The 144,179-nt window shown below is 46.8% G+C and overlaps 1 protein-coding gene, 1 non-coding gene and 3 pseudogenes across 2 annotated transcripts; 3 read left to right on the plus strand and 2 right to left on the minus strand.

Annotated features, from left to right (window-relative positions):
* Positions 1-19,976: 19,976 nt before the first annotated feature.
* Positions 19,977-29,800, minus strand: LOC146209771 (uncharacterized; annotated as a pseudogene).
* A 5,487-nt stretch (positions 29,801-35,287) lies between these two features.
* On the plus strand, positions 35,288-59,794 carry LOC146209772 (4-vinylphenol methyltransferase 2-like). The gene is made up of 5 exons (XM_084587454.1): positions 35,288-35,317; positions 42,567-42,760; positions 48,152-48,497; positions 51,933-52,088; positions 59,507-59,794. Exons 2-4 carry the CDS (start codon positions 42,567-42,569, stop codon positions 52,062-52,064), a joined length of 672 nt encoding a protein of 223 aa, XP_084443580.1. The 5' UTR covers positions 35,288-35,317; the 3' UTR covers positions 52,065-52,088; positions 59,507-59,794.
* Positions 59,795-76,186: 16,392 nt separating this feature from the next.
* Positions 76,187-77,378, plus strand: LOC146209773 (uncharacterized; annotated as a pseudogene).
* A 351-nt stretch (positions 77,379-77,729) lies between these two features.
* Positions 77,730-80,636, plus strand: LOC146209774 (uncharacterized; annotated as a pseudogene).
* A 60,292-nt stretch (positions 80,637-140,928) lies between these two features.
* On the minus strand, positions 140,929-141,001 carry TRNAS-AGA (transfer RNA serine (anticodon AGA)). Its single transcript has one exon. It is a non-coding gene; the product is annotated as a tRNA-Ser (tRNA).
* Between the last annotated feature and the right edge of the window lie 3,178 nt (positions 141,002-144,179).

The raw sequence follows: 144,179 nt of genomic DNA on the forward strand, positions 1-144,179 counted from the left end.
CCTAGCGCGGAAAACTAACTGAAGCAGTTTTTGAAAGGAATGTTGGTTGACAAACGAACAATGGAATTCCTTCCGGACACTCTTCTAACATGCTGAAAGTACTGATCGAAGAAGTATACGTTGACGTTCTCGTCGATACGGGTTTCGCTTATACCGTCATTAATTGCAACTTGTGTTATAGTCTCCGCAAAGTAATAACTCCGTACATTGGTCCTCCTCTCCGTGGAGCCGATGGTACTGCCATCACACCCACAGGGCAATGTACAGTGCGCATTCTGATCGGTGACCAGCGGCCTCATTTTGAGTTTCTGGTGATACTGTCATGCGTTCATGAACTAATTTTAGGCTGGGACGTTTTTATCGTCGGCGTCTGCCCTTAACTCCTGCCGCGACTTCCTCATTCACATTGCGGACACTAAGTTTGAACCAGAATCTGCCTCCTCCCCACTACCTGTGCTCGCTGCCCTTGACTACGTTTTGAGCCCTGGCCGTGAGCACCTCATCATAGTTAACCTGGATTATGCACTTGGCAGCGATGCTAGCACCACGGTAGACCTCCGACGGCATAGCGCTTGCCTCCTGCCTCACCTGTTTCAACCGCGGTTGCGCGGTTGTTGCGGCGATGACCACTCGTACCCAGCCTTTATTTTTAATGAAGGGAGGAACTGTTGACTTTCTTTTTCAAGCAGATCCTGTTCCCCTCGCCACGGTTTCCTGTGCTTCTCAACTGTCTGATCGTCTACATCGGCGGCCATCCTCGGCACTCGCGGCAACCATCAGCACTGACCTACCTTCTGAACAGTCGGCGGCATTGTTCGCAGTCTTTTTGAAACACAAATACTCTTTTGATGTGTGTACATCAAATTTAGGCCAAACATGTGTCACTTCCCACCGCAGAGACTGAGGGATCAACCACAGTTCGTCGCCGCCCATAATGCGCCTCCTCATCAGAACGCAAAGCATTCAGGACCAAGTTGCCGAAATGCTCGCGCGAAACATCATTCGGCCATCGAGCAGCTCCTGGTCGTCCCCTGTTATTCTCGTCAACAAAAAGGATGATTTTGTGCGGTTGTTTTGTGAATTACCGGGCCCTTAAGATAACCTGCAAAGATGTTTACCCACTACCCCACATCGATGACGCACTGGACTGCCTTCAGGGAGCAGAGTATTTCTCAAGTCACGACTTGCGCTCGGGATATTAGCAAATTCCCACGCATGAATTCGGCAAGAAGAAGACTGCATTTGCTACCCCTGATGGTCTTTATTAATTCAATGTGATGCCTTTCGCTTCATGTAATGCGCCAGCCACCTTCGAGCGCATGATCGACGCAGTGCTTCGAAGAATGAAATGGAAGACGTGCTTGCGTTATCTAGACAATATTATCACCTTTTCGTCGGACTTCGTCCAGCACTTGTTCCGTCTCAAAGAAACTCTCACATGTCTTGCACGAGCCGGTCTCCAACTTAACACTAAAAAGTGCCACTTCGCTCGAAAAAGCATCAAAGTCCTCGACCATACCGTTAGCAAAGCGGGCATACAGCCCGATCCCGACAAAACTGCAGCGGTAAGTAATTTTCTTCAGCCCAAACGCCAGAAAGAACTGCGCAGCTTCCTCGGGTTGGCGTCGTATTTCCGACGTTTCATCCGAAACTTGGCTTCTATAGCGGCCCTTTTGCACAACCTGTCTGACGCGCTTTTCTTATAGTCAAATGAATGTGAACAGGCCTTCCAATCCCTCAAGCAAGCACTCACTTCAACTCCTGTGCTTCGACATTTCGATGAGACAGCTCCCACCATCCTTCATACTGACTCCAGTGACAAGGCATCGGTTCCGTTCTTTTGGGAGAAATCTACAGGATCGTGGAGCGAGCGGACGCATCTCACATGAGCTCGTGATTTCACAGCAAAATTTCGTATTTCTTGCCACTTGCGTTCACCAACTTTGCCCTGGACGTTCGTCTATCGCTCCGGACCCGGTGTGCTGATTTCCAGACCAAGGCAAGCAGTTTCATGATTTTTCGACCAAATATTTTTGGCCGCAACAGCTGCGACAGCTAAGCCTATCGCTGCCTCACGACATCGGCGCGTTCGCGCGCAGCGGCGGTGGCGACGTCGCGTCCCGCCAAGCCCAACACCGCCTTGACTACGCCTTACACTGTGGAAGGCACCGACATTACCGCCGCGGAGTTATCCGATGGCTCATGGACGGCATTCGAGATGCAACGCCGGTACCGAAGACCATCTCCGCCCAAGAAACAACCTGCCGAGGCCCAGACGCCAGCCACGACATCGACTGTACCGAATCCGCGGACACGCGGACGCCCTCCACCTTTGACCAAAAAGCGTCCTCTGCCCCGCCTGCCCTCGGAACACCTCAAGATCGTCCTCCGTCCACAGGGCACGCTGAACCTTCACACCGTAGGCCCCGCACGACTTGCACTTGCTATCTACGCAGCCGCCAACGTCGACCACCGCCTAGCGGTTACTGCCGACCAAGTCCGCATACACCCCACTAACAACACCATCACAGTGAGCACGCCTGACAATGCCCGTGCAGTGTCTTACGCAAAGATCGGCACCATCACCATCGACAAGACAGTAGTCCCGGTTGCCGCCTACGCCCCAGCCCCGGACAATTCCGTACGGGGGATTTTGTACCGAGCCTACAGTTACGAAAACGATGCCGAGATCCTGGCTGAGCTCCGCGCTCGAAATCCCGATCTCCCCATCGTTGCTGCGCGTCGTATGGGCAAGACGCAGCACTTCGTCGTTACGTTCGCCAACACCGAGCTGCCCCGATACGTGCGGTACTTGGGGTTTACTTTCGAAGTCTTCCCTTTGAAGCCTCGTCCGGAGGCGTGCTTCAACTGTCGCAAGCTGGGTCACCGAGCGGACGTGTGCCCCCAACCACGAATACCTACATGCCGCCGCTGCGGCGTCGATCACGACTCCCCACCAGCCGGCCAACCACCTACCTGCCAAGCCATGTGCATCGTATGCAAAGGCTCACATCCAACAGGCAGCAGAAGCTGCAAATACCGCTTCGTGTCTAGCCACAGGCGCAAATCTTCACAGTCCCCCACGGACACTGCCACTGACCCAGACAGTTCGCCAAGCGGCCGCCAGTCCCGTCCCCGAGAACGCGGCCACCAACAACCACCTCCAAGGGATGAATCCTTCCCGCCACTGCAAAGCAGCAGTCCCCCAACTGACCTCGCCACAAGTCCACCACTTCAGCTGCAGGAACCAAGAGATGACTCTTTTCCCCCTCTACGTGGACGCAGTGGGAGCAGAGATAGGAGCAGGTCATCGTCCCAGAGACGCAGCTCGCGGATCAACTCCAACTCCGGAGAAGAAGGAAGACCTGCCAAACATTTGGCATGGAAGACTCCACTTACAGACAAGCAACGCCGAGCACCCGACCCACAGGTAAGGGAGCTGGCAGAGTTAGTCCGACAACTGCAACAACAGTTAGCTCAGTCTAACGCAAAAATCAAACAGCTAGAAACTGCAAATGCGCAATCAAAAAATGAACAGTCGTCTGTGGCTTGCGCTCGCCTTGAAGTCAGCCGCAATGAGGACATGGAAGTAGATCAAAACCGCCGTAACAAACGAAAGGCACCTTCGGTACCTCGGCCAGATACAGATGACTTAGAGAGTAATTATGAAGAGAGATTTGCAAAAATAGACCAAAGACTAGCCAAGGTGGAGGAAACTATCCAGAAATTAATACCACAGCTTAACAAAGTATCTGACACAATGGAAAAGTTTCCGACTACTTTCGAAACTGTCCTAGCTAAACTCGACACGCTTACAACCAGGGTTAACGCACTAGCATCCCCTAGCAATCTGATATCTCCAACGCCAAATGCAGGCTCTTTGCCTCCCGCCAACACAGCATTCTCACGCCCAGCTGACGGTGCTTCGGCGCGTCCGTCCCCCAGCAGCATTCTCCGACCCAGCGTATTGCAACCCGCGCGAGCGGAACCTTACCCGATACGCGATGGCTAGTACACCTGTTATAGTGTGGCAATGGAACTGCAGGGGATTCCGAGCCAAGCGCAAGGCTCTGGAATATGCAGTTTTGGCCCAAACAAACAGGCCGGTAGTCATAGCACTTCAAGAGACGAATACAGAAGTAAAGCTTGCAGGGTATACAGCATACAATGAGAAAGTGTCGGCTGAGTGCCGGCCGATCACAGCTACACTTGTACACCGTAATCTAACTGCAAACCAATTAGATTTGGAAATACCGGAGGTCTCTCATACATTTATACAAATCCTGCCGAACAAACGAACAGAATCTCCCCTTTACATTCTAAACGTATATAGTCCACCTAAAGACAACAGCACGAAAATAGCCACACTCTTCCGTAAGGCGCATGTAGCCGCTCATAATGGAATGTTGCTGACTGTTGGAGACTTTAACGCACCCCATGCAGAATGGGGCTACTCAGTTAACAGTAGAAAGGGAACTAAATTATGGGAGACAGCCCAGGCGCTAGGGCATACCTTACTCGTCGACCCTGATAAACCTACGCGCATTGGTAACAGTGTAACCAGGGATACGTGCCCTGACCTTACCTTTGCCAGAAATATCCCCGATGCGAGATGGGAAAACCTAAATACAAACATAGGAAGCGACCACTATGTACTATGTACCACTTTCCGAGCTACGCATTGCAAAATGCGTCGCCAGGAAGTGAAGCACACGAACTGGGACGCCTTTAGATATGTCCGCTCGCAAAGGCCAGCGGAAAGTATAGTAGATTTAAGACAATGGACGGAGCGTCTGTTGCAAGACGCCGCAAACACTTCAAAAACTGTTGCCCCTGAGGACAGCAGCCCCAGTCCGGACGCTAAGCTAGTGCACATGATTGAAGCACAAGGAAGTATCCATGCTCGATGGCGTAAAAATAAGCATAACCGACGTTTAAAAATTCGGCTAACCCGGCTTGAAAAGGAAATCGAGGCTTACTCTTGGGAACTTAGCCGAGAACAGTGGCATCAGACTTGCGACCGCCTTAGTGGGCAACTGGGCAACAAGAACACGTGGTTTTTACTTAGACATTTACTGGACCCTACGAGAACTAAGGCAGATTCCCACAAGAACCTACATAGGATCTCGCAATCTTTCCAAGGCACCGACGAAGAGCTTATGACCACTTTAAAAGATAAATACATTAACACCTCCCAGGATATACCCACGCCAGATGGGTACTCAGGATTGGATAATCCTCGCATGGATAGCGTCTTTACCGTAGCAGAGATTAGGGCTGCTCTTAACAAAATTAACACCACCTCGGCACCGGGGGAAGATTGCATCACCAATAAGATGTTGCGCAATTTAGAAGACCAGTCAGTAGAGGCTCTTACGGACCTCTTCAACAGGTACTGGACAGAGGGCAGCGTCCCTGAGGAATGGAAGCACGCTAAAATTATTTTCATACCTAAACCAGGCAAAAGACTCGAGATGGGGAACCTCCGCCCAATCTCGCTAACGTCATGTCTCGGGAAGGTAATGGAACACGTTGTCTTAAACAGGCTCCTTATGCACACCGATGCGGAAGGCACGTTTCCCCCGTCCATGATTGGGTTTCGAGCAGGTCTTTCGACTCAGGACATTATGTGGCAAATTCAACAAGACATTCTAGATACAAATCGCATAAGAGCCACGCGAACCATCCTGGGACTCGATGTAAGTAAGGCCTTCGACAATGTGTCACACGCTTCCATCCTCAATCACCTCTCACAGTTACACGTAGGCAAACGGACATACGACTACATCGCTGCCTTTCTGAATGCGCGTACGGCTACGCTCCATTTCGTTGACAAAGTTAGCGACAAAATTACACTAGGGACGAGAGGAACACCGCAAGGCGCCGTACTTTCACCTTTTCTCTTCAACATCGTTATGAGCGGCCTCCCGCGTCTGTTAGATGATATCCCACACATACATCATTCCATATACGCCGACGACATCACCAAATGGACCAATTCTGGCTCCGATGGAGATATTACAGATTCATTACAACGAGCTATCGACACGGTACAGTCTTATGTGCAGGAAAACGGCCTTACCTGTTCACCGGCTAAATCAGAACTATTAGTTATAAGGAACAAACAAGCTTCACAGGTAAAGCCAGATTCTCGAGAACCTATCCAGTTACACATTGACAACCATCCGATACCCCCGGTAGCCACGATCAGAGTTCTCGGAATGTTGATTCAGAATAATACGCAGAACACAGAAGCTATACGCCGGCTACGCGTCACGGCGCACCAGATAGGTGGGCGGGTGAGACGCATTGCCACACGTCGCAAGGGTATGAGAGAAGCCGACCTGTGCAGGATTATCCAAGCCTTTATGATAAGCAGAATCATGTACGCTTGCCCGTACTATCATCTGCGTCGTAGGGACGAACATGCACTTAATAGCATAATTAGAACAGCATACAAAGCGGCCCTTAGCTTACCAGTATACGCTAACTCAGATCGACTACTGCAGTTAGGAATTTTTAACACACTATCTGAACTAATTGAAGCCCATAAGACAGCACAAGTGACCCGCCTGTCACGCAGCCTTGCGGGACGCGTAATTCTCGACAAGCTCCACATCCACCCCACTGAGGAGGTGTGCGCAACATCCCATTTATCGGCTGACATAACTAGTAGACTAGTTGTTAAACCAATAGCCAAAAACATGCTACCAGTTAGACATGATGCCCGCAGGAAGACAAGGGCACAGACCCTTGAGAAACAGTACGAGGACGATCCACAAGCAGTGTACGTGGATGCAGCTCAGCACATCAAAAACGGAGCATACGTGGCATGTATGGCCACTCCAAAGTCAACCTTCTAACGCTATAACATTTCATGCTAGCTCCATATGCGAGGCAGAAGAAGTAGCTATCGCACTGGCCATCGCGGATCCCCACACCAAAACTATTCTAAGCGACTCAAAAAGCGCCGTTCAAAATTTCGCCAAAAATTCTGTAAGCGCACTCGCGGCGCGAGTTCTGCGCAACCGATCTCTCAATCACAACATCAATCTCGTATGGGTTCCGGCTCACGCGGGTAACTCCGGAAACGAAGGGGTCGACCGTCTAGCCCGAGGCCTAACCAACCGGGAGACGGGAGATCTATCGGGAACGGACGCGCCTGTGGAGGCACCGCGCACATACGCGGAGGTAAACTTTTATCGCGAGCTAAGATGCACGTACCCCGCCCCTCACCCCGACCTCGACCGGGCGCAAGCCACGACACTCAGACGCCTACAAACAAAGGCCATTCTTAGCCCCTACCGACTATCGTTAATTACAAACGGAGAATTCAACCCTGCATGCCGGCACTGCGGTGACGGGACGCAGGCCACTCAAGACCATATACTGTGGGAATGCGCCAGCAATCCCCCTCCAAAGACACTCTTGCCAGCTCCCTCAGCGGAGGAATGGGACAAGCTGTTGGCCAGCCCAAGGAAAACTACGCAACTGGCCCTCGTCACGCGAGCTCAAGAGGTCGCTCCCGACTGGAGGCCACCCTAGACTCGCCCCAGCCCGAAATAATTCCTTTCATTTCGTGGCAATAAAAGTTGTTACCACCTCCGTTCTTTTGCAACGCAACGCCGCGTCCGAAGAGCAGTTTGTGGCAAACGCTAGCCGTTCTCTCACAGCTGCTGAACGTAACTACAGCATTACGGAACAAGAATGCTTTGCCGTTATTTGGTCTGTCCAAAAATTTCGATCGTATTTGTATGGCCGCCAATTCACAATCGTCACCGACCATCATACGTTCTGTTGGCTGTCGTCATTAAAGAACTTATCAGGTCGGCTCGGCCGCTGGGTGCTACGTTTACAAGAGTTTACCGCTACCATCACGTACAAATCCGGCAGAAAACACCTCGATGCTGACGCCCTCTCTCGTTGCCCGCTGTTGTCTACTCCAACCAACTCCCATGCAGCCACTACACATCCGCCCCTCACGTCAGCCTTCTGATAATCGTCTAAATGTTGAAGCCATCGAGGCCTCTCCGCTGGTCCTATGCAGTAACTTACGGGCATTGCAGCAAGATGATCCTAACTGCAGCACAATTATTGCTCGCCTCCGCGGTGAATCACCGGCACCCAACAGTCACCTGCGTCGTCAGCTTCGCCTTCACGGAACGCTTTACCGCTCTGTATACAACACGACTGGTCCCCGGTGGGTTCCCGTTCTTCCTCGCTCTCTCCATCATCGAGTAGGGGGGGGGGGGGCTACCATGACGATGACACTGCCGGTCATTTAGGACACCACAAGACGTACGACCGTATAAAAAGCTGCTACTTTTTGGCCGGGCTTTCTATCAGCGTCCTCAAATACATATCATAATGTGCGTTTTGCCAACATTGTAAGCGGTCAAAATCTTCCTAGCGGCCATCTGCAACCTCTTCCTTGCCCGTCCGTGCCTCTCGATTTTTTCGCCATTGACATATTCGGCCCCCTACCTCTCACGGCCGCCGGTCAGCGATGGGTTGTAACCGCCATTGACTATCAGACGCGCTACGCTGAAACAGCCCCTCTTTGCTCCGGTGCCACTTTTAAGTTGCCGAGGTTTTCCTGCGAGCGATCGTCTTGCGTCATGGTGCTCCCCGTATCTTTATTAGCGACCGTGGTGAGACATTTCTTTTAAATGTCCTGGCGGAAGTACTCCACGCTGCCAACACCGTCCACAAGACATCTTCTAGTTATCATCCTCAGACCAATGGCCTCATCGAACGCTTTCCCTGCAGCTTGCCCGACATGATATCCATATACGTCAGTCCTGATCATCAGAACTAGGACACCATTTCGCCTTTCGTTACCAATGCCTATAATACCGCCGTTCAACACAACGCTGGTTATAGCCAATTCTTCTTAGTTTATGGCCGTCAACCAACAACTGTACTCGAGACCATTTTTTATTCGTCCTCTCGAACCGTGAAAAAAAAACAACATAAAAACAAAACAGGAGAGGGAGCCCGGACCAGCAAAAGCTTTGTCAGGCTTAAAACCAAATAAAAATGAATAAAAAAGAGCAGAAGCTCGAGATAAAAAAAAAAAAAAAACACTTTTTAAAGAGCGATAGAAGGTATTTAAAAAGACGACGTCTTTGTCGCAAGGTGGTCTACGCTGGCTTCAGAAGAATAAAAGGAAAACCCCAGAAGGTAGCATCCAGACCTGCAAATGAAACAAAAACCGGAACCAGAACCCGAAAAGATCAGAAAAGCAGCAAAACCACCGTCATACAAAATTCCAAATAAGAATACGGAGAGAGAGGCAGACGTACAAACCCCAAAGCATAAAAAAAAGGAAGACTAAGGTAGAAAACTAATCATTACAGTCCCCAACAAAGAAATAAAAATCGGGTGAACAATAGAGAATTGCAGTCTCCTACGGCGTTGTAATTGTTGGTCCACAAATTCACAAAGAGAGAAACAATACTGATTTTACGAACAGAAGAATCAAACAAAAAAATTGAGAAAGTCCCCACACCACAGACAAGAGGGAGGGGATGATAAAGAATTGCAAAACCTAGACAAAACATTAGGAGAGCAAAAAAAACTAATAAATCTCGTCTGATGCGAAAAGACGTCCGTCACTGTAATCCAAAGTTTGACGGAACGCCGTCTGGTCAGGTAGCAGCATAGTTATTCTGTAGGGTCACTGACCACTTTTGACAAGTGGTCAGTGACCCTACAGAATGACGTCCGTCACTAAACCAGATTATATTACCCGCAAAATACACGGGTAAGAGAAACGATGGAGAAAGATACATAAAAAAAATACCTACTGCACCACTATACCGGACTCGCGTTACAACCGCAGCAGAAAGGCAAAAAAGTAAAATAACACATATCACAGAGGAAATGGAAAAAAATAATACCACCACTCATTTCATAGCAGTACGCATGCTGCCCATGCGGACCTGCATGGCTCTGTAGGCAAGAGTGCCTGCAGTCATGGGCACATCCAGGAAAACTGAAAGGCATGCCTTAAGCACTCTGCTCAACACAGGAGCATGGAGCCCCCTCCTGTGAAGAGCGTAGTAGGGGGTCTTCAGGACCCTTCGACGAGACTCTCGCCCCCACCATCGTCAGGCTCAAGCACAGAATCAGCAGGTCACCCGCTGGTGCTTGTAAAAACTGAGATGGAGAGTTGGCGGCATCGAAGGGCACGTCAGGACGAAATACCAATGGATACGTAGAAACGTGATCCAGTAGGCATAAGTGACCTGCGCACTACAGCCATAGGCGCCTCCATGCGAGCAAGTGGGCGTGTCCGAATCAGGCAGGCTGAAAGGAAGAGCAATCTTCCTCCTCCGTACAGAGCGTGGTTGGGGGTCGGCAGGATGCTCCGAGGAGTCCCTCATCCCCAGACTCAAGTACAGGGTCTAACGGAAATCCACTGGTGCTTGCAGAGCCAAGGATGGACTGTTGGCAGCAGCAGCGTGCACGCCACAACAGGAAACAGTTCAAAAATGCACCCAAGTAGTAAGGCAGCCAGAAAAAGAGAGAAATAAAGGGTATCTGAGAAGACAAACAATGGATTCAAGGAAAATATTAGAGAGAAAAGAAAAGAAAATCAACTCTAAATGATTACGTACATAATTGGAACGCATGTATCGAAAAAATATATATATATATATATATGAAAATGGATTAGGACAGAACAAAGAGAAAATACAGAGACCACCTTCATCTGTGCTCCTGCATCCCCATCTGCATCGTTGGGCGACCAGTTTTCTACACGTATGGCCCATTACCAGCAAATTGCTCGCCGCAACACTGAAGCCGCCCGGTATGAACGGAAGCACCGCTATGACCAGCACCCCCGCACTGCCTCTCAACTGGTGATGAAGTGCTAATCTGGACGCCGATCCACACGCCTGGATTGTGCGAGAAGTTCCTCCATCGCTATATCGGTCCTTACACCGAGCTCTAGCAAACATCTCCCGTGACCTACTACGTTATCCCATCGCATACCCTCTACGATCGGCGTCGCCGCTCAGAAGAAGTATAGTTAATGTTTCGCGTATGAAGCCGTACACCCGCCGACCCGCTTCCCTCTAAGCAGCGACCAGGGTAGCCACTTACTTGCCAGGGGGTTTTGTTGTTGTTTTGTGTGAGCGCGGTGCCAGAACTTTCATCTCTTTCACCTGTACATACGAGGCATCGTCATCATTCACCGGTGTTCGCAAGATCACGCGCAGCGTTCAGACTGTGGCTGGAATAAAGACATTTGTTCGACCAGTGGCTCACAATATATACAGCTCGACAATGGCAGCAAAATGTTTTATATGAGACAATTAACTTCTAATCTTAATACTCGTTCGTTGAGCTGAACCGCTGACGAACACAATAGAGCAGCATAGCCATTTTGAATCCTTAACCTCCAAAAGTATGAAACAGACCTCAACAACGATAGAGGGCCAGTGTCAGCTCGCAAGCCGAGTCAACGTTACACCAAATTGACTTGTCTTCGTCTGGGTAGCAGTAATATCACTAGCGAGGGTTTATATACGCTTTTACTACTGAAGAAGAAAAGTTCCGGAAAGCAGGAAAAGGGGGGGGGGGGGATAGGTGAAAAAAATGTGACTTGGGTATGTATTCCTTAACAACGAACTGGTGATACAGTCGCCTTAAAATGAAAAGAAAACCGTCAGCAGTACAAAAAAAATACAACAGTGGTGAGTTAGAAATTTCACGATCGGCCTGTCATCATCAAACGTACTTTAAGAGCTGACTCATCATCCACCCGGCACTGTGATTTTAACTGCAACTGCTGCTTTTTATCCAGAGTGAGAAATCCACACCGAAGAAACTTTTTATCTCCTCGCCGCTCCACGTTTTTTCTCCTTCATCCTCCATCCTCCGCCCCTCCCTGGATTTTGTTATTCGGTAACCAAATCGTATTTAAACCCCGCCAGTGATTATCGCACTTCAAAGAAGAAGAGGATTCCAGTTTTTGAAACGTTGGCTCCAATTGCGAACTGCCGCTTCCCAGCTACCATTCTTCTGTGCTCTTTCGTACTGTGCTGGCTTCTTTCTCTTGATCCACCCAACGCCCCACAGGGCATCTAGCGTGCCAAGAGGAAGCAACTGAGGTTGAAGCAATTGTCAAATTTATTTGATATAGGCGTTCTTACCAGATCCGGATTCATTAATTTCAGTGGACATCTCTGTAGTACACATTCTCACATCTGCTCAACCAGCTGCGTTAGGGTGGCTAGAATATGTTGTGCAGGTCATTTTGAATAGTCATTGCGTAAATATGTTAGGAATGGGTCAAAAGGAGTAGTAGCCATGTTGCCCTTTCAATGAAATATAGTTATGTTCTGTTTAAAAGTATAAAATTCGCCTTTCACTATCTTTCTTGTTATATCACCCAACTACTACAGATATCAGTACCGCCACCATGCATGCTTTTGGATAGTGGATGCGGACAATTTCAATTCAACCTTGCTTGATGTAATGCTGACATGTGAGTCAGTCGATGCTTGCCGCATCGCGAATATGGAGCAAAAAACAAGTACACTTCTAATAATTCTCTACTTCGCAGCTGACTTTGATGTTCGACAGGGATAAGCAAGACAAGCGTGGAGCTTAAATAGGAGTAATTATTGATGCGCTTTATTTGGATGTGACAGCGCGCAATAAAGATAACTGCATTTAATGCAGGTGTATGTGGGCTTGCGATTACGCAAGGAAAGAATGGCAAAACCTGAAAGAGAATGTCCTCTAATAAGCACAAAATCTATTTTATTGTATTATGCCAAGTAATGCTAACTCTAAGAAAGGCTGCAGTAATAAACAAAAAAAAATATTTTCCGCCGCCACTACAAGCAACAGTATAGGATGAGAAGCAAGTTGGTAAGGCATGAACTTGGAACTGCTTAGTCCGCATCACCACTGTTTGCGACGAGGGATCCATGTCTTGATTGAATAATCATTTGCAAGTCCAAGTCTATTGCGTCCAATTGCTTTTTTGTTTGGTATTTTGCACTGTTTTTTTTCTAGGTTCAGTGTAAAAGGTTTCTAATAAAGTAAGCATGGCACCAAAGATCGTACTTGTCTCCAAAAATCATACTGTTCCACAATAAAGCACAAGGAAAAGTGCGCCGAACACGACCTATGCAAATTCAAGTCCAAAAACGCGAACTAAAAAAACTAACACCATAAGAATATTTATATAATTGTTTAAAATCGAAAGCCTAAATCACTTCAATTCACACAATTTCGGCATTCACAAAACCCACAGCTCCAACTTGAATTATGTATTCAGGACACCGCTTGGGGTCTGGACCTCTCATTCTACAAATTCTACTCGACTCGATGGCGTGCCGAACATAGAAACGCACTTCGTCCGAGCTAAGAATGTAGCCGCCCTAAAACAGCAGCATGCCGCAAGTTTTTTCAATCCCTAGTGCTTTGCATTTAACGTCGCCATAGTTTTTAACAGCTTTCTCTGGCTGCGCATTGTAAGCTGCCAAACCAAGCCAGCGCCTTCTACAAGCTCCCTGTTCTCACGCAACGCGCACGAGACGTGCATAGCCGAAGCTACCGATTCAGTGGAACTTTCCTTTCATGGGATCTAATAATTACAAGCGCGAAAAAAAGAAAAAGAACAGCGGAGGAATCAGAAAGCACGAGGCATCATCAGCCATTGTAAGCCTATTAGCAGCATGACAACACACTTGGGATCATTGATGGAACCTTTACGACGAGCAGAACCCCTGGCGGCTAAAGCGGGCGGCCCCTGGCGGCTGGCGCCCGCGAAGCCACTTACTATCATTGAAAACCTCTCCGCTTGACACACACGTCATATATGTATTAGTCAATGCACTTTTACAGCCATTCTAATCTCTAGATCGGAGGTACGCTCTGTCTTCCTCAAAAAAAGGCAGTTTCAGCCGCTAGCCGTCTCTCGATTCTTTATCTTGCAGACCTCATCACGGTAGGTTCACCCCATCTTCGAGCAGGTTTTCCAGAAAGAAAGAGCATAGGGCATGTAGCAGCGAGAACAGCTTACGGTTTTAGAACCATGACGAACAGTCGGTATTGTCCGCGCCAGGCAGATCAATTGTACGAATAAACGCCCATGCTAGCTGAACTGCCGATCTGCTAAATATACCCCCCAAATAATTTCCATCCACCGCGCCGTGTCGTCGACGCCTGAGCGCATGCGTTTCAGCTTCGTCGTGTGATTCAAAGAGGCCAGCGGCGACAGCCCATCGTTCAGCAGCGTGGTTGGCATGATAGGGCCAGACCGATTTCAAGAATTTGGTCAATGTATATCAAATTGCAGCAGAACTCCTATCAGGCACTGAAGTGATGACTGTGTGTAGAACAAGTTTAATGCAGTCGTCCTGCAGTGACGTTACACATACGTATTATGGTACAAATAACGAATATAACGAAAGAGGTTAGACGGACGTTACATGGATATGGCGCGGAATTCCAATCGTCTTCCTTTTCTAGACAATAAAAAAGAAGGCCTGCGAATAACGACAAAGATAGAACGGTGCTCATTTAAATAGGCCGACAAAATTGCCACAACTCTCTAGAGGCGGTTTAGGATGGCAGGAAATTTTACTTCGTAAATAAGACAACTCATGACAGTGTCGAAAAAGACCTATTTTTAGCCGACTAGTGCAAACCTGGTTCTACCTCTGTCGTCGTAGGCCTAGTATTCGTGTGAGCAGTTACGGCATGGCAGGATTGGTTTCTGAAGGCATCGCCTTAATTGAAAAATGACATTAGGAGGGAGTAATACAAATAAGCAGTACCGACAAATCTTTTCCTTCATTGGAAGTCCTGCATTATGAACTCACTACATTGCACATCAATCTTCCATCGATATATGTAAAAATCATATTTTGAACTCTACGTAGGTGAGCAGTCTTCACATGCAGAACCTGCTGAAAATGAAATCAGCCTGGATGTAGCGTCTGTAAAGAAACGCGATGGGACTTGTTGGATTGTAAAAAGGGCCTCTTCTTTCATAGACGCACCATAGAATCAAAACGCATACATAAAACGCGAACATAATAACCGCAACGCTAATTCGAAAATGCCGAAATATTAGAACATCAAAACAAAATTCAAATGGGCTCTTTACCACTTACAAAAAGATGTCCTTCCGCACTTTTATTAGAAATCAAATACGCTATAGCAGTTTGCAGCAATCACAACCATGTAATCCGCGGTGGCTGTCCGGCGGTACGTGGGTCAATTATCCTGCTCAGATTTTATTTCTTGCTGATCATCGTACGGAGAGCCACGATGAGAAGCGTTTGTGAGGCAGTGGCTACTCGTGCTTGCTCGTTAATGAAATCCGGGATGCCTAGTGTTTATATAAAATTTCATCCCGTATTTGTTCATATGCGTATTCAATTGCAGCATTCATTGCAGCGTCGGTCACGAACAATCACAGCAAGAGACAGACAACAAAGAGGTAAATGTTTTAAAAATATACAGCGCAACAAACATAGGACAAGCGAGTAGACGGGAACAGCGCCCGTCTACTCGCTTGTCCTATGTTTGTTGCGCTGTATATTTTTAAAACATGAAGCACCAACTAGCTCAACTCACAGTTCTATTGCGAAAGAGGTAAATATAGCTCCACCTGGGGAAGGCTGCTTTAAGTAGCCATATCAACCGCAAGGAATTTAGTGCGTTTCAGCACTTAGTCCAACTTTCCCACACCATCTACCAAAACGTGATCTAACAAACGTACGCCCTCCGGCAACATACACTTGTCTAAAAAAATTAAAATAATGCTGCTGCAATAATGCGACGCTCAGTAATCGAAAAGAGAGCAGCTGGAAACTGACAGGAGGTCTTGCGGGCACAGATGTTCTTTCTACATTGTTAACAATAGCAAGACAAAATGCTACACACTTTACACTAAAATTACTGCAAACATATGCATGCTGTCTTTAAGGTAGAAAATGCTTTTTCTCAATTTTAGAGAGTGTGACTATGTTTCGTTTTATATTTTATTCTATATATTCGATATAAATCTAATATATTTCATATAGGTGGCTGATATCTTTAGAAATAGGCGTTGGCGCAGATCTGTACTCGACTAAAGCGACCATGTGTGGATAGTTCTTGAAACTTCAACAAAGACAGATTGCAGCTTGCACGGGCTGCGCTGCGGTGCTGCCGACCTGTTTTGTGTTTCTTTTGTGCGTTTTTTTGGGTGCAGCTATACCGTCATGTGTTTAACGCTCCGTGAAATTAGTTTTTGCCAGTTGATATATGGACTGGAGCAGAACTTGCTTCCCGGACGAACTCATGAATTTAATGGAATAATGCAGCTGCTATTCAATTATTTTTCTGTATTTTGTGGTTTTCAGCTTTTTTCCTGCTCGAGGATGTACCTGTAAAAATGTACATCAGCAGAGCTGAAACTATTGCCATCCCCTACGCCAGTAGTATCCAATAATGAATCTTATACAGAGTCAAGCGGGAGATCGCGCATGTATGCAGCTAATTGTAACACAGAGAAAACAGTTTACATAAAGAGAGAATGTATCGACGTCTTTTTTTATCTCATTTAATCTAATTTGAATTAACACTAACAAGAATGTTCCCGCAAGTTTTGTATTCCGACAATACACATGGTTGTATCTTTAACATTTATTACTTTTTACTTCAAAACCTCACTGAGAATTGTGAGTTCAATGCAGGGTGATTGTTTTTTGCGACATGTTTAGATGTTAGTGGTAATTAATTACAGTGTCAATCTTTTTTGTTTCAATAGAAAGCTGTAATACGATATTCATTGCCTCCGACATAAAATCTGAGCGCTAGCTGCCCAACAACTGCATTAAAACATCCTTAATGGCAGGAAGTCAGCAGTCCGCGAGGCCCAGGAAAGCGTAGGTGATTTTGTTTATTATCTATTTATAATTGGTAATAACCTTCATTAGTGCTTTATTGATTTATTCGGAAAGATAATTAAATGCAAAATAGATAGAAAAACAACGCGCCGATTGTGGGAGCAGAGCCAATGACCTCCGAATATTGTGTCCCGTGCTCTTATCAACAGAACTACACCGACGGTAGTCCAACCTTATACTTTCTTGGGTATTAATATTGTGTGCTACAGAACTTAGAGCATCGCTGTGCGAGAACCCTCTTGCGCTATGCCTATGGCTTCAAGATTGCCTGAACTCAGACCCTCCCCAGCTAAAAACGAGAAAATGGAAAGTGGCAAAACAAAAGGAGCAAGTGGACACGATGTATGCGGACTTGGAAATGTTTATTGATTCAAGACATGGGTTCCTGGTCGAGAACACTCCTCATACGCACTAAGCAGTTCTAAGTATATTCATTACCAAAATTCCCTTCATTCTACACTTCTTTTTACAGTAACTGTCAGGTGTTGACAGATTTGGGATGGATTATTCCACTCATCGGTTTCCATTAGCCAGGAGGATTATAAAAAGTTGTTTGCGCGGGCGAACAATTGGTCTATTGTGGGTGCCAGTTTGATCTTTGAGACGATAGAGACGCAGAAGACACAGAACGCAACTCTGTGTTCGGTGTCTTCTGTGTCACCCTCGTTTCAAACTTTAGGCTGGAACACACAATAAATATACCATCTAGTCCAGAAAAGCGCCATTTTTTGAGCAATGGACATAATTTGTGAAGGTGATATAATGCCTTGCGACTCTAGATGGAGAAGGTTGTGCAAAGTCGAAACGGTCAAAATGTAACTGCAAATGGTTTCTTTCAAGCGGAATGCCATTCTAGCTAGTCTTCTACAGTACTGTAAGGACTTCATGTTGATAATACTTGTTTAGAAGGAAATCGTGTTGTCGGAAGCGGTTATATATATAATAAAGACTGCGGACCTTTTCATCTGTTGAAAGTTGGTATTTTCTTCTAGATAAAAAGATGCAAACTTCGCTGCTGTATTGTACTCGAGATCTAATCAGCTTGTTATTGACCAAAAGCTTTACATATGAGGAGAGTATTTCAGCCTGTGTCTTAGCTTGACCTGTTTACGATGACAGAATCGCAGTAGTTTTCAAAGTGAGCGGTCAAGTTCAAATGGTCTCTACAAGGAATGCCTAAGTGTCTCTAAGAGTCAGTACCGGGTCTGCTTGATATAGTAGTGGTAAGTAAAAGATGACGTTTTGTTTTTAGTGCGCATGGAAACAGATTTGTCAGACTTCATTTTCATATTCAAAATACCATAGCACTCAGAAACAACATTCAGACCTTTATTAAACAAAATCTCATCCTTAGTATTATTACCAGCCTTGAATAGAAAGAAGTCTTGCGCATGCAATCGGATATTCAGTCTTTTTTTTGCAGAATGTTAAGTCAAGGAAGTATATTAATAAAGGAGCGGGTCTACACGGCAATCCTGCATGACACCGGAATTAACACAGGGAAGTTCAAAATAATGCCCCTCAAAGTCTACGGAATAGTGGCGCATGTCGAGGTTTCACGAGTTATGAGGGTATAAATATATTGTAACGAGTAGAAGGCGGCAACTTCTGAACTGATCACTCTCACACACTCAGCTTCGTCCTCTTTTTTTCCTCGGTTCCGAGAGGCACGCGGCATTGCTTCGCCCTCTTTTTCCTCGGTTAGGAGAGGCACACGGCATTACCCCCCCCCCCCTCTTCGAGAGCGGCGACTCGACGCTGGGAGTGTCCTCAAACTAGATGCACACAGAAGCAGGGAACACAAAGCTGCACGCAAGCAAAATATCACTTCCTCCCATAATACGGTTTCATCCGAAGCGCCGCCAATATTGAGGGTCGTTGACCCCGAGGAACAACATCGTATGTTACGTTACTAAGACACCGAATGGCCTCGTATGGCCTAAAGTAACGACGAAGTAGCTTCTCGCAGAGTCCTCGGCGGCGCACTAGTGTCTACACCCATACAAGATTGCCAGGTTGGTAGTGAACGTCTCCGTGTCGGAGGTTGTACCGATTGGCATCGCGGTGTTGTTGATGTTGAATACGTCACCGTGCGAGCTGGCGCGCTCCTTCGGCCCGCTGCAGAAATATGTCGACGTCCTCATAGGCGTTGGTGGCATCGTCGCTGTGACTTGATATTAGCACAGCGTCAAAAATTGTGGCCACGGGATGACCAGATAATAGCTGGAATGGCGCAAGACGCGTCGTCTCCTGTTCAGCCGTATTGTATGCAAAAGTTGCATATGGAAGAAGTTCATCCAACGTGCGATGTTCAACGTCGACGTGCATGGAAATCATGTCTGCAAGTGTTTTATTGAGGCGTTCAGTCAGTCCACTTGTTGGCGGATGGTAAGCAGTAGTCCTACGATGACTTGTGCGGGCAAGAGTGAAGAGAGCCCGCATTAGTTCGGCCGTAAAGGCTGTACCGCGGTAAGTAATAATAACCGATGGGGCACCGTGGCGTATTAAGATGGTATTGAGAAACAACTGGGCTACTTCAGCAGCAGTCGCACGGGAAAGTGGCTGTGTCTCGGCATATCGCGTTAAGTAGTCCGTCGCCACTACTATCCATCTGTTCCCTGATGAGAACCTTGGGAAAAGGCCCAGAAGATGCATATCCAATTGCTGGAAAGGGGCTGTTGGCTGAAGACGCCCTGCAGGCGTCAGCGGAGGTGTCTTTGGCCGCTAGCATTCTCGGCATGTTCTCACATAGTGCTGGACTGAAAGCAGCAACTTAGACCAATAATACTTTTGTCAATTCCATGCTAATGTTCGCGCGACTCCTAAATGACCAGCCGAAGGCTAATCATGGCATGCATGCATGCAAGATTTCTTGCCGGAGGTCGGACGGCACAACAAGAAGAAAGGATTCCTTGTTGTGCTGAAAGTCTCTCTTATATAGGACACGATTGCGAACGCTGTAGGAGAATAAACCCCGCGCGAAAGCACGTGGGACACTACACCAAGGCCTTCGAGATGTTCAATAAGCGGGCGTAAACCGGGGTCAGCCCGTTAACGCTGAGCCATGTCGGTGGTCATGACTATAGCAAGAAACTGGAACTCGTCGTCTTCCCTGTCGGGAGGGGCAGCGTCAACTGGTGCACACGACAAGCAATCGCCGTCTTTGTGCTTACGGCCGCATTTGTATACAACCGTAATGTCGTACACTTGGAGACCCAGGCTCCACCTTGCAGGCCGTCCAGAGGGGTTTTTGAGGCTGCCTAGCAAGCACAACGAATGGTGGTCACTCGCAGCCCTAAAAGGGCGTCCATAAATATAGGGTCGGAACTTAGTTATCGCCCAAACTACTGCGAGAAATCCCTTTTCCGTAGTTGAGTAGCTTGCCTCTGCTTTTCAAAGAGAACGACTCTCGTAAGCGATAACTTTCTCAGTGCCACTTCGCAACTGAATCTGAACTGCACCGAGTCCAAAATTACTGGCATCGGTATGAATATCCATAGCAGCGTTTTCATTAAACTGCGCAAGCATCGGGGTGGCCTGCAGTCACCGGGGTAACTCGTTGAAGACATCCTCTTGATCTTCTTGCCACGCAAAAGGAACATTGTCTCGGGTAAGAAGAGTAAGAGGCTCGGAAATCGTTAAAAATTCTCGACGAAACGCCTGTAATAGGCACAAAGCCCCCCAAATTTTCTAAAAGACTTTTTGTCGGATGGGCGTGGGAAGTTTTCTACAGCAGCAGTCTTGTCGGGATCTGGTTTTACGCCCTCAGCACTAATAACTGGGCCAAGAAAGAGGAGCTCCTGGAATCCGAAATGGCATTTCTGCGGTTTTATCATCAGATGGGCTGAACGCAGCGCCGGTAGTACCATTCGCAGCCGGTTGAGGTGCTCCTCAAAACTAGACGCGAAAATGACGACATCGTCCGGATAGACTGGGCACGCTTGCCAGTTCAGTCCAGAGAGAACGGTGTTCATTATTCTTTGGAAGGTTGCTGGCGCAGATCAGAGACCGAAAGGAAGCACTTTAAATCCATAATGGCCGTCGGGGGTAACGGACGCTATTTTCTCTCTCTCCCTTTCGTCCACTTCTATCTGCCAGTAGCCATTCTTGATGTCAAGCGACGAGAAATATTTGGCATTGCGTAACCGGTCCAATGACCGATACGCGGAAGTGAGTATACGTCCCGTTTCGTTACCTGATTTACCTTGCGATAATCAACGCAGAAATGCAAGGTATTGTCTTTTTTCTGCACCAACTCTACAGGCGAAGCCCAGGGGCTGGTAGACGGCTGCACCATGTCGTCGGTAAGCATTTCTTGCACTTGGCTTCAAATAGCCTCACGTTCCATTGACGACACGCGGTATGGGTGTTGTGAAATCGGCGTGGTCTCCGCGTCAACCATAATGCCGTGTTTAGCTACTGGGGTGCGCCCAACTTTCGAAGACGTTGCAAATCATCCAGCAAAATCCCGAAGGAGCTCTAGGAGTCGCCGCCGCTCAACCACCGGCAGATTGGGATTAACGTCCACAGTTGATAGGATGTCGGGTGTATCGCATCCGGCTGGCGACGGCGGCGCCAGAGTACAAATGTTCGCTGGCTCAATAAAGTCGGCAACATAGGCGATGGCCGTTCCTTTAGTGTGCTGAAACTTGGTCCCCAAAATTCGTAATTCAAAGCTTCGCACAACCATCCCGCGAGCGAAGAAGTCCTCTTGCAGCGCAGACCCCTTTCTCAGGAAGCAGGCCCACGTTCCTCTCTGCCAGTACGTCGCGGTCGCATGATGCGTCGCTTTCTACCATGACCATAATGCTGCACCTTTGCGGGACCGTAACGTCTTCAGCTGTAATACGTAAAGCGGTTGATGAACTGTCGACGCTAGATCTCGCAATGGCTTGGCTAGGCGAAAACATCACACGTGATTCTTTCAAATTAATTATCGCAGCGTTAAAGAAGTCCAAGCAGAATAGGACGTCTTGCGAACAGTGGGCACGAACAACGAAGTCGCCAACATAAACAAATCTGTCAATTGCAACTCTCGCAACGCATCTTCCAGCCGGGATGTAAGGTGTCCCCCTGCCGTGCGAATCTGAGGCCCAGTCCACTCGGTTAAAACTTTCTTCAATTTCCTGTCTAACCCACTGCTCATAACTGAATACTCCGCCCCTGTATCAACTAACGCGATAATGAGAAAATCATCGATAGAAACCGTTATGTCCGAAGCTGCGCACTCAGGTTCATCGTTACAGACTCCGTCTGACAGCCATTATCTTGTAATAAACCTGATGGATGGATGTTGGCCGTCTGACAGCCATTATCTTGCAATAAACCTGATGGATGATGTTGGGCAGTTCGCTCATCAGCGGCCTCACCTCCGCTGGTCGCTGTTCCTAGTTTTCCCGGCGGCTCGGAGAGTGGGGGCTTGGAAGGCGGCCAGTGCGGTATATAGAGGGAGGTGAACTTGGGGAACAATAACGGGAAGAGGTAATGACGCGGGACCCGTATGCGCCGTGGGGGATCCGTATGCGCCGAAAGGTACTCTTCGATTTGGGGTGGTCGTTCACTTCTCCGAGGACATCGTGCATGCGAATTAAAACCACGAAGTCCGGTGTGGACGTGGTTCGTCAACCACGAAACGACGCTACCATCATGGGGCCTCTTTCGTCGCCAGCTGTTGGCGACCTACAGCGCCAATGGCCGAAGGAAGCGTGCGGAGTCGGCACTGCGATCTCGCTGCCAAGCCACGAACGAAAGAGTTGGAATGTATTATGAGGACATGGTTCACCTTTTTAGGCGTGTTGATCCAAATATGTCTGAGGAGACGATCGTGTGCCACCTAATGCTTGGGGTAAAACAAGAATTGTTTACTGGGCTCGCACGCAATCCACCCGGCACGACATCAGATTTTTTAGCGAAGGCCACCACGATGAAAGAAACACTTCAACACAGGACTATAACCGTGACGTGTTCGCCGTGTCACCGGCCGTCTATGCTTCCGGCTTCAACGGTTCTGGTGACGCCATTAATTCCCAGTATGAGAAACACTGTTCCAAATTTTAAAATATTTCTTCCTCGTGTTCTTAGAGTCACTGGGAGCATGAATATTCAATAAAAAATTCGAAGGTATAGTTTGTGACTTAAATGTGGAGTGTTGCATATATGCAACACTGGGCAGTAAAGTAAAAGACTGAGGTCAGGCCAAGAGAACAAACTTTTTACTAGCACCGTCCCTTTTGGTGCATATCATTTCCAGAATAATAAAAAGCATAAGCAAGAAGCAAGACTGTCCGCAGCCTACTGGTGGTAGCTTACAAAACAGTTGCGATCCTTGTTCAAACAAAGCATCACCTGACACTTCGAACAAGATACATAGGTGTAGCCCCCTGGGAATGCCTTGCAGTGGTTCCACCGTGTATTCCATATAGGCCAGTGTTCCTTGCTGTATTTTCTGACGTCGCGAGGGACATTTAAGCACATTTTCTTGAGTGTTGTAACATTCTGAATTGAATGGCGCCCTGGCGGTCGCTTGTTGTACAAGATAAGGCTTGTAGCGTGCTCGGAAAGGAATTCTCTCAAGGGTGTGGGCGACGATCCTTGCTGATGAAAGATTCTTTTCTGCATGAGCCATGCATTAACGGCAGCGACAGCGTATGCCAAAATAAATTCATATACCAGCGCTTTGGCCTTACGGGAAAACGATATGAGAAGCACATTTTGTCAAGAAGGTCCACGCCAGTCATCGATCTGTTGTAGGCAGGAATGATCGCTGGGCAATCTACAAAGACATGTTTTTTTTTCCTCGATATTCCATTTTTTCACGGAGGTAACCGGGTTGGCACCAATGCAGTTGGAAAGGAGAGTTACAGAGCGGTTGTCATACCACTTCACGGCCACCATTGCCTTCTGATAACAGGAGGCAACTGAAGTATCCCAGGCACCCCGACCTCGCTTTTTCATCAGTGTGTCATCCATTAACTTGCTGTACTTGAACCTCTTTTCGCTGACTGTGCCAATGTAGGAGATTCGAATTCTTGTGAGCTCTTCTACAAGGTGAGGGCCAGTAAAGAAGTTGCCAGCAACCACTAGATTGTTGTCTCGCTTTGGAAGGCTCGAACATAGCTGAAGCACAACACCAGCTCCCAACCCAAGCTGATAGCCATCCATAAAAACCTTTGTTGCAGCATTAATATACATCAAAATCGTAACACAGACCTGATTCTCCAAAACGTGCCCAAAGCTTCAGGCCCCATTTGCTTTTAGTTTTATTAGGCATGTATTGACGGATGTAACACCGTCCACGGAAAGAGTTCAAGATTTCGTCCACTGCTGACTTTTTTTCTTGTGGCAAGCCAGACATGTTGCTGCGTAAGGAAGTGAGCCATGGACGTACTTTCAGCACTTGTCTTCTTTAATTTGTTCAGTGGCAGCTTCATTATGAAAGAAATGCAAGTGCCTGATTATATTTTCAAACCTGTTTCGCGCCATAACCTGGTCTACTAATTCGTATCTGCTTCCATATTCCCAGTCGGCACGGACCCTGTGCATATTTACGAGTCCCATCCTGAAGAACATCCCCAGCACAGATGTCATTTCTTTAACTGTGAGGTTTGGGGGCGTTCCATGTTTCTGAAAGTAGTATTTGTTGCTCTCATCTGCAACAGCTTTCAACATGGACCGAGAAATGAACATGCCAAAGTAGTGCTTAGGGCTCAGCGGCTCTGCAGGTGGCAACGGAAAGTCGTTCTCGAAATTCACCAGTTCGTTATCGAACTCCTTTTTCAGCCATGTGTACCGCTTCTTCGCGTTACTGGATTTCACATCAGCTGTAGGAAAATCTGTCGTGATCAGACCTTCTGCTTCAGCCTCGTCAACCACAGTTGAGCCGTCCTCTTCTTCGTCACTGCTGTCTTCAGACACTTCATCTTCACTTCTCTCATAAGCAGAAAAATCACCCTCATTAGTGTCGATTACATCCAGCAGATTTGCACGAAGAAAACGTTTGGGCTTCTGAGACGCATTCAGCTACAGAATATAACGCCATTATTGAGGCTTCCGTCACTCGCGGAGGTCGTTCGTGAGGAAGTTAGGCAAGTCGTCCCGGAGCCGTCTGTGCCTGCTGTGCAACCACCGCCACTGAATGTGCCTACGTATGCATCCGTGCTTCAGAAGAATACCCTTTGAAATTTTTCAAGAGCGAACACTACTGTGCCTAATCCAAACCAGCACCACAGTGGGTACCCCTCCCCTAGAGCCAGAGCAGACTCCCCACTACTTGAACCAAGCCCGCGTCGTCCTCATCCTCTAGCCAAGGCAGCACCACAGTGGTACCCACTCCCCTAGAGCCAGAGTAGACACCCCACCACTTGAACCGAGACCGCGTCGTCCTCTTCTTCTAGCCGAGGCACTGTTTCGAAAGAGTGACGTATGGCGTGCCCATGACCAGTGGCCCCTTTGTTACCACTGTGGCGTGGCCGGTCACATGTTGAGTTTCTGTCCGTACCGCCGTGTCGGACTTCGTGAGCAAAGTACACAGTATGCAGCTTCCTTTGCTCATCCCAGCCGTTGTAGTTGGCGACCTTTTCGAATTCGTCTAGCCAGTCTTCAGCGTCCTCATAAATGCTCACCATGAATGAACGGTGGCGTCCGAGACTGGAGGACAACGAACTGGGGTGAACTCTCTCCGTTAGCTACGATGTTCGTGTTCGATCTATGCGTGGTGGGCACTGGCGTCCAGGCCAAAGGCCCGAACTCTGGTGACTGACCTCGGAGGTGGCGGCTGGTACTGCGGTGGACCTGTGTCAAATACGTGGGGGCTCTCGGTTGCCGTTGAGGGATGGAACTCAGCAAAAGGCGAATCGCACCCCGCACCTCCACTTAGTAGAAGGCAGCAACATATGAACGGATCAGTCTCACACACACAGCTTCGTCCTCTTTTTTTTTCCTCGGTTCCGAGAGGCACGCGGCAATATTACTGCATTTTCGGTTCTATGTATGTCACGCACTTTTATATAAGACGCACTTAGGTAGAGAAACGGGACTATGTGCCTCTGAAAACACTCCTTACGCAGCTCGGAATGGTAAGAAAGAATTGGCTACAAAATTTCCATCTAGGCTTCAGCTTCACATTCTTAGAAAGTCCTAAGCGTCCTCCATAATTCTACAAAATAAAGAAGTCATCGTGTTCAGTGGAACTTTAGTCGAAGTATATATTTTACTGATAAAGTATTCCAGGAAAGTATTCAAGCCTTCCACAAAATATATCGGCTCACATTCCCCCTGCCTTCTTTCAGCGTATATCTATGTCTATGCTGCTTTAATCAAACCACAATGGCGCCATCAACGTCATTGCAAGGATAGCGGCTTGCTTTTGTTCACCGCTGCTGCACACAGCGCGAATATACGAATCGCATCGGGCAATTAATTCAAGAAGCCTTTGCACTGCAGTGAGGGCAGAGAGGCTGACAATGGTGACAAAGTAGCACACTCAAAAGGTTTGACATTAGTCTTATATACAAGGTAATCACGTTGATGAAAATGTAACTGAGCTCCTGCTTTCACCGCATATTCGTATTCTAACATGGACAGACAATTCATTTATATGTCTGTCTAGCAGCCCTTAGAAATATTCGATCAGAGAAACAGCGTCAGCACTCAAACAGCATACGGCGCCACATAAGGCTGTGTTTCTTCCAAAACAAGCTACTCGTTTCTGCTTTCTTTCTTATTTACCAGACGCCACCATGCTTATATAAGATCTCGCTTCTTTGAGCCCCGGCGTAAACATATCTACGCACCAAGCATTAGAGAAACGTCACTAATGATAAAACGAGCGGAATCATTATCTCTACTGCACTCAATATACACCGACGATTTTGTCTATGAATAAACAATTATATGCAACACCCTGCTTACAGAGTGCACTGTCCTGCTTGATATTCTCTCTCTGCTTTCTACACCACTCCCATAAAATTGGCCTGAAATAATAGTCTTTTTTCGAAGTTATTGCATGTGATACGGTCAATCGAATTTCCACAAGTGGAGAAACACAATTGCTTTGTTCTTGCCTTGTGGCCGGAATGCAAGCTGAGAACTCTTCCCTGTGGACATCCACGACCGTAATGAAAGCGGGTAGTATCTCCTTCAGGCGTTATCATGTAAACAGAGCAGCCACTGAGATAGCTTGCAATCCACAAATACAGCCGACCGCCAACTCCCACGCTGTCAAGTCCATCAAGAATAGCATCATGGAGGACGTTGTCGTAAGCTTCCTTTATATCTAAAACGACAGCAGGTATTAGTCGACGGTGACGCTGTTCGTGTTCTACTGTCGCCAGAAGGTCGATGACGCTGTCAATGAAAGAGCGTCCCCGGCGAAATCCAGTCATCATATTCGGATAACGATCATTACCTTCTAGATACCACTCAAGTCTTGCCAGCAGCAATCGCTCCATAACTTTTCCAAAACAGCTTGCTAGGACAACTGGCCGGTATGAGGTAAGTTCGAGAGGAGGCTATCCAGGCTTCAAAAGAGCAACCAGGAGGCTAATCTTCCAGTGTTCAGGAACAATACTAGAAGCCCATATATTATTGAAATAATTAAGTAGTGCAGTTCTACCATCCTTGCCTAGGTTTGTTTAAGTTGAATAAGTAATCTCGTCAGGATCAGGTGCAGATGAATGCCGACAAGAAGCAAGAGCGGCGTCTAATTCAGCTATTATAAAGCTATTATAAAGGGCACGTCGTAATAATCATTCGGCGAAGGTGGCGCAAAAACATCTGAAAATGGTAACTGTGCCTGGTTTGTGCACACAATCATTTTACAAAAATATTCAGCTACGTCAACTTCATTGCGGCGCTGATAAAGGGCCAGGGCACGAAAAGGATGCCTTTCTCGCGGAGGTGAGCGAAAGCTTCTCGCAACATGCCAGATTTGCGACAGGGGCTTAAGGGGATCCAGTGATGAGCGGAACTGTCTCCAACGTTGTCCTCCTAACCTCTCCAGGTGGCGCAAAACTTGTCGTTTAGCTCGGCAAGAAAGTGCGAGATCTTGCGCGGATTTCGATCTCCTGTACTTCCTTTCAGCCTGCTGGCGGATCATGCGAAGCCGCTCCATTCCACGTCGATGCTGGACACTGATACCGGCACACAAACATAGCGAGTATTTTCTCTGAGAAAGAAAGTAACCAGACCCTCTATTTCAGATGGTATCTAGAGGTCCACGCTGGAAGTCGGCACCGATGCTCTGTCTGTGTATTGCACATGAGGCGAAGTGGCAGGTGCAAACCACTTGATGCATACGTAGGTTGGTTTGTGATTACTCCCATGCGTTTCCACATCACTACACCAAGAAACAGAGGGATGTAGGCTTCTGGAAACAAACGCCACATCCAAGCAGCTGCTCTAGGTTGTTCCGCATAGAAAAGTCTGTGGGCCGTCGTTTATATTGACGAGATCTTGCGTATGCATAACGTCTGCTAGGTATTTTTCTCGGTTGCTCATTATGGCCCTACCCCACTGAGGGTTGTGAGCATTAAAGTCCCCCACAGTAATACGAGGAGCTGCACAACATTGGATGTTGAAAATAGATATGACTTGTCCAAGCCATCGCTCTGTGAAATATAAGCGCCAATTATAGAACGCACTCGTCCTTTCAGGGTTAATGTCAAACAAATGTATTGGTTCGTGTTGTGGGGCTGTAGAGCAAAGCGGACGTGCGCAATGTCTTGACGTACACACACCAGCACTTTGCTTGTTTTGTCTGCTTCCCGAGACCATAGCAGAACATATCCAGAAAGGTGAAAAGTAGCCGGCATGTTGGCTCACAGATCACAATCACAGTAAAGCTGTACTTCTGTACCCGCTGTCACTCAGCCGACCAAGCAGGCCTCGGGCATTCGATTGCATCACTACATTGCGGCGAAAGTGCATCGTCACAGAGGTGGCGTTAGTTTGTTGCGCCATTGTAAATTATTGCAATGCCGCCAGAGCTGCTAAAATGCGTCCAAAAACTGAACAGGAAACTTTGCTATTTTCATGTTGATACCAGAGAGCAGCACCAGCATTGTACGAACCAGCTGTTTCGGCATTTTTGTTTTGCTGGCTTTTGGGGTTCTCGGAATTTCCAGCAACCAAACTGGGGTGAGGCCTCGTGTTGGCCTTTGATGGTAGACGAGGCAACTCAACATCAGAGGCAGCAGATAATACAACAGCTTCTGTCTGTTCCTTGGCCTGTGACATTGCCTGTGACATTACAGCATGAGTATTCTTAACGGGATTAGGCTCAATCTGTTGTAGCACCTGAGCTGACGTTAACTGTGAAGCTGACTTATCCAGGCTAGGTTTGCCTTCCGACTCCTTGTGTCGGCGTCGGGAACGGTGCTTGCGATGACGAATAGACGCAGCCGCTTCTTGATGAGTCGAGTTATTTCGCACCATCTTCTTTAGTATACGTCTTTCGTTCCGAATGTTAGGACATTCCTTAGCCATCGCTTCATGGGCGCCCGAGCAGTTTGCACACTTCACAGTATCCGTCTGGCATGTCTCATGAGGATGCGTACCACCGCATCGACGGCAGGATACCTCGTTTCGACAAACGGCATTCACATTTCCGATCTTGTTGCATTTGTGGCACTGAACAGGTCTTGGAACATACATCCGAACTGGCTGTCTCACATAGCCGACTTTAACATGAGATGAGAGGGATTCAGTTTCAAAGACTAATTTACCGCACTTTGTGCGGCCGAAACGATGAACATCCACAATGCGCTCCGTAGATTTGTCAGCGTGCAGAGATTGCTTTCACTTATCTCGGGGTCACCGTCGGTGAATACACATGCAGTAGACTTTTTCCCATGTGCAAGAAAGGAACGGACCGGCATGTTGCCAATCGTACCAATGCCTTTCAGCTTGTCCCCTGTAGCCTGCTATTGGACATCCACGGTCAGGACATTCTTCCAGGGATTAATTCTGACCTCGTCAAATCACCTGGAGCCAGCCGGTCGAAAAACTGGGTAAGATGCTATCTGTTTATACCATTCAGATTCGCCGTCGCCGTTGTTGGTACGAACGCCACGGAAAAGATTCCTTGCTTTTCAGCATTCTTCTTTGGTGTCTCACTCATTACTTGTGTTTGGCGCAGCTTCCTTTTCAGGCGGTGCGACTGTACAGGCGTGCAGCTGCTGTCAGAATCCATCTCAGTCACCGTGGAGTCATCTGCCGAGTCTGGAAGCTCCACGTCCGCGACGTTGAGGTGACCCGTCGAGTAGCCGCAGCCTGTTCGATGGTGTCAGGTGGGATCAGGGGTCGTGCGCCCTCCATCCCGAAGGATGACGAGATCACAAATAGCTCACAGTGATAAAAAATCTAGAAAAGTGGAAAAGCGCTAGCTTCGGACGTTTGGAAACCTCCACTTCTTCTTATTTGTCCCGGATCACTTAAAACACTGCTAATTCACTTTATGGAACGCGATAATCAACAACCCTCATTGTTTGTCGTACCTTTCTTTCAACTAAGTCTTCGATTGTCGCAAAACACGACATGAAGTCTTGGCAGTGGGCTGCATATGCATGGCTGGAAACGGTGAAGTATATTGCCGCATATACGTTGTCAAGCTACACTTTTTCCTCAAATACGGCGACGAATGTTTGAAGAACAGTCGTACATGGATCATCTGGCTGCCAGGGCATATCCGGAAGATTTGAGCCCCACCATTGTTGACAAAAATTTCACGTCTTCCTTAATATACAGCCGGTTGATCATTGATTTGGGTGGTTGCACAACTTTTATTTCCATCGGAAATGGGCGTCATCTTCCACTCCCCTGCACGCGTGCCGGGGAAGACGGGAGGTCGTGCGCCCGCGGATTAGAGGCTGGAAGGCAGCCCTTGGCTTGTTGCGGCCTCTTCCGCCAGATAGACGGTGCGGTGCTAAATCGCTGGGTCCGCGCTTCGCAGCAGGTTATCCCCGGCAGTTCTACTTGTAATATTTTCCTCTATCCGTGTAGATTGTGGGCACTCCCAAATTATGTGGTCGAGGGTCCCTCTCGCCTCACAGCGATTGCTAAGATCATTGTCCGTAATGTCTGGTAGTGTGTGAAACGCCCAGACCGAGTTCATGAACGTATTAGTTTGTAGCCGCCTCCACGCGAAAGCGTCTCTACTATTTAGGCTAGCATCTGGTGGGGGTACGAGTCTACGCCCCAATTTATAATGGTCAATGATTGATCATTTACACCGATATGTGACGTCGCATCTCGAGATCTTTTTCATTCGTTTGCTGATCAGGATCCTTCGCGCAGCTCTTGAGATTCCATTTCTTGCTCTATTACAGTCTAGGGCAGCGCAGTAACCCATATCTGCGGAAGCCACTGCTTGTGAAACCGCACGGCAGCATTTTTTAAGTACGTTCACCCTGTTCTTTCCGTCGACCCGAACATGGCCGGCGGCGCCTGAATTATCCTCATTGCATCGCACACGGCACACCAGTGCATACTCCCTACAGACAAGCGTCAGCCCGTGACGTCAGTGAAGATGCGGCAGCGCTGGCGACAGCAGTGATTTTCGGGGTGTAAGCGAAAGCTCGCGCGGTCTGCATTGGATGCGCGGCAGTTGCTGTGTTTTGGAGCATACTTACCAATATACTTACCGAGCGTACTTACCGAGTATAACAACTTCCAAGGCACAAAAAAAAAAATAGCACCTAGTTCCACATGTTTGCTGTGGTCGGATAAACATGAGAGCGATGGGCAACGGCGTTGAGCGCGACAAGCAGACACTTCGGTGACGGATTGCTTCGCGGCTAACTTGCGTTTCACTTCTGTACTGAAAGTTGATCACTTTATTTGCGGTTCTTAATTGTCGTGACTAATTTTCAGTCGCATGATGAATGGCGCAATAACAAACACCTGCAGCTCGCGCACGTTTCGTTGTATATACTATATCAAGTCATAATAGAAGATACGCTGTGAGTTCGGTTCACTTGTGCCCGTGCATATGCTCGTACAGAAAAGGACACAAAGCTGCTGTGAAAGTAACTGCTGTCACTTCTAGTGGTCACTCCAGCGCGGTATTTCCAAAGCAGGACCCAAATTTGCGGAGCGTCTTTTCACTGATATCACTTTTTGCGAGTTTCAACGAGGGATGTACTTTTCATCACCGGTCCTAGAAAGCGAGTAAACATCATGAGTATCCGGGCAAAGTCACGCAGCGTTATTTCATAGATTACTGAACTTTCGTTTTGAAGGTATTACGATTTTGACGAAAGAACTAAATATTGACGTACGTGTCATCAAGCAGGATACTTATGTATGATATAAATCATGGACTTATGTCCCAATGTAGAATCGGCTATGAGGTGTGCAAAATGAGAAAAATATAACGCGTTTTTTGAATAACATGTTTCCAAGTGTGTTAAAAAGCTCAGCAGTTCGCTCAGTTCGCTGCAAGCGACCGTGCAGGACGTCGCAAAATTTGCGCTCATGCATCTCTTCTAAAGAGAAAAAAGAACAAAATGAAAGCATTCTTACAGGCCTTCATGTATATATCAGCCTGTGAATGACCTTGGATACGTCTGCACGATGAAACAGACGTCAAACGTTTTTTTTTATCGAGCAGGATAAAACAAGCTGGCAGCGCGCCCTAGGCGAATATGTTGTAAAAAACTAAATGATTGATTTTTTATTCAGTGAAATTGTGACTTAAGTTTCCGCTACACAGAGCTAAGAATGTGATTTCTAGTTCACGATATTTATTTGTAATATTGTTATTTTGATTGAAGGTGCTTGAAGCCGCAAAAGAGTCGTCATATATGAAAAACACACTTTCAGTCATTCAATCGTCGACCTCATTCATGCGCTATTATAGCAATAGGCCTAGGAGTTAAACAATGCTGGCGCAATGGATATGTAAAACTAATAGTTTTTCATATACATTGCGCTTTCTCATTTTCATTTAGCTTAATGTCACTACAGCAAGCCACCGTAGCCGCGCGCAGGAAGCAACGACGAATAGGAAGCCATTGCAGCTCTTCGCACGATAATTAAAAGGTTTATTGACTCCAAAAGTGCTGAACTACTCCACAATCGAAAACCAAAAAATTTCTCCACACATGCGAAGCTTAGGCTTCAAAATAGTGCACGCTCAAACTGGTTTCGAAGGCAGCGTTGCATGGCACACTGTAGGCACGCTGCGTTTCTGCCTACACCCATGTCGCTGCTAATCGCAGCGCCACCTTTGTTTACAAACATGACGCTTGTCTATAGCAGCTGCACAGCAGCCATAGTTCTGCATAAGAAAAGTGATAAAGTCTCCGTAATGAAAAGTGTTAGACAAGGAGCCACGATCTCTGCAGTACTATCCAGTTTTCGATAAAGATTCATAAAGAATTCCTCAGTCATCAGCGATTCCCCGAGGTCACTGGCTTGCTAAGTAACTCTGGGGAATGAATTACAAATAATGATGGAGGACCTAGTTAATAAAGAAGAAAGATTGGCCTAAAAGTTATTATACAGAACTAAGACTAGGTAATGTTGAACAGCCTAAAGAAGGAGCAAAAGTTTACAATAGGTAGCGAAACAGTGGAAGTAGGCGAATATGTAAAATTAGGACTGGTAGTACCCGCAAATTCGGACTACGGAAGAAAAATAACGTGGAGTAGAAGATTAGGAAGTAGCGTATTTAGTAAGTACTCGCAGAATATAACAAGCAGCTTATCGGTATTGCTCAAGTGAAAGTATAGAACAGTTGCATCTTTCCAGTGCTCACCTTTGGGGTTGAAATGAGGAGGTCAACGAAAAGGGTTCTTTAGAACTTATAGACAACGCAGACAGCTAGGGATCGGAAAACTGTAGGTGTAACGTTAAGAGATAGCAAGCGTGCAGAGTGAGCGAGAGAAATAACCAAAGTTACTGATATATAATTCGAATCAGGAAGAAAAATGACCATGGCCGGGACATGCAGTGTCCTTTAAAGTAAGCCAGTCGGTGCGCAGAACTGGTTCTTGTAGCTCCGTCCTACAAAATGGCCGCCGCCATCAGCCATATTGGTTCTGTTACAAACGCATTCTTCAAAAGAAGCGTTTCGTAGAGAATGAATTGCCACTTCTCTGATAAAGCATAACCAAGCCTCGGATCCGAGCTAGCTCATGTCATTGCAGTGGAAAAGACGAAGAGCCATGGCTTCCCAGGATAAGTAAATGCAAGTGTTTACTTGCTGCAACGATTCAGTGAATTGGTCAAAAAAAAAGAAAACGTACAGAACTCTTATAATCACTGTTGTCGCATCGGTTGCGATGCCGAAGCATTTGCAATATTCCAATTCGAGTAAATATGCACCAATGATCTAAATTGCCATGGCTGGTGGTGGAGTTCATCCCGCGTTGCTGCTGAGGTAAGTGTGCACGAAAAACATTCAAACCATGCGAGATATAGCGCTCCATTGAAAGTTTTTGTAAAGCTAAATCCCAGGAAACTCTTTCGACGAAAATAAAAAGAACCTTGTGGCCGGTACAGCAGCCCTTTGGTCCGGCTGCAACCCAAGCATACAAGGCTCGATGCCGTAGCCTGTTGCTCTTCTTGTCTCTTCTCTATGCTTTTTGTCAATAAGTATACGTGCTACCGCGTAGTATGCCGTAGAAGTTTCTTTCACGCTGATCAGATAGGCCGCATCGTGGCGATGGTAGAGTGCATCAGTTTGTGAGCCGTACGTGGGAGCAGCAAGTTACGAACGGCAACAAACGGCGCTTCGCCCTATGCAGGCGCGCCAGCGGGATTCGATCCTTGGAGAATCGTCCAAAGAATTCACGCACTGCGCCTGAATGCTCCACGAGAGAACATAGCAGTGAAAGTTCTCTCCTTGGAGGACGGCCTTAACATGGTAAAGGCCTTCGCCCTGCAGTGAGTAAGTGGGGCTGATGATGATGACGATGTATTTAGGCTTGATAAGAGGACCGCTGAAGGTAAGTTACCGCTGGCGCGCACTATCATTTTTTTTAGCTCCGTGGCAGCAATCGACATGGTTTCCGTCGTTTTCATGCATCTGAAACAATCGCGATGGCCTCGAAGCGTCGAGAATTGTGCTTTTCCATGCCAAAGCTGTTTCTTGTGATAGTTTATCGTTTTGGCGCTTTTTTGGCGAAGCCTGAATCACACAAAAGACAGGGTCGATCCATCATGGCGCTGTGTCAGTTGGTCTGTCATAGCGCTGTCCTGTGTGCCTGTCACGTCCCTGTCCTTTTTTGTCTTGTCTGTTTGTTCGTCTAGTCAGATCAAGCTAATACTCTTTGTATGCTGTTTTGTGAAGTTTTTCCAGCTCGACAATGATAGGTGGGCAGTGCATCGAAGTCCTAGCAACTATTACTTTTCCACTTCCACTCAACGTTACCACCACGCTTTTGCGAGAGGTAAGAGGGGGTTCTTAATAGCTATCGGCTATCGTAAAGATAGGAAAACGTATACCATAAAAATAATTTGGCATTGATTAAGCTAAGATATTTGAAATGTATTGCAGTATATAATTGCAACTAAACTTCTGAAAGTTGTGAATGCACTGATTGTGAGGTGTCCTTCATTTTGCCTTAAGAGACGGGCGTTTATTTAAAAGCATGAAAAAGATGTCAGGTCACTGTGAGAAGTTTTGGTTGTACATCTGGCCCAAATTTATGTAAAATCTCAGTCAAAATATTTATAACCGAATAATTTTGTACTACATCCATAACCCGAACACCTGTAGCATTCCTTGATATCTTGTTTATTAGAAGGGGCAGGACTGAAAATGTAATGTCTAGGGGATTTTAATGGCAGGGGATGTATAGCATGTTTAACAGTATGTCGCATCACTACGTCCCTTAGATTTCAACTATTTGACAAAATGTAGCTAATGGATTTATAATAGTAGAGGGTCATTAGGTAAAAAATATCGGTGATAATATGAAAAACACTTGTTCATATTATAGAACCATTCAGTTTTCTTTTGTGATTGAACTCCTCAAAAATAATTTTCAGTTTTGCTTTTTTTTTGAATATTTGCTAAATTCCTGTTAATGGCGTAGGTGTGTCTGCGCATACTTTTATGGAGTTAATAGGATCCTACCTGTACTGAATGATTGCTGCCCATGAGGGAATATGTTCAAAAGAGTGAAGTTTGTATATTTTCAAGGGTTGAACCTGTCCAAAGTGAAGCGTACCTTCCGCCCTTTGATAGAAGGATTAGAGAAGAATTAACAGGCAAATGCTTTGTAATGATCATTTGTTACATCAATTAATTTTGATGCTGTGCGTACTTAAAAAGGAAATGAGACAGAAGTAATTGGAGTTATACCACTGGGTGCTTTTCAAAAAGTTGCCGGGATATCAGGTTTTTCTGGGAGCTCCCAGAAGCTGGAACTCTACGCTCTTACATTTACGCCTCGAATTGTGGGCAGTGCATCAATGTTCGAGTTATAAACCTGAAGCAAACAAGCATTTACTTTTGTGTAACCGAACCATTCCAAGACAGTAAAAGGGGCATTGAGAAGGCGGCTTTGGTGAATCAGCTTATGGGCCAAAGTCTCTTACACCAGAGTGATAGGACTTGTGGAAACAAGATTCCAGATGGCTTATCTATAAAGCATAGCGAAAGCTTAGTGCTGCAGAACAAGCTAAGATGGACTGGACGTGTAGCGCAGAGGAAGAATTTATTTTTGGCACCATATCTTCATGGCTTTGCCAACAACTTGAAGATTGCTCGGCAACACGGCATTCAAATAATTTCTAAGCCTCCCAACAAAATAAAAGGTATGTGTGCATTGGCGAATGGGAAAGGCAATATATTAGAGAGATTTAGCTTACCGTGATCCGCGATCCGCCACCGTGACCCGCTATCGTGCGTGGGCGGGGCGCACAAGCTGATTGGTCCCGACGCGGCAGGTCTATGTGCCGATATCCCGTATGTGGCGCCATATATCGGCGTCAAGGGATCTGGGCATGAGCAGTGGAACCCGTGGGGGCGGATCATGGTAGTGGATGGCGGATCACGGTAAGCTAAACTCTCTATTAAGATGCGCACGGAGAGAGGTATCCGGAAATCATTCAAAGAATAGGGCACCAGATTCCCATGTCTTCTTGGAAGTACATTGGCCACATGGTGAGATATGTGAACGACAGGATTAGTGAACGAGCCACCTCAATATCGGAGAAGTCTGGCATTAACCTTGCGGTGCATTGCGAGGGCTGTAAGGTATGCAAGGAAACAAATTCCCAGCTTACCATTATAATATTGAAGGTTTGAAAAAGAATAAAGACATGTTGACGCGAGACAATTTGGAAGCCTTGTAGAAGACGCCTTCCGTTTCTTTATTAAAGAAGGAGATGGAATTGCTAGCTTACTGCCAGGAGAGTGAAGAAGAAGTTATGTGTACATAGAAGTGAAGAAAGAAGAATGTGCAATGGGGAGCCAGGATTGCCCTTTTTAATATCTACAGATGTAGATACGGGTTCACTCCGACAACTTGTGTGGCTTGCGGAGAGATTGAAACTATTTAGCGTTTTGTTCTCCCTTGGCGAAGATTTTCACATCAAATAATTGTACATTTGGAACTTCTAATAGCACAATTTGCATTTACTTTGCCTGTTCCGATTCTCTCCTTAGGTGCGAGTGCCCAAGGATTTGCGTTGAGTCAGAAGAGTAATTATTTACTTAACTACATCACTGTGGCAAGATCCTTGCCGGCGTTCCTAAATTCTCCTCGTACCCACGACAATCAAATTTAAAAATTTTAGATACCTTGCTCAGTATTTCTTTCCTTGATCTTCTAGTCCTTGATCTTAAATCCTGGGTTTTTGTTTATTCGATAATTGATTTCTTACACTAATGCAGTATCTGTAGTACATTTCACAGTCCTCACTGAACCCTGGCCAATTCCACTGCGTGGATTTGTGCGGTTTATCAAGGTAGAAGAAGAATAGTGATGAAAAAGAAGAAGAAAAAGAACACTAAAAAGTAGGAGGAGGAGAAGGAGAAGAGGAATAAGAAGGAGAAAAAATCAGGAAAACATTGGTGTCTGTTCAGCTTCGTGTTTCATCATTTGGGCAGATCACCTAGCTCAATATTCCACTGTATTATTGCGCCTGTGATATATTTCATATATACTGATTATTCATATATGTTATCCATCTTTATTTCCCTAATGCCCGTACATTCTGAAGCACTCGCTGGCGCGTGGCCTAAGTGGAGGGGAAATGGAATTTGCCCTATAGTTGGCAAATTTATTAGGATATCAAGTAAAAATTCATAAAGATTGCCTGTAATTTCTAATAATCATGTTTTTATCTTATATAAGACAGATGTGGGCTTCAAAATATGAAATTGAAATTATATCTTATTTTGCGAAACCTGGAAATGTATGCCGATGATATAAACTAAAAAATCATAAAACCATTTCAGTTTATATATTCGCTGAGTAAAAAGATAATCGCCACTCACTGCTGTGAATTCGGCATTACCGACTGTACAAGCTGCTCCGAATAAATACCACGCAGCGAAAATAAAAATAAAACGCGTGTAACCCTCCTACAGGCGCTTCGATATAGTTTCCTTTATTGTTTCCTGTAAATTGAGCAGTGATCGCGGCTGGCGTGTTCAGACTGTGCTATCTGGTGATGTGATGCGGCGTGTTTTCACAGATTGACACATTGTAGGGGTGTTCAACTCTCCGGATTCGATCCAGCAATAAAAGTAAACCACGATGGGCTCCTCCCACTTTTCCCATTCAGTCGTCGCTATTCTTCCCTCTGTCTTCCCTCTACAAATTTCTCTTTCTGCACCGTCTGTTCTACACGCTTCAGCCCCGTAGGTTAGTACAGGTAAGATGCAACTGTTGTATGCTTTCCTCTTGAGCGATACCGGTAAGCTGCTAGTTATAATCATATTGCGCTCCATCCCAAATCTTATCCTTCTTGTTATTTTCTCTTGGTCCGGATCTGCGGTTACTACCTGTCCTAAGTAGACATATATTCACCTATTACTTCCAGTGCTTAGCTACCTAAGGTAAACTGCTGTTCCTTCCCGAGGCTGTTAAACATTACCTTAGTCTACTGCATATTGATTTTCAAGCCTAACTTTCTGCTTTTCTTGCCTAGATCACCAATCATTCATTGCAGTTCATCTTCTGAGTTACTTAGCAAGGCAATGTGACCAGCAAATCGCAGAATACCGAGGTAGTCTCAAAAGCTTAGCACTATATATATGTACGTGGTAGGCCGCACTAAAGAAAAGGTTATTTATAAAATTAACGATTAACTTTTTGCCTTCGGCTTCAAGGGCCATCTTTGGTTTAAAACTTTTAGGCGGTCGACGCAAACATTTATTGAAGTGTTATAAATTATTTTCATCTGCAACGTATTTCAATATATTAAACTTCTGGAATGCGCATTTTAGCTTGTAAAATTGGCTTCTCACAATGCACATCTTCAAAATGAATTAGCTAGGATTATAAATGTCGCGAGAGTTGGACTATGAAAAAGTCTGACAGGCGAAGAATTGACGCGTTTCAATTGTAGTGCTGGCGGAGACTCTTGAGAGTTCCTTGGAATGCCAGAAGATCGAATCAGTCGATATTGTCGACCATAAACCCTGACCGCTCATTGGAGGGTCTACTTCTGAAGTAAAGCATAGCTACTTTGGCCAGATTATGAGAAGAGAGAAGTCGCTGGAGAAAGCTTTGATGTTGGGAAAGGGTGAGGATTACCGGAGAAGGGGTAGGCAGCGAACGCGATGGTTAGATGGCATACTCAAGGCGCTGCAGATGAAGTTATGTGATGTTAGGAAGATATTCAGGACCTTAAAGCGTGGCGTGATATGGTCCATAGGGTCACGAAGAGTCGGACACGACTGAACGACTGAACTGAACTGAACCGATAAATGTCGCAGATATCACTTTCGCAGAGAAAAATGGTCGGAATATAACCAGCCCTTATACATAGCATTCATTGATTGCGAAAAAGATTTTGACTCAGTAGAAACCTCGGCGGTGATGCAGGCATGGCGAAATCAGAGGGCAGAGGAGCCGTACATGAAAGTGCTGGAAGGTATAAATAGTGGCCGGACAACAATCATAGTTCTACATAAAGAAAGTAAGAAAATTCAAATAAAGAAAGGTGTTAGGCATGGAGACACGATCTCTCCAGTACTATTCACAGCTTGCTTAGAATAGTACTTAGAATAGAATAGAATAGCTTACAGACTTGGAATGGGAGCAGTTAGAATTCCAGACAGAAAATTTTCTGATGTTACAACAAAATTTCTGTGCGGTTTTTGACGGAAAACCTGTTGTGACAACAGAACATTCTGTAGTAACATCAGAAATTTCTGTAGTTACAACAGAAAAGTACTACAGAACTACAGACAACAGAAACATACTACAGAAAAACTACAGAACTACAGAAACGTACTACAGAACTACAGGAAAATCTGACGTTTACGACAGAACTACAGAATATTTTGTCGTATTTTTGACACGGTTCTGTAGTTTTTTTCGACTGGGATACCTCAGTAATCTGCGATTTGCTGATGACAGTGCCTTGCTAAGTCACTCGGGGGATGCCCTGCAAATAATAATTGATGAACTAAACAGGAAAGATAGAAAGGTAGGCTTGAAAATCAATATGCAGTAGACAAAGGTAACGTTCAACAGTCTCTGGAAGGAACAGCAGTTTACGTTAGGTAGCGAAGCACTGAAAGTAGTAGCGAATATGTCTACTTAGGACAAGCAGTAACCGCAGATCCGGACCATACAAAGGAAATAACAAGAAGAATAAGATTGGGATAGAGTGCATTTGGCAAGCACTCGCTGATTATGACTAGCAGCTTACCGGTATCGCTCAAGAGGAAAGTATACAAAAGTTGCATCTTACCTGCACTCTAAAAGAAAGAATTTTGCGCCCGTCCATGTCCTCTTCTCGTCCGTGTCTTTTTTAGCGCAATTCCCTTTTTTTTAAGTATGTATGGCCGACTAACCCAACAACGCGCTCTCTTAAATTACCTGCACTCACCTATGGGGCTGATACATAGAGGCTAACTAAGAGGGTTCTACTTAAGTTGAGGACAACGCACAGGGCTATGGAACGAAAAATGGCAGGGGTAACATTAAAAGAAAGGAAGCGTGCAGATTGAGTCAGAGAAATAACTCAAGTTACTGACATTCTGGTGGAAATCAAGAAGACACGGGCATAGGCAGGACATGTAGTGCGAAGAGAGGATAGCCGATGGTCACTGAGGCTAACAAACTCGATTCCAAGGGAAGGAAAGCGTAGCAGGGGACGGCAGAGGTGTAGGTGGGCGGATGAGATTAAGAAGTTCGCAGGGGTCAAGTGGATGCAGCTAGCACAGAACCGGGTTAATAGGAGAATAATGGAAGAGGCATTCGCCCTGCCGTGGGTATAGTCAGGCTGGCGATGAGGATGATGATGAGATGTCACTTTAGCTGCTTCTTTTCATTGCGGATAGCAAATTTCACTAACTAAAATGCATTTATTTCATGTCAAATATTTCGCACAGAAGTGCCGATAAAAAAATATAATAGGACTGAACATTTATGCTGATGACCTTCAATTTGTTCTTCTCATGTTGCCCTTAATGTCAAAAGTATTAAAATTGATCAGAGTGATTAGTTAATTTTTGTTATTTTGAATTTATCGGCTAGCTCTCTTACGTGAATAATGTCCTCCTTGCTGTACACACCACATACCTGTACAGACCGTCCTGGAGCATCTCTCGTGGGTTTGAAATAACGATCTGGAAAACAAAAGAAAGCAGGGAAAGAGCACAGCAGAATCTGCATTGGAGTAGTTCGAAAGCGCGGATGCTGCTGCTGGTTGTTCTAGTTGCTTAATTCACTTCTTGTTTGTCCATTTTAGTCTTTGGTACTTTCCAATTCCTATGCTCTTTTTCGGCTCTACTTCCGGTTGCGTGACTTCCCATCCTCTATGTCACATTAATCAACTTCTTGCTTACCCTTTTTAGTCTTTGCTACTTTCAAACTGTGCACCAATCCTTTCCTATGCCATGTTTCAGCTCTACTTCCGGTTGCGTGACGTCACATTCACTACAGCACGCGTTTTTCTCATACTTTCATTCCCACCTTCCTCCCTTCCCTTATGGTGCGGTTCAGGTGTTTGCATAACAAGAGAAGCAGATATTGATCCGTTCCTTTCCTGTGAACTAGTTATTCTAATTAATTACCTAAATAACTTATTGGCCTAAATATTTTTTTCCTACACAACATCACGTTACCCGCTATTGATTGAACCACTCAGTAACCTCTGCCTCTTCTCAATTACTCACAACTGCGGCGTACACGATATTGTGGACACGTTCAGCGAACAGATTTTTGTGAGCATAGCAAAGTAACGCTTTCGCATTAACAAAATACCCAATATATCTCCCTGCTTAAGAGCGTATGTAAATAATATGAGACAAGATATTTGGCTGCTCGCTCTCTAGATTTTTTAGCTTGTCCTCGCAATAAACACCAAGTATTTAGCCTTGATATAAAAACGAGAAGCAAGACAGAATGTAAAAAGCAAAGGTAACAAATCAGTCTCATAAAAACCTCTTAAGCTTATAGGCATAGCGAATTTAGAGCCTCACGCTTCACTATATTTTATTCTTTCTAGATGGCGCAGCAGCAAGTGCAATCAATGTGTCCGGAACACGATGACGCCGAAATGTTCGAGGTGCGTTCCGAGCGGTACGAGACTGCCAACGCAGCCATTTTGGACGCCTTCAACAATGCGTTCGAGATCTGCGATGACCAGGCGCAGCAGCAGTTCATCGACGTTGGATGCGGGCCTGGAAATTTTACGTTCAAGTATGGAACGATGTCGATGATACACGAAGGGAACGTTGTGCGTAGTGAGAAGCAATAAACAGAAATATAAGGTGCGCCTGTAAACTCGGTTTATTTGGCGCCGGTACAACAAAAATGACAACACTTGAAAGACAAAGGGCTTTCAAGCTTACAATTTATATATGCTGACCTATACGTGGCGAGGTCTCCTTAAAGACTTCCCGTATCGGACATATAGTATGTCATGGCAGTTTCGTTATATAAAGTAGGCTCACTTTCATTACAAGCGTTTTAAATTACAAGCGTTTTAAAAACCAGTTTCTTTCTTATTCTGTAGTATATTAGATGACTCAGCATTCCTGTGAGCAGACGATATTTTAGATAGATAACGTCGTTGTGCATCTTTTACATATCTATTTTCAGCTTTGCAATAACGTGAAATAAAGAAATTGAAACATAAAATATAGCCGGCCCCGCCGATGTGGTGCAGTTGTTATGATGATCGACAACTGTGCAGGGGTACCCGGGTTTTATAGGAGGTATTCTCTGAGGCCGTACTACCAGATGGCGCGAGAATCGTCACGCATCAACCGCCATGTCGGAGGTCGCTGGTGGCATCGGCGCGAGTCGGCTCGCGCAGTATCATGTACCCGCCCTATAACGGAAGGGACCCGTAAAGTTTTATCAAGTTGTTAAATACTCCCAAATCCACTTTTTTTTGTGGCGCCTTTTATGCGCATGGAGTCTGGAGCGCTAATTTCGTGATCCTCCGGGACATAACAATGCCTGTTCGGTGTGCAACTAGGCATTCACCCGCGCAGCAGCAACAGCCAAACAGAGACAATGACCGGCTGACCATTGCGCACAACACAACTTGCAGCACATTAAATCCTTTGTTAGGTGCCACTCAGCAGAACTCTAAAACCCTATAGCAGAACACATCTTGACGAGAAAGTGCATTAATTACCCCAATTACAAAGCTGACATGGCCGCGAAACTCACATTTCTAGTGGCAGTAATCTGCAAACTGCCAATCGAATCTTGCATAGGCGCTGTTCTAGCAGTAAAGCGAAGCAACGCTGTTGCTTAATTTAGATGACAGAAGGTCGTGCAAATACTCTCGCGCGCTCGCAGCATAAACGGCACACCCACCAAGCATGTATTACAAATTTACTGTCGGCAACATAGCTCTGCTTGAAATGCACATAACCCATGGAACTTAGGTTCGCAACAACGTGATGTGCAGCGATAACACTTGATACTGCTGTAATACGCAACTTGCAAGTCGAGCGATAGCTAAAGGAACGTACACGTCGCAATTTTCTCACCTCTAAAAACGGCACGCCGGCCATCGACGCCCTCACGCACGTGTGGCCCTCGGCTTCTCTCGCTTGGCAAAAAAATTACAACGCTTTCAGATTTGTACGTTTTAATTTCTTTACCTGTAACAAACTTACGAGCGCATTTCACAAGCTGGCCCCGATATCGATGAATTCAACGCACAGCAGTGGTGATGTAATACGCCGCACACCACGACGAAGTTACCGCAGTTGTACGAGCCGATGTTTTCACAAAGTCGAATATTTTAATGTTTTTCTTGTTCCACGAAGTCCACGGGTATAAGTACGTATCCACTCACTCGCGTGGTTTGCGCTGGCGCAGGCAGAAAGACGTGAAAAGTGCACCCCGGATCACGAGTTGAGTACTAGTTCCGGCTATTTGCGGCGCCCGCACACATGAGTCACAACCACGTATATGGCGAATGCCGCTCCGGCCGCTATTGCCCCGAGCGAATGACATCACGTGCATACCTCAACCACCGGCGGTTCCGTTTTGATGGAGGCGAAACGAACAGGCGCTCGTGTGTTGTGCGATGTAATCACCCGTTAAAGCTTCCCAGGTGTCCGAAATCACTCCGCAGTCCTCCACTACGGCCCCTCTTTCTCTCTATCCACTTTCACTCCCACCTTTCCTTCCCTTAGGGCGCGGGTCAAGCGTCGGCAGGAACAAGTGATTTATCAATGTTTGCGCGTTCGACTGTATGCAATTTGATAATTGTTTCCAAAGTCTGGTATGCATTGCAATCATTATTCATGTCAAGGATTTACGCCCAGACATTTCACAGATTGCCAGCGGTTTTCGTCTCGGGTTCGGTTTGGAGACAACGAGTCGTACAAATTTGTTTCGCTCGGTGAAATATGGAGGACTTGGTTTGACCCATTTATTTTTACAACAACTAGTATCCAGTTGCGTTCTTCATAACCAAACTGACCCTTTTCTGAGTACGGTTTTCCAAGTTAGACTGAGACAAGACTTGCCCGAATTTTTGATGTCCTCTAGCAACACCAAATTTAGAAGTCTGATTAGAAGTCTGATTGTTTTTTTGCGCGAGGTTTTGGCTTCCTTTAACATTTTAAAGGTGTGGCTGTTCCTGACAGGGGGCTGTTCCTAGCCCTACGGGGCTGGAACTGGTCGGTCAACGTCCCTTGCGGTGGGGCTAGCCTGCCACCGATAATTTATCTGTTGTAGGCCTTCATTGCACCCGCTACCGCTTAGGTGGTGGACGACGACTGTTGTGGCGCGCGGCTTTTTCTGCCGCTTCTTTTTCTTTCTTCTCTACTTTCTCTCTTCTGTCCGTGCGAGGCAGCGGAGGTAGCTCAGCTGCAGAGACAGTAGCAGGCCCGTGCATTTTCTTTTCCTTCTTCCTACAGCCACAATAACAAGAAAATTTTAAAAGCGAGATTCCTAATGGAATACTGCTTCCTCGATTCTCATCAATTCTACAACAGAGGCGGAGGAGGCAGCTATTGCACTAGCCATGACATACACACCCGCTGCAAAATTAATTTTGGTTTCTAAAACCGCTATCCTAAATTTTGCCAATAGTTTAGTGTCCCCCCAAACCCACCGCCATTTGCGTTTTTGGCAAACCCGACAATTTGTCACCCTTATTTGGACACCTTCGCATGCAGGCCTTCCCGGTAATGAGGAGGCTCACTCCCTGGCCTGAGGCCTCATTTTCCAGGCTGGGGAGGAACAGCCTTCTTCAGATTACGGGGAGTGCCTGCTGTCCTTTCGGGATATCCTTATCTGCCACAGAGAAAATAGGAGGACTTACGCACCCCCTACCCCGAATCTCACAATAACCCAAGCTGCCCATTGGCGCAACCTACAAACGCGCACAGCCCCACACCCCATCCTTCTGCACGCCCGCTTTCCTGACCATTTTTATTCTTCCTGCAAGCTCTGTGGCAAACCTGGCGACTTTTACACACACTACTTACCTGCCTCTAATTCCCTCATCTTCTTTCACCAGAGGTTGCCCTAGATTACTGGGAGAAGCTACTCACCAGTAACTCTGATAAGGACCAGCACAAGATCATTCATGCACTCTCACTCGGATAGCTTTTAAGAGGGCCTTCCTTACATGGAGGGAGCTCTCAAATGCAATGTAGGGGGCAAGGCCTCGCCGTCTGTATTATTGGCAGTAAATGTTTATACCACCACCACCTCAATGTATAACCAAAGAGCACCTGTCAGTGACGTCAGTGCCCTTTTATCGATCATTACACTGGGGAGGAGAAGGTAACGATGTCCTAAAAAGAGTTAGAAAGATGGCAGTATGGTCGTCAGCAAAAAGCTTTTGCTTCTTTTAACACAGTGGTATATTAGCTGTTGAACCGTGGTGAAGGAAAAAAGGTATTTTTTTCCCCGTATTCGGTGAATTGCTTGATTTGCCACAAACCGGAAACCATAGACCATATTTTCCTTGACTGCTAGAGCGCAGTCTTTCTATGGGATAACCTGCAGAGGACTTTCAAAAGCATTTGCTAATTACACCATATGGTATACGGTTCCTGCCTCTCCATAATCAAGGGGCTGTGTCATATGACTTATTCATGTGGTTTGCCTCCTAAGTGTATGCAAAACGAGAGTGGCTGTGATACACGAGGACGGGGATACTCGGTTCGCGAGAGAGTATTTCATTGAAAGTATAAACTACCTGAACCCATTATAAATTCCTCAAAGTAACAAACCTGAATGGATGCCAGTTTCGAGTGAGCTGGCTAACACAAAGCGGTTCTGAAACTCTGTGAAACCTTACTTTTTGCTAGAGCTCTTCGTGGTATTATACTTTCACTTTGACGCACTGCACTTTTCATTGTTAACAGGAAATAAAGAAAAAAAGTGTGACATACTGTGCCTCGGCCTTCCTGTTAAATAATTGTTATTAATTATTGCCTATTAGGGTCATATTTCTCATTTGCGAGCCTAAACATGATTTTCGCTAGAACATACATTCGTTGTACGTTCATTTGTATGTTCATTTTTGGTTCTACGAAATATATTAATTTGTTTTTGTTAAAGGTGACATGATGGAGAGATGTCATCGGAGCATGCAATTTGAGTGCGCTCGCTAATCAACCGCTAAAAAGACAGCTTTTGCTAGTGTAAAGTAAAAGTCAGTATTGTGCGGCAGATTAGGGCATAAGAGGTTGAACGTGCCAATGCGATATCGGTAAGGACGGACACCATAGTAAAAGACACAAGAATAATGTCGGCCACTTGCAATTTTACTCTTACATCAGGCTGCTTATGTCTCTCTGCCGCTTAAAGGCAGCGGTCGAAGCGGGAAATATTCCCGCGTCCTGTGTTTCACAAGCGTGTGTTGTGTGTGCTGGTTTTTATTTAGCGTTGTGAACGTTTTATATAGGTCTAAGGCTTAAACTACCATAGCAGTTTGTTTTACTGGACACCCTAACTTCAAGTCATTGATCTAGAGTGCTAGTACTTAGAATCCAAATCTTAAACAGAAGCGGCACATTGAATCCCTCACAAAGGGTTCATTTCCTTTCCTAAAACAAGCCTTACGTTTCAATGTGAATTGGTAGCGACTAATCGAAGGAACCGCACTGCTCCATAGTTGTGCTGACAGTCCCGACATCAGCCTGATTAAGGGGCTTTGTATTTGCTTGTACTGGTTAATTTGAGTTCCCAGTCGTGAAGTGTCGTAAAGCTGGCTTCTGGTTACACGTCAATTCCGTCCTCTAGTTCCACGCCCTCTCATTCCATGGGCAGACTGCAATTGCAGCGAAATGCAATTCATTCTTGGAAGTCGATAGCTTGCATTTGGCTGAGTGCTTTCAGTTGGTTACAATAAAGTTCCTGGCGGATTACGTTCAGGATAGAAGCGCTCGTCCAAGACGTTCAAGAGAGAAGCCAATAATGGGATGCGACATTCCAGCGCCTAGAGTCATTAGAGACATGTTACGACGGATATTCCCTGAGTTCTTTGCTGTTGAAAAAGGGGTTTTTCGCAACTCTCTTGCAATTACACGGAAAGACCTTTGTTCAGTGCTCGACCTGAGTAAGAAGCAAACATGCGAATACAGTGTAACCGTCTTGTTGCAGGCATTTGCTGCCACGTCTCCCTCCATGTCGGCGGCTTGTGGCAGCCGACTATTCGGAAAATATGCTCAGGTACGCCGCCAAGAAATACCCGCACCCGAAGATTGAGTATCTGCCGCTCGACATCATGGGGGACGTCGATAAATTCGTGCGGGAACACGGCCAGTTCCAGAGGGTCTACTCATTCTTCATGCTGCAGTGGGTGAGGGACCAAAGCCAGGGCATGAAGAACTTCAGAAAACTCATGACGCCTGGGGGAGAGTTTTTCACCGTTCTGCTTACGACTTCCTACTTCTACGACTTGTTCGAGGTTATGCTGGAACATACGCATTGGGCAAAGTACAGGGAGGTAAGTTGCGATTTACTCTAATATATTACCCTCTAAACAGACAATGAGTAAAGCTACAATATATTTCCGTGCTCGAAATAAATTGACTGCTTGTTTTTAGCCAGTAGCTAAAGCTATATATTGCGCTTGGAAAAGTTCATTTAAAAACTGAACGTGTTGTTTCCCGCAAATCCATGAACACTGGTAAGGTCCTAATAATTATCATTTGTTATGAAACATTATTATGACCACACCAGTGCTCATGGACTTGCGGGAAAGAACACGTTAACGAAGACGACTCTGTGACGTTTGCTTGCCTTGAGAGCTCTTGTGTGCCCTAATGAAGCAAATACGTGCGATCCTATATAAAAATTGTGACGTAGCCATTTTTTCTTATTTTGGTTACGATGACTCCACTACGGTGTCGAAGAGGTTTAGATGTCCGACTGTTCCGGAGTACTCGGGTTCGAACTCGACCGCCAGAAGCTGTGTTTTGATGTTGGCGTTACGAAGGGGCGTCCGTGTGCTGTGCGATTTAGGTGCACGTTAGGGGTCCCCAGACGATTGAAGTTGCTCCGCAGCCCGCCACAACGGCACCCCCTTCTCTCTTTGCGCTTTGACTCCGATCTTCTTCCCTTCCGTTAAAGCGCAGGACAAGTGCGCAATTGATTTGTTAAGATGACGGCGACAGATTTTGAACCGAAGGATATGTATACGCGCTTCGTAAAAATTCAGCTTCCATGCAGTGGTCCTTTAGAACAAGCAGTTTTATTTCGGTAGTTAGGACGCATGAACACGAAATTGCCAGACCATAGTGTCCAACTAAAGGCAGGCTGTACGAATTTCTCAACTTGTTTAAGTTACTACTCCTTGGAATCAAACTAGATGCAGCACTGTAAATGTGCTTGCTCTAATCAATGTTTAAGAACTGAAATCGAATCGTCCTCTAAAAACATACCGCGTTGGTTACTAATTGGAGCATGGATTCTCTCTTCCTGAAAGCTACATATCAGGCATGAAATTTAAGGAATTCCTTTATTTCTTAGAATGAGCCGAAATTGAGATTCGTTTTGTAGCGATACCTACACTGCGCTACCAGTCGAGTATTTCGAGTGAGCGGGAGAGGCTAATTGCGCGCATCCGCCGATATCATGTTATCCAAAGAGATTCTATAGGTTTGCCGCGCTCCTCATCGCCGCCTCGCCCACGCCATTATATCACCCTATACGCGGGTCGCATGCGCAGCATTCCGTATAAAAGGCGATGGAATAGGTGGCTCTATAACAGCATTTAACGTGGGCGCAGAGTAGCAGAGTCCAGCTGCTGCTAAACGAGGCTATAGACAAGGAAAGGGTAGCTCTTCCGATGCTGAGGTTGTCTCCTGGCAATTGGGTACTCAAACAAGAGAGAATGAGCGTATTAAAGCGAAGAGAGCAGTGGAGCTGCCCGAACAGAGAGTGGACGCCTTCGTCTTTTTCAAGCCAGAGATAGAGATAATAGAAAGGCAGAGAGGACATCTAGGTGATGCCCAGTAGGCCGCCCTAAACGTTGGGAGGGAAACAAAGGGAGAAAAAGGAAAGGAAGAGCGAGAAGGAAAGGAGTCGGTCTCATGTCCAGAGATCTATAGTAAAAGGAGGTAGAGAGCGCACACTTCAAGATTTGAAGTAAACGAGTCCTTTAAAAACTTTTGGAGTGAAATCCCGACTTTCCTTTCTTATGAAGGTTTCGTCCAACCAAGGGCTCAGAATCTTGCTGGGAAGGCTGGCTTACGCTAAAAATGATGGTATTCACAAAGTATGTACGCAATCGGTTCAGCACACCTGCACTTCTCACACGTTAGAGTCATTCCGATGCGTTGGAAATAGGCGTTGTAAACGGCACTCCAATCCACAGGTGGCACAAGATTGTAGCATAGCAGCAGGGGAAGCGAAATTATATATGCAGTTGAAGTAGTTGGTTAAAGTGGCGTGATCTGGATGTCCAGCCTCCAAGCGTAGACCATGATTGTCTAAACACTTTTCGGACTATACATCGAAGCAGTCTTGCTGCGTCGGCAATTTCTACAATCCTGGTTCTATCTTGAGTCGATTGAGTGCCATCGTCAGCTAAGTCGTTGCCAGCAGTTCCACTATGGCTTGGTGAAGAAAAATAATAAAAAATGTCTGTACACAACGTCTGTCATTGATAAACATGCAGTGACCATAACAAGTTCAGCCAGGGAAACGTACATTTTTCTACGTATATTCAGGCATAGCCAAGTTAAGCCACTCTCAACTTTTTCACATCAACTTTAAACAGCGTTACTCAATACAGTATCCTCGTTACAGCAAGAATTAAGCAAAGCTGCGGAGACTGCCAGTCAACAAAGAGTAGAATGAACAAAACCTTACTATTCACGCAACTGTGGCTCTGTCGATGACGACACATTTCTCAAGATCTGTGGTGTGCTATGCGCTGTTCTCGCTCTTTAGTCACGTAGAAATGCTTGGAGATTTTGTCAGATGACCTATGTGGCATTACAATCGCAAGTTCAATGTTAGCGTCTTAATTTGGGAGGAAATGATGGGAATGTGGAGTCCGTATTATATGAAGAAATATGTCATAATCCACATCTTTTTAATATTTCTCCATGTGACTTTTGTGGTCTTTCTTTATACTTGGCATATGAATTCCACATGGACACACAGAGCCCGTGTATTCGCACATGTGTAATCTATAAACAGTCTGTCCCCCTTTTTTCTGTATATGTTGTCCTTTTAATCCACACTGAAAACATAGGCAGCTGTGGGATCTGTCATATGAAACTTTGTACTATATTTCACTGACACTATAATTGTAGTTGCAAAATCAGGTACGAGTAAGGTTTCATGAGATTATTTATTAACTTTCGTTTATTCCAACAAAAAGGCATTCCTAATGGACAGCGTTTGAAGGCCCACTTTCAGAGATGTTTTCGTAGAGACATGTGATGGTAACTCACTTACCATTTGAATTTGCTGCTTTTTTGGCCCTCATCAATTTGCCCAGAATGCAAATGATAACAAAAATATTTTAAAATAACGTTTTCAATGCTAAAACAAGCGTCATTTTCAAGAGAGAAGTTGCAAAGCATTAGTGCACGATTCAAAACCGTATAGCAAGCGAGCATTTAGGCGGCTCATATGATAGCAGACGGAAGGAATACTAAAATTGCTGGTGACAAACTTCTAGAGTCTGCCACCAGACCTATTTACGCCCCGACTGAACTTTCGTTTTTCTTTGCTTAGTGTTCTATAAACACTAAAATGGCTTTCGGCAATCTGCGACCATAAACTCTGGACGAATAATTTTTGGTAGCCATTTTAGTTGACTGCTGGGTACTTTGTTTTTGCTCACGTTTGCTTCACCCGTTCTTATGTTCATATTCTTCAGCCAAAATAAAGCTTGTCATTTTTATCTTCCTTCTGTTCTGCGCAGGCTATCGAAAACTTTTTGCCTGCCATAACTGGCGCCAGAGACGTACGAGGTTTGAGGAAATACGCAAGGGACCTCGTAGAGATGGCCGACCTCATTCCACTGGCCTGCGAGGTTTTCGCTTACCCTCCTTGAAGCGCACTAAGGATGAGTTGATCCGTGAGTGTCCTACACCTGGACGACTTTACAAGCAGTCCTTATAAGCAATGCGAAAACAAATTCTTTCAGCCAGAATACGGAACCCTTATTAGCTACAGAGCGCTAAATATAACCGAAATAAAACAGGTAAGAAAAAGGTGGCAGACGCCATTGTACACACTTCTCCAGTCTGCTGAGTTACTCGTTGAAATGATTGTCTGAATACTAAGCAGGCCACCTCAAAGCTTCCAATGTCTCGAACGAAAACTTTCTAACATCGCCTGTTTTCAGTGAACGTTTTAGACAATTCCGAGAAATGGGGAGTTTGAAAGGTAAAAAAATATGTCTAGGAACATAATATCAGCAGCAACTGGGATAATGTAATGAAAAAAAAATGTATTTAACAGCTGTTAAGAACTCACTAATTATATTTTTATTAAAAACTAAGGTTGGACACGGCCAACACAGAACTCCAAGCCATGGACAGAAAGTAAGCTATCCCCTCCCCCCCTCCCCAGCCTTTGAAACAAAAAAAAAAACTTCATTTCCCGAAAGCCTGCAGCTTTAGAAAACATGGCGCCTTATTATCCAAACAAAACGGACGTGAGTGTCTATAATGCCTAGGAAACTGACTGTAAGCGGCAAGGCCACTGATGACGTGCGGAATAGATTGCGTAGTTGTCACACTGCATTTCCGCATCAAGTACCGGCTTGCGTCCCTGCCTAATGGAAGGAAAAGCACAATATTTGTCTGCTTCGCCATCGTTGTGTTTGTGAGACAGAGTGCATGACACGGTAAAGTAGAAAATGCAGTTCCAATTTGTCCCTCTCCTCACGGAAAATGCAAGCAGCTTACGTAGCGCCTGCGTCAAGCCTCCTTCGCCCCTCAAGCGCTCATTTATGATTCTGGGCAGGAAGACGAGCCTGGTTGCTTCATGTTGCAAGGCTTCAGAAAATGATTTTTTTTTGCCGTATCGAAAGAAACATTTGAGGAAGAATACAACACTCTCTAATGCTCAATTCAAGTTACATTTGAGCGGTTTTGCAATTTATTACGACTGCTTTCCTCTTGTACCACGTGTGAAAAGACGCGGAATCCGCAAGCCATGGATAACGCCACAGCTTCGCAGAGAAATACAAGTAAAAGGCAAGCTGCATAGAAAATGTTTAAGCAGCTGGAAAGTTAAAGACCTTGCGGTATTTAAGGAATGTAGGATTAAACTGACTAAAAAACTGCGGTCTGCACGAACAGCCTATCACGTGTCACTTCTAGAGGTTAAGAATGCTCGAAATGGTGTACTATGGTCCAGATTAAATACACTTCTGCAGCGGGACAGTTCACGCACGGCATTAACAAAATTAAATATTGATTGGAAGAAAGTTTCTGGCGTTGAACTGACTAATGTATTCAGTACTTTTTTAACGAGCTTGGCTACACGTGCTGCCGGATCTGACGCTTCCAAATATGTTCGAATTTAGAAAGATGAAACAATATTTCTGAACCCAGTCATAGTAGGCGAAGTAGTGTCAGTGATAACAAATCTTAACAATAGCAGTAGCTGTGACATTGATGATATCCAAATACGGCGAGTCAAGCATGTTTTTGATATAATTCCTCCCATACTTGCTCACATCTTTAAAATGTTTTTAGAAACTACAGTTTTTCCGGTAAAAAATGCAATTAGCAAAAGTTGTTGTTCTTTACAAAAAAAGAGATCGCAACGCCTTCGCCAACTACAGACCAATGTCTGTTTTGCCAGTTTTTTAGAAAGCATTTGAGAAAATGCTCCATCTAAGATTGTCAAATTTCATCCATAAATTTCACTTGCTAACATCATTTCAGTTTGGCTTCTGCAAAAGCAAATCAACTGAACTTGCATTACTCCAACAAAAGGAATATATAACAAAGCAACTTGGAAACAAAACTATTCTTATTAGTGTATTTGTGGACTTGTGGACTTCTCAAAGGCTTTTGACCTGGTTAATCATAAAATATTACTAAACAAATGACACTGCTATGGATTCCGAGGAAAAGCGCTCTCACTGTTAATTTTCTATTTGTCGTTTAGACAGCAAGTGGTGTTCATAAATGGTATACGGTCTGAACCGAAGCCGCTCTTCTGCGGTGTCCCCCAAGGCAGTACGCTAGGGCCTCTACTCTTCAATATTTACCTAAACGATGTTGTCAACATTAGTAATAATACAAAGTTTTTCATCCATGCCAACGATATGAGCGTATTTTTTTCATGACATAATCAAACAATGTAATGCCACACTGAAAGCTCTTCAGGCATGGTCTGCAGTTAACCTGACGCAAATAAACGAGAGTAAGACCAAAGCTGTCATATTTAGGCCGAGAAACAAAGTTATCCCACCGCACGATAATATTATATTAAACTCACGGGCTGTAGAAATAGTTTAACAGTTTAAATGCCTCGGGGTTTTATTTTCTGCCAGTATGTCATGAGATTATCATGTCTATTATATCTTGAAAAAATAGCTCAAATCACTATTGTTATAGGCAGTCTAAAATACATACTTCCCACAAAAACTAAGATGCTGGTATACAATTCAATAATCAACTCGCATTTAAACTATTGCCAGTTATTGTGGGGCACTACAACATTCACTAACCTTGAACGTATTCATTTAATGCAAAAAGATATCCTAAATACATAAAACTTACCGTTCCGACATCCAAGTGCAGCTTTCTCTTCGACAAAAGCATTTGTTGAGCGAGTTGGTATTTTTGATGATCCATAACTACAGCGCAAACGACAGGACAGAGATGAAGGAGGGACACCACACAGCGCTGACTCACAACTAAAGTTTTATTGGATGCCAGCAGGTATAAATACTTCCCTGACGGCCAGAAAGAATACAGTTCACACTTGCATGGGTGAATGACAAACTAGTACACCAGGCACGAGTCAGCATGCAAATCACGTGCGAGTGAATACAACATAATCAGTGAGCAGGCACTTGTCAATATTCGCAATCAAGGTACCGTCTTTTGTTTTCTGACAACGCGACAGATGGAGCACTGATGCATTCTTCTGAGAGCCTTCCTATTAATGAGCTTCTATTATCTCCCTTGCTAACGAGTCACGGTTCTTTCGTAACACTGTACATTTCTTATAGTTTGGCGCACAGAAGTTGGTATCATCGTCATCTTCATTGTCTTTGCAGTGCCTGCAGTGTTTCGCCACGTGGCCAGTGATAGCGACACGTGAAACATTATACTCATGCTCTTTTAGTATTTCGTTAATATAGCGGCCAGTTTGGCAGATGTATCGCTTACCATAAGACAGTGACAGCGAATATACCACCCCTTCCTGGCAAGGCACTAATTGTTAAGCGTGCTTTATCGGGCACTTGAGCGATTCTTTATTCTCTTAACTTACATTCTTAATCAGGCTGGACAATCGTATGGGCACCAAAAATATGACGTCAACGTTTGCATGTTTGCCAATTCTTTTTAGATTGTGCAACATTTTGTGGAGATGAAGGTGTCTCTCCTTCATCTCTGTCCTATCGTTTGCGCTGTAATTATGGATTATGGATTTTCTTTTGTGATTCCAGAGTTATTAAAGCACATAATCTTTATAAATATCGCCTCAGTGTTACTTTTAAAATACAAACCAGGAATAATGTTACAAGTCTTAAGAATTTAGCAGAAGTAAGGAAAAACAATCAGTCTATCCAACAACACGTGGGGAAGAATGGACAGTGCCAACACATCGACTAATTCTTGGTAGGGAATGCCTAAAATACTCTCTGCCATCTCTTCTAAATAAGTATATCCACATTAACCTCGATTTGTTTTCTTTTCCATGTCGTGAACTACATAATTTGTTTTTGAATTACATTATGTAAGTTTCATTATGTATACATATTGCTGTTTCGTGTATTCTCTGATGCCTTCTTGATGTGCTTGTTTTTAAAACTGTATGAACTCTTGTGTTGACTCCCTGCCAAGAATTAGGATTGTAGACTCGTCAAGCTGCCCAAGGGCAGCTTTTTTCTACGATCCTTCCATCTGTAGTGTTAGATGGGAAATAAACTTTGACTTTGACTATTGCAGCAATGAATTTGAAAAATGCGTATATGTGTGTGCTGTTACAAATCAGCATTTATTTTTCTAGCGAGTCAAACAAAATTTTTCCGAAAAGGCAATGAACAGCGACGAGTCAGTGACGCATAGGTCGTGGTTCTTCTTGCCGTCTGAGCAAATCGTTTTGACTCGTGACTTCAGCATGACTCGGGACTCTTTTACTCGGTCAATCCGGCAACAGCACCAACGGCGACACGACAAAGCCACTGAACGGTCACATAAGAGTTCCTCTAAAAATTGATCGCATACTATTGATGGTGAAGTTTCCAAGAATCAAGTGTAGCTAATCACACATGTGGATTGATTATCAGGGTAAATATCTAGTCTTTGCTAATTTATGTTTTGCAAATTGGTAAAACTTCTTGGCGAAAAACTTTAATACACAAAAGAGCAACGAACGGACAAAGGACAGGCAACAACTTCCACTTGTTGCTTATTGCATAAGAAAGGCACATACATTCATAAGGTAAGCATACTCTCACATTCACTCGACATGCGTTATCAAAGCCGTGACTTATCGCCTCGCACTACCCTTACACAAAAAATTGTACTCCGCCGCACACTGGTTGACTGGCGTACCGTACCGTACCGCTGACGCATATGTCGGCCATTTTCGCTATATGAAAGGCTCCCAACAATAGCCTGGCCTCTTTGTTTTTAATTCTGCATAGAATTTTCGCCTTTCCTAGTCGAGTCTCGAGCTTGCATGTGGTGACATGACTGACCAAAGTGGCATATTTTGCAAGGCGCCTATTATACACCTCCACATTTGGCCAATATATAGTACATTCTGCGGGTTGTTGTTGCGGCTGTGGGAAGAAAGAAAAGAAACTGCACGGGCCTGCTACTGGCTCTGTTGCTGAGCCACCTCATCTGCCTCGTGCGGACAGAAGAAAATAGAAAGGAAAGAAATAAGAAAGAGATAAAGATTCGCATCGCAACTTCCGTCGTCCGCCATCGAAATGGTGGCGGTTGAAATCACGGCGTACAACAGGTACAACCACCGGTGGCAGGCTAGCCCCACCTCAAACGGCGAGGACCTACCAGCTCCAACCTTGTAGGGTCAGAAGCAACCATCCGACTTCTGCAGGTCAGGAGTATCTGGAATAGCCTGCTTCCACATAGTAGATGAAAGTACGCTGAAGGTTTGACCTGCACTCTGGGCATTCATCCCCACAAATTCGGGTTATAAGCTTTCAACTCGTTAGGGGCTGAAAAACCAGCGGTACACTGAGTCTGTTAGCCACCTTCTTCAGAATGTGTGACACTTTGTGTACATAGGGCATAACTTAAGGTTTTTCCGTGGAGTCCTGTGCTTAGAGAATGTTCTCACTGGTGCAGCGTTGTGTTTTTGGAGGGGGGATTCAGCGACGGCAATGAACACTCGCTAATAGAGCCAGCATCCAAATGGATGGCAGTCTTACTTTCTAGGCTAGGGAGCATTTGGTGGGGAGAGGACTTTCAAAGAAAAGACTCAATGCATGAAGAGGCGATGGGCGCTTTAAAATTTTATAATGCGACAATTTGAAAGGAAACAGCTCCTTGGCAGTTTGGAGCAAGTAACCCCAGCATAAATGGTCCACCCGGAACACTAATCGTAGGTCTAAAGAACGCAGGTTTTCCTCACCTGAGAGCACATGCGCAAAACCTAGGCCACGATCTATGAGGCTAAAAGTACATTTTTAATACTGGACACATCGGCTTGAAATGGGTTGCAAGCTCCAGTGGAGAAAATAGTAAGATAATTATCCACATATCTAGAATTTAAAAAATAGGTCCTGATAAGAGCAACTGTGCAAGTTCCTTATCCAGATCACCTAAAAAAATGTCGCATAAAGTAGGGGGACACAGGAACCAATACATTTACCTTTCGGCTGTAAATAAGATTGCTTATTATAACCGATAACTTTGTACGCCACAAGAAAAGTTATATTAGTCCTTTCCATCGATAATAAAATTACTATAATAAAGTATTTTTGAAAGTGTTCTCTCAAGTATTCACTATATAGCTAATGCTATATTTAGCAGTTAGTAATGCTCGCAAAACTGTAAAAAATGGTTATATATCCCCGTGTATGAAACAAACAAATAGGAGTTTGTAAAGCTTATTTATAGGGCTTACAATAAAAAAGAAATGTTTGCACGCAGATTGACATCCTCACACCTTAGATACTAAATGCACAATAGGTACAGCTGCGGACATAAGTAAACAGAGCACGCTTTTCCGTTAAAATTCTATATCAAGCCTTCTATTCAGGAGATAAGAAAATTTCTCCAAGTGAAAGGGCACGGACGTCTACTGTCTGTTCGAACATAACATGAGTGCCAGTTACAATTATGCAACGCGTGAAAAAGCTTTAGTGGGAAAAAGCCTTCTCCGTTTACTTTTGTCTGCATCGGTACAGGGTAGCTACGTTGAATTCAGTAGGTTTGCAAAAAAGAACCGGCATTATCTCTCAACTTGGATATCATTCGAAGCAAGCAAATAGTAACGAGTCATTATTAGTTTAATACACAATAAGTGTAAAACGACGTCTCGAACAACCAGTAACAGAAATAATTCCTGTCTGCAATCCTCGTTCAGTGTTGTCCCGGTTTAATTATTTTCACCAGAATGGAAATATATTACAAGTGCTAACGGGTGTTACCTTAACCTTTTTTCCCTCTATGGCTGTCTTTGGCAGACTTCTCAATAGTAATGACTTTAGTTAGACGCAAAATGTATCGTGCATCATGCCTGTGACGAAGCAGTAAAAAACGGGTATTCATAAGCTTCCCCTTTTGACTTCCTTCAATGGCTGCAGGAAGCGTTTGAATTATGGGAAAAAAATTTTTGAAATGCTTTCCCCGCTGTGCATTATGCAGGGAAAAGTGGTTTAAAGATCAAAGCTTTATTTTTTGTTATCAAGACAGCTTCAACGGAAAACGAAAACTGCAGTATGTATTTCATTGTAAAACATTTTTTCGCCATTCAGAGCAAGTAGAAAGAGAGACGCGCTTGATGGCCGCTTGCCAATGGTTGGTAGCAACCTCGTTGGCCAGTAAATAAAACTTTGTTTCCGAGCCGACTAGCCCGGTTCCCCATCGCTCAGGAAGAGGAAGCTGTATAATTAATATCCGCTGGCGGATATTCCAGCGGATTATCCGGGGGCGGATAATCTGCGTAGTTCCAGACTGTGGTCGTACTTGGCTCTTTCGCCGCATTTATGGCAGTTTAGGCCGTACTGGCCAGGGTACCGGAGGGAAAGCACAACTAGATTTAGAAGAGAATATGGAAGTGTGAACGCATTGAAAATACTTTCGTATCTCGTCCATATTTTTTCAGGCAACCTTCTGTCCTTTAACCCCGTTTACCCCTTGATCAACGATGAAGAGAAGAAAGCGCTGCGAAAGTTTGTGACTGAGTACACGGACAAGCTTTGGGCCGACACCCAAGGAGGAAAAGACATGGACCGGAAGGTTGTGGTTGTCCACGCGCAGAAACCTTTCGATTAGGCTTGAGTGCATCCTACTTTCTTTGCTCTCAGCAAACTGCGTCACTGACGTCAAAAACATTTATTAAAACCATTGACTAATATGTGCTGGAGAACAGGGGCATCTGTTTATTCCTAGAATAAACATTTGTCAATCATAATGACCCTTAAACATTTTTGTAACAATATATAATCACACATCACTGCGACACAACGTTCTTCAGTAACCAATGTAGAGGCTTAGTGCAATGTGACTGGACGTTGACCGTGTCGCTACCTACAGTACCGAACATTATAAACGGTCAGTAGGCCACAAAATGTTCGCGGTATTCTTCGTTGCATCTGGTTTGGTTAGGAAGCGTGCATATAAAACTACACGGAAGAACAGCCTCGTCATCATTCTCACATTTGCCTTGTGCGAGGTTTCGAGGTAAACTGATCGAAAGCCAGAAGTGCCTGTAGTGACGCTTACCCGACTACCACGCTACAGCAGTGAAAGAGACGCACTCCACAAAAGACTGCCTCGTCAATAGGCAGTGCTCAGAAACAATACTCTTTTGTCTTACGGGAATGCGGCTCTAACTAACGTATAGGTTGGCTGAAATAGACAAGTGCAGTCCTCAGGCATTGGGCGCGAGGGAGGAAGCGGCAGTATACACCGCGGTGTGTTGCAGGCGGGGCGTATGTCCCTTTAGCATCCATGACGAAGTCGCAATTTGGAGACATGTGCAGGCAACATGTGCTGAATTCATCGATACTTCCGTTCCTTCATCAGTAGCTCACTTATTCCTTCCCTTTCGTTCGAGTATGCATGCTAAGGGAAATTCAGTTTTCCATCATGCAATACGGAGAAAGTTTGGTTTTGTTTTGTTTTGCAATGAATTTCTTTTGAGAGAGGAATGGAAAGGATATTATTGGTTAATGGTGGTGGATTTATCTGTGTATTTGCCGCAGTAAGTGACGCAGATCTTCACGAATCACGCATTTATAGTCAATGTCTGTTATGCATGCTTTGGACAACGTATTTCATGAAAGCATAAGAAATCAGGAGTACAGCGAAGGGATCAGAAAGTATAAGCATGGCATATGCGGCAACAGTTAAGCCCAGAACAGTGTTCCGCAGGTAAGATTGCAAAGCCTCTTAGCAAGGGTAGTGTATTCGTTATATTAGTGATTGTCAGCCATATGTGTGTCGGGGACCCTTTGTGAACCGGAGCTATGGTTGGGAGACCCCTTGAACTGGTGGTGGTGATCTTGTGCAGAGAGATTTTGCGGAGTGCCGCTGCTGTTGCGGGAGCAGGTCGTGGAATTCGAATTGAGTCAAGACTGAACTGAAGTCTAAAAAACGCGAAATCGACAAGCCAGATCGCCACGGCCTGCAGAGGACGTGAGGAAGAGGCGATGTGTCATCCCCGGTATGCATGCTGCTAGAACGGATTCAACTCCTGCCAACAGCAGCGCGCCGTTCGCTCGTTGAACGGCCGAGGCCCTTTGTACTGCAGCGTCGCCCATGAATCTAGCCATTGGTCGAGTTTCACCAATGGAAGTACCAACAAACGCAGTCGCTGTTCTATCTCTAGCGCACGCTCTCCGTTGCCAAACTCTCTCGTGTTTCTTTCGCTTTAAGCAACTAAAGATGGCTTTGAAGCTGTTTGCTTTTATCGGTACAAAGCTGTACCCAGCCTTGCCAGAGCTATCACTGGATATTTTTTATCTGTTTGGGCGTAAATTTTGCGTACCCTAAAAATCCCATTATGGACTCGCTGGGCTTCGCAGACTCCTATTCGACAAACACTAAGCTAGCTTAATTAAGGGCATCATATCTTCGAGGAGCTCTCTGAAAGCGTTCAGATTTCTGCAGTCTGCCGCATTGTAAAAATGCTAAAGCATGCCCCGTTACAAATACTAGGAGCCTCAGTTGTCTCTCTTTGCCCCTATTTATTCGTTTTTGACACTATTTATCCCTTTTTGTATGACTTCATCTATTGATATCATTTTGCCATCTATTCACGCGATATTTTTGCTAGTCATCACATTATTATTACGCCTGTAATTGAAATCCCTACTCTTACTCACATGCGTCTCAATACATATGCAAATATAGATTTACGCATTTATTGAGGCGTACATGAGTAATTAAAAGCATGGTAATTGCAAATTCAAATACGTGAGAAGGGACATTTTTAGGACAACTGCATTTATAAGGTGACCCATTATTCAGATTCAAATGTCCAAGCACTGTGGCATAGTGGCAGCGTGCACATATCGCGTGCAGTGGCCGAGGTTTGAGTTCCACATTTCACTCAGTTCAGTACTTTTCAGCCGTGTCCGACTCTTCGTGACCCTATGGACCATATCACGCCACGTTTTCCGGTATCTAACTATCTTCCTAACCTCACATAGCCTCACCTGCAGCGCCTCGAGGACGCCATCTAACCACCGCGTTCGCTGCCTACCCCTTCTCCGGTGACCCTCAACCTTTTCCAACATCAAATCTTTCTCCAGCGACTCCTCTCTTCTCATCAGATGACCAAAGTAGCTGAGCTTTAACTTTAGATTTGACCCTCCAATGAGCAGTCAGGGTTTATGGTCGACAATATCGATCTTCTGGCCGTCCATGGAACTGTCAAGAGTCTCCGCCAGCACCACAATTTAAACGCGTCTATTCTTCGGCGGTCAGCCTTCTTCACAGTCCAACTCTCGCATCCATACATCACAACTGGAAACATCATAGCACGAGTTATACGGATCTTGGCTGGCAGTCTAATTTCTCTAAGGCTAGACATGGCTCTCTTTCCCAGAAACAGGCGTCTTCTAATTTCATGGATGCTGTTTCCTTCCGGGGCAATCTTGGAGCCCAAGAAGACAAAATCTGTCACAGCTTTCACTTCTTGTCCGTTGATGCTCCAGGACTTGATAGGACAAGACGACATGATCTTTGTCTTTTTAATGTTCAGTTTAAGCCCAAACTTCTCACTAGCTTCTTATAAGCGCATCAGATGTCTCTTGAGTTTCACTTCACTTTCTACTATTAAAGTGGTATCGTCCGCATGTCTAAGGTTGTTGATACGTTTTGCAGCGATCTTCACTCCAGCTAAATACTCGTCCAGACCGGCGTTCCTGATGATGCACTCAGCATAATGGATGAATAGGCAGGGCGACAGTATGCAGCCTTGTCTAACTCCTTTCTCACTACAACATACTTAATTTACCAAAATAGCGGGTAAGGCTCCGCGTCGCAAAAAAGAGTCAGTGTTGCATTGTTCTACGTTTTGAGGCGGAAATCGGAGAGGGGGTAAAAAAATAAAAAGTGTTTTTATGTGCGGAGAATCTAACTAATACTCTTCAGACAACGCTGCTACATTCGAGAAGTGCGAAAAACAGGTGTCTCACTAGAAACGAATTATTACGCGATTAACCATTTACCGAGTCACAAAGCACCTTTCCGCCAGTTTTGTGATTATCTTGTATGCAATTTTATCATATGTTTCGCGATGTTTACAAATGTCATCTTTGAAATGGCGCTTCATGCTATCATTATCTGTTTTAGTATGTACCAAATGCTTCACCATAGGTTTCCTGTGAAACTAGAAAGCTGTTTTAAAATCTTTTGCATTCATGTATTTCTATGAGTGCTTTACATAAGACTATACATGATTTTCACCTCCACTCAACTGTGGCGCCGCGAGAGTCCCTTTACAAGCACTCTGTGGGTGTATAAAGTAGACATCAAGCGAGCGCGTTTATTGAACTACATATGTGATGAATGCGCTGCCCTCTACTAGTGAAGGGCGATCGTATGAATCATTGTCGTCTTTTAATACTGCGGGTGGCGAACATATGCCTCTCTAGCTTGGCAACATTCTACAATTGCGGATGGTGTATATACGGTGCATAACAGCTTGAGGGGCAAGTTGGTGCTGCATAGTACCCAGACCTGCGGGGAAACGTACACAAAAGGACGTGAATAGAGACACAACACAGGCGCACACTACTAACTGTGATACGAAACGGAACATGCACTTCCTCTTCAATACACAGCCACAACGTTTTGTACTCCCAAGTCATCCCACTAGAGGATATCTAGCCAACAATAAACGTTAGCAGCAAAATTATCCCAGTCCATCACTCACATTGTTCAAGGATTGCAGCCACAACTTCTACCACATAGACACAAACTAGACAAACAAGTACACATCTGCAGCGGCCACGTATAACGTTCACGTTCACTTCTTGAACATTTAAAGAACTAGTCCGGCTCTTTAGATTTTAACGGCCAAAAATAATTAAGGCAACCCTTCATTCAAAAACTGGAAACCTCGGCCAATCTGACCAGCAGCAGTTCGTTACATACCATGCAGAATGGCTTTCTGCTTCAAAGGGACAATTTTTGCTTATAGCAGAGCCACCTTGTCTTTATATAGACCAATCTTCTGAAACATCCTCAGTTAAAATATCATGTCCTTCCAACGTATGTGCATATGTATGTGCAGAGAAGGTGCATTTGTATTGGGCCTGTTGCTGCCTCAGTCTTATACGACATCCTTTTTAACCAGTTGACAAAGCGATTTCTGCATTCTTTAATGGTTCCGGTAGTAAGACGTTTCAGTATGCTGATGACTTCTTAGGGATCATGGATAAGGACTCTACATTGACGCAAGGAGTGGAAAAGTTCCTTTATATATTTAGGATGCAAGAATAAGGGCTTGCATTTACCCATGAGCTACTAGTGGATAACACGTTGCGTTCCTAGATTTTAATATAAATATTTGTAATGGAAAAGTGTATTGGGAGTATTTTTCTCGGACTAAAACATAGCTACTTCCTTACGGGTCAGTCCATTCAAAAACTGCTAAATGAGCTACTGCTGCTCTTTGTCTGGAGTCAGCTCTGTTAAAGTCCTGTGATTATATAAAGCTGAGGCTAGCATTATATACAAATACAAAGACCATAGGTGGCCGGATTCCCAGGTAGGGTTATTTGTGGACTGGCAGAGACTCTTCAAAAACTGAGAGGCAAAAAAAGAGATGCAGCAAAGTTTGGAAATAAACACCCACAAGTAGTTCTTTACATATATAGAGTGGCGCGTTGACTTGATGGAGGTGTCAGGCAGGTATTACGTTCCGGTCGTGGTTTCTGCGCCAAAGCAACTGGGTGGTTTATGTTCAATAACAAAGAGGAGTAAGAGAGACCAATTTGATAAGAGGCATGCCAAGCGTTTTGTAATCTGTGTATTGTGAGTAGTGTATGACATTCGACTGAAGAGTAGAAAAGTATATGTAGGCCAGACCGGGAGGGGTATTTATGATAGGTCAAGGGAGCAGGAGCAATGTCTAGAATATGAAAAGGGGTAAAGTACCTTTTCATTGTCAAAAGTGCAAGTGTAAGCTATTGCTGAGTAGGCTCAGGTTTCAGGTGTCTGTAGGGACAAGATTGCCCGGAAAATTTTACAGGCGTTTTGGATACAAATGAAAGATAGTACATGTGTTGGTAAAGGCTTACTGTCCGTACAGAGAAAAGAAATTTCCTTTATTGCGGAAGGCTCTTGAGTTGTTGCGAGGGATGTTTTTTTTCATTCTAGGTGCTTTTTCGATTTACGTGATGTTTTACTGAGGACGTTTCGGAAGACTGGCCTTGTGAAGTGAAGGTGACCCAGGTATAAGAAAGATTTTGTGCCCGTGAAGAAGAAACCCATTCTGGTATGTAATGAACTGCTGCTGGTTTGGTTGGCTCATGTTTCCAGTGTTTGAAAGAAAGATGGCCTTTATGTGTTAGGTCGTTACATTCTCAAGAACTGGACTCGTTGTTTATATTGTTACCAACAAACATAGAAAACAGCAGAACAATCGAGCTGGCCCTTTTAATGAATCGAAGCTCGAGAGACGAAGGCGACGCTCAGCTGCGTGCCAAGACATGCTTCGGCCACTTGGTGGCACCGGAAGATGGACAGCGGTGTGGCACTGCCCCCCTTCCAAGGGGCATCGACCCGGTGCCGCAAACGTAGGGGAACGATAAATAAGCGGGGCAAATTATACGAGGGAGTCTCTGGCTCTGGTTGGGACCCTACAAACGGTTTAACGATTATAATATGGATCCATTCTGGCTACGTGAACTATTTCAGACTTCGGCTGTCGAGAAGAGCGGACAGTTCCTTGTGGTAGCACCTAGTAGGTAACTGCGCAGAGGCGACCGAGCACCTCGTAGGGTCCAAAAGAACGCCGCAGAAGCTTTTCAGAGCGCCCTCGCAACCGTATTGGGCTTCATACCCAGACTTGGTAGCCGGGCGTGTAAATCGCCTCTCTGTGTCGCAGGTTGTAGCGCTGAGCGTCGTGTTCCTGCTGGTGCCGAATTCGCTGTCTGGCAAGTTGGCGTGCGGCTTCTGCGGCACGAATAAATTGGTCAGCCCCCACGACAGTGGAGGGAGCAGAATCCGGTAAAAGCATGGCATCCAGCATAGTCAATGGTTCGCGTCCATGAACCAAATGAAATGTAGTGAAGCGTGTAGTTTCTTGGAGCGCAGTGTTGTATGCGAACGTGATGTACGGCAGCATACGGTCCTAGTTCCGATGATCGTCGTCTACATACATCGAAATCATAGCGGCAATTGTCTTGTTAAGCCGCTCAGTTAGTCCATTAGTTTGAGGATGGTAGCCTGTTGACTTGCGGTTGGTGGCGCACCGAGGCGAAGGACCTCACTCGTGAATGCCGACGCGTAAACGAGATTATCCTGTCAGTTAAGATGACTGTTGGGACACCGTGACGAAGCACAATGATTTGAATGAAGAAATGAGCAACTTCTGCTGTACCATAGGGCCTTGGTCTCACTGTAGCGGCTGAGATAGTCAGTGGCAACCGCTATATGCCTGTTACCCATGGAGGACTCCGAGAATGGGCCCAGTAAGTCCGTACCGACCTGTTGAAATGGGAATTTCGGGGAATCGATAGGCTGCAGGAACCCAGCTGGTTTAATGGGCGGCGTCTTCCGCCGCTGGCTTTCATGGCAGGTACGGACGTAGTGGTGCACATCGGCAGCTGGCCTGGGCCAATAGTACTTTAAATGTATCCGTTCCAATGTGCGAGAGAACCGAGATGGCCGCAAGAAAGGTCTTCGTGGCACGCACTAAGAACTTCGTCATGAAGCGCTGAGGGTACAACGAGCAGATAAGCAGTTACTGTTGGACCGTAGGTCTTCTTGCTGAGCACACCACTGTGCAAGCAAAATGAGGACAGTCCGCGCCTGAATAGCTGAGGGGGAGACGACACTGTGCCTTCGAGGTATTCGATGAGGGTTAGAAGTTCAGAGTCGGCTCGCTGCTTTCGGTCTAAGGTGGGTGTCGTGATAACACCGAGGAAAGCGGAATCGTCGTTGGAGCCGTCTGTGTGGCAGGGAATAGGGGTGCGGGACAGATAGTTAGCATCACTGTGTTTCTGGCCGGACTTGTGCGTGATAGTAGCGTCAAATTTTTGCAACCGGAGGTTCCACCGAGCAATCCGACCCAATGGATCTTTCAGGTTTGCCAAGTGACAGAGCGAGTGATGTTCGCTCACGACACGAAACGGGCAGCCGTACAAGTACGGACGCAATTTCATGACTGCCCACACAACACAGAGGCACTTCTTTTCCGTAGTTGAATAATTAACTTCAGAATGGCACAAAGTACGACTGGCGTAAGCAATGACGCGTTCCGAACCGTGCTGCCACTGAACAAGGACGGCACCGAGGCCAACGTTTCTGGAATCCGTGTGCAGTTCCGTGTCGGCCTCTTCGTAGGCGTACATTGGAGGCGGGACTTGAGTTCCGTGAAGGATTTTCCTGGTCAGGGCCCCAAAACAACGGGTCAGCGTCTTTTCTCAGGCGGGTCAGAGGTTCCACTATGTTGGAAAAATTGTGGACAAAGCGACGGTAGTACGCGCAGAGGCCGATAAATCGACGCAAGCCTCGTTTATCCGTTGATTTGGGGAATGAAGCTACAGCGGCCGTCTTTTCTGGGTCTGGACTAACACCTCGAGCGCTGACAATGTGGCCGAGAAATTTCAGTTCATTAAAAGCAAAGTGGAATTTTCGGGTTTTAGAGAGAGACCGGCAGATCGAATGGCCTCGAAAACAGCGCGCCAACGTTTCAGGTGCTCGTCGAACGTGTTCTAGAAAATCACGTCGTCGGGATATACGAGGCATGACTGCCACTTCAGGCCAGAGAGTACGGTATCCATAATTCACTGAAATTTGACAGGGGCCGAGCGCAGCCCAAACGGGAGCACTCTAAACTCATACAAACCGTCCGGCGTAATAAACGCGGTCTTCTCACGGTCTCGTTCATCGACCTCTATTTGCTAATATCCACTACGTAGGTCAAGTGACGAAAAGTGGCATGGCGAAGGCGATCGAGGGAGTCGTCAATGCGCGGCAGGGGGCGCACATCCTTTTTCGTGACGTTATTGAGGCGTCTGTAATCCACACAGAACCTCAAGGTTCCATTTTTCTTCGTGACGAGGACAACAGGCGAAGCCCAGGGGCTCGTTGTCGGTTGGATAGCTTCGTCCTGGAACATTTTTGTTATTTGGCGGCGGATGGCGTCACGTTCTTTTGAAGACACCCAGTAAGGACGCTCGTACAGTGGGTCTTGGTCGGCGGCAACTATATTTCGGTGATTCGTTAGTGGTGTCTGTCGGACCTTGGGGGTTGGTGCAAAACAATCGCGGAACGAATTGACAAGATTCTCTATGCAGCGTTTCTGACTGGGCAAGAGGTGCGGGTTCACATCGGTCTGAATGGCTGTAGACGTCGCATTGTTGAGGTGTGACGGGTTGGATAAAGCGCACTGGCCTGTACAATCTCCAAGTTCTTCAAAATAAGCCACCGTCATGTTCGCCGTCAAATGTTGAGGTTCACACGTGAAATTTGTCACTAGCACTTCGGCTTGCCCACGTACAAGTTCGACAAGGCCCCGAGCTATACAAACTTCTCGAGTGAGAAGCAGTGACATGTCACCTTCAGCAATGCCACGCGTGCTGGTTTTTTGATCACATTCGACTGTGACGAACTTGCTCGCACGCGGAGGGATCGTTATGTGGTCGTCACAGACGCGCAACATTGTTTTCCGGAAGTCCGTGTTGTGATCAACGGCTCGCTTGGTTGAAAACGATACCATGAGCTGCTCCCGAAGGTCTATAACAGCACCATACTCTTGAAGAAAACTCATTCCGAGAATCACAACTTTGCAGCACTCTTGTAATACGGCAAAGGTGCCGGTGAAAGTAAAACCGCAGATCTCTACGCGGCAAGTGCGCATGCCAATCGGCTTCATCACATGGCCGCCGGAGGTGCGCATCATTAGCCCAGACCAAGGCGCCCGAACCTTACAGAGTGCCGTCCCTAGCTGGCTGCTCAGGACAGAAAAATCGGCACCGGTACCCACGAGTGGGGTCACATCATAGCTGTCAGCAGTTAGAAAAATTTCCCCGGAAACAATGCGTTTGCAGCACGTCGGTAAGTTCGTCGGGTGGGGTCGTCGCCGCTTGGGCCGTCGCGGTAAATCGTCGGGCGAAGGCTGTTTAATCTGAGCTGTAGCGGGGGCCTCACCCCCGGAGGTAGCCTTGTTTAGTTTTCCTGGCGAGGCGACGTGCCTCTGAATTGCCCAGAGGAGGAGTATCGACTGGGTGAATAAAACGCCTCGGAGATGACGATCGCGACTGCCGCTGCGGTGATGTCGGGCGCATCTCGTTAGAAGCCAGGTATTCCTCAGTCTCCTGTGGTCTTTCGCTATAGCGGCGTCGAGACGCGTTTGGTGGAAATCCTCGTAAACCTATTCTCTGATACAACATTTTGGGAGAGTTGGTTACGTGCATTCATTATTACAGCGCAAAGACGACACAGAAGAAGAGGAGGACACAAGAGCGCTGTTGTGTCCTATTCTCTGGTATAGGCATTTGCGAAGAATATGGCCAGGCTCGCCGCAGTGATAACAGAGCGGCCGTCTGTTTGGCATGCGCCACAAGTGCGCCTTGCTGATAGCGGGACGCTCGTCTTGCTGCGGCTCGACGGGGCGCAGATCTTATTGCTGCTCGACGGGGCGCAGGTAGCGAGGCGGTGGTCCGGAAACGAGGCGGAATGGGTGTGGCTCGGGCGCAGGTCGACGTAGCACATCACTATAAGTCATGATGCATGACTCCGGTAGTGGTGCTGGTGGTGGCTGCACCGCTCGCCTGATTTCATCATGGATGACGTCCCGGGTAGAATTCATTGCAGGTTGAGCATCCAAGTGGTGGTTTTGCAGCTCTTCGCGGATAATGCTCCTCACAAGCTCCCGCAATGCCTCGTCGCTGGCTGCTAGCATGGACGCGCAGTAGGGTGTGGCCGCTACACTTGCCTGGCGGCCATATTGGGTACTCCGTTCTTGCACTGAACATTCCATGCTGGCAGCTTCTCTCGCGGAATCTGCGACAGTTCTTGGAGGGCCGCGAATGAGGACGGCGAACAACTGTTCCTTCACCCGGCGCATGAGGTGCCGTACCTTCGTTGCCTCAGGCATGGTAGGGTCGGCCCGATTAAAAAGTCGCGTCATTCCTCCACAAACATGGCCACGCTCTCATTAGACTGCTGAGACACCAAACGAATGGCAATCTCTGCGTTTTCCCTGCGCGCACTTGAGCTAAACATTGCAAGAAACTCACGACGAAAGGCTGCCCAGTTGACAAAGGATGCCTCGTGGTTCTCAAACCATGTCTTGGCCGAGTCTTGCAGCGCGAAGTAGACAATCAGTAGCTTCCACTCGTCATCACATTGGTTGAACGCGGCCACACGGTCAAAACTGGCCAACCAGTCCTCCACATCCTCGAACCGGTCACCGTGAAATGATGGCGGCGATTGAGGTGCGAGAATGACGAACGGTGGGGCGTTGCTGGAATACTGACTTGTCTGGCTGCCCGTTGTAGATTTCATGGCTCCCAGAGGTGTGGTCAGTGGTTCATACTCGGGTTGAAGGCCTCGGAGGCGACAACTCGCTTTTTGGACGTGAGTGGCGTCGGCGCGTCGATGAAAAGCGTCACTGTCGTCTTCGGGGGCGGCGTACATGGACTTTTACCCTGTACAATGTACCAAATGTCATCAAAAAGTGTGGAAAATAGCCGAACAACCGTGCTGGGCCTTTTAATGAATCGAAGCTGGATAAACAAAGACGACGCTCAGCCGCGTGCCAAGACATGATTCGGCCATTTGGTGGCGCCAGAGGATGGACAGCGGTGCGGCAATATGTTCTAGGAGTGAACGTCAATGTCCTACGTGGCAACTGCAGATGTATGGTGGTTTGTATAGTTTGTGTCTATATGTAGGAAGTTGTGGCTGTCATGCTTGGCCCATGTGAGTGATTGACTGGGATGATTGTGCTGCTAACATTACTGTTGGCCAGACGTCTGCTTGGGAAAGAGGAGGTGTGCCAGTAGGATGTACTTGGGAGTAGGGGAGGAAGTTGTGGCTGAGTGTTCAAGAGGAAGTGCGAGTTCCGTTTTATATTACAGTTGCAAGTGTGCGTCTGTGTTGCGTCTCTATCCACGTGTTTGCGTGCGTTGCGCCGCGGGCCTAGGTACTACGAAGCATCCTTGGCGATAGGATCGACCAAGTGAACCCGAGGAGACGAAGACGGAGCATAGGCGTAGAGAGGCGATGGGGGTTAGACCGAGCGAAAATGCCGAGATGCGGGCATGAGAGGCAGCGGGAATGCAACAGAAGCGGGCTGGAGACTCTAATTATTGCAAAACCGCTCGTATTGCGGAACGCACACTAGGACGCACCAAGTTTGAAGGAGCGACGTTTCAGCTTAGCGGCGACGTCGTCGCTTGGCAAGCCGTTAGAGAACAAAAAATATAAAAATTAGAAATATATTGATTATTCAATATATATTTCTAATTTTTATTCTTCTCATCGTCTGTGTGTGTGCGCGTGAAACACCATCGCGTCGTACCACGAGCAGCGAAGCGTGAGAGTTCCCATATTTTTTAATACTGTTAGCACTTATCCGGTTCGTCCATTTTGCGACTGTCGGTTTGAGCGATACACAACAGGATCTAATTGTCGCAGCATTGAAGTGTATGTTCTGCAGTTTTAGCCAGGTGACCACCTCTCGTATAATGTGCCCGCATCATGTTTTGGGGTATGTATATCACAGATCTAGGGTAGCCATGTTGTGACGCCATCACACAACAAGGCTAAGCGCCATGAGATGCTATGTTGTGACGTCACCGCGTATATCCATGACAAGGGTAGCCATGTTGCACACTTTCAAGCAAGGTTTGCATGAACAATTTGGCCTCAACATTTCTCGATGGTATCTTAGCTATTTATAATTTACCTCTATATTTAATCGCATGTTTTCACGCAACAAGTGCACGGTAAAGGCAGCTTTGCTGTGACGCCATCACATAAGCAGATTTATATATCAGATTATTTGGTGGCCATCTTTCAACATCACCACAGCTCCTCACTTCCGCGAGCGGCCAAATTGTGTACAGTTACACACTATGCTTTCGTTAAGCTATATATATGCCTGCCGGACGGTAGCCGTGATTGGGCCACTCAGAGCGAATATCAATGTCAAAGGTCTCATCCAGCAGTTGAACACAGAGGATCGCAATGGTCGAAGACGATTGGGTACAATATGAAGCATAGTTGTATTAGTCGAGCAAAGACCCAACCTTATCGAGGGATTCGGACTGACGACATGAGTTCCTAAAAACTATAATTTGGGAGTCTTTGGCGGCCGAACCAGTTTTTTAAAAGGGACACCATTTTGTCGTAGGCCATCGGAGGGTCATGGCGGACGAACCAGTAGTCGCAGAGGAGGAGGAGAAAACATCGTTATTGTGTTTTTTCGGGAAGACGTGCCATTTGTCACATTGAAGAAACGTGAAACAATGCGTGCAACGAGCGCGTCATATCAGATGCACGACGATGGACATCTCCTTACTCTAAATCTCCTCGGGAGAGACCGTCCGATGGTATAGACCGAAAGACAACTAACACGCTTAGTCCAAATATGATTCGAAAGCGCTCTCATTTTTGCTCTATAACTACATAGGCTCCTATTTCCGGTATCATTTTAGGGCAAAGTTTTGGTGGTAGATTTCGCCGCTGGTGACGCGCATAACGCTTTCGTATTATTAGCACTTTATTGTTTGCCATTTGATTGTACCTGTGGGCTCTCCACCCGCTTGCTCCGAGATAGAGAAGTTAAGGTGATCAATTGGGCCTAACGCCAAAAAGGGAAGCCCGCTAATCCAAGCAGAAACTAAGATAGAGAATGCAGCTCTGCCTGTACCTGCATTATGAAGCTACCTCTCCGCTGAACTATGCAGCTCAGTTACGGGCTGAATGGAAATGCTTATGTGTTGCCCAAGAATGCTGAATTGGGCGAGTTGGTGCATTCGCATTTTAGGAAACGTAGCGCAAAGAAGACAAAGCGCTCGTGTGTGTATCCTTTTTTGTCCTAAGCGCTCGTGTGTGTATCCTTCTTTTTTTGTACTTGTCTTCTTTGCGCTACATTTCCTAAAATGCTTGTGTAAGTTATGCTATAAAATAACAGGGAGGACCCTGATGGGACTTCACATGTTTCTCTGAAACCGACCATGAAAAATTTGGTATCATTTCCAAATTGCTCGCGTCTTTCCTGATATCTCAGACAAAGGACGCTTGCATTGAAATATTAAAGCTAGAGTCGTCGAATATGCCCATAATAAAATAAACTACTGTGTTGCCTTCAACGTCAAAAGTATGCTAATTTGTGATGGAAATTTCGCGTGAGCTCCTTGCCCTTCCCTTCCGTCAGGCTAATGCGCGGACGTCTTTAAATAGGCGGCGCCAAGTAACGCAAATGCGGCAACTTAAAGTAAACATCTGCAATGATTTAAATTGTTAATAACAATAGTGGAATGCACCTTGACTGAGTTCCTTACGGCTGATCTGAAAGAAACCCTGCTTCACTTACCCTTCCATTTGCTCGGTGCCGGCGTTGATGGCGCTGAACTCTGGAATAGAATACAATGCTATGCTGAATTCCTAAATTTTTCTAGATTGTAAAGTGGTAGATTGGTTTAAGATGACCGACTAGTTAAATGAATCTATCAATGTAAAAGCGCAGTGGTTAAGATGTCCGACTACTGTTCCTGACTACCCGAGTTTGCCCCGACCACCGGCGGATATGTTTCGATGAAAGCAAATGAGAGGTATGCGGGTGCTGTGCGATGTCAGTGCACCTTTGAAGGGACACTAAAGACACCAAAATATGCTATGAAAATCTAATAAACGGCATTTCGTGACATTGTTTGCGCATATCCGACATCAAAAAATCGAATTACTGCTGAGATATTGAGATAAGAAGTTGAGGTTGTTTTTGTTCCAGCCGGTGGAATTCAAACTGTTTTCTCCTTCTACGTAGTAGGGCAGAATGACGCACACTATGACGCAAGAGGAGATTCCATGATTTGTGGCTAGCCGGCGCGGCCCGCGGTGTCGACCGGTTAGCATCCCTCAGGGGTCAACGTGACAACAGTGCACTCGCAATCGACCTTCTACTCACAATAAGTGACAGCCACCGCCGAAATAAATAAAACGATGAACAGAGTAATTTACCGAGCGATGGCCCCATAAAGTAAGACAATGTGAGACTGGAAGAATATCTTGCAGATGGCGATGCAGCGCCACTAATATTGTGTAAATTGATGTAAGGCTGCAGTGAAAAGCGATTCGCACGTGGTGTCGAGCTGGCGGTCGAACCCCAAACGCGCCGAGGCCAAGGAGCGAGCGCTGTTGTTGTTTGTTCTCCTTTTCTCCCCTCTTCTGGGGCGCGGGCGCGCGCGAGGCTTGGTTTGTTACGCCGCTTTGCCCCGAGGCGTAGCCAAGAAGCGAACGGCAGACGCATCCTTATCAGCCGGGAACAACAGCGGCACGCTTCTGCGAACCACTTTACGGCCGGCTCGTCCTGCGATCTCCCGCCGTTGCGCCAAGCATGGGTGCAGGGAGACGCCGTTAATGAAGCCTTTTGCACAGCCACAAGTGCTCACTAAATGTCCTGCAGAAGGCAACAATAGGCGCGACCCTTGGCCCTCCCAAGTAGGGAATCAGCCCAGCGGCCTCCCGCTGTGTCGCCAGACACCGGATGCGAGCAACTGCGACTGTACACTGCTCTGGGACAGTGCCCCCCCCCCCCTTTTCCTCGAACAGGACGACTGCGTGGCCTTGTCTCCAGATCCCCCGCGGCGTTTCTTTCACAAAGGCGTCAGCTGCAAGGTAGCGTCGCAAACACGCTGAGGAGGGGAGAGAAAGACAGGCGCCTTGTGAGAGGGTTTGTGGACCGGCGAGTGGAGAGTGTGTGTTTTGAATGTTGTATTTTTATTTGGCGTAATTAGGGACCTGGGTCCAAGATTATTCCCAACCCACGGAGGTTGTGGCATGTTTTTCAATAATTTGATTGGATGCTTTATTTTTCGGGGCGGATCACCTAAAGTGACCGCCCTCGGGCCTTTGTTGATGTTTGTCATCAAAAAGCGGTCCTCGGACCATGTTTGGCAGTCAAGATTGAGGCTCCGTGCTTAGCACGTATTTACAGTTCCTAGGCTTTACCCGAAATGCTCGGTAGAAAAGTAAGGGCTTGTAGAGTGACTTCTCTGTGTGAGAGTCTATTTTGTTTTAGGTTACAGTTGTCTGTGTGACTCTTGTTACATTAATTTACAGTTTGCCAATGTATACTATTTTTCTTTTGTAAATATAATTCTCCTTTTGACTATCATCTGATCATTGTCTACAGCTTCTTCACTGCCGAATGACCACGTTTGGGGAGGCTTCAGCCGCTCCAAAGATTGACAATGAACGAGCTTAAAATTACTGGCGCAGCACGACAGGATTCGGCAACCTAGGACACCGAGCGGACATCGCCCTCATCCAGCAGTTTCCAGACATCACGAGACGAACAGCTGGCAGCAGTCGTCCGAGAGGCCTGGAGGGAGCCAACCTCAGAGTACCAGCAAGGGATCAACGAACCCTGGCGCCCTGATCTTGAGGCGTCGTCCATCCCGCAGCCCCGGTCAAGGGGACAACGGAGAAGGGGGAAAAAAGGGAAAAAAGGGGCCCACTACGGAGGAGGGGCGCGCTGCGGGGTTTACGGAGCTTCTCACAACCGCACACCCCTAGAAAAGCCGAGCGCCAGGCCGGGGGACGCTTTTACCCTTTTTTGCCGGTGGGTGTCCGGTGGTGGGTTTCGAACTAACCACCTCCCGCAGCCGAGACGGGCTCTTCATAAAATCAGCCAACCTTTTTTCATTCATTTAATCATTTATTTATCCTTCATCTCATCACCTACTGATGCCCTGAGGCAATAAATATCGATTTACAAAAAAAAAGAAGCAACGTCAGTCGCTACCGACACCCGCACGGGTGAGCGGGATTCCTTACGTATCATTGAGGTGGTTATGGCTCAAGCGTAGAACGGGCGTATGGTGTTGACAAGAAGCATGATGGCGAGCTGAGCAGACAGGCAGATGAGAATATGTTACAGGAGAATGGATTAGAGGGCAATGGTCCGTCGGCTGAGGCATCACAACAGGATGCGACGGCTGGACCAGCGGAGGAAGCGGCTATTACCGATCCGGTGGCAGGCGCCCTACGAAAAGTAACAGCACTGACCGAGACCGACGCTATGGCAATTCGCCGCATGGAACTCGATTTTCAATTGGAAAAGCTCAAAATTGAGTCGCGAGGACGCCTCGAGTTGAAAAAGCTCGGATTGGGTGCGACAGGCGACGGGCAGTTCCCTGTGATGTCGGAATCCGACGAGTAACGGCGATCGGGCTTTGACCCGGTGTCCAGGCGTGCCAAGGTCCTTAAGAGACTCAAGCTACCGTGTGACGCGGACATACCCTTGTGGTTCGATGAAGTGGAGAGGGTATTCATAACGTACGATGTACCTGAATACAGCCGCGTACCTGAATAATGCCAGCGCTTACCGATCGTGTTCGGTACCTGCTTCGAGGTCTTAGTGACGATGAGTGCAGCGACTACGAGTCAGTAAAAACTGCTGTGTTAAGCGAGCTACACCTCACCCACACCGAGTACTTAGACCGGTTCGAACGCGCCATTAAACGCAGGGAGGAATCATGGGCACAGTTCACCTCTCGCGTAAAAACCTAATTTCACTACTATCTCCGTTGGAGGGAAGCAGACACTAAAGAATATGTGATAGCCCTCATCGTTGTTGCTAGGATGAAAGCGAGCCTAAGTACAGAGGGCTTGGAATATGTGCGCCTCCGCGAGGGAGAAACATGGGTGAAACCTGATGACATGTCACAGATACTGCAGACGTTCCAGCAGGCAAAGGGAATGGATGCGCGGTTCAACAGGCGGCTGCTCACGGCGAAAAAGGAAAAACCGAACCCCTCCCGAAAAGTAGCGACAAGCGAAACGCGCAGTGTTACGTGTGCCGCGCAGTGGGCCATGGAGCCAAGGACTGCGTCCGAGCTGTTCAGAATGCGCAGAAACCAGACAGGCGCGTCCGAGCACAAAAAGTAACAGTCGCCAACACGGGAACGGCCGAGACGTTGGCGCCAGCTCACCTAGACAGGACGCTGATTGCAGAAATGAGAGTGCCCCGATCGTCCGAAGAAGTGCATACATCGAAACTACAGCAAGTAGATATAGAATGCGCTGGAGTGCCGACAACGGCGATCATAGACACCGGTTGAAAAATTACGGTAGTCAGAGAAAGTCTTGTGCCTGGAGAGTTTCAGGAGCCTTGCGGCAAGATAAATCTTTTGTCAGCATTTGGAGAAACTGTATAGGCTGAACTAGTAACCCTCGCGGTCGGTTATAGCACACCGTCAGTTATAGCACATCCGGACGCTGTAAACCTCGTATGCGCACTTACCAGCAAGCTCGCGGAGTGAGTAGACTGCCTGCTTTCACGTGAGGATTGGGAGCTGCTAGTGCATTCCGGCGGTAGTGACGGATTGTTTCTTCCGAATGGAGCTCAAGTGACTGCCGACCCAGCTAGTGCATGCTTCACGGTGCGCGAGCAAACCTCCGATTCATCCCCAATGGGCGATGCAGCTCACGCGAGAAAATCTCAGGCAGGCGAAGAGCCGAACAGTGAGTCGACTGTGACATCAGGCGAGAAATACGAAGCGGGCCAGGACGGGCAGTCCGCTAATTACGAGTGTTCGACGGATGATAACGAGGACACGGCCTCAATGCAGCGCGACGAGTTCCGGTCGGCCCAGCGGTCTGATGAAAGCCTCAGGAAAGCTTGGGTAGACGCTGAAACAGGCAAACGGGGCATGTTCATCTCAGAAGGGCTGCTATATCACCGGGATTCGATTGCAGGCAATAGAGTAAAGCAGCTCATGCTACCCCTGAGTAGACGTTAAGAAGTCCTTGCTCTGGCTCACGAATCACTTTGGGGAGGGCATTTGGGACCAAGGAAGACGAAGGCAAGAATTAAATACAGCTTCTTCTGGCCTGTCTTAGAGGCGGATGTGGCGTTACGCTGCAAGACGTGTCACGCGTGTCAGGTCCGGTCAGACAGACGACTTAGAGATAGGATACTTATCACGCCCCACACCAGACCAGACCACCCTTTCCAGGCAGTGAATATGGACATTATCGGGCCAATCGATGTACCCTCAGGCCGGGGCAATCGGTACGCTCTTTGTCTGTTTGATGTGTACACGCGGTGGCCGGAGGTGGTCTGTCTGCGTTCACTGACCGCAAGAGCAACAAAAGACGCCCTACTCACCATTTTTAGTTGCACTGGCATCCCGGAAGTGGTGTGTTCAGACCAGGGTACTAATTTCACGGCACAGTTTACGCAAGAAATGTTAGCGAGGTTAGAGTGCGCCCCCCGGTTTTCGACTCCCGAACACCCTGAGAGCAATGGGACCGTGGAAAGGTGGAACCGTGTCCTGAAAAACATGATTTTCCACGTCATAGAAAAGGACCCGAAAAACTGGGACAAGCTGATAACATTCGTTCTCTGGGCATATAGGGAAGTCCGCCTTGACACGACGGGGGTGGCTCCTTTCCGACTTCTTTATGGCAGGAACCCCACGGGGCCGCTGGTCATATTGCAGCGTGCCTGGACAGGTGAACAGCCGCTCCCGCCACTCTAAGAAATATCTTAGACTGCTACGTGAGCAGCTAGAGATAGCCGCGGAGGTTGCGGGACTGATGGCGAGCGCGCGCCAGGGGAGCTATGCTCAAGCGTACAATAGACAGGCCCGCAACAAAGTTTTTAATGTGGGGGGCCAGGCTGTCGTTTTTGAAACCGACCGCGGCAGCAAACTGGCCCCGAAATGGCTCGGCCCTTCGTGATAACAGCGCGTGAAAGGCAGAATTCTTACCGAGTCGATACCGGTGCGCGAGCCGCGCCGCTCGTGCTTGCCAACAGGCTTCGGCCTTATTACGCTCGGGTTAGCTACGTCGGGGTAGTCTTTGACGAAGAAACAGATTTCGGAGAGATTGAGTGCGCGCCTCGCCCCTCGTCAGCGCACCCAGGTTTCCTTTCGGTCGAACGTGAGAAACTGGCCCATTTGGGCTCCCAGCAGCGCGCTGAAATCGCGAGACTATTCGGCGTTTTTTTTTTATCTATTCACCAAGACCCCTGGGGCCGCGGAGGTGGGACTACACAAAATCGAGCTTCATGACGGGTATCAGCCAAAACGCGCTTTCCCTTACCGAGTGCCTGAACTTCTTAGGGAAGAGGTAGGCCGGCAGGTAAATGAGTTGTTAGACCTCAGCCTGATATGTTTGGTTGAAAGCGACTATGCTCATCCCGTGGTGTGCGTAGGGAAAAAGGACGGTTCAGTGTGTATGTGTACCGATTACCGCGCGCTGAAAGCGGCCACGCACACTGATGCATTCCCGATGACATCCTCGCAGGAGTTAATCATGATGGTCGGCCGCGCCAAATATATTACATTGGTAGATTTGGGCCGAGGCAGTTGCCAAGTGCCGGTGGCCTCCGGAAGCCAACACTTGACGGCCTTGTAACCAACGAAGGGCAATATGCTTGGCGCGTCATGCCATTTGTTTTAAAAAACGCGGCAGCAACTTTCCAGCGAATGATGAATACGCTGCTATCGAGGCATCAGGCCTATGCTGCATCATACCTTGACGACATTGCTTTTTTTTCGGCTTCTTGGCAGGAACACCTGAAGCATTTAAAGATTGTGCTTGACTTACTTCGCGAGGCTAAGCTCAAGGTCAGTCCCGAGAAATGCCAAGTCGCGCAGGAACAGATAAAGTACCTGGGACATGTAGTGGGCGGTGGTACTCACGCGCCGGATCCTGAAACGCTAGCTGCTATTCAGAACCTCGTGCCACTTACCGCGAAAAAGCAGCTGCGGAGCCTACTGGGGCTATGTGGATACTACCGCGAGTATGTACCGAACTACGCTGAAGCCGCTGCGCCACTCGCGTCGTTAACGAAGCGAGGGGTACCAAACGCGATCCCTTGGACTCCGGAAGCGCAGCGAGCTTTCGAGAAACTTAAGACTTCGCTTTGCGAAGCAACAGCGTTAAACACTCCTGATATCTGCAAGCCGTACTGGCTCTTCACGGATGCGTCCGATGTGGCGGCCGGTGCTTGTTTGGAGCAAATTGGAGATTCTGGTAGAGAGGAACCGATTGCCTTTGCCAGCCACCGGTTCACGCCATCTCAAACCCGCTGGTCAACAATCGAGCGTGAGGCTTTCGCCATCATCTGGTCGCTCAAAAAATTTGATCACTGGGTGTTTGGAGCTCAGGTTAACGTGGTTTCTGACCACAATCCCCTGTCCTATCTGACGACGAGAACGCCTCATGGGGCAAAACTGGCAAGATGGGCGCTGACATTACAGTCCTAAAATGTGGTAGTTACACATCGTAAAGGCGCCTGCCATGGTAATGCAGATGCGCTGTCTCGCATCCCCAACTCCGGGTGGGGAAAAGAGCAACGAGATGATTAAGCCATGGCCCCTCAGTGGCGTGAATGTTCCCGCCACCCGCCGTGTTTTGTGATGTGAACGGTGACGCGTGCTACAACTGTGCGCCGCGGGTGGGTGCTTTGTGCTGAAATTCGGACTATGGCGAACTCTGCGTAGCCAACCCGCACTCATGTAGTGCAATTTTTTTTGTATGTCTTTACATGGTGCTTCATGTATAGCAAATTATAGGGCACAGTGCTGTGCGCAGTGCAAGTGGCATGCTGTCATGAAGAAATTTCGTGTTTTTAGTGCCGTTGTTTTGTATTGGTTTTATTTCACGACTTCAAGTGCAGAGTTTTCCTCAGTGGGGACGGATTTAGGTGCGCTGTAGCCTGGCGCAATGGTCGCCTGAGGAGGAATGTGGCGGCCTGTGTTTTTTTTTGTGTGTAAATGATCAGATTCCAAGCTCATTTACCCTCTTATGAGGGACGTGTAAGGCCGCAGTGAAAAGCGATTCACACGTGGAGTCGAGCTAGCGGTCGAACCCCCCACGCGCCGAGGCCAAGGAGCGAGCGCTGTTGTTGCTTTTGTCTCCTTTTCTCCCCTGTTCTTGTGCGCGGGCGCGCGCGAGGCTTGGTTTGTTTCGTCCCTTCGCCCCGAGCCGTCGCCAAGAAGCGAACGGCAGACGCATCCTTATCAGCCGGGAACAACAGCGGCACACTTCTGCGAACCACTTTACGGCCGGCTCGTCCAGCAATCTCCCGCCGTGGTGCCAAGCATGGATGCAGGGAGACGCCATTAATGAAGCCTTTTGCACAGCCACAAGCGCTCACTAAATGTCCTGCAGAAGGCGACAATAGGCGCGACCCTTGGCCCTCCCAAATAGGGAATCAGCCCAGCGGCCTCCCGCTGTGTCGCCAGACATCGGATGCGAGCCACTGCGACTGTACACTGCTCTGGGACAGTGCCCCCCGCCCCCCCCCCTCCCTTTTCCTCGAACGGGACGACTGGGTGGCCTAGTCTCCAGATTCCCCGCGGCGTTTCTTTCACAAAGGCGTCAGCTGTAAGGTCGCGTCGCAAACACTCTGAGGAGGGGAGGGAAAGACAGGCGCCTTGTGAGAGGGTTTGAGGACCGGCGAGTGGAGAGAGTGTGTGTTTTGAATGTTGTATTTTTATTTGGCGTAATTAAGGACCTGGGTCCAACCAGGTCCTTAATTACCCACGGGGATTGTGGCATGTTTTTCAATAATTTGATTGGCTGCTTTATTTTCGCGGCGGATCACCTAAGGTGACCGCCCTCGGGTCTTTGTTGATGTTTGTCATCAAAAAGCGGTCCTCGGACCATGTTTTAGCAGTCAAGATTGAGGCTCCGTGCTTAGCACGTATTTACAGTTACTAGGCTTTAAAAGAAATGCTCGGTAGAAAAATAAGTGCTTGTAGAGTGACTTCTCTGTGTGAGAGTCTACTTTGTTTTAAATTACAGTTGTCTGTCTGACTCTTGTTACTGTAATTTACAGTTTGCCAATGTATACTATATTTCTTCTGTAAATATAATTCTCCTTTTGACCATCATCTGATCATCGTCTACTGCTTCTTCGCTGCCGAATGACCACGTTTGGAGAGGCTTCAGCCGCTCCGAAGATTGGCAACGAATGAGCATAAAATTACTATTGGTATCAGTTTTTGTTGTTGTTGTTTCCTCTGGTCCATATGCATCTGTGCCCCCCTGCTTGAACCTAGCGATCTGCAGTTTAAATAATAAATAAATAAAAAACAGAGCGCTTGTAATGCATAATATTTTACTTGTACTTTACGTGTTTTTGACGCTTTTGCGCTCCTTGCACTGCGTATAAACAAACCGAGCTCTTGGTCATCGGAACGCTTTCCGAAATGTTTACACACAAATAAGATTTAGTTACCAACAAAATAGTGTCCTCGCTGCTGCGCTTGCTAGTTTTGAAGCTGCGTCGCACTTTTTTCTTCAAGGTTTGTGCTACAGCTCCGTGTTCTCAGAAAATTACGTCCATGGTAGCACAGTATGACCAAAGAGCCGGCGCCCCTAAATTTGCCAGCGCGGTGAAATTCCACATGTTAAAATGGTTTCAGTGCTCAATATACTGCGCATAGGCATCCAGAACATTATTTGCAAGTCATAAGAGCTGGCAGCATGCTCCGATGGTCAAGAAGTTGTAATTTTCAGACCGGCAGTAATGGCCTGTACAGTTCGAAACATCATGTTCTATTATAAATGCGGCTGTGACATAATATGCAGAAATAGTTCCCGCCTTCCGTGTGGTAGCGTTTCACGCTGCTCTCTGCTACAAAAAGTTCAATCGGCCTCTCGCCGAGCTACTGCGCAGGTTATTGCCAGCAGTAATGAATACCTTGTTGTCCTTCCCCGTTTCCCCACTAGTAAGCTTGCCGTCGACTGTTTTTCTGCATGCTGACCTTACCGGCCGCACCTACCGTGCCCAAGACTTCAGATACGCGCTTCGGAACGTAGTGGATTTGAAAGAAATGAGCTCTATCAGACAAGTTCAAATATCGCATGTCTGGATGGTTACATGTAAATCGGCACCCTTTAAAGAAAAACTAGTATCATGTGGAGATTTACTGGTTAAGAACCGTCGCTGTGTAGTTGTGGATCTGGAACAGAAGGAGCTAAAGGCGAAACTTACCTGGCTGCCTGAACGCTTGGATGACTCCTTTATTCGTGATGCTCTACAAGCTTATGGCAACGTCACCTCGATTTCGAGGGAAAAGTGGAACGTTGCCCGCATGGAACAGATGAAGATGCTCCGTCGGGATGTGACTTTCGCTCTTGCCGAAGGGGTTAGCGTTGGTGACGTTCCACATAAGCTAAATGTGTGTGGGGCGCAGAGCCTCGTTTCGATACCTGGCCGACCACCTGTCTGCCTCCACTACAACCGTGTAGGACACATTTGTCGGCAGTGCCATACGCCATGTTGCGAAGATTGCCGGCGTTTCGGCCACACAGCAAAGGAGTATGTGGTTACATGCGCGGACAAGCTTCGGCACCGAGTCCGGCCTTCTAAAGATGCATTACGGAAGCACATCATGTACGCCTCTGAGATAACTGATGCGTCTGGCGGCCTTCCTGCCAGTGTTGTGGCCGAGTGTTCAAGTGCCACTCCACAGGCTACTGAGGAAGAAAATGCTGCTCATGCGTCCGAGGATAATGTGAACAACGCAGCGTCTCAGGCCTTGGACGTGATGCCGTGTCAAGCTTCTGACAAGGAACCAACAGCCGACGAGCCACCACTCGCTCCTGAACACCCAGCGTGTGCCTCTGCGAATATTGTGACCGCTGTGGCCGTTGCTGTGCAACAACGGCCAGACCAGTGCCCGGTTCTTGTTGCTGACGAGCTGGCTGCTGCCGCCGAGCCAGTCTTGAAACGTGGTGCATCATGCGCCTCCGAGTCCAGAGAGAACGACGATCAAGCTGGCAACAAGCATCGCCGTCGCGGTCGAGCGTCGAAGCATAAAGGGAAGTGCCAGCGTTCGCGGTCGAGGAGGCCTGGCGGTGGTTTCAGGCGGATTAGCCGTCTTCCGACAGGCAAATGTATTTGTAGGCAAAAATATGCTGTCACCATGGCGGTCTCTGAAGAGATAGTGTTTGCTACTCTCAATGTACGCGGTCTCAGGTCTTGCCAGAGACAAATGCAACTTCGCACAGCTGGCGTCTAGATATTGCGGAAGCCAGAGACAATGATAGAGAGCGAGGAGGAGACAGAATGGGCGTTACAGCCCTTTTCGGCAGATTTGAATGTCATTGTTGCGGATGTTGTAGGTTTGTCGGCAGGTTGTTTTCTGTTTCTGCGAAAGACACTGCCTTGTTCGGGCCTAATCTATAATATCGACGCCGAGGGCCGGTTGATATGTTGCGATCTTCTACTCTGTAGGAAGCCATGTTGGATAATTAACTTTTATGCTTTAAATACTGTGGCTCCGCGCATAAGTTTCTTTGAACACATAGCCAGCTTACTTGAATGTGACCGACATCTTGTGTTAATGGGCGACTTCGACTGTGTTTGCAACCCCATAGATCGTTCTAGACCAGACGCACGCACTGACAGAAGCGGTGAACCTTTGCTCCTTGTTACAGAAGATGCAGGACTGGTTGATACAGGGGTGTCCTGCTGTGCTTCTACATTCACCCGCATTCAGGGGCATTCCCACGCTCGTGAGGACCGGATTTATGCATCTTGCATATCAGTTTCCCGCGGGTTTATATGCGAAACTATACCGGTTTCATTTTCTGTTCAGTGCATGTTAGTGGCCCGGCTTGGTGGCAATGACGATTCAAAGTTAAGGTCGCAGTGGAAACTTTGGAAGTTTCCACTGCGACTCATCGCTGGTAAATAATCAAGTATTTGTCATTTGTGTATGCTCGCAGCAGCAATCATGTTTTTTCCGAAAGTCTACTATTATTCGCCGCTTGGGAAATGGAAAAGCAAGAAGTGCGTGCGATAGCAGTCGAACTTGGCTCTATAAATATTTCTACAGAAAACATCAGGATCAGGCACTTCACAAAACCTTGTGTAACCTCTATGAACCAGAATGTGAATGCCTTGGCTGATATGCTGGCGAAATTGCTAGTGTAAAAAGGGAATTACAAAGGCATGATGCGGAACGATACATGGGTGCCTTAATTCGATCTCATGTCAAGCGTGCTTTGCACTGCGAACATTCGACGCGGCAAGCTTTGCTTGGATGAACGTCATCATGCGACTACAAAGCTGATTCCGCGATTAATGCGTAATGGGACATTTGTTACGAGTACGGATGAGGTTACGTTGTCTTTCGTGGATTATTACTCGATGTTCTTTAGTACCACTCCTCGTGTGAGAAATTCTGACATTAACTCGCGTTTCACATTCCTGTTGAACCCTTTATCAGAAGATGATTGTTCTGTAATTAGTAGCTCCTTCACGCAGCAGGAGGTAGACATCGCAATAGACCCCTTGCAAAGATACGTCACCTACCCGTGATTTTCGGTTTCGGTTTCGATTCGAAAAGCACTCTGAGAAGACTTCCGCCAAGTAGGGGGCAGCCTCTCATTTCTCTTGTTAGCCCTGCGCGCGCCGGTTGCTGATTGCCGAGTCGAATACACCGCCCGCTGTTAGCGCTAAGCCGCTGCTGCTGCGAACAAGATACTTTGTGAATGTGTCCATCATCATGAGCGACATCGTTTATCCAGTGTGTGCGTGGGAAAAAAACCTCGCGGACTTGCCGCCGCTTCGCCGTGCGCATATTGATGCGTATGTGTCTCGGTTGACGGCGACGACGAAATGTCAATGAAGGGCCTACAAGCTTCTCACCGAGAGCTACGTCGTCGCGTCTTCTGTGTTGGCAAACTATTCGAGCACAACTTAAGCAACCTGTCTTTTGTTTTGGAGCGTTAACGGCTGTTAAAACCAAACAGATGAGGGGCCCTGAAACACGTGTCGTGTTTCTGTACCAGTTGAGTGTTTCCGAGACGTCATACCTTGGGTGGTTCCTGTCGGAGTGGATGGGCCTACTGCAACAGTACTCGAGGTATCTTTTCTTATGACCTCTGTTTCGTTTCTTGACATAAAAATGTTCCGTCTCTCAAAAACTGGGCACTATTTTTGAAACATGTGGCACATAATAGAGTATTTGTGGCATGCGGTTTCTCTGTAGTATTTACACAGCATGCTAAGAGTTTTCTTTTATTTTTTAGAGAATCGTTGTAACGCCAGCCGAGGCCCAGCAACTGGAGAAGGCGTCAAGAAAGCAACGGCTAAGCCCAACATGGATGCATGCACGCTCCTTCCGTTTGACAGCATCCAATTTTGGAGTGGTGATGAACCGAAAACAGTAGACCGAGAAGGGGCTGGCCAATTTGACTGCTGTAAAGGACTTGTCTCGTGTTAGGGCTGTCAGGTATGTGTATATGTTGAAGTTAACTTGTCAGAGCATGTGCCCTATGTAACTGTTTACATAAGTAACCTGAGAAAGATGTTTGCATTCGTAATGTCACCTGTCTGCTTTATTTCAGCTATGGAATCGCAAACGAAAGCGACGCACTGCTTCGATACAAGGAAACAATGGCTTCAGCAGGCCATCCAGTGGAACTGATGAACTGCGGCATTTTCGTTGACCCAGGCAAACCGTGGCTTGGTGCATCACCTGATACCATTGCCTTCGACCCCCATGAGCCCTTCCCGTGGGGCACTGTTGAAGTCAAATGCCCTTATTCGCTGCGAGATGCCGAGGAGGACCTTCTGCGTGAAGATTTTTTCATGACGTTTGATGAAAACGGCACACCTGCTCTCCAGGAGGCCCCCGACTACTTCATGCAGGTTCACGATCAGATGGGTGTAATCCATACACAATGGGCAGACTTTGTAGTGTTTGGCCCACACTTCCTCATTGTGCAACGGTTACGTTTCTGTCAGCACAAGTGGACGAGTATGGCAAGTGTGCTGGACAATTTCTATTTCGACACTCTGCTGCCTTTCTACGTAAAGAACCTGAAGGACTGAATAAATGCATCTACTTAAGGCATCCTTGAAGTAAACACTTCAAAAAAGTCATTCACATTCAATAATCAAAGGACTTTGCATGTTGCTTAGCACTGCACAGACTTCCCATATCTGATTTACCAGTGGACCAAGGGATAGCGGAATGGGGCGGTCAAAGATGTGGTGACACTTAATACGCTGTATTCTTCGCTCGACGTGGATGCGACAGGATGCAATATCCTGTGTTTCTTGAACATCTTTTTTTTTCAAACTGGCCCTTTATCAGGAATGGGGGAATGATCAGGCCAACGCCTTTTTCTTCAAGCAGGTCGTTGATTTTGAAGCCTCTGTCGGCCATAACAGAGTCCCCAGAAGAAAATGTTTGGTCCAAAAATCCACTTCTTACCCCTACTTCTCTATCGGACAGAGATCCCATGAAAAGTTCTGATGCAAAAGTCAACAGACCATCCGGTGCTACACCAACAAGCGTCTTGAAAGTGTTGCGGATTTATAGTTTGAATATGTTCCTGACTGTGTTACGAGAGAACTTGATACCTCGCACCTAATCTCGGTGGCGTCAACAATCACTCTTGTAGAGGGGTAGCGGTCACGGAAAACAGCAGGCATGTGGTTTTCGATCACACTTCGAGGCGCCCACAAAGGAATTTTTCCCAGCTGCACATGCGTGAGGCTGACCCAGCTAGAAAACACTCTTGACACCGTACTAACAGAGATGCCAAAAATGTGCCCAAGGTGTGGGTGGAAAAATTCTGTCCTGAGTTTCACCAGTGTGAGGAATAGCTCTTCCTCTGCAGAAAGCTTGCGAGGACGACCTCTGACATCAATGGACAGGCATTGCTTCTTGTTATACACATTGCATGCATTTTCCCCCGGTTTTAACAGTATCAGCAACTTCTGGAAATACTAGTAGGTGAGCGGTCCCGTATAGAACTGCATACTGGTGTCGTCATTCTTGAACCTGTCGAGAGTGAATATTTTTGGCTGATGTTTTTCGTTCAGTGCTCGACGTTCTTCCACTTGCTGCACGGCCATTTCGCACTGCTGCTGGAGATTTTCATTCGCTTTTGATAGCTCAGAACTCTTCTTTTTTTTCTTCCTGAAGTTCACATTTTACCTCTTCTAGGCACTTCTTGAGATGTGTTACATAAGCATAGAGGCCCTTCAGGTCCTCACACTTGGCCTGATGCTCTGCTCTTATGTTGGGGCATGCAGAACAATCTTGAGAGTCCAGTGGTTTCTCTCCCAATTCCATGGGTACAGAGTCACAGTCTGCAGTGTCGTCATGGCTTGTCAGATCCTCGTCATCTTGAGTACTCCCATGAGCACAGGTTTCTTCTGACTGTGCACTGCTTGTGCTAGGCGACTGGTCACTGTTGACGCGCAGCAGAATGCGCTGCTTTGGTGGCCGCCGTTTGGTCACTGCCCTGGAAAATGGGAATTCAGAAGGAGCAGCATTTTCTTTCAGGAAACGCTTTTCACTTGCCACGTTGTTGACAAAATCATCTGGCTTAAAGTGTCTGGAGCACACCTTAGTCGACTGATCTACAACAAAATCAGGGCCTGTATCTCTCTTTATAGCCACTATCAACTTCTTGAGAAGCAGCTTGTCTCTTGGGAACTTGTGGTAAGAGATCTGCAAAAGGTGGTATGAATGACACTATGAGTGACTTGGCTTGTTAGCTGGTATGCAGATAATGGTAGACAAAAGAGTGTTATGACAGAAGTCAGCCCTTAACGAAGGAAAGCGTAAGGCAGTGTGTTTTTTTATTTATGGTGCTTGCCAACGGGTCATTGGCAGTGCAACAATTTTCCTAAAATATTTCAGGTAGAAATTTTTACACTTCTCATTAGTAAATGAATAAAAAGAGCATTTCTTATGCTTTCCTTCGTTTCAATGACTGCTGGCTTCATATGAATGGTGAAATAGGTTATGACAAGTTAACTCGATCGATCACGCTGATAAATGCACACCGATGAAATCGGCCGTACCCGCCGCAGTGGCTCAGTGGTTATGGCGCTAACTACTGAACTGGAGTACCCAGATTCGAACCGGGCCGCGTTTCGATGAAGGAGAAATACAGTGCACGTTAAAGAACCCCAGGTGTTCGAAATTATTCAGAGCCCCCTCCCCCCCCCCCTACTACAGCGTCCTTCGTAGCCTGGGTCGCTTTGGGACGTTAAAACCCAGTACCATAAACGAAATCACGCGCTTGAGCACATGCGGCGATGGTGTGGCAAAAGCGCCTTGCTGCAATCTCCGGGCAGCCTCAGCAATATTTCCTGCAGTTACCGCATTTCGATTCGAGCGAGACGTAAACAAGTGTGCTATGTGATGCGAGTTCATAGACATTTCTTTTTCTTTCTTTTATGGGGTTTAACGTTCCAAAGCAACTCAGGCTATGAGGGACGCCCGAGACAGGAGGATGCTTTTTACAAAACACCATCGCATCGAGAGGTCACGCGCGCGATTTCATCGGTGTGTATATTCGGCTGCGCACGAACGCACGAGCGCAGGGTCGTTCAGTCAGCGTTTCCATCGGCACCGCAATGGTGTGCTATGTTTAAAATGCAAATTAATGTTTCTGTGAAGTACCGCATGGCTGCTTCTTAATACGTTCCTGAACAGCCAGTTGACAATGTTCGTCAGCCGTTTATTTTCGGTATCTTTGTTGCTTTCGCGAATCAGGTGCATTTCTTTCATTTTCGGGGCACACAAATCCAGAAACTTTCGTTGCAATAGATCAGAAAACAAAGCGACGTGAGTCAACATCGTTATCCGCGACGAAGCACAATATCCGGAAACTGACATCGGTTGACAGCGGCAGGAAAAACGCAGACGTAGTACGTACCTTTTCGCCATTTTCGTCGTGATATCCACGCTGGTGACATTGCGGAACACAGCAGGAGTTGACCATCCTGATATGGAGTGAAAGCCAGCGGATTCCAGCGATTTGGACAGCCAAGCGCGGCGTTTCGTTGTATACCCGTGCGGTCACCGAAACGCACCTTCCTCTGGATTCCGGCGTGCCCTCAACATGGCGGCGGCGCGCTTTAGTGCCAGTGGCCGCCACAAGGGGCGTATTTTTGCAAGGGGTCTATTGATTAGCTAAATCTCTCGAAAACGCCTGGTCCTGATGGCATTTCCTCTGACTTTTACAAAGCTTTTAAAAATGTTCTTGCGCCGATCCTGCTGGATGTATTGGTGATGAGTTTTGATCTAGAAGCCCTTCCCGAGACCTTTACAAAATGCACACACAGTCCTAGTTCCAAAGAGCACTGATGAAAAAAAATTACGCTCAGTGGAAGGCTATGGACTAATCACACTGGCAAATGTGGATTACAAGATTTTCGCCAAAATGTTATCCAATCGCCTAGAGTTCGCAATTTCAATTCTCATTGGCCCTCACCAGACGTGCGGCTTGAGGAGCCGTGCCATGCAAAGTAATGTACATATTGCGCGCACAATCCTCGAATCGTACTTCTGCTCTCATGATCAGGTTGCATTACTTCAGGTCGACCTCGCAAAAGCATTTGGTCGAATTCGTCATTCATTCCTGTTTTCTCTTCTGGAGCGAGCGAATGTTGGTTCTGTAGTACTGAAGGGGGTGCAACGTTGCTATAGAAATCGTTCGACTCGCCTAATTGTAAATGGCCACTTATCAAGCCCCGTACCAATCAGCTCTTTGTGAAGCAAGGCTGTCCGATGTCTTGGCTGCTTTTTGCTCTTTACTTGGAAGCCGTGTCAGAGTGTTTTACATAACAGTAGCATCCATGGCTTCCCTCTCCTTGAGGTTAAAGTGCTTTCATATGCGGCTGATCTTGCGTTTTTCTGCACTGACAAACCAAGCATGGAAAAAGCTATATCCAGCATAGAACAATTTGCATTGTTTCTGGTGCTCAGATGAATCACTTCAACAGTTCCGACCTTTGGACCGACCGCCCCTTATGCAGGAGTTGAATGGTCATATGTGCCCCTAACTACCTGGCCGTTCCACTGCATGCATTTAAGTCAAGGCAAATTACTGGAAAGAGCGAGTTCCAGTTGTCCAACGTTACGCGAATAAATTTGTTCCCTATCAGCTCTCAATCTTCGGTAGAGCTCCGGCCTGAAACATGTTTTTGGCGACAAATATTTATTGCGTGCTTCAGGTCCCTAACTGTGCTAGACATTGCATCCAGCGTTTTCACCGAATATTGCCGACGTTTAATTGGTCATCAAATTTTGAACCCATTCGGCGTGATGACCTATTCAGACCTGTTTGTGCAATAGGGCTCGGCTTAGTGCATCTGTATGTCAGGCTGCATGTGTAGTGCATCTGTATGTTACCTCTTCTTTTTTTCGTGATTGTTCACGTCTGATTATTAGAACATTCCTACAAGTTAATTTCATAAATCTGCTTCCTGACTTAGTGGTTTCTTCAGATTTTAGTGACCGCCCACAGTCACTAGGATTTACACAAGAAGTTTATGCTTCGGTGAGGTTTTTGACACTACGATTCTCGAATGAGTACTTATAGTCTGTTTCGCGCAAGATACTATACAAGGAATTGACAGCAAAGCTTTTTCCGCCACCACTCTATCGTTCTTTGTACTTTGGTATTAAGGGTCATGATGTGTTAAAGAGGGTGCGTAAAATGCAGATTTCTCCTTGCACGAAAACATTTTAGGAAAAATATTTTTGTATCTTCTGTAAACTGCCGTTTGTGGGATGTGCCTGAAACAATTGAGCACTGTTTCATTAATTGCAGAGACACAATTCTCTTGTGGGAAGTGCTGCAAAGAACTCCAAGGAAAGACTTTGTTCTAAATTTGTACAGTGTGCGGTATCTTGCTGTTACACTATCTGATTACGAATCATATGGTATGTTTTTCTTATAGGACGCCATAGCTTGTGGAAGACACGCATGTTGGATCGCAACGCTGAAGCTGTTGTTCCATCTAGACTCAATTTTAGGAGAATGATGCTGCAACTGAAGGACATTAATGATGAAAATGACTTTCAACCTGATTGGTTTCCGCTAGTGACACGGTGTTTATCTTTGCCTGCCTTTTAGTTGTGTTTTCCGTTGTGAAGCGCAGCAATAGCTGAGTGCTTTGTAAATAGCCTGTGTACATAATCCTTTCTGTACATAACAACGTGTAATAAATACTATGTCAGAAAAAAAAAAATCCTCGGCGTGGCCGAGAGGTTAGCGCGGAACGTTAAGGGGTAAGTAGTAGTGAGTGCGAATCCCGCTGGTGGTGTCGCTTTTTTTTTCTACAAAATGATTTTTTTTTACCTTTTATTATATTTGTGGTGCTTCGTTATTTTTTAGTTTTTAAGTCTTATCCCAGGTCCTTTTTTCGCCGTGCGACGAACGCAATGGGGAACAATGACATTTGGAATAACATCGACGCTCTCCTTGGTATAGGTGGCAGGTATGCCCCTTTTGTTTCCGATGCCTGCAAATAGCACGTTGAAGCTCTTGTTGCCACAGTATGTGGCTTAGATGAACCATGATTTAGTGAACTATTGAATGATATTGCGTTTTTCCTTCGGCGCTTAGCAAATGCATGCTTTTCGTGGCGTACGAAGCTGCCGTCGAGCGGTCAGATCAGGGTTAACAGGAGCTCGCAGTCGAAGGGACGACTGCGGCGATATGTTGGCTCAGAAGTGCGAACGAAGGAGCGTATCAGCGGCAGCGAATTTTTCTCACTGTCGCCTCCGAACACTCAAATGTGAATGAGCCAGGCGCATTTGCTGATCCAAGCTCCTATTTCAAGCGTTGCAGGTCCAAAACGAAACTATCCGAGAACGCACGAAGTGCCGGAACCGGAACATAACCGAAACTGAAGTGGGCGCCTGTGGCGCCTGCAAGTATATTTGTGTGTTTGCCTTGCAACGTTTACGTTGTCATTTCGCCGTCATTTACGTATGATAAAAGCACGTTATCTTTATCGAGACAAAACCTACTAATGCATTCAATCGGGCAACACAATTCCCATTTGCCAGCCTCCGGAATTCCTAGCGCGTCACGTGATTTGTAGTTGCGAGTCCCGACCGTTTCGTCTGTGGTGGCAATACCTGTATTTCGGTTCTTCCTTTCTACTACCTTATAAAAGCTCTGTTTTCAGTAAGTAGATTTTTGTAATCAGGAATTGGCATTCTATGTATCAAGCCCACTTCATTTTTCTCTTTATTGCCCCTTTATGATCTCCAGGTTGTCGAAATTACTCCTATCGAATCCACTTTCGTGTCCTGCACATGCGAAGCCTACAGAAGCTTTCCTGCTCCACTCTGCATGCGCGAATAGGACACACTAGAACTAGTCAAAATATGGTAGTTATACAATTCACGTACAGCCTACTTTCTCAGGGCCTCAGCATGTGCGAAGTGCATCAAGCGGATGCCCTCGTACGCAAAGGGCGTAGGACAGCGCCCCGACCACAGCGCAACACAAGTACAAAAACGCTCATGGTCCTTGGATTACAAAACAGCTTCCAGGAGCTACACGAGGCGCAGCCTAAGTCGCAAGAAATCCGGCTACTGCATAGAACGACTGGAAAAGCGCTCATGCACAGACTCTAATGCGATAAATGGCGAGGACAGAAATTATCTCCGACGAGCCTCGCAGGTCCCTCATGGTAGCTCCAATCCTTAGGAACATGCACCCTATCACCACCAAGGCAAAATAGAAGCGAGTGCCGAATTAACTGAGAAAACATACCCCTCAAAACAAGACGGTGTATTCAGACACTTCCCGGTGAGCAATGAAAACCAGAATTTCAGTGAACATGTGAGTCGATTCGTCCCTACGAGAAATGACCAGCGCGTCTATGCGAGACTTTCCGGTAACAGAGAACGAGGATGTTGCCTTCGCTTTAGCGGTGGCGGAGGGCTATAGAACCGGGTAGTCACTAACAATACTTACGGATCCTGAAACCGCCTGGCGAAATTACACGAAAGATAGGATAGATCATCACATGGTCAGTATACTACTCAAAGCGAGACATAATCAGAAACCACGATAAAAACGACATGACCACGGAACATGTTGTGCGTACCAGGCTACACGGGGTGGGAGGTTGGGGCAAGGAACGAAGAGGCCTGCCGGATAACTGGAGGATATGGTACTTTCCGATCATTGGAAGAGACCACGCCAGCAGGCAAAGGATAGTTGTTCATAACAAACATTATAGAACCAAAAGAATGTGACAATTTTTCGCCACGCAGATTGTGGGAAGGCACATATCACCGCTGCTTCCCCTCCTGGCTACGACGCACCGGCAAGGGTCAAGCGCGACCTCTCCTCTCCACATCACATGGCAGCCTCCTTCCCCATCTCTCCCTCGACTGCTGTGGCAAGGGAGGCGTGCGCTGTGTGTGTTGGCTGGGTGTGGTTTCGGGGAGAGAGTGTAGTGCGTATGTGGTGTATGCAACGAGCTCGAGAGTGCGGACCGGACGGGCCAGCTCAACGGACGCGCCCAGGAAGAGAGACGGACTTGCTCAGGTGAATAGCGTTTCTTGATCACGCGCGCGCGCGGCCGAGGAAACCATTAAACCGGTTAACCTTTTGGTCCTCGGTGTTCGTGTTGTACTTGGGGCCACCACAGTGGTCTGAGCTGCGGAGCGTTGTTTGCTCTGAGAGCGGAGCCAGAGCCCCGTAGAGAATCCCACAAGATTTCTACTCAAAGGAAGCTGTTATTTGTAGACCATTACAGAGAGGTTATTGCCCAAATCGACGCCTACTAAACAAAAGTAACCAACAGTACATGCATACGTGCGACGAAAAATCCGCCTTACTCACATCACATGGTCTGTAAATAATTGATCATGTATGTATGTATGTATGTATGTATGTATGTATGTATGTATGTATGTATGTATGTATGTATGTATGTATGTATGTATGTATGTATGTATGTATGTATGTATGTATGTATGTATGTATGTATGTATGTATGTATGTATGTATGTATGTATGTATGTACTGCTACGCGATGACGACGACGAAGTGTGTCTTCTTTCCTCGCGGAAGGGACAAGGTGAAGAAGTCGCACTGGTTCCTTGTTGCTGCTCGCTGCTGTACCAGTTGTAACTGTGCAGTAAATATACTGTAAATACCTCGAGTTTCCACGTAACATCTTGGTGGAGGTGCAGCCGTTGATCCCGGGGTTAGCCTCCACACGACGGAACTCCACAGCGGTCGCCTGCTTTCCTGCCCAAAGATGCCTCAAGATACCGTCCCCCCACCAACGGGGGCCTTGCCATCGGTCATTCTCACCCACCCGCGCGTCCTGGCAGTTTCACTGGTACCGGCATTACGGACTTGGACGAATGGATACGCACGCACGCACGAACGTGTGAGCACCTATAATCGCTGGGACCCGACCATCATGCTAGCGAATGTTGTTTTTTACCTCGAGGGAACTGCGCTCGCCTGGTACGAGACTCATGAAGATCAGCTCACCAGTTGGGATACTTGCAAAGAGAAGCTCCACGAGCTTTTTGGAAAGCCCCTTGGTCGAGAGCTTATAGCACAGCGAACCCTCGAGACCCGTCTCCAGACAGCTACTGAGTCATACGTGGCCTACATCCAGGACGTCCTCTCCCTTTGCCACAAAGTAGATACAACATGTCGGAATCCGACAAAGTTGGTCATATCGTGAAGGGCATCGCAGACGATGCATTCAACCTGCTTGTGTACAAAGATTGCAACACAGTTGATGCCATCATCAAAGAATGCCGCCGTCTTGAAGACACCAAACGTCGTCGCATAGCCCATTCGCCCGCCTTCCAAATACTGCTCCGACTTCTTCGTATCAAGATTTACCGTCCCAACACCAGCCAATGTCGACCGAAAATGTAACCCGTATTGTGCGCCGCGAACTCGAGGCCATAGCTCCCGCTACCTTGCCGCCACATTTGGCCGACGGCCACCACCCGGACGTTCCTCTAATTCAGGCCGTTGTCCGCCGAGAGCTCGCCACCTTGGGATCAACTCCGTTGCTGCCGTCAGCCCGCCCACTGTCGCCGACGTTCGCTCAGTTTATCCTGGTCGACCTCCTTATGACGCCGACGTTCGCAGAGTTTGTCCTGGCCGACTTGCTTATAATCCTGACGTTTGCAACCTTTATTCTGTCCGACCTGCCTATGTGGCCCAGCGTCGACGCAATTCTGACGAATGGCGCACATCTGATAACCGACTTGTTCCTGCGTCGGCCATGTCGCCCGTTATTGCCGAAATCGTTGGTTCCAGCCACAAAGGTCCCGCCTGCCATCCTCCTCTATCTACGTTATCCCACCTCGTCACGACCCTTCAAGCACAGCCGCTGATACCGAGTCTTCACGCCTCAACCGATCACCTCCCCCCCCCCCCCCCCCCGCCGTCAGTCCCGTTCGCCCCACCGCAGTCACTTTTCATCTCCCAGTCCATATGGCCGCTCTCTGACGGAAAACTAGGCGCTGCAGCGTCTAGAGGTGATGCTACAGTAGAGACCACGATCTCAAATCTCTTCGTGCACGCCGTAATTTGCTCACCGTGCTCTCGATTGGCACAGCCGTTCAAGCCCTCATTGATACTGGTGCGCAAGTTTCTGTCATGAGCCCAGAACTCCGTTCTCGCTTGCGGAAAGTACTGACCCCTGCCCTTATACAGGTTGTGCGTGTTGCAGATGGAGCAACTTCAAAGGTTATTGGCTTGTGCACTGCCCGCGTAACGATTTCTGGCCGCCATACTACCGTCCTCTTCACAGTTCTGCAGCATTGTCCTCACGACATCATTCTTGGCCCCTTCCCGACGTCACGGTCGGGTCACAACTGGATCGCAGTGGCAACCGATTATGCAACACGCTATGCCAGCACCCGAGCTTTACCCACGAGCTGCGCTACGGATGTCGCTGACTTTCTTCTACACAGCGTCATTCTCCATCACGGCGCTCCTCGTCAATTAATCACCGACCGCGGTCGCTACATTTTGTCGCGAGTTGTTGTCATCCTGCGTTCATTTTCTACGAAGCATAAGCTCGCAACCGCGTACCATCGCCAAACCAAGGGTCTTACCGAGCGCTTCAACAGCACACTTACGGACATGTTATCTATGTATGATATTTGATCACCACGACTGGGACCTAGCACTGCCATATGTCACCTTTGCTTACAACTCTTCTAAGCACGACATGAGGGGTTATTCACCCTTCTTGCTCTTTGGCAGGCACCCCGCTTTACCTTTGGACACGTTGGTTCCGCTTGCTGGCCGCCCCATAACTACCTACGCACGTGACGCCATTACGCAAGCCACTGAAACCCGCCAAGTAGCCCGTAGTCGGCTCCTTGCCTCTCAGATTTCTCAGAAGTCTGCCTACGATAGGCGACATCGCCACGCAACCTATGACCCTGGGTCCTTCGTTCTTTTGTGGTCTCCTGCGCACCTCATCGGTCTCTCGGAGAAACTTCGGTCCCCCTACAGTGGCCCTTATCGGGTGGTGCGCGAAGTGACTGATGTGACGTATGAACTTACCCCTCTTGTGCCCGCGTCCTCCTCCTCTCGCCCCACAACTGATATTGTCCATGTTTCGCACCTGAAGCCATACAAATTCATGCCTTCTTTACCAGTTTAGCGCCGGGACGACGCTTACACCGCCGGGGGGCCATGCTACGCGATGACGACGACGAAGTGCGTCCTCTTTCCTCGCGGAAGAGACAAGGTGAAGGAGTGGAACTGGTTCCGTGTTGCTGCTCGCTGCTGTGCCAGTTCTAACTGTGCTGTAAATATACTGTAAATACATCGAGTTCCCACGTGACAGTATGTATGTATGTATGTATGTATGTATGTATGTATGTATGTATGTATGTATGTATGTATGTATGTATGTATGTATGTATGTATGTATGTATGTATGTATGTATGCATGCATGCATGCATGCATGCATGTATGTATGTATGTATGTATGTATGTATGTATGTATGTATGTATGTATGTATGTATGTATGTATGTATGTATGTATGTATGTATGTATGTATGTATGTATGTATGTATGTATGTATGTATGTATGTATGTATGTATGTATGTATTTATGTCCTTAGATGTGGTCCCGAAAATAGAAACCACGACTGCGAAGCAATGGGAGACTGCTGTCCAGCGGCAGCTGCGAGGACCAGCAATGCCTGGTACAGGGAGCTCAACGGGCGGCAGTAGCCAATCGAACTCTGGACGGAGGCAACCGACCATTTGTTGCAGGTGGGCGAGCTCGACGGAGAGGAATTCTGCGGTGCAACAAGGAGAAACCTCTAAAGACGCCCCAAAAGTGCCGAAAAGTAACATGGAGTGAAATAGTCTCTTCCTACACTCGGTCAGCTCTTCGCGGAATCGCGAGCATGCCCATGCAGAAACATCCCTTCTGCTCCTCTCCGCGTCGACGCTTGCATCTGCTGTGATTCCGCTGCTCCTCTATCTAGCGAGAGCATCGGCGGAACAGTTGTGGTACGGCGATGCTGGTTGCCATGGTTACGGCGCATGCGCTGTAGCAGTTTTTCCACGTTACGCACTTAGCGCCGGAGGAGCCGGGGGTCGGGCAGCCAGCGCTCGGCTCTTACTGAGCCTGTTGTCATGGTAATTGCGCATCCGCAATAGCGGAATATAGAGGCACCGACAAAATGCACAAACCTAGCAACTGTTAGCTGAGCTTTTAGCCATACTAAGCTTTCGCTACATAAGTTGACAGGAGAAGAAATGTGCGATATCTGTCATGGAGTTTTCTGAGGACACCTTACTCCGCCATAAAAGAAGGGAGGCAGGTGGGTGCGAAATGGAAAAGAGGGACTGTAGTGGAAGGTTCAGGAGTCATTTTCGCCACCTGGGGATCTTTAACGCACCATTTTTGCCAAAAGTAACCGAGCAGCCTAGCCACCCGGCGGAGCAAGCGCTGGGCCGAGCAGCCGCCTGGCAGTCGCCGTAAGTGGCCGCTGCTCCACGGCTGCTAGTGTAGAGTTCTGAAGTAAGGCAGCTTCCTCGCTCTTTCTAGGCATGATAAAATGTAAGCGGGTAGCATGCACGGCAATCGATTTCGTGCCAGTAGAGCACTGTGCTTCTTATGGAGGGCGCTGTGCACAGCAAACCTCACTCAACGCTCATTTTGGGCTGGAGCCGTGTAGCTAAGCTATTCGTTAAAAGCGATTTAGAAAGCGGTTGTTTTTGTCTCATTTTAAGTGTTAGTTCGTAGGTAGGACCCAATCGAAACCGCGGTGTGGTATTTCCCGCCATTCCTAGTCTTCAATGGCTTTGCTTCGACGAACTAGAGAGAAATAAAAAACGAGGCAATATTTTTCGGTGTTGCAAGTGCGGCTATTTTTGTCTATGTAATGAAGCGCATCCACCAATGTCGTATTTGCCGCCGCTTGTTAAGGAAGAGCTGCGCGTAACGTTTTTCTTTTCCATTGTAACACCAAAGTGAAGGCCGGAAATCTGAGCCGGGATCATAAATGGCACAAAAATATTTGGAAATAGCGAAGAAGTGATGTATATGTTCCCTAGCATATTATCCAACAATAGCCTCTTGCTATTGAAAAGTTTTGCTTCCACTTGCATTGAAACTCTCTCGGAAGCTTCACCTGCTTGCACCCAGAGTTCAGGAAAGGCGAAAGTCTGAGGCTTGCGCGCTTGCATAATCTTGCGTTGCACTTTGCCGGCGGGCACAAAACTACCAATCAAATTGTTACGCAATAACGAGTGAGCAAAAATAGTTCGCAGTCCAAATGCCGCGTTTCCGCTTTTTTTTTTCGTTTCCAGAACTAACTTGGTCGCATGGTGACCCGAAAAACAAAATAAAAAACGGCCGTACTTATCGAGAAAAAGAGCGACGTATGTTTGAGGTGGGATAATGATAATTTTCATGCAGTGCTCTCATTAAACGAAGAGATTCGTCTCAAGCTAACACGAGAACATAATTACCTGTGCGGAAAACACTACGCACCTATTGCACGTTACCAAAAAGCGCGAAATATGGCCTGAAGCAAGAAGAGCACTTGAAACAGATGAAAATCTTTTATTTTTCAATCTTTCAGCTTAACGGAGCGTCCCAGCAAATTCAATCGTGATCACAACAGACGATTGAAAACAGCGCTAAATGCGCACCGAGATTTCGAAATTAATTCCATGCATTACTTTTCCGACAAATCAAACTAGTAGAAAGGCATATATTTGTCCATTCGTTACAACTATGGGCGCACTGTACTGATATAAAACGTCAAGGCATTCTTACGAAGAGCGCAGCTTCACAGTACCAACCACGGTGCGCCAACCAGAAAGTAACGTTGAGCGACTAATGCTAAACGGAGCGCACTTCCTGAGTAGCACAGCGTTTCTAAGTCGAATAATGAGACGCCGCACATGATACTCGCTTAAATTTTATTATCCCAAGAAGGAGAGCGAGAAAGCATGCTTATGCTAGTGAGCTTACACTCGAAGAAGGAGAGCAGGGGCCAGCGACGGCGACGGTATCGCCGCCCCTCGGCCTTGTGCCTGCTCCGCCTAACGGCGGGGATGCTCGGTTACTTTTGGCAAAGGCGATAGGTGCAGTGACATCGCGCAGCGCACGGATGCCTCTCCGTTTCGTCTCCATCGTAACATAGCTGTTGTTGGTCGGGTTCGAACTCTGCACTCAGGCACAGTAGTCGGGCTTCTTAACCACTGTGCCACTGCGACGGGGCTTAAATATAAAGTTAAAATGGCTAGCAATAAAAACGTCCTAGTATCTATCACACGTCTCGGTGGATGCCTAAACCGCGCTCGAAGGAAAGGAACAAAAGTGTCAAGTGAAATAAGAAAGATGTGCTATAGTTGACATGCGCCATAGTTTAGGGCTTCCAATTAACACTGCGATTCCAAGGCAATCATAATGGGCTCTGGAGGGGCGTATAGGAACGTCCAACAGGGCTGGGTCTCGCACCTGGCCTACCGGCTACTGAAAAAGAGCTCCTACGCAGGAAGTCTACCTTGCCGCTTAACAGTCTTGCTTCCGGCCCACTTGCTCCCACTTGGTACGAGGAGGAAACCAGGTAGCAGACGTAGCCGTACGCGCGTTCTCTTATCGGGCAATCTCGTACCTATCCTTCTCACAAAGAGTGGACCCTTACAAAAATAGATGTTGAATTTCTGTTGCGCACGTAATGTGTTTTTGATGAGTCATCAACCACTCAAAGGAGACTCAAGATTAGATGTCTTTTAACATCAGATCCGCAACACTTTCCTTTGAGATCACATAAGAAGTTTTGTGCTTGGAAAACGCAACAGTATTTTTGGGTAGGAGCTAATGTGGAAATACATTGACTTTCTCAAATCAGGAAAAGTATACATAACTAAGTGAATATGTATTCTTTTCTGTTAACTGCACACTTTCAGAGCCCTATGTTTGCATTTTTGTTTAGAATATGTAGTATGTTGCCTAAGAAACAACTTTTATGTGTTTTGACATGAGATCCGCAACAGACTTTCATTTGAGATTACGCAAGAAGTTTTGTGCTTGGAAAACACAGTATTTTTGTATAGGCGCTAATGTGGAAATACATTGACTTTCTCAAATGAGAGAAAGTATACATCACTAAGCGAATGTATATACTTTACAATGTTTTCATTTCTGTTTAGCATGCACTGTAAAAACAAAAATAACTTTTTGGACATTTGTTTCATTCAAAACACGCTTACACATTGAGTCTTAGGTGTTTGTGCCATTGCAAATCACTTCTTGCGAAGCGAAGGGGTGCTATGTTTGGACAATATGCTTTAGGGTGTTACGGGCAAGGATATTGTTGTGTACGCGAACCGACGCACTGCCACACCGCCTACAAGCACGGCCGCTCCATTTCCAATACCTCCTTGCACCTGCGAGCAGGCCGCTTCGGAAAGACCAGCAGGGGTACCCTGCCTGCGGCGACGACGACGCGCGGACGTAACTCGAGCCGTTCGTTGCCTCGGAACTGAACCGTCCTGGGAGCATGTGCGCCACCAGGGCACGAGAAGCAATGAATTCTTTATAATGCATGATATTTTGCGTGTTTCTTAAGCTTTCGAGCTCCTTCTTGCTCTGCGTATAGATTAGCCGAGCCCTCAGTCATCGCCTCGCTTCCCGAAATGTTTAGATACAAATAAGGTTTAGTTACCAGTAAAATAGTGTTGGCGCTGCTGCGCTTGCCGGTATTGAAGCTTGGTCGCAGTTTTTTTCCTTAAAGGTTCGTGCTACAGCTCCGTGTTCAGTGAAAATTACGCCCAAGGTAGAAACCACCGAAGAGGCAGCGTTGATAAATTTGCCAGCGATGCCAAACTCGACATGTTAAAATGACTCCAGTGGACAAAATAGTGCGCATAGGTATCCAGAACATTAGATGCAAGTTCTAATGGTCAAGAAGTTGTAATTGTTAGAGTAGCCGCAATGGCCTGTACACTTCGTAACATGCTTCAAAACATTAAGTCCCAATCTTATGAATGCAGTCCAGACATAAGAAGCAAATACGTTACCAACGTTACCAGTTCCCCGAGTGGCTGAGCTTGAAAATGTTGCTTGCTGGAAACAGCGCATCGGCCGTTGGCCGAGGTCTTTCGACTCCTCAGGACACTACCGAAACGTACAAAGTTGTCCTTCCACGCCTGCCCATCGGTAATGTTGTCCTTAATACCGTTTTCCTGCATGCCGACCTTAAGGGTCGCCCGTACCGGGCACCTGACTTTCGAGACGCACTTGCAGAGATTTTGGACCTCCGGGAAATTTTGTGCATTGGTCAATACCAAATGAGTAACGTGTGGATGGTTACCTGCGAGAGCAGTTCTTCAAAGCAGAAGCTAATTAACAAAGCAGAGTTCCCTGTGAAAGGACTTCGGTGCATGGTGTTGGACCCGGATACAAAGAATGGCAAGGTTAAGCTCATTTGGCTTCCCCGCTATATGGAGCACCGGAGGATTGTGGAAGCTTTCGAGCCTTATGGAACGATTCAATCTGTGGAGCGTGAAAAGTGGCGGTGCCCAGGGATGGAGCACATGGTAAAGGCGAACCGTGAAATCTCCCTCACGCTCAAGGACGGATTGTCAGCAAGTACAATTCCTCACACTCTTAATGCTTATGGGGTGCAGGCATTAGTGCTTATCTCAGGGAGACCTCCACTGTTTCTTCGATGCAGCCGGGTAGGTAATGTACGGCATCAGTGCCGAACGCCTCGATGCACCCAGTGCCGGCGCTTTGGCCATACTGTGGAGAACTGTGTATTAAGTTATGCCGATAGACTGAGTCAAGGCCAGTGGTCACGAGAAGATGACGTGGCGTCCGAACATATCATGGATGTGTCAGAGGTTGTTGATGTAACTGGTGAGTTAGGTCGTGAACCTCAAATTGATGGGGACCAGAAGCCTTCTGCACCTCACATCAACTCAGAAGAATCTGCAGTGACTGGCCATCAAGAACCAGCGTCTCCAGAGCCAAAACCGCCGGACCCGGGCCCGCCTGTGAGTGCCACTCTGAGTGCTGCGCTTGCTGCCCAAGAACCTGTCATTGAAGGACGTCTGGATATGCCTCCTGTGGAGTCAATGGAGAAGATACTGCCAGTGGATGCTCGCCTATCCTCCTTCGTCATTGACTCTCCTTCATCGTTGGAGGGTAACAGTGAGCCGTCTGTGGCGCCGATCTCTGGTGCGTGCGGTTCTCTGTCGGCTGTCAGTGTGGCAGCGAGCGATGTGCTTCAATCAGGTTCGTGTGCCGAAGCCTTCAGTGTCTCAAAGGAGGACATGGACAGCACAGTGCCTTTGAAGCGTACCGCAGATGATGAGGTGTGTATCGATGGTGCTGGCCAGAATGCACACTGTGTAGAGGCCACAGGAAGGGTGACTTTAAAGAGGAGGGCGATGTCTGCTTGAAAGGCCGCCAATTTGCAAGCGGGCCACCCCATTCCAGGGGATGATGTTTAAAAGGACTAGTACCAAAAATGGCTAGCGTCGCAGCATATCAAGTCGCTACCCTTAACGTCAGGGGTATGCGTAATCGTCGGAGACAGCAGCAGCTAAGACATCTGCTAAAGAAATGGAGTGTGTCTGTAGCAGCAATTCAGGAAACAAAGTTGTCCTCCGATGAAGAGACGGAAGCTGCTGTTGAGCCGTTTTTGCCGGAATATAACATTATAGTTAGCCACGCTAGAGGCTTGTCTGGAGGGTGTATGCTATTCCTGGCCAAAACACTAGAGATGACAGCTGTGTCTTATTGCATAGATGGCGAGGGACGACATATGCTGTGACCTCACAATCTCAGGTGTGCAGTGGCGAATTATTTGTGTTTACGCCCCTGTAAAACAGCGAGACAGAAGGCATTTTTTTCTTTCATTAGTTAATCATTTGTGCACAATTCGCAAAATTATGTTGTTGGGAGATTTTAATTGTGTTTGTAGGGATGAGGACCGATCCGCATTATGTAAGAGATATGCCCCTAGTGCTGCATTACTTAACGATTTGGCTTGTGAATATAACCTTGTGGATGTGGGGCAGGAAAAAGGCGACAGTATTCATTTCACTCACTTTTAGTTCTCCTCTAATGCCCGCCTTGACAGAATTTATGTTTCTACAGACACGTTAGCAAATGTGTTTGGTTACTGGGTGCGGCCCATCTTCTTCAGTGACCATTGTATGGTGTCTCTTCAGGTAGGGAGGTACAGTCGGCAGATACTTAACCCTCGGTGGGAACTGTGGAAAATGAATAACTGTCTGCTCTCAGATGAAATTTTTAAGCGTGCTGTACCTACCTGTTTGAAAGACATATGGTCACGCCATGACCTGTCAGTTTACCAAAAATGGGACTTGTTTAAACAGGAAACCAAAAACTTAGCAATTGAAGCCTCTGCAAGAATCGCGTTCCTAAAGAGACACCACCTTCGTGAGCTTGGGAGCACTCTAACTGAGCTACATGAGCTAGAGAGGGTTAGCCCGGGTGCCTATTTTGAAGAAATTAATAACGTAAAGGCAGAGCTTCAAAAATTTACGACGGAAAGATACAAGGGGGCCCTAATAAGTTCTAGGACTCGAAGGTTTCTTGACGAGCAGCCTTCACGTCGGGCCCTCAGTGATGAAAGAGAGAATGCTCTTACGAAGGAAATATTGGAAATTCAGTATGGTGATTGCACATATAGTGATGCTCCTAGTATTCTTGCTGCTTTCTATGATTATTATCGAAAGCTGTTCGGCAGTTGTAAAGATCCAAATCAGAGTTTCGATTATACTTCCTTACTTGAGAACTGTCCTCGACTAGGCGATGAGAAGTGTGCTGTAGTAGAGGGACCCATAACTTTGGAAGAAATTAAATCAGCCATTTCAGACCTTCAGAACCAGAAATCTCCTGGCCCAGACGGTATTACTAGCGAATTTTATAAAACATTTTCGCCTTGCCTAACGCCTGTTTTGATGGAAGTATTCCAAGCATCTTATGATGTGGGTTTCCTGCCTCCCACTTTCTATTCAGGCCACACAATATTAATTCCCAAAAGCAAAGATACTAATCGGTTGAAAACTGTTGAAGGATATCGTCCAATTTCCCTTTGTAATGTTGATTACAAAATTTTTGCCAAGGTCCTTTGTTCTCGTTTGCAGCTGGTTATCATGGACTTGATAGGTTCGCATCAGGTGTGTGGTATCAGAGGGCGCAGTAGTCAAACACACATCCATATTGCACGTTCAGTAATAGAGACAGTATCAGATGAGACAGGCCAAGTACCTCTGATTCAAATTGACCTGGCGAAGGCGTTTGATAAAGTTCGGCACAATTTCTTGTTCGCGGTCTTGGAGAATGCAAACATTGGTGACGTTTTGCTCAAAGGCATAAGGCTGTGCTATATGAACTCGTATACAAGGCTAATTGTTAATCAGGAGCTAACGAAACCAATACCACTGGAATCATCTGTTCGTCAAGGATGTCCACTGTCTCCACTGTTGTTTGGCTTATATCTGGAACCCCTCTGTCTCAGTATAATTAACAGCGCAGCCATGTGAAGTTAAGATTTTAGCTTACGCGGATGATATCGCCTAGTTTTGTTCTGACAAAAAGAGTGTACTTGAGGCTTTACACTCGACTGAACAGTTCTGCAATGTATCAGGCGCGGCCCTTAATTTAGATAAATCCAAAGGTTTTTGGTTGGGACACTGGGGCACTAGACCAAGCCAGTTTGGAGGCATATGCTGGGAATGTAGTCCTCTTCAGTACCTAGGGATTCCGCTGCACCAAGTTCGTAACAGCGCAGCCTACTGGGATTCACAAATCGTACCTATGCGGCGACAAACGCAGGCTTGGATGGGTAGGGAACTCTCAGTGTTTGCTTGGGCACAGGTCTGTAACATATTTTTGTTTGCAAAGCTTGCGTATGTCCTTCAAGTCCTGCATTGTGCGAGGAGCAAAGTACAAGTTATACACAGAATATTTTCAACACTTGTGTGGCGCTCTCAATGGGAGCCCATGCGGCGTGACAACTTGTTTCTTCCCTTAGAGTCTGGTGGAGTGGGCCTTGTTCACTTGTTTGTGCATCAACTTGCTTCCCGTTTTTTTCTTTTTCAAATCGGCAAACCATCCGTTTCTTGTAACTTTGCTCATTAGGCGTCTTAGTCCACATTTGCCTTACTTATTCGCACCAACTGGGCAGGCTCGTGAGGGGCGTTTATGGGGATTCCTTAAGGAGGTTGCTGACACTTTCAATTTTCTCACTGTGCGTTTCTCTGTAGCAGACGACCCAGGCTCTCACTGAGTCTTTGTTCCCTACACCGTTGTATCGGCAGCCTTATCTGGGGTTTTTGAACACCACTGTTCGAAAGCGTGCTAGGCAAATGTGCATTCAGGCAGCTGCAAAAACGTTCTTTTTCAAATTACATACAGCGACGTTGCCTGTCAAGACATTTGTTCACAATAAGGAGATGTTTGTGCCCTGGTCGGTAAATTGTCGTCTCTCTAACGTGCCTGAGACAATTGATCATTGCTTTATTGTGTGCCGTGATGCTATGTTCTTTTGGGACAAACTACAAAGAACTATTAAAAAGGACATTTAAATTACGCCTTATAAAATTAGATTTTTGCCTCCTGACCAAAACTCTATCGTGCCTTACGATCTATTTGTGTTGATGGGACTGTTCAGCCTTTGGACAAGCCGCATGACCGACAGGCATGCAGAGCCACCAAGATCGTCCAAATCTGTGTTTCGGGAGTAGTGTGCTTTGGTGAGAAGTGTATATGCTGCACGTGGAGAACCTCCAAACTGGATGCCGTGTCTAGACTCATGTGTATGTCTCCCAGACTTTTGATGTTCTGATGATTGTGCATTGTCGGGCTGGGGATATGACGGGCTCGTATTAAGCAGCCTGGTAACTTTGGACATGGACATGTTTAAGTAAGTGGAGTTGTTCCTTTTTATGGAAGTTTTTCCATGCAATAAAGAAAAAAAAATCCCCGAGTGGCCGAGTGGTTAGCGTAGAAAGCTACGGAGTAAGAGGTACCGAGTTTCATTCGCGTCAGAAGTGCATTTTTTTTTTCGCTTAGCTTTATTTTTTTATTTTTTAGCTTTTTTTAATGTAGTTGAGGTGCTTCGCTACGTTTTAGCTTTTACTTTTTATCCAAAAGTGAAAGCCATCAGGCGCTCATTGGTCAACACTCATGAACAACACACAAGAAATGCACACATTAGGTACCAACCAGAAACACGGTGGCCAACTTTCTTGTGAAACTCATCAAAAATGCATCAAGAAAATGTATATAAATGTTAATGTGCATGATGAGAAATGTAATTAACGTTTAATCAGAAACTCATTAAGCTTTTTGGTAAGGGGAGGACACGCCATCCTAACCTTTCAAGCAAAATAATGAACTATATTAGGAGAGACGCAACATTTATCCTCCCCCCCCCCCGCCCCATGTAATGAATAACGAGAGTAAAGTAACGCGTGTTTCTTAGAACACCACCATCGCGGAGTTTTACGAACACCGTTAGGTGCCCGGCATCGCTGAAACACTTTGACACTTCGTTCTTCGGGCAGTGCCCGCACTGTGGTGAAATATCCTCGGAACTCTTTCAATTGGTGTGGACTCCAACCCCCGCACAGAACAGCACACGGATGCCCCTCAGGTTTGCCTCCATCAAGGTGCAGCTGCCAAATGTAGGGTTTGAACCCGGGTAGTCCGGGTTCAAACGCATCTGCCCCTGCGGTGGGGCTGATATGATACGATTTTTTGCTCAACCCCATTTTAATCGCCAAAAGCGGTGCCGACTACTACTACCCATAGGACGACGGCATTTCAAACGAACTAGCTCTATAAGATATCGCTTAGTAAAGTATGTCACCATCCCTCACGAGGGGACGATTCGGTGCTGGTAGCTGAAGGGCTTTCATGTTATCACATTAGACATTAGGGGAAGGGCGTGTGATACCAAGAATAACTGCAATTCTTTTTTGAAGGTATTTGCGCCGCAGAGCACGGATGTTAGCTTTGATCATGTATATTAACGCACAATACCAACTTTTTGCTCATATCCATTTAAGGGCTTCCGCTTTGTTTCTGTTTATTGTGTTTAACCTCTAACTGCGACGCACGCTCTCAGGCACGACGTAGTGGAGGCCTAATAAAATTTTCAGCACAGCCAAATCACAACCTATAGCTTAAGCGCTTCGAATTTGGTCAACTTAGCTAACATTAATGGGGTCCAGGGCTCAACGGGCAATTTTTTCTCGGGACCCCTGCCGTCATACGCAACATCATGCTCGAATAAAAATTATTAACAATTCGCCGGTATTTTTTTTCAAATCCCTGTTAAATATTTACGGAAATATCATTTATCATTCTCGCCGACGGGGTGGCGCAGTGGTTAGGGCGCTCGATGACTATTCCAAATAATGTTGGATCGAATCCCGGTCTTGGCGGCCGCTTTTCGGCGCAGGCGAAAAATCAGACGACCACAAGCTGTGCGATGTCAGTGTACGTTAATGAACCTCAGGTGGTCGAAATTTCTCGCGTCCTCCGCTACGGCATCTCTTATAGCCAGAGTCACTTGGGACGTTACGCCCCGCAAACGAAACCATTTATCATTCTTACATCAATGTGTTTTTGTTTGCGGTTGTGTTTCCACAGGCTCCTAAAAATACTGTTATTTTTAATTTTTTCTTGGATTAGTTCGCACCTAAAACTAATTTACAATTCCCTTCACGGAGTTTACTTTCTGCGTCGCATTCTGAAAAATGTTCCTCAAAAATCTTCGTTTAAAACATTCAAAGGTAACCCCCAAGGTTGATATATTCTACTGTTTTCTGTTCTTAACTCGCCTTAGCAAAATATTATTGATATCTGCGGGTCATCTTTATAATTCTGGCTGCCATTTGTACTGCTACAGGCTGAAATGAACTCTTAAACTCTTTTCACATAACCCGGGAGGATTGTGCACTGCTAAGGTTAGGCTTCGGAATAGGACATTCATGTTCCTCGCTGAGCCTGCTAGCACAAGAAAAAAATTATGTTCATTTCCTGTAGAACGCTCTAATTCTGAAATGACAATGTTCCATCGAGGAAAAGTATCCCACTAAGAACAATGCCGTGAAAAGCAGAAGAGATGGTTCATATTACAAGAGAAGTACCTCATCAAGCTTATGAGCAGAATGTGACCATTTGATGGTGATGGTCAAAGGAGCATATGTGCGGACATATTTTGGCGGGAAATTCTGGTTAGCTTATTAACTGGCTATCCTACTGAGCGCTCTTGAGTAGCGGCGGTTAGGACTAAAAACTTGACGCATCTTTTTAGGGTAAGAAAAAGAGGGGTGACCTTCAGCATACCCTACAGTAAGCCAGTGAACAAAGGATAGCCATCAATACAACTGTCATCGCGCTTGCACTCTCCAAATCGTACGTCGTCCGAAGAATAATTGTACACGTGTTTGCTTCCCGATTACCCCATACCTCGCGAAAGAATTCGACCAAAGTTGACCTTTGGGTTGTCAAAGTAAAATATATTAGTGAACACGGGTCCCTCGTTTTTGACCTTAAACATTTGTCAATATTGATTACTTACACAGTCAACGTTCATATCCAGCATCGCCTTTCAGTGACACGTCTCTTCTGCCTATATTATAGTGCGAATGTGCTTCAAGCTATTCAACATGGACCAAGAATATTTTCCGATCTTGCTTGAGCCGTCGCTTTTATTGGCTATGTTCATTGATCAAGTCCCAACACGTCGCCCCGCATCAGTAATTCAAATGGTGCAGATATTGCGCCGCCAATGCGCTAATCTCTCTGAAGGCTATTTCAAATCCGGCAACTGTGAGGGGGTATATAAATTTCGCCAGGCAAGTAAAGATTCCTGAAACGACAGGGCGCTGTAAAGTAGTAAAAAGGTTTTATTCTTGCATTGAGAAAAAGCGGTCATACAAGCAGATTCAATTGGAAGAGAGACACTTTAACGAAACAGCTCTCTTGATGGCGAATCTCAGCAGGCAGGAAAGCGGCGCTGCTTATATACGCTCACAGTACAGAATAAATGCGGAAGGAGTCCGAGGCGCACACGTATCGGCCCACGGACCACCCTGAGCCGGGAAACGTGTTCAAATTAGCCGGGATCGCTGACTCTCCCTGAGAGCCGCACTTTGACATACCTTAACAAACGCACACAAGTGGGTGATAGAACGCGTCTGTGCAAGTCCGGTCTTTACGCTGCTGAAAAATCCAAAATGTCCGTCGCTCTGAATGATGCCCTTGCGTCTGCTGCCGCCACGTCGGTGATCGCACACGATGGGGGCGAAATAATATTAGGTCAAACAGAACACTTCAGATGCACGGTGAAGCTGCATCTATTCTTTACCTAGTCTTTCTCAGCCAAGAAACATAACGTTTTACTTTATCAGTTGAAACTGGGTTATCTGATCACTGCATGGTGGTTTTTACTTGTCCCGTTCAGCAAAATGTCGATAGTGAACCAGCAAAAATTATTTCTGTGAAAAAATTCTCCAGAGCTAATGATGAAAGTGTGTTAGATTACTTCAGCTTACGCCTTGACATGTTTCGAGGAACTAATTTTGATGAACTCTGGAATAAATTTAAAGAAATCTGTACGTACTGCATTGATACCTACATTCCTAATAGAACAAAGAAAACGTGTAAAAAACTCCTTGGATCACGCGAGAAATAATACATTTGAAAAGAAGAATCAAACGACTGAAGCGTGGGGGGGCCAGTCGAAACAGTTAAAATACATCAGGCTAACTTCACAAGCGCTTTGCGGTAGGCTAAATAAAATTACTTGCAGTATAGCCTGCCAAATTTCCTTCGTGACTCACCACTTAAGTTCTGGAATTTTTTATCGAAAACGAAAAAAACAGTTACGCGCATTTCATATCAAGGTGTGCAGCTTGCTGATAAATCACAAATCTCTGAGGCATTCAATAAGTATTTTCAGAGTGTGTTTTCCCATCATGGTTTATTTGTTCAACCCAGTACCATGTCTCCCAACTCGATCCCCGACATTGTTTCTTCATCTGGCGCATTCTCCATGCTACTCAACCTCAAAACTAAAGCGTCCGCTGTACCTGACGAGATACCAAATATTTTTTGCGCCTTTATGCAGAAGTCATCACAGAGTTCCTGGTTGTTATTTTCCGCAAATCATTTGAAACAGCAAACATTCCTTCCGACTGGAGGAAAGCGCGGATTGTGCCCGTGCTGAAAAAGGGTGATCCTGCCTTGATTGCTAATTATCATCCCATATCAATAACTTCCACATGTTGCAAACTTGCTGAGCATATCATAGCTAACTATATAACTACATTTCTAAACGATAACAAGGAGCTTACCCCCCATCAGCACGGGTTTCGAAAAGGCTTTTCCACTGTCACTCAGCTAACCTCTGTCATTCATACATTTGTAAGTGTACTAAATAGCGCTGGTCAAATGGATGTTATTTTTTTAGACTTCAGCAAGGCCTTTGATGTTATTTCTCATGCCAAACTAATTTACAAACTTGAACTTATTGGTCTTCCTAATTTCATAATTCATTAGATTTCCTCATACCTTTCTCACCGCGCACAATTTGTTTGTATTGATGATTGCTATTCAAACCACCTGCCGGTCACTTAGGCGTCCCACAGGGAAGCGTCCTCGGACCTCTCCTCTTTTTGATATATATAAATGACATTACTAACTTTATAACTACCCCTGTTCAAATTAGATTATTCGCAGATGACTGCGTTTTATTTCACCAAATTACTTGCCAAGATGATCAAGTTTTACTAAACTCCAATCTTCCGAACATACATACATGGTGTAATAAATGGGACATGAAGCTTAATTTAGAAAAAACTGTATACATGAAGATAACTAACAAAAAGCCTTCCTTCTCATTTCCTTACAATATTTCATCTCACCTTCTGACCGAAGTCAGCGAGTACAAGTATCTAGGAGTTACAATAACGAAAAACCTTAGCTGGAATAAACATGTATCAAGCGTATGCTCCTCAGCCTTTCGTAAACTCTGCTTTCTTAGACATAAACTAAAACTTGCCCCACCTGAACTTAAAAAATTAACCTACTTTTCAATAATAAGGCCATCACTAGAATATGCATGCACCATCTGGGATCCCTACACTAAACGTAACATCGAGGCCCTTGAAATGATTCAACGCAAAGCCATCCGTTTTATTTTTTTCAAAGTATCGTGTAACTGACTCACCAACGACACTCGTGAGAACTCACGGCATTGAAACATTACAGCTGCGCCTGAAAATTCAAAGACTGAAACTACTTTTCTTACTAAAAACCATAAACTGTCTATGAATGCAGACCCCTTCCTTAAACCTAACACTACGCGCCAAACACGAAATCATCATGCACAATCATTAAACCCTTACAGTGCTAGGATTAACGCCTTTAAATACTCATTTTTTCCACGCACCATTGAGGAGTGGAACGGGTGTCCGCCAGATCTTTTAACCAGAGCTGATTCTTATGACTCAATGTTATCGTCACAGCATTTAATCTGAGAGCCATTTATTTCTACGTTTACTTTTTGTATTTTGCATATGAGCCTTGTATTTATTGTTGTATTTTGTGTTACAACTTGTATTACCCATTTTTCAATTTTGCTAATCCTGTTATTTTTGCATATATTATGTATTCGCCCCTCCCGCTTGGGCCTACTGTAGGCCTGCAGTATGTTCTAAATAAATAAATAAATATATAAAGTACAGTATAAATAATTTTGTGAAAGAATACGCTGCTAGTAAGCCTGCGGCCAACCCCCAGTATGCTGATCAAAATAATGATTTAAGATCATGCCTTTGCCTCTCTGATAACCCGTGAACAATTTTAGACTTGTATGAATCCTTTTTATTGAGTAAGGAATGCGGACTAAAACCGTAAATAAGGCAGTTTGAATATAGCGGTGTGATAGCTGCTAATAGTTTAGAATAAGTGAGCACCGAATTGGTCGAAACTGGCAGATAGAGAATGGGTTCCAAGCCACACTTAAAAGTAGGTGGCCTTAAGGCTTTACTGGAACTACGCGCGAAGGCTCTGAATTGCCTGTATAATGCCAGTGCAGTGCCTCTACGTTTGGCGACATGCATTTGGCGCCAACTAGAGAGCAAGCCGAAGAAATAGGAAGAGTCCTATTGCGTGTTATTGGATTCTGCTTTCTGTTGGTTGCTGCCGCTGTCTGAGCATGAGACTAACCACTCTTTCTATATAAAGAAAAGAGAATTGGCCAGCCTTGCAGACGGTGGTTTGTTGATATTGTGGCATATATTCCATGCATCGCTGGACGTTAAAGAAGGCAACGATCAGCAACAGTGACAGAGAAGACAAAGTGGTAGCAACGTTTAGTGCTAGAAGAAGGTTGACGCTGCTGTGCTTCTGTGCTTTGTGTGCTGTGTTATCCTGGACTAACCTTGCCTCATATCATCTTAGTGGAGGTGAGTAAAGATCCCGGTGTGCCCGCATAAATTCATTTAAGCAGCCGAAAGCTGGATTTGCGCAGTGGCCGCCACCTACCTGGGAACACAACGTCAACAACGGCAACTATGACCTCTGAGACAGCTCCTTCCACCGCAACAACATCGGCGCAGCCTCACAAATATCTGCCAGCCTCCCATCTTCAATGTCGAAGACAAGACAGATGTTGACGACTGGCTGGATGAATACGAGCGATGCAGCAGGAACAATCACTTAAACGCGACCATCATGGTGGCCAATCTGATTTTCTATTTAGCGGGAACCGCTCGCATGTGGTTCCAAAATCCCGAGCACGAGCTGCTGACCTGAGAAGTTTGCAAGCAAAAGCTTCACAGCCTGTTCGGGTAGCCCGTTGGACGGGCTGTCGCAGCCAAAACTGAACTTTCGTCTCGCGCCCAATCCACCACGGAGTCCTACCTTGCCTACATTCAAGACGTGCTCGCGTTGTGTCGCAAGGCGAACAGCTCCATGCTTGAAAGTGAAAATGTAGGGAACATCCTCAAGGGCATCACAGATGACGCGTTCAACATCCTCTTCTGCATGGATTGCTCTACCATCGAGTCGGTGCTTCAAGTTTGCCGAAGATTCGAGCAAGCTAAACAACGACGCCTGGTACATCGCTTTGAGCGCCTTCCGAACATGGCAGCTACATCATCCTGCGATGATCTGGCTCCTCTACAGAAGCCTTCTCAGTCCACAACAATGACTGGGATCGTCAGGCGAGAACTCGAGGCTTAGCTCTTGCACCACTTCCATCTCCAGTGCCCAACACCGTGGCCATGATACAGGCTGTTGTCCGCCAGGAACTTGCAAAGGTCGGTCTTTCTTCCAACACCGCACCGCCCTCGTCACCATCGCATCCTGTTCCTGTAGTTGCTGGTGCAACCACTAGCCAAGGTACCCCACGTCGCTATGTTAGCCGCAATCCTGCAGAATGGCGCACCTTAGATGACAGGCCAATTTGTTTTATTTGCTGTCGAGCCGGCCACACTTCACGTTATTGCCGCAGTCGCGCCTTCCCCACCCCTCTTTCTTATTACAACGCTGACCGTCGGTACCATTACGGACCTCGACGCTTCCCTGCCCAACCTGAACAGCTCCGCCCCGCATATGGCGGACCTGGACACTTCCCTCCTCACCCTGATGAACCTCACACCGAAGCAGTCTCAAGTGTCTGTCACTCCAGCCAATTTCCATCTCCACGGTCTCGTCGATCTCGTTCACCGCTGCCTCCTCGCAACTCCTCCCCATAATACGCCGGCGCCTACTCGGGAAACTAGCGAGTGGATCGCCCGGGAGTGACGCTGCATTACCGACCCGGACTGTCAACTCGGAACTGACCCTCGCACCCAGACGTAACCTCATTGACATTTTTGTGGAGAGATCGAGTCTCAGTTTCTGCTCTTATTGACACTGGCGCTCACATTTCCGTCCTCAGTTCCTCGCTCCGTCAACGCCTCGACGAAGTCCTTACATCCGCTTCCTCATCTACCGTTCGTGTTGCTGATGGCAACACATCTACTGTGATTGGTACGTGTACGGAGAGAATTAACATTGCCGACGGCCATATCCCTGTGCTATTTACAGTCCTCACCAGTTGCCCTCACGACGTTATATTAGGACTCGACTTTTTAACTGCACAGTCTGCGCTCATTGACTGCTCTTCTGGATTGCTTCATCTGGACCTCCTACTCTGTCCTGACAAACAGGCCTCTGGTACTTCAACGCTCCCCTTCACGGATCACTGCCTTGTCGTGGCGGAGGGGCTTGCGAAACTCGATGAAGTCTTGAGCTCTGCTGTGTAGGGCCACCCAAGATAGACAGGTCACGGCAGAGAGTTCTGACAAAATGTGATTCACTGGAGAAGGTAATGGCAACCCACTGCAGTATTTCCTGCCACGAAAACCCTATGGCCAGTCACAATACCATTAAAGATATGGCGCCGGAAGATGAGCCCCCCAGGTTGGAAGGCGTCCCACATGTTACTGGAGATGAACAAAGGGCGATTCCTAGTAGCTCCAGGACGAATGAAGCGGCTGGGCAAAAGCCAAAAGGACGCTCAGTTGTGGATGTGTCGGGAAGCGACCGGAAAATCCGATGTTGCAAGGAGATGTATCACACAGCCACATGGAATGTAAGATATATGACGCAAGGTAAACTGGATATCGTCAAGCGAGAAATGGATAGATTAAACATTGATATCTTGGGTATCAGCGAGCTCAAGTGGACCGTAATGGGAGAATTTAACTCCGGCGACCATTATGTCTTTTATTGTGGGCACGAATCCAAGAGAAGGAATGGGGTCGCTCTCATAGTAAACAGAAGAATGGGCAAAGCAGTGCTAGTGTACAACCCAAAAACGACCGAATGATTTCACTTCGGATCCAAGGTCACCCTTTCAACATAACAGTTATCCAAGTCTATGCACCGACCACTACTGCTGAAGAAGCTGACGTTGAGAGATTTTATGCGGACCTACAATGCCTTTTAGACCGCACCCCATCATCAGACGTCGTTTTTATCATAGGAGACTGGAATGCTAAGGTAGGGGGTGAAGAAATATCCGGAATTACAGGCAAGTTCGGTCTTGGTGAGCCAAATGAAGCTGGGCAGAGGCTAGTAGAGTTTTGTCAAGAAAACAACCTGACCATAGCGTATACTCATTTTCAACAGCACAAGAGGCGCCTGTACACATGAATTTCACCGGACGGTCTGTACAGGAATCAGATCGATTATATTATTTGCCGGCAGAGATGGAGAGGCGCTATACAAGCAGTAAAAACAAGGCCTGGTGCCGATTGTGGCACCGATCATCAGCTTCTTGTTGCCAAGATTAAGCTTCGATTGAGGAAAACGCAGAAAACTAGAAGGCCTTTCAGGTATAATCTGGATCAAGTTCCATCAGAATACGCTCTGGAAGTGAGGAATCGATTTCAAGAATTAGATCTAGAAGACAAAGAGTCCGAAGAGATGTGGACTGATGTTCGTGATATAATACAAGAAGTTGTTACTAAGGTAGTTCCAAAGCAAAAGAAATGCAAGAAAGCAAACAGGTTATCTGAAGAGGCTTTGCAAATAGCTGAGGAAAGGAGGATGGCAAAAGTTATGGGGGAAAGAGAAAGATACAAGGTTCTCAATGCGGATTTTCAGAAAATAGCAAGGAGAGATAAGAATGCCTTCCTGCACATATAGTGCCAAGCAGTTGAGGACAATAGCCAACTAAAGAACACAAGAGCTCTGTATAAAACAATCAAAGATATCAAAGGAAGCTTCTGTGCTAAGCTGGGCGTGATAAAGGACAAACGAGGCAAGGACCTCACTGAAGCCGCAGAGATAAAGAAGAGGTGGCAGGAATACAAAGAAGAACTGTACAAGAATGACCCGAATGCGCAAACCCAACATAAGATGGTTGTGATTACTGATCTCGAGCCAGGCAGCCTGAAGAGTGAAGTTGAATGGGCCTTAGCCAGCCTTGCTAAGAACAAATCTAGCGGAATTGATGGCATTCCATCTGAGTTGCTTCAAAACCTAAACCATGACGCTGTTAACAATCTGCATACATTATGTCAGAAGATTTGGACAACCCTGCAGTGGCCACAGAATTGGAGGAGGTAAGTTTACATCCCCATTCCAAAGAAAGGCAGTGCCAAAGATTGTCCCAACTACCGCACGATCGCGCTTATTTCGCATGCTAGCAAGGTGATGTTGAAAATCCTCCAAGGAAGGCTGCAGCAGTATGTGGATCGGGAGCTTCCGAACGTGCAAGCTGGGTTTCGCAAGGGCAGAGGAACTAGAGACCAGATTGCCAAACTTCGCTGGATCATGGAAAAAGCAAGAGAGTTCCAGAAACCCATCTACTTCTGATTATTGATTATGCGAAAGCGTTTGACTGCGTGGATCACAGCAGACTGTGGCATGCTCTCCAAGAAATGGGAGTTCTAATTCACCTCATCTGTCTCCTCAGGAACCTGTATGAAGGACAAGAGGCCACAGTCAGAACTGGGCATGGTCTCACTGATTGGTTTCCGATTGAGAAAGAAGTGAGGCAAGGCTGCATACTGTCGCCCTGCCTATTTAACCTATATGCAGAGTGCATCATGAGGAAGGCCGGTCTGGACGAGTCTTCAGCTGGAGTGAAGATCGCTGGAAAACGTATCAACAACCTTAGATATGCGGATGATACCACTTTAATGGCAGAAAGTGAAGTGGAACTCATGGGACTTTTGATACACGTACAAGAAGAGAGTGAGAAGTTTGGGCTTAAACTGAACCTTAAAAAGACAAAGATCATGGCGTCTTGCCCTATGAAGTCCAGGAGCATCAATGGACAAGAAGAGGAAGCTGTGACAGATTTTCTATTCTTGGGCTCCAAGATTACCTCGGAAGGAGACTGTAGCCATGAAATTAGGAGACGCCTGCTTCTGGGAAAGAGAACAATGGTTAGCCTTGACCGCCTACTAAAGAGCAGAGACATTAGTCTGCCAACCAAGATCCGTATAACTCGTGCTATGGTCTTTCCAGTTGTGATGTATGGATGCGAGAATTGGACTGTGAAAAAGGCTGACCGCCGAAGAATTGACGCGTTTGAATTGTGGTGCTGGCGAAGACTCTTGAGAGTTGCTTGGACTGCCAGAAGATCAAATCAGTCAATATTGTCGACCATAAACCCTGACTGCTCATTGGAGGGTCAAATTCTAAAGTTAAAGCTCAGCTACTTTGGTCATCTGATGAGAAGAGAGGAGTCGCTGGAGAAAGATTTGATGTTGGGAAAGGTTGAGGGTCGCCGGAGAAGGGGTAGGCAGCGAACGCGATGGTTAGATGGCATCCTCGAGGCACTGCAGATGAAGTTATGTGATGTTAGGAAGATAGTGAGAGACCGGAAAGCGTGGCGTGACATGGTCAATAGGGTCACGAAGAGTCGGACACGACTGAACGACTGAACTGAACTGACTTCAACGCTCCATCTCCGCTCCTCTACATTTACTCGGCTGCCACCAGAAGCTGCAGTGTATGTGCTCAAGTCGCTTTTCCCCTCCATTCCTGATGGCGACTACGTTGTTTGCCCCATAACCGACGTGACACTGCATCGTAGTATCGCTCTCCCTCATACCATCGTGCACGTAGAAAATAGCAAGGCTTATATTCCAGTCTTGAACTTCAGCCTTTTTGTGCACGTTCTTCCTGAAGGCATTACTCTCGCTGAACTGACCCCATTCTCTGACCTCACGGTTGCCGCACTTTTACCTTACCCTACTGCTAAAGTGTCGACACGACCTGCACCGTCCCCACCTCCGGAGGCCCGCATATCAGGAATGGTTGCACCTAACTTGCGCCCTGACCGTGCTACAGCACTTACGAGTCTTCTAAATTCGTACAGCAATTTTTTTGATTTTGGTGACCACCCCTTGGGACAAACGTTGATCGTTACACATCGTATCGACACCAGAGACGCGCGCCCAATTCACAGAAGACCTTATCGAGTCGCCATTTCTGAACGACGCGTCATACAAGATGAAGTGGACAAGATGTTAGCAGAAAACATTGTACAGCCTTTGAGCAGTCCCTGGGCGTCGCCTGTCGTGCTTGGTAAAAAGAAGGACAATACCTGGAGATTCTGCGTTGATTACCGACACCTCAACAAAATTACAAAGAAAGACATTTACCCGCTCTCCAGGAAAGATGATACCCTCGACTGCTTGCACGGTGCCAGCGATTTCTCTTCCATTGATCTTCATTCCGGTTATTCGCAGATCGCAGTCGACGAACGGGACCGAGAGAAGACCGCTTTCGTCGCTCCCGATGGCCTGTACCAATTCAAGGTGATGCCTTTCGGCATGTGTAATGCGCCCGTAACATTCGAGCGCATGATGAACTCTCTCCTGCGCGGCTTGAAATTGACGACGTGCTTGTGCTATCTCGATGACGTCATTGCACTTTCTTCTAGATTCGAGAGCCATCTCCATTGCCTTGATGCCATTCTTGGTCTCTTCCGAAGAGCTGGCCTTCAGCTGAACTCGAAGAAATGTAGCTTCGGCCGACGTGAACTCAAGGTGCTGGGTCACGTGGTCGACGCCCGTGGCGTTCAACCCGATCCGGAGAAAGTACGTGCTGTAAGTGAATTTCCTACATCCTGTTGTACCAGTGACGTGCGTAGTTTTCTTGGGCTTTGCTCCCATTTTCGGCGGTTTGTACCCAACGTTGCGAAGACGGCTCGTCCACTCACCAATGTTTTGAAGAGCGACGCTCCATTTTGCTGGGACCAAGAACAATCCAAAGCCTTTTCTGCGCTCATTGCAGCCCTCACCAACCCGCCCGTTCTAACACACTTCAATCCTTCGGCACCAATGGAGGTACGCACCGACGCCAGTGGTCACGGCTTTGGTGCCATACTCGCCCAACAGCACATGGGTCGCACTCGCGTCATTGCTTATGCCAGTCGCCTCCTTTCTGCGGCTGAACGAAATTACTCGATCACAGAACGTGAGTGCTTAGCCCTCGTGTGGGCCATTACAAAGTTTCGCCCTTACTTGTTTGGTCGCCGTTCTCCGTCATCACCGACCACCATGCCTTATGCTGGCTTTCTGAGCTTAAGGACCCTACTGGTCGCCTGCGCCATTGCGTCGTCCACCTTCATGAATACACTTTTTCTGTCGTCCACAAGTCTGGCCGGCTGCACGCTGACGGCGATTGCCTCACCGGCAACCCGGTAGATCCTTCACCAGCGCGCGAGTTCAATGATACACATACGTGTTAGCCATCTCTGACCTTTCAACATTCGCCATGAGCAGCGCTTAGATCCCAAGCTCTGCAGCATTATCAATCGCCTCAGCACTGATCACCTTGTTGCCACCCTTCCTCTGTTCGTGCTCCAGAACGGCACCTTATACCGACGGAATATGCGACCAGATGGCGCCGAGCTTCTGCTCGTAGTCCCCGAACACCTGCGTACCACCGTTCTTCAACAGCTGCACGACGCACCCCCAGTGGGTCATCTTGGCGTATCTCGGACTTACAATAGCGTCCGCCGCCGCTTCTTTTCGCCAGGCTTCTATCGCTCTGTATCGTTACGTGGCTTCTTGTGACCGGTGTCAGCGACGGAAGATGCCCTCGGTTATGCCTGCTGGATCCCTGCAGCCGATCGACATCCCAGTGGACCCGTTTTTCCGAGTTGGCCTTGACCTCCTCGGGCCTTTTCCTCTGTCTGCTTCGGGGAATAAATGGATTGCGGTGGTCACGGATTATACTACGCGCTACGCGGTCACCCGTGCGATACCCACCAGCTGTGCAACAGACGTGGCTGCGTTTCTTCTCCACGACGTCATCCTGCTCCATGGTACTCCACGCCAGCTGCTCACTGACCGTGGCCATTGCTTTCTTGCTCGAGTAGTCAACAAAATTCTTCGGTACTGCTCCATTAAGCACTATTTTACCACCGCTTACCATCCACAAACGAATGGCCTCACCGAACGCCTCAACCGCACACTCACGGACATGTTGTCAATGTATGTCTCGAATGATCACCGTGACTGGGATATTACTTTGCCGTTTGTAAGGTTCGCGTACAATTGCTCTGGTCACGACACAATTAGCTACTCACCGCTTTATCTTCTATACGGCCGCGACCTTCCCCTTCCTTCTGACAACGTGCTGCCTCACACCGCTAACGCCAATTGCTATGTTCGTGACGCCATCTCCCGAGCTGACGCCGCCCGTATTATTGCTCGCCGCTGACTCGCCTCCTCCCAAAATTCTCATAAACGGCGCTATGATTCTCGACACCGGGATGTCCACTACTTCGGGGCTCTCTCGTCTTGCTCTGGACTCCCGCTCGTAAAGGTGGGCTGCGTGAGAAGCTCTTGCCACGCTAAGCTGGACTCTACCGTGTTTTACGGCCAGTCACTCCTGTGACATACGTATTCGCCCCTGTACATCCGCCCCGACAGTCCTCTATGCGACGCACCAAGATTGTTCATATCGCCAGAATGAAGCCGTACTACACCTGCAGTAGTTCGTCCTAGTGCGCACCGGGACTGTGCTTTTCGTGGGGGGGGGGGGGGTAATGTGACATATATTCCCTGCCTCGCTGGACGTTAAAGAAGGCAACGATCAGCAACAGTGACACAGAAAAAGACAAAGTGGTAGCAACGTTTAGTGCTAGAAGGTTGACTGAGGACTGAGGACGGACTGAGTGTGCTGGTGTGCTGTTCTGCTTCTCCTGACTGCTGCATCCGGTCTTGTCTGCGAGCCTGACCGCTCTCTCCGGTGAGGCCATTTCACGTCGGGGGATTGGCCAGTATTTGTTTCAATCCTAAACTAGTATACATGAACATTTAGGCCTATAGTGTCTCTAGCTTCCCCAGGTGGGGGTTCGGCATCCTGGTTTGCCAGTCTGCCGGCCCAAAGCTTGGACTTGGAATCTTTCGGACGAAATGAAATAAGTATAATACCGGTGGCATTTGTACCAATTGTGGATAGATTCCCGAAGTTGAAAAATCCAAAAATTATCCAGGAGCAGCTAAAGGCTGTCACCCCCCACTACCTAGAAATATCTGAGGTGCGTCTGTTTGCCAGGAGAGGGATCCTCTGTAAGTCCTCGAATATACAGTGCGTGTCGGACTTGCTTCGATGCACATCGTTTGCATAACTGCCAGTAAAGCCTTTTATACGTGAACAGCTGGCATGTGCAAAAGGTATTATACGCGGCGTGGATTCGTCGGTTTTTCTGCAAGAAATGATTGAGGAATTTATTGAGACTGGCATTGGCACCTTATCACTATTCTGTTGCACCAGGGATGCTGGTGGCTCTGGGGTGCCGACAGAGTCGATGATAGCGACATTTGCCGGGGCTAACTGTCCAACAGAAATTAAGGTATGGCCCATTGTGTACCATTTAGATGCCCTGCAGCCTCGCGCTTTGCAGTGCAAAAACTGCTGGTGATTCGGACACAGCAGCAAGGCGTGTAAATCCGTATCACGCTGCAGACTGTGCGGAGACGACTATTCATCAGACATGTGCTCCTCTGTGGTGGTAATTTGCGCATTATGTCACGAAGATCACGCTGCAGATGATGATACATGCCCAAAACGCGCAGATGTGCAAACTGTTCTCAATATTATCCAGCATAAAAAGTATTCTAGAGCGGATGCCTATGCACAGCTAGACCTTAAGAGGAATTCGTATGCAGCTTGTGCAAAAACACTAGCTTCGGATGTTGAAACAGGCATGACAAAGTCGGTTGTCTCAGCTGTAGAGAAATCACTTGAGGGTTTCTTCGAGTGTATGTTAGCACGTTTACAGAAGCAGTGTCACAGGTCATAGCTACAAAGATTGGTTCGACTGAAATTGCAGCTTTGCAAGTTGGCAACCCTGGTATAGCTGAATGCCATGCTCGTATGGTTGCTAGGGCCTCTGTTGAAGGAGATTCTACCCAGACGACGCCTGCTCCTTTTTCTTCAATGAAAGTACAGGGTCAGGGTCCTGTGGATACCCACGTGTCACCGTTTACCCATTCGATGTAGAGATGACGTGTTCATCCCAGAAGCGTCGCGCTTTTTCCTCTCCCTCAAAATCCGCCCATTCTAACATTAAAAGTAACAAAGGTTCCCCTAATCTTGAGAATAACATTGATGTCTTAAAGGAGGCTGTTACAGCCTCCCGGATTCTACAATAATCATGGAGGGGTTAAAAGTACTACAGTGGAATTGTTCAATTGCATCTTCGTGTCACGATTTACAGAATCTTATCTCAAATTTCAACCCAGACATAATTTTATTACAAGAAACTTGGCTTTTGTCAAATCGGTCATTTTCTCTAAAGTATTTTAGAACTTTTAGATCCGATCGCACTAGCGGCTGTGGTGGTGGCTTGCTAACATTAATTTCGTCAAAAACAATTCATCGGGCGAAGGTGTCACACAAAATCCTACTGCAAGACTGCGAACTGCTTGCAGTTGATATCGCAATTCCAGTCTGTTCCTCTCATTATTGCAAATTTCTACTTCCCAACAGCTGTTCGTACAACAGATTGTTTAAGTGATCTGTTGAGTTCAACCAACGGACTGATTATTGCTGGCGATTTTAACTCACACCGTGTTATTTGGGGTTACCGTTCAGATATATGTGGGCAGCGACTTTGGAACATGATGTCTGTAAATGATGTGCATTGCTGTAATAGTCCAGGCACAACCTACATGCGAGCAGCTTCTAGGTCAGTAATTGATTTAACGTTAGCAGCAAATTGATTAAGGGTCTCATCATGGGCTACGGTGGATTGTGGTACATCTTGCGACCACTTTCCAGTTACGTTTAATATAGAATCTACTCCCCTTCGAGTAACTACTTGTGAACAAAACTTTGTCAACCATAAACTGTTTAAAAAGTTTGTGAATTCCTCTTTTTCCTCCATAGCATCATCTCAGCATTCTGAACGTGCTCAGCAAGCACTCTCTTCTCTGCTAGATGCCACTGAGCGTTCAGTGTTCACTGTGAAATCGTCTTTCTCTAACAAAATGTCATGCCGATGGTGGAACGAAGAATGTGTGAAAGCATTCCGTCGTAGAAAAGCTGCGTGGAAGAGCCTTTCCCATAACCAGTGTCCCCAAAATTGGATAGATTATAAATTTTATGCGGCTTCATTAAAAAAAAAATATTCGTATAGCGAAGGATGAGTATAATGCTAATATGAATATTTATCTCTCTAATCCAATTAATCGGAGGGCATTGTATAGGTTCATGGAACGCAACCAAAGTTCTTCTCCACCACATGTAACCGAGTCAGAGGTGTTATCACCCAATGAAGCAAAAAAGAAACTTCAACAAATTGTCAACGGTCTTGCTACTAGCTTTCAAGCGCAAACGGTGGCTCCGTTACTTCGACCTACGCCACGTGCTGATTTCGTTGCAGTTAAGCCACCGGAACTGCATTGTATAGCGGCTGCTCTGAAACCCGCAGCTCCTGGATGTGACGGTATTACAGTGGCTATGCTGAAAGCTTTAGTGCAAGACCACAGCTCGGAAGTCTTGAATATTGTCAATCTTTCTCTGGAAACTGCTTGGTTATCCAAAGACTGAAAAGTAGCAAAAATTGTACTAATTCTCAAAGATCCGAAAAAAGGCTTTTATTTGAATAATATTCGGCCGATTTCTCTAACTTCAAATCTAGTGAAACTTATTGAACGCATAGTTCACCTGCGCCCCACACACCATGTGATGACCCTGAATGCATTTAGTAATGCGTAAATTGGGTTTTCTCAAGGGTGCTCGATTTGTACGGCTCATACAAATTTGGAGAGTAGAATTAGGTTAGCAATTAAGAAGAAAGAAGTGTCGGCATTGGTCACTTTGGATATCGCCAAAGCATGTGACAGTGTAGAACACTCTATACTGTTGAATAAGATAAACGAAATTTGGTCACCTTTTTACATTTCTGCATGGGTCAAAGAATTCTTAAGCAATAGAAACTTTTTCTGCACGAGAGGTTCTATAATTTCTGAAATTTATTACCAAACTAGAGGCGTGCCTCAGGGATCGGTGCTGTCTCCATTGCTATTTAATATATTAATGAGAAATATTCCTGCTCATCTAAATATAAAAGTGTACGTGTATGCGGATGATATTGCCTTTTTCTCTTTTGCGCGAGATGTTCATTCCTTATATCAGCTATTGCAAGCCTACTTGAATGCCCTTGAAGTTTGGCTCGGTAAAGTAAAATTAATTCTCAACGTGAAGAAATCCTCAGTACTCGTTTTCCCACCGGTACACCCTCTTTATATCTCTCTTGCGTATTGCGGTTCACAAATCCCACAAGGTTGAATCCCTTAAGTACTTGGGTGTATTATACCACTCCCAATTAGCCTGGCGGCCTCAGATCAAAAGTAATTGCCTGAAAGGGAGCGAGTCCTTGGTCGCCTGATTCGAATTAGCCATAAGAAATTCGGTATGCGAAGAGATACTCTTTTGTTTCTCTATAAAACTTATTTGAGACCAATTCTGGAGTTCGGCTGTGTTCTTTTCTCGGGCAGTCCTAAATACAAACTACGACCTTTGTTGCTACTGGAGAGGCGCGCTTTACGACTATGTTTGGGGTTGCCAAAAACAGTTTCAAATGTAGTCCTCTATTTAGAGGCCCGTGTACGTGACTTGAACTCTCGATTTGAGCTGCTCACTGTGCGGACCTTTTTACGAGTACTGGAATCTCTGTCTGGAGTGGCTTCTTCCATTTTTATTACACACCAAGCTCAGTTTCTAGATTATCATTGGCCGCAATATAAGTAACCACAATTTGTATTTACTCAGTCCTTGCTGTCCAAAATTGCTGTTTCGCTTATGTCAGTAAGACGTGTTTGCAATGTTCAAGCTACTTCAGCACTGTGCTTTGACAGGTCGTTGCCATCTAATGCAAAACACTTGACTACCACGGTAATATAGGGACACCTTGAAGATTATCTATTACAGTATCCCCGACACGTAGCTATATTCACAGATGCCTCACTACGAAATGAAAAAGGAGCAATATGGATTTACTCCCAAGCACTTGATTTGAGTTTTTCTGTACGGATCCCTGATTACACACCATTATTTACTGCTGAATTGCTTGCAATTGGTTTGGCCCTTCAAAAAGTTCTCGGTAATATTTCTCACGTAATCATACTCTCTGACTGCCTGTCAGTCTTAGCAGCATTGGAAAGCCCGAAAATGCGTTTTTTGAAACAAACTCTGCTGTTTTTCCTTCCGATACATTTACAGGAAGTACGTTTTCAGTGGGTTCCGGGACACTGCGGCATCGCTTCTAATACAATGGCGGATTATTTAGCAAATTCAGCTCTCAATGGGCCTGTTGCCGATGTTGTACCCAATATTATCTTGCTAAATATATCCCGTTTTGAACGGTTTAAACATTAAACTCCTTGAGCCATGAGCCACTCCTTGCGACTACGGATTTTGACCATTTCAATTTCCATTAGAATGTCCGATGTTGTACCTCGAGGCAATGTGAGGTCTCCATGACGCTCATGCATTGTAGAATTCCTTCCCTTAATCTTTATTTATGTCGCTCTGGATCCACGCCGTCGAATCTTTGTGCGTCATGTAATGACGTGGAAACAATTGAGCATTACATCCTCTCCTGCCACAGGTATGCTACTCAGAGAACAAATTATTTAGAAACACCTCTTGCTCGCCTAGGATTGCCATTTACAGTTCCTGTCCTCCTCTCCTTTGGTGCAACCGTCAAAGGGTATGCCCTAAAGCCGGTGTGTGAATTACTTCATAATTATAATATTGCTACTGGAAGATTTGTGTCTTAGCGCTGATCTGTCTGGATTGTATTTGTTTCTCCTTATTATTATTTTTAGTAATTTCCAATTTTATTCCTTTTTCTTTGCTTACTATTACATCGTTTCAAAATTTCAAACTATTTCAGAAACACTAGCTCCTAATTATTAGGTTATATATCATACAGTCAAATCGGCATTATCAAAAATATTATGTCACCTACAACGAATTCTGGGCAATCCGCCACTGTGGGTATGTGCCAGTAAAACGAGGGAGAAGAAAAAGAAGAAGGTTGACGCTGCTGTGCTTCTGTGCTTGGTGTGCTGTGTTATCCTGGACTAACCTTCGTGCACTAACCTTGCCGCGTATCAATATTATAAATATATATAAATAAATATATATATATATATATATATATATATATATATATATATATATATATATATATATATATATATATATATATATATATATATATATGTTGTAAGGTAACGCGAAGGTCGGACTTGGGGAATCAGGCTTTATTGCAGACCTGAAGCCTTGGTCGCACACTGCAGCCAAACACACTCCGCGATGACGATGGGTATCTACAAGAGGGAGCAGGATGAAGATGAAGCAGCACTACGGTGGCTGCAGCACGTTCAGCCGTGTGGAAGAAGAAGCGCCACACAGTGCTCACACTATTTCGCCCGCGCAGTTGAAGCGGCCAGCCTGGCCGCAGTTAGTCCGCAGGATTGCGCCGAATAAAAGGTTTCATACGTGAAACGTGGACAACTTCAGTGCCACGGTAACGACTGTCCGGAGGAGGGTGAAGAGGAGAGACGCGATAGTTGACCGGGGAGGTTTTTGCAAGAACTGTGTAAGGACCAATGTAACGGTGCTGTAACTTGTCAGAAAGACCAGGAGTGCGTAATGGGGTCCAAAGTAACACCTCGTCGCCGGGACGGAACGAAACTTGGCGATGGGTTGCATCATAGCGGCATTTGCGGTCTTCCTGGCTGGCTTCCGTGTTGACGCGAGCAAGCCGGCGAGATTTGGCCACTCGGGAAAGGAACTGGTCAGGAAGAGAGGGCGAGGAACTGGCATGTGTAGAAAGGAAAGAGGCGTCAAGAAAGGTAGCAGGAGAACGGCCGTAAACGAGGAAAAACGGGGTGTAACCTGTGGTCCGCTGTACAGCCGTATTGTAGGCGAACGTAACAAAAGGAAGTATTACGTCCCAGTTTCGGTGGTCCTGGTCGACGTACATAGACAACATGTCAGAAAGCGTGCGGTGGAACCGCTCAGTCAACCCATTGGTCTGCGGGTGATAGCTGGAGGTCAATTTGTGATGTGTGGTTGAGGCCTCAATAACTTCGGCTACAATCGTCGACAGAAATGTCCGACCACGATCGCTGAGAAGCACTTGAGGGGCCCCATGACGCAGTACGAGCGATTCCAAAAAGAAGGTCGCGACCTCATGTGCTGAGCCATTAGGCAGGGCAGCGGTCTCAGCGTAGCGTGTTAGGTGGTCGACGGCGGTGACGATCCAGCGATTACCTCGTGCGGACAATGGAAGTGGCCCGTATAAGTCTATGCCAACAACGGCAAAAGGAGTAGCTGGGCAAGGTAGCGGCTGTAGTAGGCCAGCAGGAGGAGAAGTTGGCCGTTTGCGGCTCTGACATGGCAGACAAGAGGCGACGTATTTTGCCACACTTGAGGCGAGGCCTGGCCAGAAGAAACGGGTTTTCACGCGGTGGTAAGTTTTATGAAAGCCTAAGTGACCGGCTGTAGCATCATCGTGGAAAGCCGCCAGGATACGGGTGCGAAGCGCTTTCGGAATAACGGGGACCCAACGGGTGCCTTCAGAGCAATAAATATAACGGGACAGCACGCCGTTGTCAAGTTTGAAATTTTGGAGTTGTCTGCGCATCCTAGCGGTAGGAGGGTGAGAAGCACCGGTGAGAAGGTTGATTAGGGAAAGACAGTAGGGATCGGCTTGCTGGTGTGAAATAATGGCGTACCGATCTGGAGCAGCGGCAGGAGTAGCACAGGGGATGTTTGGAGCTCTGGACGACATTGCGACGCCGAGGGTGCACGCAGGAAGGCGCGAAGAAGCACTAGGTGGTGATTCTGGGAGCGGGCAGCGGGAAAGAGCATCGGCATCTCGATGTTTGCGACCTGATTTGAATATGACATCGAAGTGGTATTCCTGCAAACGCAGAATCCAACGGCCAAGGCGTCCAGTCAAATTTTTGAGGGTTGATAACCAGCACAGAGCGTGGTGATCGGTAACGATCGTGAAATGGCGGCCGTAGAGGTAGGGGCGGAATTTCTGAACTGCCCAAACGACGGCGAGGCACTCTTGCTCTGTGATAGTGTAGTTGCGTTCCGCTGGTGTTAGAGTTCGACTGGCAAACGCAATTACTTTTTCCCGAGAAGCGGTGTCACGTTGCAGAAGTACGGCGCCGATACCGAGGCCGCTGGCATCGGTGTGGAGAATGGTAGCAGCAGTGTCGTCGAAGTGAGCGAGAACAGGGTCCAAAGTGAGGGCATTCTTTAGGGTTTGGAAAGCTTTTTCGCATTCTTCGGACCAATTGAAAGTAGTACTGTCGGTAAGGAGGCGGTGGAGCGGTGCAGCAATGGTAGCGAAATTGCGAATGAAACGGCGAAAGTACGAAGACAGGCCAAGGAAACTGCGTAGTTCCTTAGTCCGTTGAGGGCGTGCAAAGTTCAAAACTGCAGCAAGCTTGTCAGGGTCGGGTCGAATGCCATCGCGGCTGACGAGGTGGCCCAGGATCTTGATTTCTTTCTTGGCGAAATTACACTTTTTTGTGTTCAGCTGGAGACCGGCGGGTGCTAGGCCCGTTAATACTTGATCAAGGCGGCATAAATGATCAGAAAAAGTCGCAGAGAAGATAACTATGTCGTCCAGGTAGCACAACCATGTTTTCCACTTAAGTCCTCTAAGAACAGTGTCAATCATGCGCTCAAACGTAGCGGGGGCATTACAAAGTCCAAAAGGCATGACATTGAATTCGTAAAGCCCATCGGGAGTAGCGAATGCGGTTTTTTCTTTGTCGGCTTCGTGCATCGGTATCTGCCAGTAACCGGAACGCAAATCCAAAGTGGAGAAATATTCGGCGCCCTGAAGACAGTCGAGGGAGTCGTCAATTCGTGGCATAGGGTAAACGTCTTTGCGAGTGACTTTGTTAAGTGCGCGGTAATCAACGCAAAAACGCACGGAGCCATCCTTTTTTTTGACCAAGACGACCGGAGATGACCAGGGGCTAGCTGATGGCCGAATAATGTCTCGTCGGAGCATATCATTCACATTATCTTCTATGATTTTACGTTCTGATAAGGAAACACGATAAGGGCGGCGGCTAACAATAGAAGTACCTTCTGTAATAATGCGGTGCTGTGCAGAAGACGTTCGGCCCAAGGTCGGAGAAGTGACATCAAAGGAGGCTTGGTGTTTTCGAAGTAATTCCTGCAAAGCTTGGCGGTGAGTCGCAGGAAGGTCGGGATTGATGGTGCCAAAGAGAACACAGAGAGAAGCATCAGAAGAAGCTGCTGGTGAGGAAGAGGGGGCGGTAAGGGTGGTGAGGGACACCGGGTGAATGTCCAGGGCACAAGGAAAACATGTCCCTTTAGTCAGCACAATGGGCTCTGGCGAAGTGTTCGAAGCAGCGACAAGCGCTGTGCCATGCTCAAACCGAACAAGACTTGGTGGTAGCGCGATTCCACGGGTCAGATGGCGATCAGAAGGCACGATTAGCACATCTCCGTTATCAATGTCAGTAGCAGTAAGCGCAACAAGTTGTTCGCATCCAGGGGGCAACACTGAGTCAGTAGCGGCAAGTAGGCGATAACGGGGCTCGGGAGGTTCAGAAGACGGATCGCTCTCGGTCATGTAAATGACCCTGTCGCGACACGAAATGCTGGCTGATGCGGCAGACAGAAAATCCCAGCCTAAAATAATTGGGTGAGCGCAGGGTGACATCACGGCAAATTGTACATGGTGGCGGACACCATCAACAAAAACTCGCACAGTACACTTAGCAGAAGGCCGAATTATTGCACCATTAGCTCCACGGAGTTCAGGTCCATCATAAGGCGTTTTCACTTTTCGCAAGCGGGAGCACAAGTCAGTGTGTATCACAGAAACAGCGGCGCCCGTGTCAACCAAAGCCTCAACAGACAAACCTTCAACCCGCACTAAAATAATATTCCAGGGACGTTCCGGAGGATTTTTGGGATGGTCGAAGAGTGCAGTTTTCCCTCCTAAAACTGCAGTGGTCAGTTTTCCGACAAGCGGGGGGTCGTCAGAGAAGCTTGACGGAGAGGCGAGGTTGAGCGGCGAAAAGGCGAAGTAGAACGGCGTCTTGAAGGCCTGTAACCAGCAGGCGGAGCGGGGCTTTCTGGCGGGGGTGATGAACGTCGGGGATAATCAGGGAATGAACGGTGGTTAGAGCCGGAAAAGCGAGGAGGGTAGTCTGCTTCAAATGATTCGTAGCCGCGCCGTTCATTCTGGAGCCTGCGACGACAGAAGCGGGAAATATGGCCTCGGTACCCGCAGTAATAACAAACAGGGCGGGCTGGGCGCCAGTTAGGGTAGTATGTCGGCGCCGCGGCAGGTGGTGCCAATGCAGCGATATGAGCAGTGGTAGGCGCCGGTGGCGTAGGCGCTCCAACTGCAGGCGGCAAGGATGTGACCTGGGCGTACGTTGGCGCCTGACAGATGGTAGGAGCGACCGATGTTGGCGGGCAATAGGTCATTGAGGCCAGCTCTTCTTTGACAATGCTACGCAGGCCGGCACTTGAAGGATGTGGCTCAGATGCAGGGCGGCACAAATTACCTTGAGCCGAGAGCTCTTCACGAATTAATCCGCGAATAAGAGCACGGAGGTCAGCTTCGGCAGTGAAACCAAATGAAGTGGGATCAGGCTGCAGGCGTATTGACTGTAGTTCGTCAAGGCGTTGACAGGTCGATATGATGGCGTCAATTGTGGTAGGGTTCTGCACGGCCAGGGCGTTATAGGCGAGTGGCCCAATACCTTTAGGGACGTGCCGAACCCGCTCGGCCTCTGACATGGTGTCATTTATGCGCCGACAAAGTGCTAGAACATCTTCGATATAAGAGGTATAGGTCTCATTGGACCGCTGAAGTCGGGCTTCTAGCTTCTTCTTGGCGGACTCCGTGCGAACAGTAGGAGCGCAGAAAATCTGGCGTAACTTTTGTTTAAAGGTAGCCCAGTCAGGAATCGTCGATTCATGATTTAGGAACCACGTTTTGGCCACATCCGTCAAATAAAAGGACACATTAATTAGTTTAAGCGAATCGTCCCACCGGTTGAAAGCACTGACCCGGTCGTAGCTGTCGAGCCAGTCATCAGCGTCGTCGCCTCGGAGACCGGCGAACATCTGCGGATCGCGCTGACGGCTGCTGACAGTCCAAGTGGCAAGGGGAGCTGGAGTCAAGTTGGTAGAAGCCGAAGTAGCGGAGTGGCCCTCTTGAGTCATGACGATGGTGGTCGGGGTCAAACGGCGGCCAGAACGAAGATCCAGGTGGATGCAGGTGACGAAGCAGCGGGGAAATCAAGGCGCACCTCCACCACGTGTAAGGTAACGCGAAGGTCGGACTTGGGGAATCAGGCTTTATTGCAGACCTGAAGCCTTGGTCGCACACTGCAGCCAAACACACTCCGCGGTATCTACAAGAGGGAGCAGGATGAAGATGAAGCAGCACTACGGTGGCTGCAGCACGTTCAGCCGTGTGGAAGAAGAAGCGCCACACAGTGCTCACAATATATATATATATATATATATATATATATATATATATATATATATATATATATATATATATATATATATATATATATATATATATATATATATATATATGAATGAAAGAAGGGAACAGTCGGCGAGGCCAAGGAAAGCATTGGGGATTGTACTTTGTCTTATTTTTTTTTAATTTTTACTTCGATAATCACATAAATTAGTAACGTAATCTGTTGAGGGGAAAGATAATTAAACACAAAGTAGAAGAAAAAACAACGTGCCGATGGTGGGATCCGAACCCACGACCTCCGAATATCGCGTCCGGTGCTCTTCCAACTGAGCTACTTCGGCCGCTGTCCCCCCTGCTACTTTCTTGGGTATTAATGTTGTCTGTATACGAACCTTGAGAGTGTTCACCAGCGCCACCCTCAACCAACGCGGCGGACGTGGAACGTCCTGTGGTACCGCACGCGTCACGTAGAACGTGATCAATAGCGAGGGCGAAAGCTGTGCTAGAACCCTCTTACGCTACCTGTGGCTTCAAGACTGCCAGAACCGAGACCCCCGTAAGCTACAAGCAGATAAATGAAGGGGAAATGAGGGTGCTCGTTATAATACATGAATGAAAGAAGGGAACAGTCGGCGAGGCCAAGGAAAGCATTGGGGATTGTACTTTGTCTTATTTTTTTTTTAATTTTTACTTCGATAATCACATAAATTAGTAACGTAATCTGTTGAGGGGAAAGATAATTAAACACAAAGTAGAAGAAAAAACAACGTGCCGATGGTGGGATCCGAACCCACGACCTCCGAATATCGCGTCCGGTGCTCTTCCAACTGAGCTACTTCGGCCGCTGTCCCCCCTGCTACTTTCTTGGGTATTAATGTTGTCTGTATACGAACCTTGAGAGTGTTCACCAGCGCCACCCTCAACCAAAGCGGTGGACGTGGAACGTCCTGTGTTACCGCACGCGTCACGTAGAACGTGATCAATAGCGAGGGCGAAAGCTGTGCTAGAACCCTCTTACGCTACCTGTGGCTTCAAGACTGCCAGAACCGAGACCCCCGTAAGCTACAAGCAGATAAATGAAGGGGAAATGAGGGTGCTCGTTATAATACATGAATGAAAGAAGGGAACAGTCGGCGAGGCCAAGGAAAGCATTGGGGATTGTACTTTGTCTTATTTTTTTTTTTAATTTTTACTTCGATAATCACATAAATTAGTAACGTAATCTGTTGAGGGGAAAGATAATTAAACACAAAGTAGAAGAAAAAACAACGTGCCGATGGTGGGATCCGAACCCACGATCTCCGAATATCGCGTCCGGTGCTCTTCCAACTGAGCTACTTCGGCCGCTGTCCCCCCTGCTACTTTCTTGGGTATTAATGTTGTCTGTATACGAACCTTGAGAGTGTTCACCAGCGCCACCCTCAACCAAAGCGGCGGACGTGGAACGTCCTGTGTTACCGCACGCGTCACGTAGAACGTGATCAATAGCGAGGGCGAAAGCTGTGCTAGAACCCTCTTACGCTACCTGTGGCTTCAAGACTGCCAGAACCGAGACCCCCGTAAGCTACAAGCAGATAAATGAAGGGGAAATGAGGGTGCTCGTTATAATACATGAATGAAAGAAGGGAACAGTCGGCGAGGCCAAGGAAAGCATTGGGGATTGTACTTTGTCTTATTTTTTTTTTAATTTTTACTTCGATAATCACATAAATTAGTAACGTAATCTGTTGAGGGGAAAGATAATTAAACACAAAGTAGAAGAAAAAACAACGTGCCGATGGTGGGATCCGAACCCACGACCTCCGAATATCGCGTCCGGTGCTCTTCCAACTGAGCTACTTCGGCCGCTGTCCCCCCTGCTACTTTCTTGGGTATTAATGTTGTCTGTATACGAACCTTGAGAGTGTTCACCAGCGCCACCCTCAACCAAAGCGGCGGACGTGGAACGTCCTGTGTTACCGCACGCGTCACGTAGAACGTGATCAATAGCGAGGGCGAAAGCTGTGCTAGAACCCTCTTACGCTACCTGTGGCTTCAAGACTGCCAGAACCGAGACCCCCGTAAGCTACAAGCAGATAAATGAAGGGGAAATGAGGGTGCTCGTTATAATACATGAATGAAAGAAGGGAACAGTCGGCGAGGCCAAGGAAAGCATTGGGGATTGTACTTTGTCTTATCTTTTTTTAATTTTTACTTCGATAATCACATAAATTAGTAACGTAATCTGTTGAGGGGAAAGATAATTAAACACAAAGTAGAAGAAAAAACAACGTACCGATGGTGGGATCCGAACCCACGACCTCCGAATATCGCGTCCGGTGCTCTTCCAACTGAGCTACTTCGGCCGCTGTCCCCCCTGCTACTTTCTTGGGTATTAATGTTGTCTGTATACGAACCTTGAGAGTGTTCACCAGCGCCACCCTCAACCAAAGCGGCGGACGTGGAACGTCCTGTGTTACCGCACGCGTCACGTAGAACGTGATCAATAGCGAGGGCGAAAGCTGTGCTAGAACCCTCTTACGCTACCTGTGGCTTCAAGACTGCCAGAACCGAGACCCCCGTAAGCTACAAGCAGATAAATGAAGGGGAAATGAGGGTGCTCGTTATAATACATGAATGAAAGAAGGGAACAGTCGGCGAGGCCAAGGAAAGCATTGGGGATTGTACTTTGTCTTATTTTTTTTTTAATTTTTACTTCGATAATCACATAAATTAGTAACGTAATCTGTTGAGGGGAAAGATAATTAAACACAAAGTAGAAGAAAAAACAACGTGCCGATGGTGGGATCCGAACCCACGACCTCCGAATATCGCGTCCGGTGCTCTTCCAACTGAGCTACTTCGGCCGCTGTCCCCCCTGCTACTTTCTTGGGTATTAATGTTGTCTGTATACGAACCTTGAGAGTGTTCACCAGCGCCACCCTCAACCAAAGCGGCGGACGTGGAACGTCCTGTGTTACCGCACGCGTCACGTAGAACGTGATCAATAGCGAGGGCGAAAGCTGTGCTAGAACCCTCTTACGCTACCTGTGGCTTCAAGACTGCCAGAACCGAGACCCCCGTAAGCTACAAGCAGATAAATGAAGGGGAAATGAGGGTGCTCGTTATAATACATGAATGAAAGAAGGGAACAGTCGGCGAGGCCAAGGAAAGCATTGGGGATTGTACTTTGTCTTATTTTTTTTTTAATTTTTACTTCGATAATCACATAAATTAGTAACGTAATCTGTTGAGGGGAAAGATAATTAAACACAAAGTAGAAGAAAAAACAACGTGCCGATGGTGGGATCCGAACCCACGACCTCCGAATATCGCGTCCGGTGCTCTTCCAACTGAGCTACTTCGGCCGCTGTCCCCCCTGCTACTTTCTTGGGTATTAATGTTGTCTGTATACGAACCTTGAGAGTGTTCACCAGCGCCACCCTCAACCAAAGCGGCGGACGTGGAACGTCCTGTGTTACCGCACGCGTCACGTAGAACGTGATCAATAGCGAGGGCGAAAGCTGTGCTAGAACCCTCTTACGCTACCTGTGGCTTCAAGACTGCCAGAACCGAGACCCCCGTAAGCTACAAGCAGATAAATGAAGGGGAAATGAGGGTGCTCGTTATAATACATGAATGAAAGAAGGGAACAGCCGGCGAGGCCAAGGAAAGCATTGGGGATTGTACTTTGTCTTATTTTTTTTTTTAATTTTTACTTCGATAATCACATAAATTAGTAACGTAATCTGTTGAGGGGAAAGATAATTAAACACAAAGTAGAAGAAAAAACAACGTGCCGATGGTGGGATCCGAACCCACGATCTCCGAATATCGCGTCCGGTGCTCTTCCAACTGAGCTACTTCGGCCGCTGTCCCCCCTGCTACTTTCTTGGGTATTAATGTTGTCTGTATACGAACCTTGAGAGTGTTCACCAGCGCCACCCTCAACCAAAGCGGCGGACGTGGAACGTCCTGTGTTACCGCACGCGTCACGTAGAACGTGATCAATAGCGAGGGCGAAAGCTGTGCTAGAACCCTCTTACGCTACCTGTGGCTTCAAGACTGCCAGAACCGAGACCCCCGTAAGCTACAAGCAGATAAATGAAGGGGAAATGAGGGTGCTCGTTATAATACATGAATGAAAGAAGGGAACAGTCGGCAAGGCCAAGGAAAGCATTGGGGATTGTACTTTGTCTTATTTTTTTTTTAATTTTTACTTCGATAATCACATAAATTAGTAACGTAATCTGTTGAGGGGAAAGATAATTAAACACAAAGTAGAAGAAAAAACAACGTGCCGATGGTGGGATCCGAACCCACGATCTCCGAATATCGCGTCCGGTGCTCTTCCAACTGAGCTACTTCGGCCGCTGTCCCCCCTGCTACTTTCTTGGGTATTAATGTTGTCTGTATACGAACCTTGAGAGTGTTCACCAGCGGCACCCTCAACCAAAGCGGCGGACGTGGAACGTCCTGTGTTACCGCACGCGTCACGTAGAACGTGATCAATAGCGAGGGCGAAAGCTGTGCTAGAACCCTCTTACGCTACCTGTGGCTTCAAGACTGCCAGAACCGAGACCCCCGTAAGCTACAAGCAGATAAATGAAGGGGAAATGAGGGTGCTCGTTATAATACATGAATGAAAGAAGGGAACAGTCGGCAAGGCCAAGGAAAGCATTGGGGATTGTACTTTGTCTTATTTTTTTTTTAATTTTTACTTCGATAATCACATAAATTAGTAACGTAATCTGTTGAGGGGAAAGATAATTAAACACAAAGTAGAAGAAAAAACAACGTGCCGATGGTGGGATCCGAACCCACGATCTCCGAATATCGCGTCCGGTGCTCTTCCAACTGAGCTACTTCGGCCGCTGTCCCCCCTGCTACTTTCTTGGGTATTAATGTTGTCTATACGAACCTTGAGAGTGTTCACCAGCGCCACCCTCAACCAAAGCGGCGGACGTGGAACGTCCTGTGTTACCGCACGCGTCACGTAGAACGTGATCAATAGCGAGGGCGAAAGCTGTGCTAGAACCCTCTTACGCTACCTGTGGCTTCAAGACTGCCAGAACCGAGACCCCCGTAAGCTACAAGCAGATAAATGAAGGGGAAATGAGGGTGCTCGTTATAATACATGAATGAAAGAAGGGAACAGTCGGCGAGGCCAAGGAAAGCATTGGGGATTGTACTTTGTCTTATTTTTTTTTTAATTTTTACTTTGATAATCACATAAATTAGTAACGTAATCTGTTGAGGGGAAAGATAATTAAACACAAAGTAGAAGAAAAAACAACGTGCCGATGGTAGGATCCGAACCCACGATCTCCGAATATCGCGTCCGGTGCTCTTCCAACTGAGCTACTTCGGCCGCTGTCCCCCCTGCTACTTTCTTGGGTATTAATGTTGTCTGTATACGAACCTTGAGAGTGTTCACCAGCGCCACCCTCAACCAAAGCGGCGGACGTGGAACGTCCTGTGTTACCGCACGCGTCACGTAGAACGTGATCAATAGCGAGGGCGAAAGCTGTGCTAGAACCCTCTTACGCTACCTGTGGCTTCAAGACTGCCAGAACCGAGACCCCCGTAAGCTACAAGCAGATAAATGAAGGGGAAATGAGGGTGCTCGTTATAATACATGAATGAAAGAAGGGAACAGTCGGCGAGGCCAAGGAAAGCATTGGGGATTGTACTTTGTCTTATTTTTTTTTAATTTTTACTTCGATAATCACATAAATTAGTAACGTAATCTGTTGAGGGGAAAGATAATTAAACACAAAGTAGAAGAAAAAACAACGTGCCGATGGTGGGATCCGAACCCACGACCTCCGAATATCGCGTCCGGTGCTCTTCCAACTGAGCTACTTCGGCCGCTGTCCCCCCTGCTACTTTCTTGGGTATTAATGTTGTCTGTATACGAACCTTGAGAGTGTTCACCAGCGCCACCCTCAACCAAAGCGGCGGACGTGGAACGTCCTGTGTTACCGCACGCGTCACGTAGAACGTGATCAATAGCGAGGGCGAAAGCTGTGCTAGAACCCTCTTACGCTACCTGTGGCTTCAAGACTGCCAGAACCGAGACCCCCGTAAGCTACAAGCAGATAAATGAAGGGGAAATGAGGGTGCTCGTTATAATACATGAATGAAAGAAGGGAACAGTCGGCGAGGCCAAGGAAAGCATTGGGGATTGTACTTTGTCTTATTTTTTTTAATTTTTACTTCGATAATCACATAAATTAGTAACGTAATCTGTTGAGGGGAAAGATAATTAAACACAAAGTAGAAGAAAAAACAACGTGCCGATGGTGGGATCCGAACCCACGACCTCCGAATATCGCGTCCGGTGCTCTTCCAACTGAGCTACTTCGGCCGCTGTCCCCCCTGCTACATTCTTGGGTATTAATGTTGTCTGTATACGAACCTTGAGAGTGTTCACCAGCGCCACCCTCAACCAAAGCGGCGGACGTGGAACGTCCTGTGTTACCGCACGCGTCACGTAGAACGTGATCAATAGCGAGGGCGAAAGCTGTGCTAGAACCCTCTTACGCTACCTGTGGCTTCAAGACTGCCAGAACCGAGACCCCCGTAAGCTACAAGCAGATAAATGAAGGGGAAATGAGGGTGCTCGTTATAATACATGAATGAAAGAAGGGAACAGTCGGCGAGGCCAAGGAAAGCATTGGGGATTGTACTTTGTCTTATTTTTTTTTTTTAATTTTTACTTCGATAATTACATAAATTAGTAACGTAATCTGTTGAGGGGAAAGATAATTAAACACAAAGTAGAAGAAAAAACAACGTGCCGATGGTGGGATCCGAACCCACGACCTCCGAATATCGCGTCCGGTGCTCCTCCAACTGAGCTACTTCGGCCGCTGTCCCCCCTGCTACTTTCTTGGGTATTAATGTTGTCTGTATACGAACCTTGAGAGTGTTCACCAGCGCCACCCTCAACCAAAGCGGCGGACGTGGAACGTCCTGTGTTACCGCACGCGTCACGTAGAACGTGATCAATAGCGAGGGCGAAAGCTGTGCTAGAACCCTCTTACGCTACCTGTGGCTTCAAGACTGCCAGAACCGAGACCCCCGTAAGCTACAAGCAGATAAATGAAGGGGAAATGAGGGTGCTCGTTATAATACATGAATGAAAGAAGGAAACAGTCGGCGAGGCCAAGGAAAGCATTGGGGATTGTACTTTGTCTTATTTTTTTTTTAATTTTTACTTCGATAATCACATAAATTAGTAACGTAATCTGTTGAGGGGAAAGATAATTAAACACAAAGTAGAAGAAAAAACAACGTGCCGATGGTGGGATCCGAACCCACAATCTCCGAATATCGCGTCCGGTGCTCTTCCAACTGAGCTACTTCGGCCGCTGTCCCCCCTGCTACTTTCTTGGGTATTAATGTTGTCTGTATACGAACCTTGAGAGTGTTCACCAGCGCCACCCTCAACCAAAGCGGCGGACGTGGAACGTCCTGTGTTACCGCACGCGTCACGTAGAACGTGATCAATAGCGAGGGCGAAAGCTGTGCTAGAACCCTCTTACGCTACCTGTGGCTTCAAGACTGCCAGAACCGAGACCCCCGTAAGCTACAAGCAGATAAATGAAGGGGAAATGAGGGTGCTCGTTATAATACATGAATGAAAGAAGGAAACAGTCGGCGAGGCCAAGGAAAGCATTGGGGATTGTACTTTGTCTTATTTTTTTTTAATTTTTACTTCGATAATCACATAAATTAGTAACGTAATCTGTTGAGGGGAAAGATAATTAAACACAAAGTAGAAGAAAAAACAACGTGCCGATGGTGGGATCCGAACCCACGACCTCCGAATATCTCGTCCGGTGCTCTTCCAACTGAGCTACTTCGGCCGCTGTCCCCCCTGCTACTTTCTTGGGTATTAATGTTGTCTGTATACGAACCTTGAGAGTGTTCACCAGCGCCACCCTCAACCAAAGCGGCGGACGTGGAACGTCCTGTGTTACCGCACGCGTCACGTAGAACGTGATCAATAGCGAGGGCGAAAGCTGTGCTAGAACCCTCTTACGCTACCTGTGGCTTCAAGACTGCCAGAACCGAGACCCCCGTAAGCTACAAGCAGATAAATGAAGGGGAAATGAGGGTGCTCGTTATAATACATGAATGAAAGAAGGGAACAGTCGGCGAGGCCAAGGAAAGCATTGGGGATTGTACTTTGTCTTATTTTTTTTTAATTTTTACTTCGATAATCACATAAATTAGTAACGTAATCTGTTGAGGGGAAAGATAATTAAACACAAAGTAGAAGAAAAAACAACGTGCCGATGGTGGGATCCGAACCCACGACCTCCGAATATCGCGTCTGGTGCTCTTCCAACTGAGCTACTTCGGCCGCTGTCCCCCCTGCTACTTTCTTGGGTATTAATGTTGTCTGTATACGAACCTTGAGAGTGTTCACCAGCGCCACCCTCAACCAAAGCGGCGGACGTGGAACGTCCTGTGTTACCGCACGCGTCACGTAGAACGTGATCAATAGCGAGGGCGAAAGCTGTGCTAGAACCCTCTTACGCTACCTGTGGCTTCAAGACTGCCAGAACCGAGACCCCCGTAAGCTACAAGCAGATAAATGAAGGGGAAATGAGGGTGCTCGTTATAATACTTGAATGAAAGAAGGGAACAGTCGGCGAGGCCAAGGAAAGCATTGGGGATTGTACTTTGTCTTATTTTTTTTTTAATTTTTACTTCGATAATCACATAAATTAGTAACGTAATCTGTTGAGGGGAAAGATAATTAAACACAAAGTAGAAGAAAAAACAACGTGCCAATGGTGGGATCCGAACCCACCACGAATATGGGTTCGGATCCCACCATCGGCACGTTGTTTTTTCTTCTACTTTGTGTTTAATTATCTTTCCCCTCAACAGATTACGTTACTAATTTATGTGATTATCGAAGTAAAAATTAAAAAAAAAAAATAAGACAAAGTACAATCCCCAATGCTTTCCTAGGCCTCGCCGACTGTTCCCTTCTTTCATTCATGTATTATAACGAGCACCCTCATTTCCCCTTCATTTATCTGCTTGTAGCTTACGGGGGTCTCGGTTCTGGCAGTCTTGAAGCCACAGGTAGCGTAAGAGGGTTCTAGCACAGCTTTCGCCCTCGCTATTGATCACGTTCTACGTGACGCGTGCGGTAACACAGGACGTTCCACGTCCGCCGCTTTGGTTGAGGGTGGCGCTGGTGAACACTCTCAAGGTTCGTATACAGACAACATTAATACCGAAGAAAGTAGCAGGGGGGACAGCGGCCGAAGTAGCTCAGTTGGAAGAGCACCGGACGCGATATTCGGAGGTCGTGGGTTCGAATCCCACCATCGGCACGTTGTTTTTTCTTCTACTTTGTGTTTAATTATCTTTCCCCTCAACAGATTACGTTACTAATTTATGTGATTATCGAAGTAAAAATTAAAAAAAAAAAATAAGACAAAGTACAATCCCCAATGCTTTCCTTGGCCTCGCCGACTGTTCCCTTCTTTCATTCATGTATTATAACGAGCACCCTCATTTCCCCTTCATTTATCTGCTTGTAGCTTACGGGGGTCTCGGTTCTGGCAGTCTTGAAGCCACAGGTAGCGTAAGAGGGTTCTAGCACAGCTTTCGCCCTCGCTATTGATCACGTTCTACGTGACGCGTGCGGTAACACAGGACGTTCCACGTCCGCCGCTTTGGTTGAGGGTGGCGCTGGTGAACACTCTCAAGGTTCGTATACAGACAACATTAATACCCAAGAAAGTAGCAGGGGGGACAGCGGCCGAAGTAGCTCAGTTGGAAGAGCACCGGACGCGATATTCGGAGGTCGTGGGTTCGGATCCCACCATCGGCACGTTGTTTTTTCTTCTACTTTGTGTTTAATTATCTTTCCCCTCAACAGATTACGTTACTAATTTATGTGATTATCGAAGTAAAAATTAAAAAAAAAATAAGACAAAGTACAATCCCCAATGCTTTCCTTGGCCTCGCCGACTGTTCCCTTCTTTCATTCATGTATTATAACGAGCACCCTCATTTCCCCTTCATTTATCTGCTTGTAGCTTACGGGGGTCTCGGTTCTGGCAGTCTTGAAGCCACAGGTAGCGTAAGAGGGTTCTAGCACAGCTTTCGCCCTCGCTATTGATCACGTTCTACGTGACGCGTGCGGTAACACAGGACGTTCCACGTCCGCCGCTTTGGTTGAGGGTGGCGCTGGTGAACACTCTCAAGGTTCATATACAGACAACATTAATACCCAAGAAAGTAGCAGGGGGGACAGCGGCCGAAGTAGCTCAGTTGGAAGAGCACCGGACGCGATATTCGGAGGTCGTGGGTTCGGATCCCACCATCGGCACGTTGTTTTTTCTTCTACTTTGTGTTTAATTATCTTTCCCCTCAACAGATTACGTTACTAATTTATGTGATTATCGAAGTAAAAATTAAAAAAAAAATAAGACAAAGTACAATCCCCAATGCTTTCCTTGGCCTCGCCGACTGTTCCCTTCTTTCATTCATGTATTATAACGAGCACCCTCATTTCCCCTTCATTTATCTGCTTGTAGCTTACGGGGGTCTCGGTTCTGGCAGTCTTGAAGCCACAGGTAGCGTAAGAGGGTTCTAGCACAGCTTTCGCCCTCGCTATTGATCACGTTCTACGTGACGCGTGCGGTAACACAGGACGTTCCACGTCCGCCGCTTTGGTTTAGGGTGGCGCTGGTGAACACTCTCAAGGTTCGTATACAGACAACATTAATACCCAAGAAAGTAGCAGGGGGGACAGCGGCCGAAGTAGCTCAGTTGGAAGAGCACCGGACGCGATATTCGGAGGTTGTGGGTTCGGATCCCACCATCGGCACGTTGTTTTTTTCTTCTACTTTGTGTTTAATTATCTTTCCCCTCAACAGATTACGTTACTAATTTATGTGATTATCGAAGCAAAAATTAAAAAAAAAAAATAAGACAAAGTACAATCCCCAATGCTTTCCTTGGCCTCGCCGACTGTTCCCTTCTTTCATTCATGTATTATAACGAGCACCCTCA

The sequence above is a fragment of the Amblyomma maculatum genome, chromosome 1, assembly GCF_055883805.1.
Source record: "Amblyomma maculatum isolate TAMU_Amacu chromosome 1, ASM5588380v1, whole genome shotgun sequence".
Classification (NCBI taxonomy): domain Eukaryota; kingdom Metazoa; phylum Arthropoda; class Arachnida; order Ixodida; family Ixodidae; genus Amblyomma; species Amblyomma maculatum.

Excerpts from the sequence above, each read along its gene's own strand:
- LOC146209772 (XM_084587454.1), top strand. The coding sequence starts at position 42,567 with ATGGCGCAGCAGCAAGTGCAATCAATGTGTCCGGAACACGATGACGCC. Across the intron at positions 42,761-48,151 it reads CCTGGAAATTTTACGTTCAA|GCATTTGCTGCCACGTCTCC; the intron begins GTATGGAACGAT and ends GTCTTGTTGCAG. Across the intron at positions 48,498-51,932 it reads ATTGGGCAAAGTACAGGGAG|GCTATCGAAAACTTTTTGCC; the intron begins GTAAGTTGCGAT and ends TGTTCTGCGCAG.